General features: G+C 39.6%; 2 protein-coding genes and 3 long non-coding RNA genes across 9 annotated transcripts; 2 read left to right on the top strand and 3 right to left on the bottom strand.

Annotated features, from left to right (window-relative positions):
• Window positions 1-37,441: 37,441 nt before the first annotated feature.
• Window positions 37,442-41,259, bottom strand: LOC140595169 (uncharacterized). Its single transcript, XR_011996586.1, has 3 exons — window positions 41,166-41,259; window positions 38,376-38,440; window positions 37,442-37,527 (listed from the first exon to the last, which is right to left on the bottom strand). It is a non-coding gene; the product is annotated as an uncharacterized lncRNA (long non-coding RNA).
• Window positions 39,052-62,371, top strand: OSGIN2 (oxidative stress induced growth inhibitor family member 2). 4 transcript variants are annotated; one of them, XM_072734360.1, is made up of 6 exons: window positions 39,052-39,202; window positions 47,382-47,536; window positions 52,377-52,513; window positions 53,105-53,296; window positions 57,892-57,983; window positions 60,485-62,371. In XM_072734360.1, exons 2-6 carry the CDS (start codon window positions 47,470-47,472, stop codon window positions 61,506-61,508), a joined length of 1,512 nt encoding a protein of 503 aa, XP_072590461.1. In that variant the 5' UTR covers window positions 39,052-39,202; window positions 47,382-47,469; the 3' UTR covers window positions 61,509-62,371. The 4 variants fall into 4 exon arrangements, with proteins under 4 accessions (XP_072590461.1, XP_072590459.1, XP_072590460.1 ...); XM_072734358.1 differs by lacking the exon at window positions 39,052-39,202 and adding an exon at window positions 39,698-39,855; XM_072734359.1 differs by lacking the exon at window positions 39,052-39,202 and adding an exon at window positions 41,472-41,486.
• Window positions 62,372-72,193: 9,822 nt separating this feature from the next.
• On the bottom strand, window positions 72,194-131,553 carry NBN (nibrin). Of its 2 annotated transcripts, none has more exons than XM_026013357.2 (16): window positions 131,086-131,553; window positions 128,420-128,550; window positions 127,011-127,159; window positions 126,391-126,550; window positions 124,026-124,129; window positions 113,962-114,079; window positions 112,765-112,958; window positions 106,639-106,736; window positions 97,074-97,200; window positions 94,826-95,098; window positions 92,427-92,853; window positions 84,666-84,737; window positions 83,821-83,976; window positions 81,043-81,156; window positions 73,851-73,900; window positions 72,194-72,377 (listed from the first exon to the last, which is right to left on the bottom strand). In XM_026013357.2, exons 1-16 carry the CDS (start codon window positions 131,363-131,365, stop codon window positions 72,347-72,349), a joined length of 2,484 nt encoding a protein of 827 aa, XP_025869142.2. In that variant the 5' UTR covers window positions 131,366-131,553; the 3' UTR covers window positions 72,194-72,346. The 2 variants fall into 2 exon arrangements, with proteins under 2 accessions (XP_025869142.2, XP_025869133.2); XM_026013348.2 differs by lacking the exon at window positions 131,086-131,553 and adding an exon at window positions 129,559-130,111.
• Window positions 130,267-141,043, top strand: LOC140595168 (uncharacterized). The gene is made up of 3 exons (XR_011996585.1): window positions 130,267-130,329; window positions 131,545-131,823; window positions 140,595-141,043. It is a non-coding gene; the product is annotated as an uncharacterized lncRNA (long non-coding RNA).
• LOC140595170 (uncharacterized) lies at window positions 136,226-140,598 on the bottom strand. Its single transcript, XR_011996587.1, has 3 exons — window positions 140,143-140,598; window positions 137,602-137,690; window positions 136,226-136,492 (listed from the first exon to the last, which is right to left on the bottom strand). It is a non-coding gene; the product is annotated as an uncharacterized lncRNA (long non-coding RNA).
• Window positions 141,044-144,179: the final 3,136 nt, after the last annotated feature.

Raw genomic sequence — 144,179 nt, 5'->3', positions numbered from 1 at the left:
CTCTCTCTCTCTCTTCTCTTTCTCTCTCTCTCTGTATATCATAAATAAATAAATAAATCTTTTTAAAAATTTTAAAAAAAATTTTTCTTTATCGCATTCAGCCTCTCCCTGTTGTCAAAGGGATATTTATTTAGTGAATGACAGATTCTCAATAAATATCTATTGAATGATTATTAAAATTTAATATTCACTCTCACACAGCCTCTGTTTTAAAGTATGTGTGAGATGAAAGGGAAATGGCTAGCTTCTCCATTCATCCGGAAACAGTGTGGGGCTTTTAGCTGATTTGCTGACTTACTGTCATCAACGTTGGGGCATGGCTGACGATAGAACCATAAATAAAAGGCTACAGTAATGGACAAATAGGAACAGAGGGTTGTGGTAGCTTGTGTTTTGCAAAAATGGCCACAACAAGAGGGGATAGGGCTGAAAATTCCAAGGTTTTAATAATGGCTTGATATTTCTGGTGACCAACCCCTCTTCGGGAGTCCACCCAGAACAGAAAGATGCTTTCCATGTTCTTTTTTTTTTTTTCCATTTCTAATCACTTGGGAATTTACAGGATTTCAGAAACCTTGTCAGGAACAGGGTGAAAGACAACTATGAAAATAAGAGATGCTGGAGTGTTGTTATCACTGAAGGAATTACAAGAGTTTTAGGAGCTCTCTGCCAGGAACTGGGGGCAGAGACATACATATATATTTTTTTTTTCTCTTATCCCACATGGTCTTCCAGTACCCTTTTTGGATCTTTGACCCACAGAACCTGTGGGCATAACAAAGCAGTTTTCTGTACCACTAAGTACACTGTGGGCTGGTTTGTTACGCAGCCATCAGTAACTGAAAAGATAAGAAAATGGATGGGCGCGTTGTGATCAATTTACTCGATGGGCCACTCTGCTGCCACAGCCGGAGGCTTTCCGGTTGAAACACAAGTGGAATGTACATTGCTATTCATTTATTCATTCAAGAAACATTTTTGAGCTTTCTGTGTCCTGAGGACTGTTCTAAGGATACAACACTAGACAAAACAAAGTCTCTACTCAAAGTCCTTGGCCTAGCCCATGTATTTGGGTGCTCCCATTGTTCAGTTCTTAATTATCCTGGTTTTAACCTCTGATCATGTCCAGAATTCTTTTTTTTTTTTTTAAGATTTTATCTATTTATTCATGAGAGATGCAGAGAGAGAGGCAGAGACATAGGCAGAGGGAGGAGCAGCTTCCCTGCGGGGAGCTGGATGTGGAACTCAATCCCAGAACCCTGAGATCACGACCTAAGATGAAGGCAGATGCTCAACCACTGAGCCACCCAGGGGCCCCGATGTCCAGAATTCTATCTTCAGCCCTGATCTCTATCTTGAGCTCCAGATTTATATACTTGAATCCTTAACTGCTCTCTTCAACTGGATATCCCACAGGCACCCTGAAGTGCTAATACCTACACATCTAGTCTGGAGCCGACAACCTAGAAGTCAACAAAGATTTCTCTCTCACTCCTCAACCTCCCACCACTGGACAGCTTTTGCCTCCACAGCCAAGAGAGACCACTGAGCTCATCTCCTGTCATCTCAATCCACCCCTTGTTTCCATCTCACCTCTGCTGCCTGGTTCCTGTCATCATCATTGCTTCCTTGGCTTCCTTGATCTTCCTGGCATCATATTACCTCAAATTTACATGATACAATGGTGTTGTGTTCTTTCATAATATACAAATATGACTATATTGCCACCTTGTTGAAACTCCTTCACTTATTCTCTTCAGAAAAAGGCCCAGATGTCTTTATCTTTGCCATATAAATGGTGGGAAGTCACAAAACAACCTGCATAGTATGATCCCACTTATATATTTACACACATGTACCCACATGTTTATATACATACAGAAAGATACTGAATGTTCGATAAAATGTCAATAGTTGTAATCTCAGAGTAGAGTACAGGTGATTTTTACTTTTTTCCTTGTACTTTTATGTATTGTCAGAGTACATATAATATCAGAATTTTTTCAAGAAATAAACACATTTCACCTTTACAGAGACTCTTCATTATCTGGCCTTGGCTTATTCAGCTTTCTCATTTCTCTTCTTTCTTCTCCTCGTCCTTACCTGAGCACCTGCTTCATCCTATGCTGGTTACTTCCGTTCACTCAGCAAACTATGCTCTTTCGAGCATTCACACATCCAGCTTCTTCTGCCCAAAAGGCACTTTCTTCACTTTTTCATTGCCTGTCTGATCTCTACTTGTTTACCAGGTTCAGGTTAGGTATTGACTCTTCTGGGAGGCTTTTCCTCACCAATCCCGTCTCCGAGCTCCCGTGTTGACTTCTACTAACACTTATCACACCGTCTCATAACTATCTTTGGCTGCCATCTTTGTGATGACTCCAACCCCAGGGACCCCCAGATCCCATGCGAGGCTGACATACTGAAATTATTCCATACAATTGCTTCCCAAGGAAACCCGTGAAGCACTGTTTGGAGATCTGTTTTGGTTATTTTACTCCCTGGGCTCAAATTTCCAGTTTTGTCACTTGCCAGCTGAGGATGTCTAGACAAGCTATTTTAACCTTTTTGTACTTTAGCTGCCATATATATAAGGTCAAAATAATACTAACCATATCACTGGGTTTTTTTGAAGATTAATGTCAAGTATAAACAAGTTTCATATAGAGTAGGTATTTAATAAATGGTTATTGGGCAGCCTGGTGGCCCAGCGGTTTAGCTCTGCCTTCAGCCCAGGGCGTGACCCTGGAGACTGGGGATCGAGTCCCGCGTCAGGCTCCCTGCATGGAGCCTGCTTCTCCCTCTGCCTGTCTCTCTCTCTCTCATTAATAAATAAAATCTTTAAAAAAATAAAAATAAATGGTTATTATTATTACTATTATTATTATTATTTGCTGACCCTTGTTGTCCTATAATCTCTGTGAGAGCAAGATTGTGTCCTTTGTAACTGTATCCCCAGAATCTTGGATATAATAGGTGCTTAATGGCTCAACAAATAGCTATATGAGCTCACATATTCTTGAATGTTCTGAAGAGTATTTTCCCTTTATTCAATAATTACTTCATGATTATTTTCTCCCTGGAACCACTCCAAGCCTGCAGTAATGGAAAACCCTCATCTCTTTCCAGGAGGTTTCCCAATACCCAGATGACCACACCTGGTTTTGAGGGTGGATGGCTGATTTCTCTTCTTCGGAGTAGCCTTGGCTCCCACCCACTCGCATGCATATCACATTGTCATCCTGAATCTCTCTTCTTTCCTCCTTTTCCCATACTCCACACCTTTGGTGAGAAGTGTTGAATAAGAGCAAAGAGGGTCACCAGGGAAGGTGCAGAGACATCCACTCCAGCCCTGGGTCTCTGGAATAAGACCTGCCTCAGACAGTTCAAAGGGATTAGTGATTCACAGAGAAAAGTCCCAATGAAAGAATTCCATTCAGTGGCTCGCTAGGACCTTCAGAAAGGAGTTAAACACAGTTCTCTCTCATTCCTGGTCCCTTGAAGCCCATTTGAAAAACAGTTTTTTGTTTAGAAAAAAAATAATCATAATTTTTGTGAAGTTGTAGGAAGGATGAAATGAGATGACCAATGTTGAAGGGCTTTTGGAAAGCTAAAATATATACGTTATCATGTTAAGTTTCGAGGCCACGTGATCCTGTTTGCGTCTTCAGGTAATCCAGTTGGCCATTTTCACCGCTTTTAATTTTCAGTGCCAAATTTTCCTAAATAAGAAAACCTGAGCATTAGTTCCTTCATGTCACATTCTTAAAAGTATCAGGGCCTATTAATTCTGGCAAAATCAGAGACTTGGGAAATATTTTGACAGTAGCCAGGCAACCTCTGGTGCACGGTGAGCCTGGTGTCCTTTCCCACAACAGGAGTAACCAGGAGAGTGAGAGAGCTGGAATCTTCCCATTCTCCTTTCAGGGCCAAGCCTTTGAGTGTGATCTGCTTACGATGCCCCAGGATCACCCAAGTGCCTTACCAGTGCCAGCTGGTCCCTGGGGGGTGCATGTAGTATACTGCATACTCCACAGTGACTCTCCTGAGCTCAACGTCTGCCAAGGAAGTGGTGTTTGGCTCATCCTTAAGGATAGGGGCGGAGGGGAGCAGGGTGCAGGCCGATCTGGGAGGGAAGACAGGGAGGACAGGAGTGGGGAGAGGGAGAGAGGGAGAAGGAAAGGATGGGAACGAGATTGTGGGATGGCGGAGGACAGTGAATAGGCCAACTTGAAACAGTGAAGCATTTGTATTCCAAGTAGTGGGGTGTGACGTTTGTAAAAGCGAGTCTCAGACTGTTGAGAAATTTTAGCCACGTGCAAAAAGAGTTCGACTCCACTGAGCCCATAGGATGAGGAAGGGACAAGCATGGGCTTTTGTTTTGTGATTGAGGAGACTCTCACAAACCTCATGCTTCAGATGGAAATGTACCCCCCGCTGCCTCAGCTTCGGGTCAGAACCAGACCATGAAGCTCAGCAGTGTGATTCCAGGCCCCCTAGCACCTATTACTGCACTGCGCCCCTCCGCAGGCTGCCCCAGGCCCTTGACACAGGCCGTAACCGCATAAGATGGAACTTCTGAAGTGTCATTGGGGTGCTCAGGTAGGGGAATGGTAGGAGGGAGTTGTTTCTGTTCTGGTCGTGAGGTTAGCTGGCAATTCTCTGACATTTAATCACTAACCGAAAGCTTGAGAATAGTTGATAGGTCACGTGAGTTGTTTTGGTCTAAAAATTCAAAACTCACAACCAGTACCATGCTAGTGTCTTTGGACTTTTTGAAACATATGAAAACAGGGGCCCCTGGGTGGCTCAGTGGTTGAGCGTCTGCCTTCGGCCCACGGTGTGACCCTGGGGTCCCGGGATCGAATCCCCTCTGCATGGAGCCTGCTTCTCCCTCTGCCTGGGTCTCTGCCTCTCTCTCTCTCTCTCTCTCTCTCTCTCTCTCTCGAATAAATAAGTAAAATCTTTAACAAATAAATAATTAAAACAGCATGAACAGGCAGTCTCTCCTGGGCTGTCCCCCCAGCTGCTCCCTGGCAGTATCTTCAGTAACCTTGTGTCTCCCTTGCTCTGCCTTTCACCCCCCAGGCCCCTGGTCTCCACCCATGGGGTTGCCCCACATTTGCTGGCCTGGGGCTTTCCCCAGATTCTCCAGGGATTTCTTGGGACTTTCCATCAGTGGATTGACTGTGGTACTCCCTAGAAAATGATACCCTGTGGCCCAGGTTACTCCTTGGTGAGAATCTGAAGCCCCAGGGGGAACTAGTTGGACCACCCTTTCCTACAAGGGTGAGGGATTTCCCCTTTTGCCCTTCAGAGGGATCCCTCCCTCCTTCTCCTTTTTCTTCCCTGCCCTTCAGGGGTCCAACCCTGGAACTCCTCAAACCACTGAGATCTCTGGACAACTGCCCCGTGTGCTCTGCAGGGCTGAGGGCTAACAGGCTGGGGACCCCCTTTGCTCTCCTCCCCCATCCCGTCTACAGCGGGCCCAGGGTGCATCTGCACCCAGAGGGGCTCCCTTGAAGTCCCTTCCTGATGCGGGGTGCCGCTCAGGCCTCCTGCTGCTTTCAGAGCTCTCCCTCTCCTTTGTTTCTGAGGATCCAGGCACCACCTGGATCTGCAGGCAAAACACCCCCCTGTGTCTGCATGGATCCGACAACTCCTAAAGGACCGATGATGAAACAAGGAGCCTGGTGGGACCATGGCCCGGTCCCCTCCCTCTAAGTCCCATGGGCCTCCCGGCACCAGGGAGTGTCACTCAAGTTGCCTACCAGCACCTCAATATAACACCATGCGCTGGGCCCACCAGGTGGCTCCGGTGGCTAAGCATCAGCCTTCCCGGGCCCTGGGTTAGAGCCCCCAGCAGGCTCCCTCTAAGCGGGGTCTGCTTCTCCCTCTCCCTCTCTCCCTCCTTTCTGCTCATCTTCTCTCTCTCTCTCACACAAATGATAAAGATAAAAATCTTAAAAAAAAAAAAAAAGCCTTGCTCTGGTCTAAAACTGGACGGACCCCCAATGGACTGCCAAGTGCAGGTGGGGATAGCAGGGCTGCGGCTGCCCTCCACCCCGCCCCCCCCCGCCCCTCTTCCAGCACCAGGTGGTTACCGGAGGTGAGACCTCTGCCCAGAGCCCAAGAGTCATGCCCAATCTGCCAGGGACGGAGTAGAGGATGCAGAGGCCGCTTTTAGGCCACAGGCTTGAGCCACAGAAACCCCAGAAGGGAAGAGGGCCCGGGGTGACCGCCGGGCTGGACGCCTGCAGCTTCGCAGGTGCTGCACCTAAGCCCACCCTTGGGCTCCAGCTGCAGGTCCCCAACACGGACATTCCAGGTGCCCAGGCCTCTTTCCCTCCTTCCTCACCTGCAGCCCCCGCCGCTGCCTCTTGACACACAGACACCCTCTCCTTTGCTGTCCTGCCCACTGCTCCCATGCAGGGTACTCAGTAGACTCGTATCTCCTTTAACAGAAGAAGAACGAGGGGGGTCCCTGGGGGCTCAGCAGCTTAGCACCTGCCTCTGGCCCAGGGCATGATCCTGGGGTCCCCGGATCAAGTCCCGCATGGGGCTCCCTGCATAGGGCCTGCTTCTCCCTCTGCCTGTGTCTCTGCCTCTCTCTCTCTCTGTCTCTCTGTCTCTCTGTCTCTCATGAATTTAAAAAAAAAAAAAAGAAGAAGAAGAAGGAGGAAGAGGAGGCGGTGGCATGAACATAGCCCTAATGGCTCATCCATAAAACATGCTCACGTGATCTCTGTTTTATTTTTCCTGTAGTGTTAACAGTTATTCCTCCCATATCCATGGAGCAACCCTCATCTGACTCTCAGCAGGCAAATCCAGAAGGCCCCTGTCCAACAAATGGGGAAGCTGTTGGATCTCCAAGTGAGTGTATTAGAATAGAGCTGGTGTGTGTGTGTGTGTGTGTGTGTGTGTACGTGTGTGTTGCAGGGACAAGGGGCATCTTATACAAACAGAGCCGGAATCGTCTTTTATTTTTTCACTATGCTATAATCACAGGATACATGTTCACCTATTATAATGTCCATGTTTAGTGACCTTTTCAAATTGTAATTTCACTGTTTCTTAACGAAATTTCTGACTCAAGAAAGGCCTGTTGTAGAAAATTAGGTGGAATGCAAAGTAACCAAAAAAAAAAAAAAAAAAAAAGGAATGCAAAGTAACCGGATTAAAAATAATTGAATCAAACTGGGAAATATGTTCAATATCGAAGTTCTTAAATGCATGTCTCTTGTGTCACTAGAGGGAGCTCAGCACTTAATTTGTATTCTAGAAGAGTCCAGCACGCTGGCAAAAACATCACAAGGGCAGTTTGCATCCTGTTGGGCTGTGTGTGAAGGGGCCTCTAAACAAACCAATGCCATTATTTTTCTTGGAAAATGAAAGTCACTGAAAGCCTTAGCTCTCATGCTTTTCATGGTATTTGGGGCGAATAGAAATCCCTGTGTCTCTGCGGCGCCACTGTCAAAATAATACATGCGCTTCTTTGAATGCCCCCCACGCCCCCGAGCTAGCTCATGCTCTTTGCAATGGTCCAGAATGCAGTGGATGAGTAAAGATTGGAACACGATGCGCGAAATGTGCCTCGGCCCCCTGTCTCAGGAGGAAGGTCCACGCAGGGCACTGGACACAGTACCCACAGGAACAAGAGCTGGGCCTCAGAGGATACTCCACCTCTAAATCTGCAGGATTATTATAATGTGTGAGCTGCTCATAAATACACCTCTTCTAAAAAAAAAATAAAATAAAAAATAAAAAAATACACCTCTTGTGATAGATGCATTTTTTAAATTTTTTTTTATTGGAGCTCAATTTGCCAACATATAGCATAACACCCAGTGCTCATCCCACCAAGTGCCCCCTCATTGCCCATCACCCAGTCACCCCAACCCCCACCCACCTCCCCTTCCACTACCCCTTGTTCATTTCCCAGAGTTAGGCGTCTCTCATGGTTTGTCACCCTCACTGATATTTTCACTCATTTTCTCTCCTTTTCCTTTATTCCCTTTCACTAATTTTTATATTCCCCAAATGAATGAGACCATATAATGTTTGTCCTTTTCTGATTTAATGTTTGTCCTTTTCCGATTGATAGATGCATTTTTTTTTTAAATGAAGGAGGCCCCAATTTGGTCACCGCTACCTAAGGCCAAAAGCCACTGAACTTTGTCCTCAAGCTATTTAAACAAACAAACAAAGAGTAGATGAGACTTTTAGAAGGCAGTAACATTCTCCAGCTCCTGCAGCTGAAGGATTCTGAGCAAAAATAAAAGTCCTGGGCCTCATCAAATACTTGCATGAGCCATGTAAAATAAGAATAAAAAGGGCATTAGCATCGCATGGACATTTTCACAGGCTAGATTTGCAGTGAAGAAATAAAACATAATGGGAATAAGAGTGCTGGCATTTCCTTTCTACTTTCCTGGCTCCTGCCAGGAAAAGATTTATTTTACTGTTTTGTCACGTATGCAAATTTTGAAAACCACTAACTTTCTCAAACTTAATGTCTGACAGCCTCTTAAAATCAACCTAAATATTTACCTTATTAAAGCTATTTATGGAACTTTAGGGGCTTACAGTGCCAAGGGTATGCATTATTGTGAAACTAAAGCGTCACAAAGCTAAATAAATTTTCTTCCATACCTTGAATGATATCTAGAATATGCTTTAAAGAAGTCATCCCTAAAAAATAAATAAATAAATAAATAAATAAATAAATAAATAAATAATAAAGAAGTCATCCCTAATAGTAAGGGTAGCTTGTGGGCATTAGAGTCAAATTGTTATTGAATATTACTCAGTTGCCTGTGGATTAAACTTTACTTTTTTTGTTTAAAAAATTAAAAAAAAAAAGGAACCTCAAGTCCTACACACGACGTGGTTATTTGCACGTCCTGGGGGAAAGGCTAAAGTCCATAAAATCGCAAACCCTTGAATCCGGAAGGGACTCAGGAGCCATTGTCCACCCCTCCCAGAAGTCCTCTTGCGGCCTAGGGTGCTCCGGTAGGTGGAGGAGATCCCACCCCACCCCCACAAGGCAGACTCACCTCTTGCTGGATGGCTCTAATCCTGCAAAAGAAACTCTTCTGTCTTCAGAACTTCATTTTTCTGCTGTATAACATTGCATTTTTATTCTGCTCCTGCCCTTTGGCTGAAGGGAAAAAGTCTTTTCTTCTCGTTCTCAGGAAAGGCGTTGAATCTGAACGTGGACATTAAGTCCTTTCTTCTCTCCCAGCCCCACACTCTCTCCCACCACAACTCCTTATATCCAGCCAAGATAGTACAAGCTTGTTTGCAACATTTGTTATTAAAGATACATTTTTCTCATTCTTCCCTGGGGATGAAGCTTTGTAGAAAAATTAGAAAATGCAGACATGCCAAACCAGCCTTCCTGCAGAGAATCGATTTTTCTAACATCAATATGTGCCTCTTTATTAAATATGTTCACAAAGACAGACTATCACCCATTTTGTTCAAAACCCTATTTTCTCATGTAACCAACCAATAAATCATCTATAACAACATCCTTAAGGTGGAATTGTACTCCATTGCGTGCTTGCAGCATCTTAAATAACTCACCACTTTTGGGTATTTAGTAATCTTGCACTTTGGCCATTAGAAAAATCACTAAAAAAATTCTCACAGACTTTTTTTTTTTTTTTTGCAAGATGCTTGTGTTATTTTCTCACGTTTTAGTTCCTTATTTTTTAGATATTAAGATCTTTTCATCTCTTCGAAAACGATGGTTTCAAAAGTAAAATATAAAAAAAAAAAACAAAAGTAAAATATGTTTACTTCCTCAATCACTTCTCACAAAACATTATTCAAATCTATCATCATCTTCGCCGATCTCAAAATTGAGAAATTTATTTCTCCCCAACACTTTTGCTGAACACCCCCAAAGCCAATCTCAGGTTTGACCTCAGGCCTCAGGTTGGCCAATCTCAGGTTTCCGAATCCTTGGTCTAGGTTAGTTCTCTGTCATACTGTCTCATGATACTTTTCACTTGTCCTTCATGGTATTTGTCATGATTGTCATTACATGGTTCACTGCATGATGATTTGTTTGAGTCCGTTTGCCTGTTAAAATCACAAGCACTGAAATTGTGTCTGCTAATTCAACACTGTCTACAGCGACTAACACAGCACCGGGTAAAAAACATGTTACCCCAAACACTTCTTGCACAAATGGACAGATTTGTAGATTTTAAGTGACTGTGGGCCAACAGAGTTCTCTCAGGTAGACAAGGGATGAGTGAAGGTTCTATACTCTGAGGCCTTATTCTACAGGGTGCAGAAAGGGGCACCTGAGCATATTGAGGGCTCTCCACGTCTTGCCTCCCCACTGCCTACCGAGCCATAGTTACTGGATCCCACACTGGCAAAGGCAGTGAGAGAGGAGCTGGTCGTCAGTCCGCAGCCCACTTTCTGCGTGGCCTCATTATGTCTAAGGCTCTTTCCAGCCTCTGGTACATGCCTGGGACATGTGAACCTTCTCATAAGGCTGCCTGCACAACAGTCTCTATCCGCAAATCAATGTCTAAGCTCCATGTGCCAAAGAATCCCTTGAGGGCCATTATTAAAATGCAGCTCCCTGGCTGCACTCTTAGATACTCTAATAGACCAGGTCTGGGGTACGGGGCAGGGATCTGTCCTTGCGCAAGCACCCCGACTAAGGTGACCATACAATAGGTAGATCACAAGCTGAGAAACATTAATAAACATAAATAAAAATTTTTTTTCTAATATTTGCAGATCTAACACTTCATCCTCTCGGTTATAGTTTAAAGTTAGGAGGACCAGTATTGCCTTCATTTTATAGACAAAGAAGCTGAGTCTTCAAAGGATGCAGGGGCAGCCCAGGTCTCTCCTACAGGATGGCCCTGTGACGATCAGAGAGACCGAGTTTATCTTAGACATAAGATACTTATGCATTTATTCACCAAACTGCATATTCCTTGAGGACGGCAAGTCTTATCCATTTTCCTGTTTCCGCTACGTAGCAAAGCACAATTAATACTTAACGAAAGAACTAATTTTTGAAGCTCTAAGCATTCAGACAGAGCATCCTTCGAAACATTTTTCGTTTTTCTCCGTCAACGAGAGATCCGTCAAACAAAAATCAAAATCCCTCAAGCTACAGTTTTCACGAAATCGAAACCTTTCCTTGTTCCTTAACAACTGAGCTAAAAGTGACTTTCTCACAGTCGGGGAAGGATCACGAGGTCACCCAATTCCACCCTGGAATGGAATGCCCCACTTGTTGCTTGTTCACTGAACTGATGATGCCAACAATCCTTTGTCTTTGGTATAATCAGACTCCGAAGCTCATGCAGGCCTCTAGGTCCAGGCTGCCAATGCTGGCGGCCTCTTCCAGATAACCGACCTCAGTTCTGCTGACTCAGAAAGTCAACTCCCCCGTCACACAGGGCCCCTATTCACAGGGAACCGGTTTCTTAACCTTTTCATTTTGCGGGGGTGGGGGGGATGTGAAACCCTCTGAAATAAAAGGGGATTCATTCATAAGACTCCTGCAGCTAATGTCAATGGGCACCCAATGGACACAAATATTTTCTACTGGAAATAACTTGTCCTGGGTAAGGGTATAGCTTTAAGTGGCCTATCTAATCAACTGAGAGACAGCAGAGTGATTGTTGACGTTATGACCCCAGACGTAGTGTATTCAGCAGCAGCTTGTTCAAGGCTATTCTTTTCATTCTACTGTTGGCAGCGAAACATTTGAGGGAAGCTTGTGTTCCGTTCAAAGCTAAACACAGCTTAAAATGGAAGGAAGCTTGATCTGGAAGGTGGCATAATGACAGTACTTATTGCAAAGAAAACTGCTCAATGTCATATTTTCACTGATGGAGCTTGGCCATGTTTCACAACATGACGTTTGCTGTGTAAAAATGTTCATTATCAAGGGGCAATAAGCTCTTCTTACACATTTAAAAGGCAACAATACATGTTGAAGTATGGAATCAGAGCCTCTCCCCACTTCTCCCACAGTCAAGACCATGTCCTGACCAGTGTTTGCGACTTTACAGTATCTGCAACTACAGATAGCACAGAGCGTCCTTTGAGCACTTTCTTGGCAAAACCAGTTTGGAAACTTTTATCCTACTGGTAAGGCATGTTGCTCTTTTGTAACTCGGCACCCTGTGATGATTCACAAAAGCCAGGAAGAATTGTACCCTATATGGAATTTCTAGGTCAGAGGTGGAGTAAAGAGGATCATCAACTGATAAGACTATAGAGAGGTCTTATCAAAACGGTTATTGAGTCAAATTGTAGTGATCCAACCAAAAGCCTGCTGTTTCCTCTGACAAATATTATCATTTTATCTAGTTTACACTCAGAGAAACCAAGCTTTGGAGAATTTATTTTTTAAGATTTTATTTATTGATTCATGAGACACACAGAGAGAGAGAGACACAGGCAGAAGGAGAAGCATGCTCCCCATGGGGAAACCAATGGGGGACTTGATCCCAGGACCCCGGGACCACGACCTGAGCTGAAGGCTGATGCTCAACCACTGAGCCATACAGGCGTTCCCCCAAGCTCTGGAGAACTTAAATAACCTCCCCCAATATCACTTAACCAGTGGTGAGAAAACAAACTCGGCCATGTGACCCCACATCCTAACACCACACTAACTCCAACAACGCTTCCTTTAACTGAATATATGTGAAAAATAATATCGTTTAGCTAATTCAGATACTTATGCCAGCAGCCTAAGTGTAAATAATACAGAGGCTAAAAGACAAATTTTCTTAAACTTTGAAATCAGTTTCTGTACCTACATTTGGATGTAGCTGTCGCTAATATTCTGAAAATTGATAACACTGTCTTATTCTCCAAATAAGGCAGGATAGGTACTTTGCTCTCTTGATTTGGAAGCAAACCTCATACCTCCTTCCCTTTCAATAACTTTGGATTGGAATCGCACGAGACAAGATGCGTGTAGTTATGGGGATAAAAGAACAGACCCGAAGTCAGGATTCCCTGTTGGCTTTTTTTGGTGACATAACATAGGGGTATAATCAGGAAAGGCGATCATGTTAACAGGGGGACTGTTAAAACTGAGCAGATGAAAATGTTATAGGAGAGTTAAAGGCAAGATTTCTTCGGTGTAAGTCTGCCTTGTTCCTGAGCTCACAGGACCAGGCAGGTGATACTTTAGCAACAACATGCCTTGCTATTTCAAGATCACTGAGGAGACAGAAAAATGCTTGGAACTAAAAAGGCAGCTGAACGAATAAATTTGCAGTGGTGCTTTCAGACTGAAAAGTTATATTCTAAGTTTCTGAAAGAATTGCACTTTGTGGTCAGCTGAAGATTTTGGAAGGGAATAGACATATTTAAACATTCCTGACAAATACTTTCTTATTTACAGGGTTTTTTAAATCACGAAACTGCCTGCAGTGTGCGATAGCAAGGAAAATCTAAACAGTGAAAATTGTTTTATACAATATGGGGCTGCGATTTTCATTAAATAATGATAAAACATTAAACAATATTAAGTCAACAATAGGGCAGCCTGAGTGGCTCAGTGGTTTAGCGCCACCTTCGGCTCAGGGCGTGATCCTGGAGACCGGGGATCGAGTCCCATGTCGGGCTCCCTGCGTGGAGCCTGCTTCTCCCTCTGCCTGTGTCTCTGCCTCTCTGTCTCTCTTTGTGTCTCTCATGAATGAATAAATAAAATTAAAAATAAATAAATAAATAGATCAACAATGAAAGTTGTATATACTTTTAGAAAATTTAAAAAGAAATATCAAAAAGAACATTTAAAAATTCAGTACACTGAAAAGTAAACAGCAAAGACAAATCCCAAGCTACCTAAAAATAGAAATAATGACATTTGTAAAAATGTTTATTTGAGGGGCACCTAGGTGGTTCAGTCGGTTAAGCACCTGACTCTTGACTTCGGCTCAGGTCATGATCTCGGGGTCCTCAGGTTCAGCCCTGGGTCAGGTTCAGCACCGAGTGGGCTTGAGATTTTCTCTCTCCCTGTCCATCTGCCCCTCCCCCTGCAAGACTGAATGCTCTCTCTCTCTCTCTCTCTCTAAAATAAACAAAATCTTTAAAAATTTTTGTATTTGATTAATAGTATTTTAATGTATTTTCTTCCTATTTTTCTCCTAACCATAAATTTTGAGCATTTTAAAAATATACATAATTGAAATCCTACTGCACACCTGTTTTGTACTCTGCATGAATTTATCATACCTTATTTAGCTATTTCTTTGTAGTCAGAGACTATTTTAATTTTTATAAATATAAGTAACATTGTTGCAAACATCTTTGTATGTAGACTTTTCTGCATTTATTATTATTATGCAAGATAGCTTCTTAGCAACAGATTCATTGCTAGCAAGAGGACCAAAAGATATAATCAGTTAATTTCATATACTATATAATCATATATAATTTTGCTACCATTGCAAATAATATTTGATGGGTTCTATGGTCTTTTTTTTTTTTTTTACATTTTAATATCTCTGAAATCAGAAGGCAACATTCAATCCATGGTGTCTGCCAAACATCAGTCATTGACCTGGCTGTCATGTTCTGTGCATCCGTGTGTGTGAATGTGGTGAATTACACCTGGTGGCAACAGCTGGAGTGCTGTGACCTTCCCAATTCAGTCAACAAACCTAGTGGAGACCATATGAAGAAGAAATGAACCCTGGTTATTCTCCAAACCCTTTCCATTGATACTAGCTAGGACGAAGAAAGCACATGTCTCAAAATTCACAAAATGTATCCCCTTAGAGCTCACTTTGAAAGAAGAACATACTGTCTTACCCTTGACAGCACAGAGGACAAAATTATGTAGAAAAACATGGAGGCAAACAACCCAACTGAAAGAGTGACACAGAAGAGTTGATTTCCAAATATAAAGAAGTTGGCTTATATTTCTCCTTTTTATCCATGTGCTAGAATTATAAACGATATAATTTCACATCTAAAAATGTCTAAGCTCAGTAAGCATAAAATAAATGCCATAAATGAAAGAAATCATTGCATCAGCATATATGGCAGGTTTTATTACTTTCTTTGTGATAAAGTTGTATCTTAGGATCAGTGACATCTCCAATTCACCAGAGCACTTCGTATTACTGAAGAATTTTTTGACAGTGTTATGTCAATTTACAAACCAGCAGTTTATGATGGTGGGAAAACAGTTTAATCCCTTATAAATAAATTGCTCCTGTAGGCAGTGTAATTGAAAAAATAGTTACAGATATGACCACTGTAGAGCAAGAACTTTCTCCATTATCCTCTTAGCATCTCCAGCTGGGACTAAGAATTAAATTTGTAATAAATAAATAAATAAATAAATAAATAAATAAATAAATTTGTATAAGACAGATTAATGGAGAAAAGGATACAGGTTTATATACTTTTTTACATGTACATGGGAGCCTTCACAAGAGAATGAAGATGCAGAGAAATGACCAGAGCAGGGAGCTTTTTATACCCTTTAGACAAAGAAACAACACTTTTGTGACAAATTGACAAGACAAAGCAAAGTGGGATAGGAATAATAAATGGTGAAGAAGTGAGTAAGAAGATAAGGGTGAGTTTAACAAGGTTGTTTGTACAGATTATTGTCCCCAAATTCCCCATCACTGACAATAAGGATGTCTTCCTACCTTCTGGTATAGGGAAGGTACTTATCACGTGGGAATTTTATCTTCTGCTTTCAGGGGATAAAAAGGAGGGTCAGAGTGTTCTCCTTGCACCTGCTGTTTCTTAAGTGTCTCTTTAACTTAAGATATCCAATATGCCAAAGTGGCATATTCTGGGATGAGAGATCCTGGTTTCCTTTACCAGGAAAGTCTAGGAACATAAATACAAATGGCCAGTGAACATAGTTTAAAATACTAAGCTTACTAATGAATGGGGACATGAAAATCCAAGTAAGATCCTACCTTTATTTTTCAGATTGGCAAAAATCCCAAACATCACAGTGGAGATAAGGATACTCCTATATACTATTATTAGAAGTGTAAAATAGTACCTATCAAAAAAAAAAAAAAGTAAAAATACACATATCATTGCCTCAGCAAATCCATTTCTTAGTATCTCTGGAGCAGAAATATTTATATAAAGTGGGCAAGGATACTTGTTCAAGACTATTCTTAGTAGCATTTTTGAAATTGTTAAGAATTAGAACAAATTTAAAGTAAATCAGTGGAGGGCTGGTTTAAAAAGTTGTGGCACATTCATTCAGTAGAATAGAATTCCGACTTAAAATAATGAAGTAGATGTATAAGCAGTAGAAAGATACACGTGATATGTCACTAAATAAAAAGGCAAGTTTCAGAATAATATGCTAGTCATGATACAATCTGGTTAAAAAAAAGATATGTATATCTGAATTTGCATAAAGAAAGGTGTAATAGGATAAAAACTGAAATTGTTAAAAATGGATGGTTACATCTAAGGAGAGAAGCTTGTAGGGAAAAGTAGATACGGAAGAAACATTACATTTTGTAAGATTTGATCATTTGTAATCATTCCCAACTTTTTAAATGAAAACATGCTGTAAGTCAGAAGAGATACGCATTTTAAGAAGTGAGAGCCACACATGCCTCAAGAAGCGTTGCATGGATAGAAACCGATGAGAAAATATCGAAGGGAAGGTCAGACTCCAGCAGAGTTGAAAACCACTCAGTCCAGTTGTTTCCCAGTTGAAAATTCTTCCTCCCACCCTAAAAGTTGGAAAGTGCAACATTTTGCTTGCTTGATTTTTTTTCATTTGAATTATTAAGGTGCAATTTACATACAACAGAATTGAGCCAGTTTTAAGAAAGCAATAAATTCTGGCCAGTGGGGGAAGTGTTTTAAGGCTCCTAATTTCACTCTGGCTAAGGACCAGGTCAGTCATCCTTTGTGGCCATGATTACACTTTAGCAGAAAGTTATTCAAGATGTTTAACCCAAGGATGTAAAATTCGTGATTTAAATCAGGACTAATGACCCCTGGCTGTGCCCCGGGCCATTCTCGAAAGCAAGATGCCAATAAACATTCATGAAGTCTCTGGAGTTTAGACAGGTGCTCAGATTCTAGAAGATAAATCACTCCCTGGAATTCTGATCCATATCCCTATGTATTTCCAAATCTGCTGTGCCTGCTTCTTTTCTAGGCCCAGGTTGTTGATTCAGTAGCCTAGTTGGAGAACCCCCTTTTGGCTCTTTGATTTGGGTTTAACCCCTAACTCTTCACCTGTTTGTGGTCTTTCTCTTGGCACACACCTACTGTATTTAGCTTCCCTCCATTCATGAACATTTGCATCCTCTACACCCACCTAGCCTTTTGGAATTAAGTGTCTCACTCTCCACCGTGGAAACTTGGAAGTTAGTAGAAATTTTTAAAGAAGGAAAAATACTTACTGTGAAGAACTCTTTGCTTTTTTTTTTTTTTCTCTTTGCTCTTTTATCCATGGTTAACTCTGGTCCTCTGTCTGCTCATCTCAGATTTCATACTGGGTTTGCCTCTTTATTTTGAGTTAGGCCTTCTTCCTGGTTTCTTTCTTTCTTTTTTTTTTTTTTCTGGTTTCTAATCAAGCATTTAAACTTGATCTCACATCTGGGGGTGAGGAAATAACATTAGAAACATCTATTTCATTTAACCATTTTTTTTCCCGCAACCAACCTGGCCATACAATTGGCTGGTTACTGTTGGTAACTTCTTAAGTTTAAAAGTAATTTTAAGTCAAAAACAGTGAGATTAAAAAAAATAGTAATAAAAAAAACCAAAAAACAGTGAGATAAGAAGATGTGGCTATTTTAAGGGAATTATTTGCCAGATCTTTATCTTCCCTCTTTCCCAAGAGATCTTGATAATTAATGGCTTATCTCCTTTTTTACAAAAGATTATCTTGCTTCAGGTAGGAACACATCTAAGGTGGCAAGGCAAAGGGAAAATTGGAAGTATGGAAGCCAGTGCTGAGAAAGTGAATTATTCTAATGACTGGGTAATGATCATTTTTGAGGGGTTTTCTAATTATTTGCTTTCATCAGAAGGGAAGGAAAGCCTAATCTAACTTGTCAGCTGATAGATCTTAAAATAACTTTTGATAATAAGTCTATTTTAAATATAGATCATTATGGGGGTTTTGTGTGTATATGACTTGGAAAGACTTCAAAATGACATTGTTACTACAGACTTTTCACATTTGTATCTAGTTACTGATGTAAACAATTTCCCAGCACTAAGTATATATAAGTATTAAAAAATAGGAATAGTTCAAAATATTCAATATTCCTAAATATGAGAATAGAACTGATGAGACTAGAGCCTTGTTTCCTTCTAGTAATTAATAATATTAATCTCATAAAGATAGTCTAAAAAAAATTTAAAGCACAGACCCATCCATCTCTGGAAAAGGTGTAAGTCAAATAAAATTTTAGCTTTTATTTATCAAAACTGCATACGTTTTATGTAATATATTTATCTTATGTCCAAATCATGGTTGTATTAAAAATTCAATTGAGGAAACATTTGTGCTCAGAGTTTTAGGATCATAGAAAATAACTTTTCAAAATTCATTTTACCTATTTTGTTACAGAGAAGTATGATAGGGTGATCAAGATCTTTAAGCTTAAAAATTACATTAAGATAAAAGTATGTAGGGACTGTGGAATGGCAATGCAAATTCAAAGAGAAAGGGGATTTACACAATAGTTAAGAGAGCTAAAGGAGAGTTTGTTCATCTGTACTAAATAAAATAACAACAAAATTTTTCATTATGGAAATTTTCAAACAAAACTCCAAATAGATATTGTGAACCCTCGTTATCCAGCTTCAACAATTACTAATATTTTGCCAATCTTATTTCATTTATAGCCCCCACTTCCATTTTTTTCTTGCTAGCATTTTCATGACAATTCTCAGACATCATATTATTTCATAATAAGTCATATATTTGTGAAGTGAGTAATGGTAGATATCAGTCTAATATTTTACTTTGAGTTCATTAGAGACATTGTTAAAAAATATGACAGCTCTAATCTCAAATGTCAGTATTTGTAAAATACTAGATACCCTTGTAGGTTTTTTTGCACTCTAAGATATTTCAACGTATCTGAAATTGGATGAAAAAATAAGTTTGACCTTTATTTCTTTCCTCTTTTAATGAGTTTGCCAAAAAAAAAAAACAAAAAAAAACAACCAAACAAACAAAAAAACCTGGTAGCTTTTAAAATATGTAGTTTATTTGGGGCATAGTATAGATTAGAGCAAGAGAAAAATAAAGTATTTTGCCTTGCGGCATCGTTATAGGTCTGTTGTCCCTTCGATTCCAAAACAAAAATTCGGAAGACTAAATGCTTTTTTATAATTTTGGTGTAAACTCGTCAGGCAGCAAAAACCGCCTGAAAAGATGTGAGGTTATTTATAGTCTATTTGTTTCACTTAGTGTGAATATTTCTGTATTTTGTTGTAAACATATTAATGGGTTTGATTACAGGGTGCTTCCTCGGGCCCTGATAAGGTTCTTACATGCATAATAAAAGGCATATGTTTAAAAAAGAGTTTGAAATACAGATGAACCCAAAAGTTTCATATAAGGGGTGGTGAACCTGTTTTAATATACTTCATTTGATTTAGCTGCAGACACATTCCCTTCTGTTTTTTAATACAATTATTACATACTGACTTTGCATCTGGTGGTCTTCTCTCTGTACAACATATTCGTATGGCTGAGGACCATAGAAGCAGAGAGAACTATGTTTATAATTAAAAATACCAGGACCTTTAAATAGAACTCAGCTAACACATGACAAATTTTTTCCTTTAGAATTAAACTTGTTTTTTTCCAAAATAGAATCAAATGCTAAAAGCTTGCATATGTTATTAGAGCCATTTATGTTACTTCCCCAACTCGCCCTGATTTCACATCCCTCACACTCCCCAAGGTCCACGGTCCCTGCCCCAAATAGTATAAATGGGACATTTATAGATAACTAAACAATGAAGTATATTTTGTCTTTTGGGGGGGGGGGGGGAGAAGGACCAGTTCTACAGGAATTCTCCAAAACAGAAACAGTATGTCTTCTTCACATTTGACTATGGCAAATGTTTTATTTTTACAGTCTGAAAAATGCCTCAATTGTCCAATGTAATCTCAGTCCACAGGAACCAAAACTCTAATGAACGTCAAAAATAATCACAGCAGGAAGCACGTGAGTCATAGAAGAATCATTTAAAGTTTGTTGAGCAATTAGTGTAACACTAAAAGTAACAAAAATTAGGCAATAATTGTTTATGCCGGAATATTGGATTTATGCTTTTTTTTCAATGTTCAAAAATCAACTCTAGGCCTTAGTAAGAATCATATACATTAGAGTTTTATTTATCAAATACCTAAAAATAGATAATATCATTATCAGAATGATGATCAAAAGTTTTAAATTCTAAGAACAATGAAAGCCATCAATCTGTAGGGTTTTATCTTTTCCTCTGGCTGGCAGGAGGTCTGGTTATTATTTTATAACAATTCATTTCCTCTCTCAGAACTGTGACAATAACTGAAAAGGCCTACAACCAAGAAGAATGTAGGATCATCTTCCCCTCTCTTTTGTCTAGACCCATATATCGGTTTAAACGGGAATTCTTTAATTTTTGTGTCTTGTTAGGGTCATACCAATTGTGAAACAGTTTTTAAGTGATTTTTCTGTGATTCACACGCTTACTGCTGTGATTTTCCTTTTGACTGGGTGAGTTAACCACAGTCAAGAGGAGAAGTTATATCGATGCTGCTTCTAGGTTATTCCTTCCCAGTGTACTTCGCTCCCACCTGCCATCCTGACAACTAAACCATCTTTCCTCATCCTTGGGCCCTAACCTGTGGCACAGCACAGCAGGGTGCAGGGGTCCACGGCAGTCAGAGGTGCCACCTGGCACCTGGCAGGACAGATGCAGCAGCAGTCACCTAATATTTAAAAAGAACCAAGAGATATCTCGGTGCCTGGGTGGCACAATCAGTTAGTTGAGCCTCCAACTCTTGGCTCAGGTCATGACCTCAGGGTAACGAGATCGAGCCCCACCTAGGGCTTCTGCTAAGCGTGGAGTCCACTTGAGGTTCTCTTTCCCTTGCCTTCCGCCGCCACCCATGCTTGTGCGCTCTCCATCTCTCTCTCTCTCCTTCCTCCTCCCTCTAAAATAAATGAATTAGTTCGTCAATTAAATAAAATCGTTTTAAAAATAAATAAAAAGAACCATGAGATGAAGAGTACAGCGTAGTAACATTGCATGGTGACAGATGGTGGGTACACACGAGGTGGTGAGCATTTTGGAATGTATACACTTGTCTAATCTTGCTGTACACCTGCAACTAATATTGGATGTCAACTACACTTCAGTTAAAAAAAAAAAAATCAAACTTAATTGAAATAAAATAAAAAGAACCAGGAGAAGAAGAGCGTAGACGGTCCCAAGCCGACCAGCAAAGGCATAGCCAAGCTCCACCTGACGGCTGTGGCCTGGGGCTCACCCCACCTAGAGTCCCACCTCCAGCAGATAGAAGCATGGGGGGGATCCAGCCCAGGGCTCCCCTCCCCGTGTCAAGTGTCATCCTGCGGAGTCAGCACCAGCTGAAGGGAAGGAGGAAGGGAAGTGCCCATCAAATGTTGTCTTTCAAGGGCGAGATCTCCCTACTGGGGCGCTTTGTGCTGAAAGCAACGAAAATCAAACAGCTCCTGGTGTGAGTTACACAGTCACGTATGTCGCATCACTTTTCACTCTCAAACCACTCACTAAGGTGAGTCAGGCTCCATCAGTGTTTGCTTTTATCCACTTCCCATGTAGCAGCATTTCCTAATCTCGATTTGTTTTTAAGTTAGAAGTCAACATTTTTGCTTTGAATTGATAGTGCTTATCTAAACCCTCAGCCAGCAGCCAGGGACATTCTAAAGGAAAGGAATAACCCGGGAGAAGCAGTTGTCCTAGAAAGGCACTAAATGTAGGGTGGTCAAAAAGTAATCAGCCGCCAGTAATAACTTGCCACAAGCCCAAACCCACCCACTCCCAGAATGTGAACGAGCAGCCTGGTAAGCTGGAGCTCTTCAGGCCTCCCTTGCCCTCTAGGCAGTTATCTACGTGCCCTTCTTAAACTACTTTTGACACTCTTCCCTAATCAGGATGCAACTGGAGGCAGCTCAAGAATCAGGTCTCCCTCTGCGTCACTTAGGTCTACTGGCTGACATGCAAAAATTACATATTGTCATGGGATCGGAAATAAGCTATATTTTATAATGGAAAAAATCTCCTTGGTATTGCTCAGTGGTTTAAATGGATTACTATGTACAATGCTCTTAGAAGTGCCTGAGAAGTATTGTGTGCTAATTATTTTGTGCCCCCCTTATTCTCACCCATTGACCCCTTAGAATCATGCCAGTCACACGTTCTGCATCCTTGCTTATAACTGCTTTCACCCCATGAACACTATCTAAGGGGCAGCGCCGGATGTCCATCAGCAGATGAATGCATAAAGAAGAGATGGTATGTGTACATAATGGAATATTACTCAGCAAGAGTGAGCTCTTGCCATTTGCGATGACGTGCTTGGAGCTAGAGGGTATTATGCTAAGTGAAATAAGTCAGTCGGAGAAAGACAATTATCATATGATTCCACTCGTATGTGGAATTTAAGAAACAAAACAGATGACTGTAGGGGAAAGGAAGGAAAACTAAAATGAGATAAAAACAGAGAGGGAGGCAAACCATAAGAGACTCTTATCTATAGGAAATAAACTGAGGGTTGCTGGAGAGGAGGTGGGTGGGGATGGTGGGTGGAGAGGATCTGGGTGATGGGCATGAAGGAGGCCACTTGATGGAATGAGCACTGGGTGTTATGTGCAGCTGATGCACTGAACTCTACCCCTGAAACTAATGATACACTATATGTTAACTAACTTGAATTTAAACAAAATAAAATACAAATTAAAAATATATATATATATCTAAGGGGCAACAGCATCTTAAGATGTAGCCCACTTCCCACTTTAAAGGTTCATCTGAGGAAAAAGTCTTGCAGAGAGTCTTGGCTCAGCACTCTCTGGGCCTGGATGTGGGACATTTGAGTTGTGCAAGTGGCTATAGGCTTGTGGTGTGAACCCAGTCTTTGTCCTAAATGGTAGAGGCCTCATCCAATTTCTATGAGGAATGAAGAATACTGCTGTTGGCTGTGGGGAAGAGGACTTTTGAGCCTCCCCCTCCGTCAGGGTTCTCAGCCCACCCAGCGCTCTATGTTCTGATTTCCAACTGCATTTTTAACTTTTCATTAGGATTGTAACGCTGCTGACCTCGCTTACCTAGCTGGCCATTAAACTCTGTCTTAGGTACACACTATGAGGTTGATTTTTCCTAAAATGTAAGAGACATCTTATTTTTAAGTTTTTTTCTTTGCAATTTTATCCTGCTGGTGTTTCTGAGGCTACATTTTCAGATCAAATTTCAGTTTTCCTTAAAATATCCTCTGAAGAAAGTACAACACTGCATCCTCAACTTCTTTCATTCATTGCAAGACTGTGTGATTCCAGATAAAGGCCTCTGGTAAAGGGTGACTTACCTGAAAAGAACCTCCCTCTTAAAGCAGGGACCACCCTGATGCCTCATACGATCTGTGAGTGTGTGGCATCCATTGGAACACAGTGTGGTTTGCTTTCCCCTCTTTCTTTGGAAGAGCTCCCTGTCAGACGGTATTTGACCAGGAGGAAGAGAACGGCGAAGATAGGGCCCGATGACCTAGCTGTCTGCAGACAACTGGATTTGATACAAAAAGGACCTCAACAACCTGAACCAATCCAAACTCACATTGCACTGAGGAATTAAAAAACACGCAAAAGAGCTCAGAATGGAATTTCCCCGGTTTAGATGTTTAAGCAAGTCCCATGTTTTATGCCCAAATGTCCAGTGGGAGAGAATACTGTTAAATATGTTAGATATAAAATATAGAGTGTACTATTAGGAAACTACTACAGTATTATTTTCAAAAAATATTTAGTGACAGCAGGATTTTAAAAGTGTATATACGTATGCATCTGTTGGGTGTTTATGTGGGTGTGGGTGTGTATGTCACAGAAGAGAATGCCCCAAAACACTAAGAGTAGTTACGTTTAGTGGTATGATTCTTACAATGTTCATTTTCTTCTTTTTATAGAAATGTATACCCTCTTCTTAACTTTATTTGATGACCAGGTATTACTTCTAAAGTAGAAATTCAGATATATATATTTTAAAGGAAGAAGTTTATTAGCTTAAACGTACTTGAAAATTATTTAAATATAAATGCTTTTAAAATGTGCCAGATACTTGATCGGCTCCAAAATGTCTATTCCTAACAATGTTAATTTTTAAAAATTACTGAACTTCCTGCATCTGAAATATCCTATCCCCCTTAATATTAGTCCCTGTATTTGGGTATAGTAAAAATGTACACTCTCACATATTTATTCATTGTATAAATTCGATCATTCACTTAGCTTATGCATTTATTTGCTGCGTGATGACTGATTTACTCAGATATAGCTGTGTATCGGCCTAAGAACTTAATGAAAAATATCAGTGACCCTGGAAATCTTTGCTCCCAGGAATTCCAAAATGGGAGCTCTGTGCCCACAAATGGAATCCACGCCTTGCCTTTCACAAGGATCAACTTTAGCTCAGTGTTCCTAAAAGTGACTAATGTTGAAGCCTACTTGCTATTCACTAATAGTGTTTCGAAGGAGGTGGTAGAAATGAAATGAACAACTTTCACAATTAGAGTACTTAAAATATCTCACTACCTCTTATTTTATACTGTGTCCCTGCTTCCTCGGGTACTGACTGTAGCACTTTGCCAAAGGCCCAGAAAAAGCATACTGTGATTGACAATAACGAAGATACAGAGGCTTAGACTTGGAAAGCACATTAAAGACCAGATGGTTGAAGTTCTGTCCAACAGATTCCTTTCCACAACACGCTAGGGGCTGGTTGTCCAGCCTCTGCCGGAATATTACCGCAGGAGGCAGGAAGCCCCATTCTTCCCGAGGCAACACACTGCTGACCAGTGCTCATTTCTACACCTATTTTTATTTTTATCACTACTGCTCCTGCTATGGCTCTTACTACTGCTAATTCTATTGCATTTCTACAGACCTTTCACATATATTATTTCATGTTATCTTGAGTCCTTTGTCGTCTTCAAAATCCTTTGAAGTAGAGATACTGAAAATTATTATCCCCACTGTATGCATTAGGAGGCAGAATGTGAGAGTTGAGGTACCTTGTCTAGGAATCACACAGCAAAAGCTAGCCCACAACCATTAATCTAAAATCCCCAACCGTTTCCTTCTACATGATTATTTTGCTCTTTGTTGGGAAGTTTTCCCATTTTGAACCAAAATTTTCTTCTTTGTTATTCTCCCTCACATTAATGCAAATCACTCCCCCCATGACCAAGAACTCCATTAATGTTTCAAGTCGAACTCCTTTGACTTCGATGCCAACTCTCAGAAGGAAATTAATTAACCAAATTCTTCAGGAGGTTAAGAAGAAACAGGCAAGATACTATGATGTGTCCATTTGGATTCTAGTTCAGCTAATAGAGAGATAAATCCAAAATAACTATGGCTGGGATCCCTGGGTGGCGCAGTGGTTTGGCGCCTGCCTTTGACCCAGGGTGCGATCCTGGAGACCCGGGATCGAATCCCACGTCGGGCTCCCGGTGCATGGAGCCTGCTTCTCCCTCTGCCTGTGTCTCTGCCTCTCTCTCTCTCTGTGTGACTATCATAAATAAATAAAAATTTAAAAAAAAACAACAACAAAATAACTATGGCTTAACTTCTCTCTCATGAAATGTAGAGAAAAGATATCAAGGGTTGATAGCATGATTTCCCGAACTATTGCACATCTCTATCTCCCCAGGGAATACTGAGAGGGATTAGTTGAGTGGAACCTTATGTAGAGAACCTCTGCGGAAAGAACTTGTATTCAAGAGTCTACATAAGCATATGAAAAGATGCTCAAAAGTATTAGTCATTCATGAAGAGCACATTTACAACCAAAATGAGATGCTGCTTGATATACTACCAGAATATCTACAATTAAAAAGGCCGACAATACCAAGTGTTGTCAAAGATACTGAGCAACTGAAACTCTCATGCATTGCTGATGCGGATGCAAAGTAATCTAGCCACACTGGAAAATAGTTCTGGATTTTTTTTCTAAAGGTGAGGATACACTATCATATGAGCCAGTAATCCCACACCTAGGTCTTCCCCAAAATGAAATGAAAATGTATGTCTACACAAAGACAGGCTTGCAAATGTTTCTGACAATTTTATTTCTAAATTTTCGTCTATGACAACCCCAAGTTGTAAATAACTCCAATGTCCATCAACTGGTAAAGAGCTAAAGTAGTTTCTTTAATGGAATACCACATAATAGAATACTACTCAGTAATTTTTTTTTTTAAAAGGACATTCCAGGGAACAAAGCAAGCTGGCACAAAGGCTTGAGACAAGACATATCTTGGTTTATTGCTAGAACTACTATGAATTGAAGGTCACCAGAAAGATAGGTGTAAGATGTTAAACGGCAGTTAAAATAGACCACATACCTTGATTGCTCTGCAAAGGCTTCAGATTTAAATTTTTGCTGAAGGGATACTTTCTACGATTTGATTTGGGTAGGATAAGGAAAATAGAGAGGTGCTGAGATAAAATACATAGAAAATATTTGTTCAATAGAGCATTTCAATTGACTTATTGTCAAGGAATCCTCCTAACCTGTGTGGGTAAGTTAAGGAGTCAAAGACAGGAAAGAGAACAGTAGCATCCTTGGAATTTTCCATAGTATGTGATGTAAATATGTGGGATACGAGTATTTAAATATGTAGGATAGAAACACACTTGTGTGTTTCTATATGTTTGCTTTTAATGTACAGTTTCTCTTTTAATGTTCAGATTAACAAACTTAGAGAAGTGGTAGCTGTATTGACACAATCAGAGATTATATATATGTATATATTTAAGAGAGAGAGAACAAGCAGGGAAAGAGGCAGAGGGAGAAACTATCCAAACCAACTCCTGCCAAGCTCACAGCCCAGTCTGGGGCTCTAGCCCATCAACCATGCAATCAGGACCTGAGCCGAATCCAAGTGTCTGACACTTGGCTGACTAAGCTACCCAGGTGCTGCAGAAATATGATACTTTTTAAAGTAATCAAATGGCTATAGAGGAACAAAGAAGACAATAGTTCCTTCTGTCAATAGAGTAAATCAAGCGTGAGCTCTGCTTTATTTCAGGTTCTGGCTCTAAATTATACCTTCATAAGATGAAGCCAAGAAGTTTAACACGTCAATCAATTACATAGGGTTTGGGCCATTCCTCAATGTAAGACCGTAAAAAACTTGTTGACCAAACCCATGAGGGTGCGTTGATGGTAGGAGCGCCCAGATAAAGATATAAAGCAGGAAGAAAAGGCAGACTATGGTCAGTAGGGAACAGCTGGAATGGAAGAAGTTGGAGTGCTAGAGAAGGCGGACAGCCGTTGTAGTGAAGCCAAGTTGTTAGTGGAGGTTAATGGCCAACGGCTGCCTTGGCAACAGGCTTGTCTCTGCTAGTCTCAAGAGTCTGCCTGGGCCTGTAGAGTCTTCAAAGGGTAGCAGATAATCGTGTTGGAAGGAAGGGATGTATGTCAGAAGGGATGAACCACCAATAGGGGACAAGGAGGCCGTGTGACATGACGAATGCACTACAATAGCTCTTCTCTAAGAGCTTATGACCCACGTGGCCTCATTTAATTTGTGCTTGTGCCATGAAGGTCTAAACTCAGTACACATGCGGGTTCTGCCTCAAGTGCTCAGTTCGCCCACCTTGTGACCCAGTTCTGGTCACTAGATTCCTATTGCAGGCTAAGACCCTCCTACCCATTCTGACTTAATTCAGATTTAAAAACAGACCTCCTTTGTTCACATATGTCAGCCTCCTTTCTGTTAGTTTCCCTGTACTTGAGTCTAGTCAGAACTTTCTTGGCTTTGGCTGGGCCCACTCCCATAGAATGGAATCCCGACTCTGAGTAATGAGCAATTAGGTGTGAAGTCTATCGCCAAAGTAGTTTTCCTGGCTAAAATCAGATGCCAAATAACAGTAAAGTGTTATTAAGCATTGTGCATATCAGTAGTAAATTCAAGTTCAAAGAACTAGTTTGATTCTTTTGAGGGAAGGGAAAGGACTAGTTGATTTTACCCTAAGAATAATGAAACCTCCAGAAACCATAGAATATTAGACAAGATTCAGTCAGCTCTTTCAAGGGAGAAAAAGGGGGAAATTATTTACCATCTTTGTATCCAGGAGTCAAGTAAACGTGACTATGACAAAAGGGAACTAGCTAATCAACTCAACTGGCTCTCACAAGCAGCAGGAAGACTTGCATATATTAAAGAAATTAAGACATTTTAGGTCAACGTATTTCTTTTTTTTTTAAATTTTATTTATTTATGATAGTCACAGAGAAAGAGAGAGGCAGAGGCACAGGCAGAGGGAGGAGCAGGCTCCATGCACCGGGAGCCCGACGTGGGATTCGATTCCGGGTCTCCAGGATCACGCCCTGGGCCAAAGGCAGGCACCAAACCGCTGTGCCACCCAGGGATCCCCTAGGTCAACGTATTTCAGAACAAGTCGATATCAGAAAGACTCCCCCCCTCCCCGCCCCGCAACACAAGCACGCAGATCAACAGTGGAAGTTTCAGATGTACTTGTCAAGCTAGAAATGCACAGGAAAATCTCCGCACTGTAGAAATAAAGACATGGAAAGCATGGGGCAATGAGTAGTGAGCAGGGGCAGAAGCCAAAATAGCGCACACCTTAGGGTGACTGTAGGATTGGTTTGCTAAGGACTGGCTTGCTCTGTACCTGCTGCTTCAGAGTAATGCAAACAATGTCCCCTTCCAACATGCAAAGTGCCCTAATTTGGATGCTAGGTGATAAGGTCCTCCCAGCTAATGGATAGGTCAAAACCAGATATTATGCTTAAGAGCAGGGTGCTGGGATGCTGAGAAACACAAAGGAACGCAGCATGTCACAGCCAAAACACCTCCCGGTACACTTCCTGCCCATGACCAGGCATCATAAGGTGCTGATCTTTCCATGAAATGGCAAAACTAGAGTCACTGATCCTGAGCAGGCAACTGCCAGGAAGCTGGGTGGAAAAGAAGTCACCCATAGGAATCTAGCACCTCAGCCTGTAGGTAGCTGTAGAGTCAAACTTCGTTCTCTCTGCTTGGCTCAAATGGTCCTCAACTAAGATATTTCCATTAAAACTCCTCTAGACATGATAGACCCCAGCTGGCCTAAGTGGAAGCAAATGTGAAACTGGGCTGTGGTATCTCCATCCTGAGTGCACAGCATGAGCCCTCAAATCAACCCCCGCTGGAATGAATTCATAGCTGGAAACCATATTCTTCTTGAATCTTCCAATCACTGGAGAAAGTATTAGCAGACACAACAAACAGAAGAATTTGCCCACCAAGCACTAGAAGAAAGGGTACAATCTAGTCTGAAAGATACTTTGGCATATTTACAAAGAAGGAAAGAATATAAATCACAAGGAAAGAACAAGACCTTACATTAAATACAGATTTGTAAATAAGCCAAACAGAATCTTCCTGCAGTAAAACATATATTCATATGAAAAAAAATCCTGAGTGGATAGATTTCAAATGCCTTTGTTTAATCAGTTTGTGTAATGCTTCCATGTGTTTTGTGATTTAACTCTGGGGATCGAATCTTGCATATGTGGTATTTTTAGAAAGAAAATTGATCCTCCAGCCCCTCCCTGGAATTGCATATGGAAGCTAGATGTGTTTTACATGCTTTTACAGTAATTGATTCCAAACTCTAGTTCTGAGCTCTGGATGCCACACTAAATTTCTCGCATACTTAGCATGAGTTTTTATTGCCTTCTATTATGGTTCATAAAAACAAAACTCAAATAAGCACATTCCTTGGCCACCTTCCAAAAGAACAAGCCTATCAAAGATTCTAGTTCTGGAAATGTCGTAGGCAATTAGACAGTCAATAAAATGGTTAATTTAACTACCTTATGACCGGTATATATTCTAACATAAAATTTAGAAATAGCTATATGTTCACGTTTATGATTGAAGCTATTATTTCTGGATTTAAAATAATCTGTTTTAAAATTGAGAACAAGGACAAATATACAGGTATTTTATTAATACCATATATCTGCTGATAGGACTATTATTTAAATACAGGTTGTCTTATTTTTAATTAATTTTATAATTTTAAATGCCTTAAAGTGCCTGGTTTGCAATTCCTCTTCTTTTGTCATTGCACATATGAAGAAGAAATTATATGATGGTGGAAATTCAACTGTTTTTTCCAAGTAATCTAATCTGTGACATATTTAACATTGTAGTCTTTGTTTCAAATCTACAGGAAATAAATGCAAAATAGCAATGGATGTTCAATAGGAGTGAGAAGCTTCAAATAAGTCATTGTTAATTGTTAAGCAACTCGAAATGCCCTGAGATGCATCCATCCAAAAGAACTGCTATATCATAAAACCCTTTTATCAACCAAGGAGGCCAAATATTCTCAAAAAAAAAAAAAAAAAAAAAAAAAAAGAAAGAAAATAAAAAGAATAAAATTAGGAGCAAAATAACAGAAATCTGTTTTAAAGTAAAAAATAATGTCAGCATCCTTATGAAATTATCCTATTTGGTGACATAAACTAAAATTCTAAAGCCTCTGGAGGGAAATGTCAGAAATGGGTCTCTTTCTAAAAATAACTTTGCTGGGCATGTTAGAATTTTCTCTGATTTAATGAGCAAAGAATTATTGAAGAAGATGAATAGGTAGAAAGGATATCTATAATTATATTTGTTCTAAGCCTTTTTTATGTACAAAACTGATTAAGGGAAGGTAACGTATTTTGGAAGATACTGATTGGGTAAGTGTATATCAACAAAATATCAATATTTAAATCAAATAAATAAGCGATCTATTATAAAGCTTAAACAATCCACTTTTCTCCAGTCAATATTCTTGATAACCTTGCTAATAAAGCTGAGCTACTATCATCCTCCAAATAGAATCTCCCACTGGCACTAAATTGATTCTCCCCCCCACCCCAAAGATTATTTATTTATTTATTTTAAAGAGAGAGTGAGCATGTGAGGTGGGGAGAGGGAGGATCTCAAGTAGACTCTGCTGAGCATGGAGCCTGACGTCGGGCTCCATCTCGTGACCCTGAGATTGTGACCTGAGCCGAAATCAAGAGTCAGATGCTTAACCGACCGAGTCACCGGGTCCCCCCTAAATCGACTCTTAATTGAAATAACATTGAAAATTACTGTATCAGTGTAAGTTAATTAACTGAGTTAATTAAATTGTCCCCAGACTTAATATTATTCTGCGATATTAAAAAGCCACACTCAATGAAGGAAATTAAATTTTGACTGTTTTCTTATGAATCTGAGAGGCTGAATATGCAAAACAGGTGATGATCAGACCATAGATAAAAGCAGAACTTTGATCCACAACCTGCAGCAACCTGCTCAGGAATCCAACATCTTTATCTTCAATAAACAGCCCAGGAAGCCCGCCTTCCATGGCAGGCTTACCGGGAGCCAGACTGCTACCCACAGTGACAGGCCCGGAAGCTAAACAATAACTTCTGTAATGATTGGCTCCGAATGTCCAGGATTTGCTAAATAGCTGCCGGCTCCCCTAATTTTGTTCCTGCTTCTGACCTCGTCCCCAACGGAGAAAGCCAAATATGCACCCCAAGCCAATCAGCCATGCCTGGCTTCTAGTTAGCCTGCCCATAACCACACCTTGCCAGCAGCCTCCAACCAGGGCCTTCCCAAAAACGTCCCTTCCACTCAAGCTTTCATCTGCTTGCCTCTGAGTGTCTGCCAAAACCCGTGATGGTGGCCAACGCCACCCTATAGCAAGCTCAGAATAAAAATAGCCTTTGCTTTTCTTATCTGATGAGTATTCATTTATTTCCACAAACAGAAAATATTGCTAAGATGACTATTTCATCAAAAGTTAATAACTAACAATTACTGAGCCCTGATCATGAACCATGCGCTCTAATAAATGTTTTACCTGGATTATCTAATTTAATTTCACGGTAAACATAACACTGACTTCTGAAACTGGTACTATTACCATATTCATTTTACTGGGAAAAGGGAACTGAGGCTGAGGTGTTTAATTAACTAGTTTGATACAGAAGTGATGAGAGTTAAGCAATGATTAAAATAAGGACAATCTGATTCCACAGAGGATAACTTTTAACCACCATGATATTCAACCTGTAATGTGGAGATCGGCGTGTATTTTAACTGCTTTCATATTAAATAGAAAGCAGCAGGGGCTCCTGGGTGACACAGGTTTCTGCTCAGGTGGTGATCTTAGGGTCATGAGGTCAAGTCCCACATTAGGTTCTACACTCAGACTCTGCTTGAAATTCTCTTGCTCTCTCCCTCTGCCCCTCCTGCTTGTGTGCTCTCGCGCGCTCTCTCTCTCTCTCTCTCATAAATATATCTTTAAAAAAAAATAGAAAACAACACAAACTTAATGTTGCATTTCAATCTCACCTCTGGTAATAAAATATTACCAACCTCCTTTTGCAGATGATGCAAGTGAGTCTCAGAGAGGTGAAAGGTAATTTGCTTAAAATTATATACCTACTTAACAGACAAGAGGAAAACCCAGGTTTTCCGACTCTCCTCCCAGGTTTCCAGCACGCTTCGCTGGGAGAGACGGAATGTTTGCCTGGGTAGATTTACAACTCCATAAAGACTTTATGTAACAGCGTAATGCTAGCACGTTCCAAGCACATATTATCGTTAACGTGGCTAAACACATATCTTTTACAGAGATAATGAGCTAGATGATATTTAAGAGGCCCCTGAAGTTTAGCAAATATTTATTGAGTGTTAACTATGTGTTAGGCACCGTTCCAGACTCTTATGTTTCATTAGTGAACAAAATGGAAAAAAAAAAAACAAACCCTATCTTACTGGTTTACATTCTAAGGGGAGGGAACAAACATGACACAGTAGATCCATGAAGCCGGCAAATTATAGAATATGTCAGAAGGTAATAAGTGCTTTGGTAAAAAGAGTGCGGTGAGATTGGGAGTACCCACTGGAGGCAAGGAGGGGTGATTACAATTTTAAACAGGGTGATCGGAGTAAGCCTCGTTGAGAGGGTGATTTTTTGAGTAAACTGAGGAGGGGAGGGAGAGAGCCATGTGGATACGGTGGGAAGAGTGTTCTAGACAAAGGGAACAGCCAACGCAAACTCCTAAGGAGAGATTGCTCTGCTATGTTTGGACAGAACAACGAGGTGGGGAGGGGAGGCTAAGAATAAAAGGTGAAAGGACAACTGTAAACTCATCTGTGTCTGTAGGGGACTTTTGATCAATAAATTCACTGTGTTAATGAAATAGAAGCTGCCCACTTTCTATTTACACTATAACCACCATGCATTGTAGGGTTGAAGAAGCGAGTGTGGGTCTTTCTCACACTTGCTGTAGTGGGCACAACAGAATGAGAGATGGTCTGGAGCTCTAATTTGTTTTGTCAGTCCCATCAAGTGTGCAAACGTTGCTTGGGACTTGAATGTTACTGATTCGAATCCGGTGCCTGACGTCACTTTGCTTCTCATTTAATCCGCAGTAGGAAGGGGCTATACCGGAGCATCGGTTTTTAAATGTTTTTAGGGGATTCGAATATGCAGCCAGGCTTGAAAGGTGCTGCTTGGCTCTGTGTGAAGAAGGGGGAGCCGCTCCCCCCACTCCTGCTCCCAGGTTGGTCTGTGGGGGGCGCACTCATGCCTGCCCCAGCCCATGGCAGCAACTCCAAGGCCAGGCGTCACCTCGCAGAGATCCTGGGACCCCTGCCCGCCACCCCCTGGAGGAGAAAGGTCGGGGAGGCACTTTGCTCCCTCGCTGCCTCGGCCCCAGGCTCCCCACAAAACCAACAAACAATACTGGGTAGGGTGTCGGATGACTGCAGGGTTTGTGTTCCAACAGGACGACTTAGGAGCAAGGGCAAGAGAAGGGAGGAACGACGTGGTTGGCATCGATTGCCTAATAAAGCATTTTAAGAACAGGGCTAATATTTAATTTCAACTTTTGGCCTTGTCATGGTAGAAAATATTCCGTGTCCCCAAATATTCTGTTTCGTTTGTGCACCTGACACACTGTTGGCAGATGACATACATTCGTCCTATAAATGAATGGGTCAACTCAAGTGGGCTGAACACAAAGCAATGAGCCCCCAACCCATCCTTGCCCAATCTGGCTCCCAGTCTTGCTCCCTAGAAGCAAGCATGTTTAGCACAGTGGCACCGGCCTACTTCTAAATAACAGGCTTAGGCCGCTAATTCGGGACGTGTCCGTGTTAGATCTTGCGCGCTGCTCCCTGCCAACGCAGGCAGGGATGAACCAAACCACCTCAAATCTTCAAAATCTGCCTGTAATGCCTCATAAATTATACCACTTTGTTAGCTTTTCCATTAATTACTTTCATGATGTTGAATAATAATCTTAAAATCGTATTTCTTGTTTCAGTTACAAGCACTATGATAATGACTTCGCCAAGTAAGACTATTGTACCCATAGCTTTCCCTTCATCTCTCTTGCTCTCTTTACATGATCATGATGAACGTTTAAAATGCATTTTGCAACCCTAGGTAAGAGATTCCTGCCTTGTCTCTAGACGAAGCGTAAATGTGAAAATCAGTGAGTAGTGCTTATGTCTACATAACCATGGTCCTCTGCCCACGTGACTTGTCTTCCACGACTATATTGTGCTTTTGTAAACTTTTAGTCCTACACTCCTACCCCCGCTTGGCTTCTAATGGCCTTTGTGCTTTTGTCTTGCATTGTCTGCTTTCGTGGCGTCATCAGGATAGGTTCTTCCAACATTTCCAGGACACCTGTCACATCGAAGGCCTCCTTTCTTTCCCCGGGCAGTTCTCCTGCAGCTCTGAGGTTGCATTCCGATGGGTGGCTCTCGGGCCCGCTGCCCGGTCATCCTGGGACTTGGCTTCGTTGCCTTTCTGAGCTGGTCCTGTGGTCCAGACAGCCAACCTGCTCCAGTTTCTTGGATAATTCCCTTGTTTTGCCAGCCCACATTCTCAGGTAACATCCCAGAGAACAGTATTTAGGAAAGGAAGCTTTCTCAGTTACGTCTTTCTTTTTCATTCTGCAACCTCTCCCCACCCCCACAAAGCCCCACCAAGATTATTGATAGTTTGGCTTGGTTTGGAATTCCAAGTTCACTTCCCCATGGAAGAGTCAGGCTTGTGGGTCTCCGGAGAGCCAGTCCTGCGGCTGGGAAGCTAGCGGACTGCTAGCCTGCTCCTCTTCCCTTCATGGAGGACCTGTGCTTGCTCCCGGGAAGCTTTTACAATCGTTTTACTCTCATTAGCCTTACGTTGTAAGATCTGCTCCATGCAGACTTTTTCTTTTTTCCTTCTCAGGATTCAGTAGATCTTCTACGTTTGCAGACTCATGTCTCCTTTTCATTCTAAATATTTTTTTTTTCATTGCAAATTTCATCCAACCATCTGCTCTGCTCTGTCTGGACCTTCTATTCTGGACCAACAACTTCGATGTTGAAACCTTGATTAATTCTGTATGACTCTATCTTTTTGGTCACAGTTTCTGACTACTCTTCATTCTCTACGTTTCCCCTTTTCTCTAGTCTTGTCGTTGTGCAAATAGAATCTAGAAGCTGCCTTTACAGGGAATGAAACGGGCAAATGAGTTGTGACACATGTTTCCTCCTTTCCTTGAACGAAAGGCTTAGCCAGCATCAGCCCTGGGGTTTACTGGATGAGCATTACCTATGATGCTATGAGCTTATCCTACTACAGGACGAGATCTGTCCTCCGCGCTGTGGTGGATCACCGTGAACAGAAAACCGAAGTTTCTCTGTAGTAGAGGGAGACAGACAAGAAATAGTGTTGCAATGCCAGGTACAGTTCTGGAATCAGCAGCTGTAGCCAAAGTAGCCGATTTGGCAGGCGGCATCTTGGCCATAGAGAGGCAGCAGCTCCCTTGGTGGCTTGCCCTTTCACTGTGACTTGGAGTATTCTTTCTCAGCTTTTTTTTTTTTTTTTAATTTATGATAGTCACACACACACACAGAGAGAAAGGGAGAGAGAGAGAGAGAGAGAGAGAGAGAAAGAGGCAGAGACACAGGCAGAGGGAGAAGCAGGCTCCATGCACCGGGAGCCCGACGTGGGATTCGATCCCGGGACTCCAGGATCACGCCCTGGGCCAAAGGCAGGCGCTAAACCGCTGCGCCACCCAGGGATCCTTCTTTCTCAGCTTCTAACAGTTTCTTCAGTCTACCTAGGATTCTGCAACATGTTTATACCCTGTAAGAAATTCCTTTTTCTTCCTTAATGCAGCTAGCGTGAATTCAGGATTTCTGTTCTCTGCAACAGAACCTGCTACAAAAATTCACAGAAATTGTATTTTTAGCAAGCAGCCTCTTTGGTATTTTTCTCTCTGTCCTAAGTTCAAACTGCAGGAACAAACTTTAATTCGCCAGCCCCAGCTTCTGCCCCCCAGTTTCCTGTGTAGTCAAGAAAGCACTCATACTATTTGCCATCAAAATGTAGAATTGAATGGATAAGACTTCCAAACTGACAGCTCAACAGAGGTATTCCCTGTACCCAAAAGTACTGATAGGCTTGAGGATAAGAAATCTAAGAGGTATCTGAGCTGCTGAGGGCTTCAATAAAGGAGGAACTGTTTTTCTAGAATGTTTTCTCGAACACTCTGAAACTGAATATTACACTACCAAACTACCTCACGAGATGATACATTGATAGATTACACAGTTTATGAAATGCAACAATTTATTTTTAATAGTTTCCATTAACATTTTTTTGTTTGCTTCTAGAAGATGCAAAAACATACTGTGTTCGTGATTTGGGGCTAACATAATAAGATGCCATAGACTGGGTGGCTTCAACAACAGACATTTTCTCATAATTCTGGAGACTGGGAAGTCTGAAATCAAGGTGCCTGCCAATGTGGTTCCTGATGAGAGCTCTTCCCAGCTTACCACCCTCTCCTGGCAGAAGAAGAAAGCTCCTCTTCTTATAAGGTACCAGCTCTTCTGGATTAGAGTCCCACACTTACCACCTCGTATAACCGCAATTACCCCTTCACAGGCCCTATCTGCACGCAGAGTCACACCGGGAGGAGGGTTAGGGCTTCAACATAGGAGTCTGGCAAGGGGCACAATTCAATCCAAGCTTTCTGGATTTCTGCTTTAGAAAATGTAAAAGTAGGGCAGCCCGGGTGGCTCAGCAGTTTAGCGCCGCCTTCAGCCCAGGGTGTGATCCTGGAGTCCCAGGATTGAGTCCCACGTCGGGCTCCCTGCATGGAGCCTGCTTCTCCCTCTGCCTGTGTCTCTGCCTCTTTCTCTCTCTCTCTCTCTCCCTCATGAGTAAATAAAATCTTTAAAAAAAGAAAATGTAAAAATATCTTACAATGTTATCATTGGTAATAATGAAAACACTTATTCAGTGATTAACATGAGCCAGACGCTGTGTTAAGTGCTTTTTAAAGTGTTTTCTTATTTAATCCTTACAACCAATGAAATTAAGTTCATAATAGATGAGGAATCAAAGCCCGAGATGCTCAGTCGCTTGTCCAAGATCAACCTAGCTGGCACAGTGAAGAGTGAAACAGACAGTCCCTGGAGCCACTATGTTCAAATGAAACGTATGACATACAGGCACGTTATATACCAGTAAGAAGAGCTGTGCAGGAGGGAGCCTACAACTGGGTAATGCTGGGAGCCCAGGAGGTGCTGTGGAGTGGCCAGGTGACTGGTATGAGATAAGCTGCACCCTCAACATGCTAGTGTGAGGACTGACAGGTCAACTGAGGTTCTACTGGGCAGGCGAGGGAGTCTTGGATTACACACTAATCTACATTCTCACCAGCTATATCTGAGTCTGTTGCCCCACAACCTCACCTACCATTCATATTTTTTTAATGATAAAACCTGGATTTTCTATGGAAATAAGACCTCACCTACAATTCAAAATAAAAACGCAAACACTCTGACATGTCCCCCCTTAGCTGTAAGAAGAATCCTCTACGTAGTCATCGTGGCCTGATTCAATCCTAAACCTTTATAAAGTGTAAACCCTTGATAGCAAGTTCACAAGCTTTCAATACAAACCGGATTGAACCTAAAATTTGATAACACCCGCTCTGCTATCTGATCTGAAATACTGCAAGAGAACTCCAAGGGAAAAACAAAGTGCGTAAAGGAAAAAATCACACAAAGCACTTACAAACATTCTCACGGTTTTAGATATCCCAATTCTCCGGATTGGCACACATTTTAGGAAGTCAGGTCCTTTAAAAGGAAAACGTTATGACTATTAACAGAAAAGTAACTTCATCCTTCCCTTTTCGAAACACCATTAAAGTGAAATGAACGTGTCAAAGTGTTAAGTCCAAGAAGAGGAAAAAACATTTTTTTTGTTAAAAAAAATGTGTTATCATCCTGGAGGCAGGTTGAGTCCTAACGATTTTTTCCTTTCAGCTCCACAGAATCCCAAACCCCTGCTATGTGCAAGCTCGTTCGGTAACGCCATTCAGCAAAAACCGAGAACTTGGAAAGAAAACTAAAGACAGAAACTGCATCTTACAAGTCGATCTCAAAGAGAACTGGGCTTTTTTGGCAGGGGGGACAGCGAGACACCTGTGCCTCACAGCGCCTGCGAGCAATCACTTCTAGGAGCTTTCCGCCGCCTTTATCTTATTATATATATATATATATTTATTCCTGGGCGCTCTCTAACTTGTGGGACTCGCATCCCCGACGGACACTCGCGTCCCGCCCTCTGCCGCCGGGGACCAGGCTCGCGGAGCCGCGGGCCGGCCGAGCCCCCGTGCTTCAGGCGGCAGCACAGGTGACCTGTTTGCGAGCCCTTCCTAGGGGCGGGGGGCGCCCCCGTTCGCAGGCGGGGCTTGCACGATCGGAACCGTCGGGGTGCAGGCCGGGCCCCGAGGTCTGGGGTGTCCCCCCGGGCGCGGCCAGGTCGGGAGCCCCAAGCGTGCAGAAGCTCCCAGCGCCCGCGCCCAGGCCGCCCCCCGCCCGAGGAAAGGCGCCAAGGTGGGTGTCCGGGGGGGGCTCTCCCTTGGTCTCGCCGCGGCCCGGGGCGCGCAGAGGGGCGGGGGTGCAGGCCGAGGCCCCGGACCCCGCGGGGGCAGGAGGCACGCAGACTTCGGCCCCGCCCGCGCAGCCGCCCTCGGCCCGGCCCCGCCCCCCGCGCGTCCCCGCCAATCGCCGGGCCCGCCCGCGCAGCCGCCCTCGGCCCGGCCCCGCCCCCCTGCGCGTCTCCACCAATCGCCGGGCCCGCCCGCCGCCGCCGCCACCGCCAGCGCCGCACCTGCGAGGAGGAGCCCGCGCGCCCCCGCCGGGCCCCGCCCCGTCCCGCCCCCCGCGCGGCGCCCCCAGATCGGCCTCCGCCGCCCGGCTCCCGGCGGCCGACCAGCGGAAGCCGCTCTCCCGAGGCGCGTTCGGGGCGCCGGGGCCCGGCCGGGCCGCTGAGCCGCAGCTTCCGGGCGGCCGCGGCGACGGCGACGCGCGGGGCGCCCCGCGGACCCCGCGACCCCGCGACCCCGGGCGAGCGGGCGGGCGCCCCGAGCGGGCGGCCCAGGCCGGGCGGGCGGTGGCGGCGGCCGGGGCGGTCGCGCTCAGGCGCCCCGTGCGCCGCGCTCCATGCCGGTGTGGTGCTGCCGCTGCTCCCTGGCCGGGCATTTCAGGTGACTTCCCTGCCGGGGGCCGCGGGGGGAGGGGGATGCGGGCCGGGTGATGGGGGGACGGGGGCCGCGGGGGGGGATGCGGGGAGGACGGGGGCCGCGGGGGGAGGGGGGATGCGGGCCGGGTGATGGGGGGGCGGGGGCCGCGGGGGGGGATGCGGGCCGGGTGCTGGGGGGACGGGGGCCCGGATGATGGTGGGAACGGGGGCCGCGGGGGGGATGCGGGGAGGACGGGGCCGCGCGGGGGACGGGGGGGGGAACGGGGGCCGCGGGGGGGATGCGGGGAGGACGGGGCCGCTGGGGGGGGGACGGGGCCGCTGGGGGGAATGCGGGGGGGGACGGGGGCCGCGGGGGGGATGCGGGGGGGGACGGGGGCCGCGGGGGGGGAACGGGGCCGCTGGGGGGGATGCGGGGGGGACGGGGGCCGCGGGGGGGGAACGGGGCCGCTGGGGGGGATGCGGGGGGGACGGGGGCCGCGGGGGGGGAACGGGGCCGCTGGGGGGGATGCGGGGGGGACGGGGGCCGCGGGGGGGGACGGGGGCCGCGGGGGGATGCGGGGGGGACGGGGGCCGCGGGGGGGGGACGGGGCCGCTGGGGGAAATGCGGGGGGGGACGGGGTCCGCGGGGGGGATGCGGGGGGGGACGGGGGCCGCGGGGGGGGGACGGGGCCGCTGGGGGAAATGCGGGGGGGGACGGGGGCCGCGGGGGGATGCGGGGGGGACGGGGGCCGCGGGGGGGGGGACGGGGCCGCTGGGGGGGATGCGGGGGGGAACGGGGGCCGCGGGGGGGATGCGGGGGGGGACGGGGGCCGCGGGGGGGGGGGGACGGGGCCGCTGGGGGGGATGCGGGCCGCGGGAGGGATGTGGGCCGGATGATGGGGGGGACGGGGCCGCGAGAGTGGGTGGATGCGGGCCGCAGGGGGGATGCGGGCCGGGTGATGGGGGCGCGGGGGCCGGGGACCGGCGTGGGGGGGATGCAGGCCAGGTGATGGGGGAGGATGCGGGCCGCGGGGGCCGGGGACCGGCGGGGGGAGGCCGGCGGGGGGGGTGCGGGGGCCGAGGCGCCGGGGCCGGCGGGGGGAGCGCTTCCCCGCCCCGCAGCCGTGTGGAGGCCGCCGCGACGTGCAGAGTCGGGACCGGGACCGGGACCGGGACGCGTGCGGCTGGGGAGCGAGCGCCGGGACCGCAGGGGCCTCCCGGTTCCTCCCCCCTGTCGCCCCCTCTCCCCTCCCTCCCCCTCCCCCGGGACCGTGCGGGTCCCGGGACCCCGAAAGCGGGCAGCCCCGGAGCGAGTGGCTTCCTGCGACCTGCGACCTGCGACCGGAGAGCGGCGCGAAGCCTCCGCGAGGGGCCGGCGGGCTCCCCCGCGCGGGGACCGGGACCGGGACCGGGCGGCCCAGGCGGGGTTCCCGGGCGGCAGGCGGGGGCACTGCTGGACCCGCGGAGCCCCCCGCCCCGTGGCCCGAGGCGCTCGCGGCGTAGCGGGCGGTGGGACCGGCGGAGGCGGGCGGGACTCGGAGGGCGGAGTCGTTGGGCGGCGGTTCCTGCGTTAGAGACCGAGGGTGCGAGCGGGGCGGGCGGACACTGACGTCGGTCGCGGGAGACCGGAGGCCCTGGAGGTGGTTTAACCCTGTGGTGAGAAATGTCAGACTTAGCCAAGACTTCCGTACATTATTTTACTTTACATACATGAACGTGCTAGAATAATGATATATGACATTTTCATCAAAACGTGAAACTCCGATCAAGAGGGTTTTTAAAAAAAATATTTTGTTTATTTATTCGCGAGAGGCACAGAGAGAGGCAGAGACCCAGGCAGAGGGAGAGGCAGGCCCCCTGCAGGAGCCTGAGGCAGGACTCACCGGGACTGGGACCGGGTCACGACCTGGACCTGGCAGACGCTCGGCCACTGAGCCCGCCACTGAGCCCCCCACTGAGCCCCCCAGGGGCCCCAGATCGGGAGTTTTAGAATTGGATTCCGTCGGTAGAACTCAGGTAGCCCTGAACTTGGATGTAAAGAAAGGTCCAACTGAGAACTTTAACCAAATTCTAAAATGCCTTTCAATTATGAACGTAAGCAACAGGTCCCAGAGTATTTGTGACTTTGTCACCAGTAAAATTCACAGACATTTTCATATCCCAGTTGCACAGATCTAGAAATACTGTACGCTTATTTCTTCAAAATTACTGTAATTACACATCACCTAGCTTGTTGTTTAATACAATAGAGAAGTGCAAATAGACATCACAAGTTGACATTTTATGACTGTATTTTAATGTAATTTGTTTCTTTGTAAATCCTATGTATCTTTTATTTGTTTAATGATAATATTTAGGGAAGAGGCTCAGACGTTTCACCAAATTGCAGAGGAGTATAGGGCACAGAGAAGGTTCAGAACTCCTGTTTTAATAGAAAGCAACTGTCCAGGCTTGCTCAGCTTCTCAGTGAGTTTTGTAGGGGTTTCTAAGTCCTGGATATTAAAAAAAAAAATGTCCTATGTAATAAACTGCTGGATTTTAAGTTTTAGGCAACTTTCTTTGTTGACTACTTGACAGACATTGGTTTGAGAGTATCAGATCCACTTTGGGGAGTTTTTCCCTCTCATGAAAACTTGTTAAATGGAAGCCCTTGGAGAAATGAACATGCCTTTCAGAAACTGCTGTCCAAAAGCCTTTTGACCGCTTTTGGTGTAGTTGAACTCTAGGGACACAGACTGGGATTCATATCCGTTCATCCAACCCTAGGCTGTGGATACCATATGCTTATCTCTTTGTACAGAAGTTTGGAGAAGGAGATGACAAAGTAGTTGGTATATTTCAATCTTGAGGGATAAAGGAAACCGAGCCTTACTAGTCACAGGATGAAAATTATGATTAATAAACCATATTTCCTTTGTAAAAATAGCTATATTGTATCTCAGATTTTAAAAATGAAACATAAGGCCTATTCTTTAGGAAAGGCTTTATGATTTACTTAGGCTGGCTTTCTTTCTTTTTTTTTGTTTTTTGAGCAATTTTATTAGGAACACTTTTTTTTTTTAAGATTTTATTTATTTATTCATGAGAGACACAGAGAGAGGCAGAGACACAGGCAGAGGAAGAAGCAGGCTCCACGCAGGGAGCCCAACGTGGGACTTGATCCCAGGACTCCAGGATCACGCCCTGGGCCAAAGGCAGGCACTAAACTGCTGAGCCACCCAGGGATCCCCAGGAACACACATTTTAAAACAGGTTGTGGCAACCTGTATCTTTTGGATCTCATGTAATATCAGAAAAGAATAGGTTTGTGCTAACTGTCCACTGACTTTCCAGTTGTCCACACATTGTTTCAGACCCACAGTTTTGTAAGATGAACAGTGTGACTACTTCATTTGTGTCGTTACTTTTTATATATATATAGTAGTATCAATTCGGTGACAATTTAGAATCATGCTTCTAAAGACTATAAAAATTCAGATACTAAGCATCTCATTTGAGTTTGAGTGATCATTTAAAGAAGTATTGCTAGATGTGAGAAAAGTCTTTTTGTTACCCAAGTTATATCCCTTGTGCCATCCTCTTAAATTTGTTCCAAGACTGGACTATAAATTTTCAAGAACAAAAGATGGAAGTTTCCTAAAATCTTAAATATCAGATAGTCTTTATGCTTATTAGGGTAGCTGTTTCCCATGTGTGCAAAGTGCTATTTACTCTTTCCTAAAATGTAATTATATATTTTTCTAACTTAGTGTCCCAAATAAAGGAAAATTTTTTTTATTACTCAAAATACTTGTTTTACAACTAACATTCATCAAATTGGATATCTCAGGTAGAAATTGAAACTGTCCATAGACCTGTGATATAGTATAAACATATTGTAAGACATGTGCAGTAATACTGAATTATAACTTAGGCTCTGAATTTTTTAGGAAAATTACTTACTAGAAGGCTTTTGTTTCATTGTTGCTTTATGTAAAACCAGTGAACCATACTTCTTCTTTTTTTTGTTTGCTTCTCTTGATTCTGTTTTTCATCTGTTAATCCATATTAAATTTATTAAATACCATGCAAGTTTATTACAAATAGTTAATACCAATATTATAGATTATATGCATATTACATACATACTAATAATATTATAGGTTATATACATATTACGTATGTACAGATTATACTAGATTATACTAATAACCAGTAGAAAATGAGAATAAATTACTTACACTGTACAGATAAGCTAAAACTTTGGCTCTACTTAATGTATTAGAGTCTTGGAATAGACTAGAGTTAAATTGTTAGAGGCCCACACCCAAAACCTACTAGACCTAATAAATGAATTAAACAACATTGGAGAATACAGGATCAAGATACAAAAATCAATCCAACTTTTAGACACTAACAATGAACAGTCTGACAATGTTAACAAATACCATTTACGCGAGCATCAAAAAGAATGAAATACTTATTCCTAAGTCTTAAGACTTGTACACCAAAAACTATAAAACGTCATCAAAAAGAATTAAAGAAGGCCTAAATAAAAGCAATCCCATGTTCATGGATTGGAAACCTTAGTATTCTTAATTAAAATGGCAATAAGCTTAATTAATCTATAAGTTTAATGCAATCTTATCAAAATCCTAGCAGCCTTTTATGCAGAAATGACAAGACCCTAAAATTCATAAGGAATTGCAAGGAACCCAGAATGGCCAACACAACTTGAAAAAGAACAAAGAGAATTCCCACTTCCTAATTTCAGAATTTACTACAGAGAAACAGTAAGCCAGATAGTGTGGTGCTTGCATAATGATTAACATAGGTGGAATAGAGAGTTCAGAAATAAATCTTTATATTTATGGTAAGTTGGTTTCCCATGGGTTCACAAGACAAAGAGGAAAATACAGAAAAACAGATGATTCCAGGACAAACGGATATTCACAAGCAAAAGAATGGAGTTGGACTCTTACACTTCAAAATGTGTGATATAAAAATTAGCTCAAAATAGAAGAAAGACATAAACCTAAAAAAACTAGATCTATAAAACTTATAGAAAAGAGGAGTAAATCATGGTGATGTCAGATTAGGCAGTGGTTTCTTAGACACCAACAGCACAGTAGCTAAAGAAAAAAATCAGACTTGATGGAAAATCAAAACTTTTGTAATTCTGAAGATGACAAAAGGAAAGACCACCCACAGAATGGGAGAAAATATTTGCAAATCATACATCTGAAAAGGAACCTGTGTGCTACGTATATAATTTTTAAAGCCCAACAATAAAAAGCCCAATTGGAAAGTGGGTGGAAAATATTTCTACAAAGAAGGTAACACAAATGGCTAAAAAGTATGTGAAAAGGTGCTTAACATGATTAGTCATTAGGGAAATGCAAGTCAAAACTGCCGTGAGATGTCACTTCACACCAATGAGGGTAGCTACAAAAAGATAGGTGTTGGTGAGGATGTGGAAAAGCTGGAGCCCTCATATTGCTGGTGCGAATGTAAAATGATGCAGCTACTTCTGAAAACATCTCGGCAGTTCCTGAGGTGTTAAACAGAGTTTATGACACAGCCTTTGCATGTACTTGTAGGAGAAATGAAAACATTTATCCACACAGAAATTTATACGGGAGCATTCACAGCATTGTTTGCACAGCCAAGAAGTGGAAACAACTCAAATGTTGATCAGTTTGTGAATGAACAAGCTGTGTTCTGTCTATACAGTGAAATATTACTTAGGCATGAAAAGAGAGGAAGTACCAGTAGATCCTACACCATGGGTGACCCTTGAAAATATGCTAAGTGGAAGAAGCCTGACACAAAAGGCCACATAATGTGTGAGGTTCCATTTATGTGAAATTTCCAGAACTGGCAAGTCCAACAAGATGGAAAGTAAATTAGTGGTTGCCAGTAGCTGGGCAGGAGTGGGGTTGGGGGAGGAAGACTAGAGAATGAGTTTTAATGGGTGCTGTAGTTTTCTGCTAACTTAGTTTATTCCTATTAACTTAGTTTTTCACTTTTAGAGTGATAAAATTTTTCTGGAATTAGTAGTGGTGATTGCAAAACCTTGTGATTGCACTAACAACCCTGAATTGTGCACTTGAAAAGGAGGAAATGTTAAGGTCTGAAAGAAACATCTCTTTGATTAACCAAAATTTAGAGTGATTATCATTGAAAAAATAATTTCCCGGGTTATATATCTGGGAACAAGAGCATAAGGTTGTCGGAAGAGACTGACGATGAGCTGTGCATTTTCCTTTATCGCCACCACCGTGTTACGCCTTAGCATTCAAAAGGGCTTTGATCAGAAGTGTCCACGGGGAGCTGGGGGATCTGTCCTTGGCGCCCATTGAGGAGAAATACCAGAAATAGGCCTGGGTGTAAGAACAACTGACTTCTGTTGCCAAGAAGCATCGGCAGCCTGGGTAACTCGCATACCTGGATCTGCTCAGAGAAGCGGTTGAAATGATCGGAAAGGGATGGATTGAGCATGAGGCCCTTCTCCCAGGAGCAGGCTTCCGCATGCAGAGGGGCCTTCCTTAGTAGACCTGTCCAGGGGGTGCTCGTTCTGGCCCCGCCAGGCCACCGCCATCAGAGGAGTCCAGATAATTGGGGTGGACATTAGCATATCTTAGAGACCACCACTGTCATAGGGCAGCCTGTGACCCGGGGAGTCATAAGGAAGCGGAAATTTTGGTCTTTGCTTCATTCTTCCCATTTTTCATTCTCCTCTGGGATCCGTGAGTCCTGTGCAATAACTGATGCACCTCGTGTTTATCATTTTGGGAGAGTAGTAAGCACCTGAACCCGTGTGGGCCCTCAGTTTAGTATTTCCAGGTACTGGCCTGCTGCTGACTAAGGGATTTGGGGATTCTAATTTGGGGATTCTGTTAGGAAGGCGTCACTAGTGTAGTGAAGCATGTTGACTGCATTTGGAGGCCACTCCGTCCATTTCATGAGCTTGTCGGGATGCTCAAACCAGCTTCTAGGGTGCCCCCTGGGAAAGGAGGTAGGTTGGAAATCAAGATAAAGATGTTTCCATATTTCAACATCTGAAAATCAATAAGATGAATAAAAAACTTCATTTCTTTTGCCAAAATGCACAGTTTGTAATACAGAAGTACGGTTCGCTTTTCCTTAAAATATGACTATTTTCTTCCAAATATACTGCCTCTAGTGCACTTACCTTTTTATTAATGAGGGAAAAAAAGAGAAACTAGCCATTCTGGGGAAATCTCAGAGAATTGTAAAAATCCCCAATACAATGCTGTCTCTTTCATCTTAGCTTCCTATTTAGAACGTGTGTGGGACTTGCCTACATGGTACTACGAGACATTAGCAGCTATTTAGGATTTCTGACATTAAAAATGGTACAGGTTGACAGATAAGCTAAGCTACTAATTTGAAAGCATCAATCGGAAGGATTTTCTTTTCTCCTTTTATGAACTATTGAATATTTAAGGGCCTAAAGAAAATCTGAATAAAGACAGGTTTTTTTATAAAGGCTATAATGACTATATCTCTTGTTTTTTGTTCCTTTTTTTATTTTTTTATTTTTTTAAGAAACTATAGTGACACTGAAACCGAAGGAGAGATTTTTAATTCCTTAGTGCAATATTTTGGTGATAACTTGGGACAGAAAGTTAAAGCTATGCCATTAGTTGAAGAAACTTCTTTACTGGAAGATTCATCGGTGACTTTGCCTGTGGTAGTAATAGGTAAGTACTGCATTTTAACTCTTAAAATTACAGTTATGATCCTTACTACTATATATGTATAGTTACATGGCGCACGTTCTTAGGATCATATTGAAGAGTATTTTTAAGTTTTTGATATGCTTAAGTACCAAATAACCAGATCTTTGGAGAGACAGTAATTGGTTTATCTGATACTAGATTCTGTGTTAGAATGTAACATTTTTTTCACTGAAGGATTGCTATTACCCTATTTTGTTAAAATACTAGCAGTTGGGTTAATTACTATGCTAGTGTCATGGCCGTGATGATAACCAAGATTGTTAGAGCCCTGTACTGAGCATGCAGTGTACATTACTGGATTATGCCTCACAACCCTCTTTTGTGGGGGAAATAATAGTCAGAAGTTGAGTAACTTGTGCAAGTAACTCGTTCTCAGTAATGAATGGCGTGGTACTCGGCAGTAGTATGCATAATGACCGTAACCATAGTGATTTCATCATATATCCTTCGTACCACCTCAACAGATAGGCATATAAAATACTAAAAGTTAAGCTGTAATAACCTAATTACTTCAGAATTATAGATGTAATTTTTATGATTTTGTTTCATTGCATGTTTTTACATATGTCTTGCATCTGATAATCAGACTTAAGCAAGTCAGACAAGTACCACGGTGTGGAGCAAGCTGCCAGAAAGAATTATGGGGCATCACGTACCTTGATGGCATATAGCTTCTTTAGCTTCTTTGATAGCCTTTTTTTTTTTTTAAGATGTATTTGAGAACGAGAGATTGTGTGTTCCCTTGCAAGATGGGAGAGGGAGAATCTCCAGCAGACTGTGGTCCCTTTAGTCCGGGAGCACTGACCCACCGAGCATGGAGCCCAACACGGGGCTCGATTCCATGACCCTGAGATCTCATGACCTGAGCCAAAAATCAAGACTTGAATGTTTAACTGACTCAGCCGCCCAGGTGCCCCTGATGGCCTCTTTCAAAATTAACAGGAAGGAAGGAAAAGTCTTGTCCTTGGATGCGTGGTGGATACAGTAAAGGGAGGGAGGAAGGAGGAGGAAAGGCAGTAAGCAGATAGTTCTGCCCTGGATTTCTCTTGAAGGGTGAGGATAGAGATGATGGTGTCTGTAGAAGTTCGCTTCCAGGATATCTCAGGGCTGCGCTTGGTGTTCCAGTTTCTCCCGTTAGTCCGGCACTGGTTTTTCATCCTGGATATATAATCTCCTGTACCCACAGTTATAGTATCCTACAGAAGAATTTCACTGCCCTAAAAGTCTTCTGTGCTCCTCGTATTTATCCTGTCCCTCAACCCCCAACCCCTGGTGGTTACTGATCTTTTACTGTTGGTGTAGTTTTGATTTATGTAGGATATCATATTCATGGAATTACACAGTATGGAATCTTTCCATCCTGGCTTCTTCCACGTAATAGTAGGCCTTAAAGATTCATCTTTGCATGGACTGATAGCTCATTTCTTTTTTATCGCTGAATACCATTCCATCGCATGGATGTTTGAGTTTGTGTGCTTATTGGAGGACATCTTGGCTGCTACCAGTTTTTGGTAATTATGAGTAAAGCTGCTGTAAACATGCATGTGTAGCTTCTTGCATAGCCATTAAGTTTTCAACTCATTTGGATAAATATGACTGTTGGATTTTATCTTAAGACTGTTTAGCTTTTTAGGAAACTGTCAAACTGTCTTCCAAAGTGGCTGTCATTTTGCATTCCTAACAACTATGGATGAGAGGTCCTGTTTCTCTAAGTCCTTGTCAGTATTTGGTATTGTCTCTATTTTGGATTTTAGCCATTTTGATAGGTGTGTAGTGGCACCTCATTGTTTTAATCTGCAGTGCTGTAATCGTACCCGATGAGCATCTTTTCATATGCTTGTCATCTGTGTATCTTTGAAATGTCTGTTCAGATCCTTTGATTAGATTGTTTATTTTCTTATGGTTGAGACTCCAGAGTTCTTTGTTACATTTTGCAACTATTTTCTCCCAGTGTGACTTATCTTTTCACTCTCTTAATAGTGTCCATTGCAGAGCAGAAATTTTAAGTTTCAGTAAAGTTCTGTTTATCAGTTTTTTTCTTTCGTGGATCCTGCTTTTACTGTTACAACTGAAAACTTACCAAGTCCAAGGTCACCTAGATTTTTCCCTATTCTATCTTCTAAGTTTTGTAATTTTGTGCTTTATATTTAGGTCTATGATATTTTGAATCAATTTTTGTAAAAGATGCAAGGTTAGTATTTAGCTTCGTATTTTTGCATATGGATGTCCAGTCCACCATTTGTGGAAGAGACTATCCTCTCTCCGTTGGCTTGCCTTTCCTCCTCTGTCAAAAATAAGTTGGCTGTATTTGTGAGGATCTCTCTGTGCTCTCTCCCATTCCATTGATTTGTCTACTCTTTAATAATTGCCACACTGTCTTGTTGACTGGAATTTTATGGTACAACTTGACTCTGGATGATGTTCGTCCTGACTTGCTTCTTCAGTATTGTGCTCACTATTCTGAGTCTTTCACCTTTCCATTTAAACTTCAGAATTAGTTTGTATCCACAAAGTCACCTGCTGGGATTTTTACTTGGATTGCATTGAAACTGTAGATCAAGTTGAGAAGAGCTGACATCTTAACAGTATCGAATCTTATTCATGAACATCACTTTGGGCTCATTCCTCAGAATTTTGTGGTTTTCCTTGTATATATCTTATACATATAGTTATCATCTTAAATATATATAATTGGATCCATAACCCAAGTTAAGTAATCTTAACACAAACTAAGCAGTGTTGTGTATTCAATTTCAAATGCCACTTGTTCATTGCTGGTTATAGGAAAGAACCTGGTTTCTGTATGTTAACAAACTCAAATATATAATCAATTAATATACAATCTTGATGTTAGTTCTAGGAGTTTTGGGGCCATTCTTTGGAATTTTCTGCATAGAAAATCATGGCTATTATGAATAAGGATAGTTTTATTTCTTTCTAGTCTGTATTTCCTTTTCTTATTGCATTAACTACGACTCCTAGTTACGGTGTTTGTTGAGTAAGAATGATGAGAAGAGGGCAGCCCGGGTGGCTCAGTGGTTTAGTGCCACCTTCAGCCCAGGGTGTGATCCTGGAGACCCAGGATCAAGTCCCACATTGGGCTCTCTGTATGAAGCCTGCTTCTCCCTCTGCCTATGTCTCTGCTTCTCTCTCATTCTCTGTCTCATGAATAAATAAATAAAATATTTTTTTAAAAAAAGGAATGATGAGGAGATCCCTGGGTGGCTCAGTAGTTTGGCGCCTGCCTTTGGCCCAGGGCGTGATCCTGGAGTCCCAGGATCGAGTCCCGCGTCGGGCTCCCGGCATGGAGCCTGCTTCTCCCTCCTCCTATGCCTGTGCCTCTCTCTCTCTCTACATCTATCATGAATAAATAAATAAATCTTAAAAAAAAAAAAAAGGAATGATGAGAAGAGACATCTTTGTCTTGTTCTTGATCTTAGCGGGAAAGTATCTAGTTTTTCACCATTAAGTATGATGTTAGCTGTAGGTTTATTGTAGATACTCTTTATCAAGTTAAGGAAGTATCCCTCTATTTGAGTTTGCTGAGGTGTTTTTGTTGTTGTTGTTGTTTTAGGATGAATAGGGTTGGATTTTGTTAAGTGCTTTTATCTGTATTGATGTTATCATGTGATATTTATTCTTTAGTTTTGTTTCTTTGTTTTTGATTCAGGGAAATTAGCTCTTTCCCTTAGATCTTAACTTCACTATTTCTCATTTGTTTTGAATTTTTATGAAGTCAAATGGTTTACTTTCCTTTCTGTCTTTTGAGTTTTGTGTCATGCTTAAAGCCTTGCCACTCCAGCACTATAAGTAGTAGAAGTAGTAATCCATTTTCTAATATTCTTATGACTTTATTTCTCATATTAACATCTTTGAGCTTATTTTATTTGGGGAAAAATATTAGAGAATAGAACAAGATTTTCTCCCTGATGGCTAACCCTAATCCCAGTTGGATTAAATTTTTGGTAGATGGAGCTAATAGAGAAATGGAAACCCAGACTAAAGGAACCATCGAAATGGAAATAGTTCACCAGGGTTCAACAAAAAAATCCAGTTTGGTTTTATTTTAAACATATAAAAATATAGGAAGATACTATTAGAAAATGGGTTTGGAAAGATGATTGAAACCAGAACATGGTGAGCTCTGGGTCATCAGAAACAAACAATTAAGACTTTCCAAATGGAGAGGGTAGTATGATGAGGAACTTTGTTTTATCAAAATTCATCTGAATGTAGAATGTGAAATGATTTTGGAATAGTTGTATCTTTAGGACAAACTTTTGTCACTTAGGACTTTGTCTCCTGAGAGTCTAGGAATGACACTAAAAAAGACAACTGAGTGGATATAGTGACTGAATAGATTTAGAATCAGAACCTGATTAATTAAAGATTTTGTTAGCATCAAACTTGGCGAGTGGATAGGATATAAAAAAGAGGGCACCTAAATGAAGGAATTTATGAATATGCTTTTGAACACATTGTGATTAAATTATTAGTAGTTCAACCAAGTGGAGTGAAGAAGTGGCATCTGGAAATTTGGGATCTATAATTTTGGGCAAGAGGCCAGCCTGCAGGTTTAATTTGGAGAGTCAGTAGCATAGAGACTTAAAGCTTCAAATAGATGAGAATCCCAAAAGAAAACGGAGAAGACAAAAGTCAGTATCTTATGAATACTTGGTTTTAAGAGTATAGAGAAGGAAGACAAATCGGTAAGGGAGAAAATGGATCTTGGAGAAATGCCAACGAATAAGAGTTATTGAGACACATGATGCGCCTCTCTCCACCTTTTTTTTTCTACTAGGAAATGGACCCTCAGGAATCTGCCTTTCCTACATGTTATCAGGCTACAGGCCATATTTCTCATCAGAAGCAATACATCCAAATACAATCTTACATAGTAAATTAGAAGAAGCAAGACACCTTTCTATTGTTGATCAGGTATTCTCTCTTCCATGTTCATCTTTTTGCTTTTTTGTTTTGTTTTGTTTTGATACTCAAACAAGGTTGGCTTTCTACTTATATAAGCATTGTATTTCTCAGTTGAAAATCCTTTCTTCTGAATAACATTGTCTGTCATTTTTACTTTCAGTTTTTAAATGTGTTCTGCCAGGTGTCATCTGTTTATTTTTCCTGAATCAATCAGAGCAGAATTTCCCACATTATTTCCTGGTGGGAGCTCTGATAGGTGCTCTGTGTTCAAATAAGTTTGGGATGTGCTGTTTTTTGTTACTGGAATGCTACAGTGGACGTACCAAGGCATATTAATGCATTAAATGAATCTTCAAGTATTGTAGTAAAAGGATCTAAATATTTATGGTGAAATCCAGTCTTTTCCTATATTCATTTTGACCAAAGAATCTATTAAGGTCTCAAGGAACATCAGTGTTTTATAGCAACACTCTGTGGGAAATGCTGGATTAGAGTAATGGCTTCCACTGTTGCAACAGCTGGGGTTGGTTTCTCTTTATTTTCTTGTTTTTTCCTTGAAACTCTACCTTTTTTCTGTCTTTTTAAAAAAAATTCATTCAGGACTTAGAATACTTGTCTGAGGGCCTTGAGGGCCGATCATCCAATCCAGTTGCAGTACTTTTCGACACACTTCTTCATCCAGATGCTGACTTTGGGTATGATTATCCATCTGTTTTGCATTGGAAATTAGAACAACATCATTACATCCCTCACTTAGTTCTTGGTAAAGGTCCACCTGGTGGAGCTTGGCACGTGAGTATCTTTTTCTTAGTATTTTAGCGTATGTGAGTAATTACATATCATCTTGATAAGACCATTTGAATTCTGAAACATTATGATCTACATTATCATACGTTATATATGTTTACCAAACTTTTATCTGAGAATTTTAATGCCATTCAATAAAATATGAGTAACGAGAAATTAAGCCAAATTTGATTACCAGTATAGTCTTAGAATATAAACTTCTCTATACTATTTTATAAGAACTATAAGAAAATATTTCAACAATGTTTTACATAGTAAAAAGTTTTAAATTCATTTTAGACTTTATAAAATCTCACACAGTATTTCATACCAATACCCATTATTTCCCAGTGTTTTCAAGATCTTAAGTGAAAAATGGATTATAAAAGAAGGAAGTTGTATTTATCTGCTTGGCTGCTGTAATGAAATAACACAGACTGAGTAGCTTAAACAACGGATATTTATTTCATAATGTAGAGGCTGAGAAGTTCAAGATCAAGGTGCCAGGCTGTTCAATTCGTGTGAGGGCTCTTTTCCTGGTTTGCAGACATCACCTTTCTTGGTGCATGCTCCTTCCTCCCCTCTGCCTCTCTTCTAGTTAGGCCACTTAATCCTATTAGGAGGGCACCACCCTTATGACCTCATGTAGCCCTAATTACCTCCCAAAGGCCATCTCCACTACCATGACACTGGGGGTTAGGACTTCAGCCCATGGATTTTGGGGGTGACACATTCAGTTCATGGCAGGGGTTAAACCAGAGAATTGATCTACATAATTCAGAGCATTTCCTTAGGGGTCAGGAACTAATCATTTTTCTTTTCTTCCTTGGCCCTTATCAGTTAGTATGGCATCTGATTGAATGCTCATTTGTTATACAAATAAATGTTAAGTAATTTCTGCTATTTTATGAACAAGGATTTCATGGGAATTTTAACATTAAATATCAGATCTTCAGTACAGATTTCAGTTGAATATTCATATATTAGTGCAATGCTGTATGTTTAAATATTTACATTTAATAAGTGATTGTTTTAGGATATTTGAGAACTTTATAGATTAAATATATGTTCAACTCCTCTCCTAATATTAATTCCCCGAATGGTAATGGATAGCAACTAACAAATTACCTTGCACCCTTTGTCTTAAGTGTTTATATTTGTGCTAATGGTGAGTAGCATTGTTAATTAAACAGTATTTCTTGAAAAAGCCATAATGCATTATGCTTCTCTAAATTCTTGAGGTTTTCTTGTACTTCTCTTTTTTTGCTTAGAAAAATGTACAGTGATCTCTGTTACTTCATTTCTTTGCCTTATATGTATGAAAGTCAAACCCTAGATAAGCCTTGATTACTAAAAACACATTTGAATCAGTGGTAAAGCTTGAAATGTACTGAAAATTTGCTGAATTTTTTTCATGCATCATATATGATACCCACTAGAAGAGGGATATAAATAAATGATATTTTAGCTATTATCCATTTTTCAAACATCACTTCTATGAAATTACTTGACTTTTCCAGGGGCATAATTATTTATTCCCACCTCTGCATTCCATACCTTAATCTTCAGGTTTTTTTTTGTTTTGTTTTTTTTTTTTTTTTTTTTATGATAGTCACACACACAGAGAGAGAGAGAGAGGCAGAGACACAGGCAGAGGGAGAAGCAGGCTCCATGCACCAGGAGCCCGATGTGGGATTTGATCCCAGGTCTCCAGGATCGCGCCCTGGGCCAAAGGCAGGAGCTAAACCACTGCGCCACCCAGGGATCCCAATCTTCAGGTTCTTGACCCAAGTACTGTTTGTCGTTATAGACAGCTGCCCACCCCCCCGCCCCCGCCATGCCTCCTATACATCCTAGTTAACCGTGGTTATTAGGATGTAGGCCCCCTAAGTCATTTGTCCTCTCCCAGTCATTCCTGCGTAGTTCTCTGCTTTTCACGTGACCCAGTGGCTCACCTCTCCTCACCTCCAGACTCTAACCGTGGACCCCTACAACTCCATTTGCTAATAAATAAGCTTCTGTATACTGTTAACCACTTCAGTTATGAGCTGCTTTCACTCCCTTGAAATCTTGTTTTCCTGAAGATACCATTCTCGCTGCAGCTCCCTGAGTGGAGTTTGTTCACTCTCTCACGGCCCCATGTCCTGTCAGGTTGACTAGTGACATCGGTGTTCTCTTTATTCCGCATTGCTCTTCCGTCGAAGTTCCTGTTCCTTTGAACAAGGTCATGCCTGGCTCCTCTACCTCCCGGAATGTTCCCATCAGTTGTTGAATCTGTGGTTCCTAAGTCACGGTCTGCCGTTATATCCCAGGTTTTATTGTCAACTTGAGTAACTTTACATACGTGACACAAGCAACATCTTAACCTCTTAGTCTCTTAATCGCTTCATTCTCAACGATCTCTTCCATTCCTCCTTGGATACTAACTCCAGCACCTCTACAGTAATGACTCAGTGAAAATCTAAATTTTCAAATATCTTACTTTATGATCACAACTTTTTATTCTTCCAGCTGCGTCACCCTACCAAATCTTCACACACAGAGTTTGAAGCTCTGATCTTAACCTCCTTACTTACCCAGCTTAGGTTCTATAGTTTAACAACCATTCTCCTTAGTTCTTTTGACCCATTGTCCTTCTGTCATGTGGGCTTGACAAAAAAAAAAAGCAATTCATAAAACTGTCCACTTTATCTTTTCCTCTACTTGGGCTATTAAACATTGCCAGACAAAAAAAAAGGTCCTACAACTGTGAAAAGTATTCTCCAACCTCATTTGGGTCCTGAACACTACTTGGTAATCCTTTGATATTTCTTTTTTAAATGTTCTTCTCAATTCTCAATCCCTTTTTTTCCCACCTTCCTACTTAGGAATACTCTTGATTCTTAGAACACAGAATCCATTAGGATTGAACTTGCATAATTTTACACTCAGACTTGCAAACTTACTTGCATTCATGCTGCCTCTTTGTGTCTTATCCTCTGTCATTGTGCAAGTGGTTTCACATCTGAGCTAACCTTCCAGACATATTCTGGACCTCTGTCTTCTCCAAGGACACTGCTTATTTGATTTTCACCTTATCTTCTTGTATCTTAAGTTTCTCTGCCAGTTTCTGTCCCTCAGTATATAAATATACTAAAATTATTTTCGATTATTAAGTTTTATATGCTAGCTTATCTGTAGTCTTTGCTTTAGAGCCACTTTCTTGAAATAGTTACCTATCCATTACTCCTATGCCTTGCCTTCTGTTCCTTAGCTAGCTTCACTTTAGCTTCTGTCACTGCCTCTTCTGGTGGAATTTCTCTTTTTAAAGGTTGTTATCTTCCCTTTTTGCTCAGTTTGACAGTCTCAAAATTTATCTTTTCCTGACCTCTGCAGCATTTAACAGTGATGATACCCCTCTTAGATTTGCTGAACATTTCATCTCCTTGTCTTTTTTCCTGTTTGGTCACTCCTTTTCAGTTATCTTGTGGACTTGTCTGTAAACTCTGTGCCAGTCCAAGGTCCTCTCTTTATATTCTTCATTCTCCCTGGCTTGTCTCATATACTTCAGTGACTGGCATGTGCATGTTGAGTGATTCCCAAATCAAGATCCCTGGCCCATGTTACTATCTCTTGTATATTCACCTAGATACCTTCCCTTGAGTTTGATTCCCAAACTCCGCATGCCTACATAACCAGTCACCTTTATCATCTGATTTCTTTATTTCCTTATGGGGTAGTAGCACTGGACTGTAGTTCCTCAAGCCAGAAACATTCCTTGGTGGTTCTTTCCCCAACTCCCAATTCAAACCCATTATTGTATCTTCTCCATTCTTTCTCATAAACATACTGTGAGTCCTTCCACCCTGCTTTTCCCCACCATGATTGTAATTTTGCTGTATTGACCATCATCATCTTTGACCCAAATTATTGGAAAGATTGCCTACTCCACTCTTTCCTTCTTCAGTACAATCTCCGTACCAAAGCCAGAGTTATCTTTCTAAAAGAGTTGGTTGAAAGTGATCATGGAGGCTGTCGGGACAGGTGCTGTTGGCCCTGGGCTTTTGGTTGCTTTGTAGTGAGCAGAACAGAGAGAAGCAGGACAAGGAAGCTGGAAGGGCTCACTTCCTTACAGGCAGCAGTAGCCTCAGCGGGGAGTCTCCTCTTAACCGGTAACCACTGGCGCTTTCCCTGGTTTTAGAAAGAGCTGCTACTCTATCCAAACCAGCTTAGATTGGCAGTTCTAAAAAACTTGTTAATATTAAAATGAATATATAACGTGTTAGAAATTAATGAACTTTTTCCCTTTTGTTTAAAAAGTGAAAATACTGATGTATTCCTCTAACACACTCTGTATCTGAATTATATTATTACAGACCGAAGCTATTAACATTGGGCATCTGGCAGTATCATAAACTTGTTTTATAAGGGCTTAACTTTATGGAAGAAGGACTATAGATCCTGCAAAATGATGAAAGTGTTTGTAATTTACACAACCATTTAGGTCTTATTTTAATTCTCCTTATCCAGACTCTTAATTTTAGTGAATGAAGGTGTATTTGTTTTTTTAAAAAATCCATCCTACCGCTTAAATGTGTTTGTGCGTTTTTTTATTCACATAGAATATGGAAGGTTCCATGTTGACAATCAGCTTTGGAAATTGGATGGAGCTACCTGGACTTAAATTTAAAGATTGGGTATCTAGCAAACGAAGGTAAAGATCAAACTGTTACAGTTCTTTGATGTACAATGGGAGAGTCCATTGGCCAATTTCAAAAACTTTGTGATTCTTAGAGGAATGATACAAATTTGTGTCTTTCAGATAAAACCTCTTTGCAGCAATGATGATGGGCTAGTCTCCATTTAGAGATGTTATAGAACTAAGCACACAGCGGTAAAGGCTTGTCTATAGACTAGGTTCCTCGTTGATTATGGATTTATCCTGCTCTCCTATTAAACCACTGTTTAGTTTCTCATCCATTCTACACTTACTTTTATCAGTGGCGATCCAGGTTTGTGTATGGGTATCTCCTGTATACACACCTGTAGTGTTTGGCTTTCAGAGCCTGGGAGTGTTGATGGTTCATAATGTAGAATGGTGGAATAAACCAGAATCTGTGATGTGATTTGCTACCCTATTGGCTATAGAGGTAAAGATTTGATACAAAATATGAAAATAGAAATAATTGAGAAGAAATCTCTTGTGGAAGGATACAAGTTTATTTGGGGAAAAAGAACCCCAAATTTAAAAGGATAAATAATATGAAAAGCCTTATTTTCCAGGATAGTATTAAACTAGATGGGAATTACTAATACAGAGAATCTAATTTGCTCACAGAAAGAATAAGTAAAGCAGGAAGTTCTTTAACCTATGTTAGTACAGGATTGTAAACATTTGAGTGCTTGGCTTCCTGCTAGATAGAAACCATATTAATCCATAGGAATTATCCTTAATTTGCATAGATTTAAGAAGAGCAAATTCAGACCAGCATGAATCACTGAGATTAAACTTTTCAAATACTCCTTTTGGTTTCTTAGGGTTTATTTATTCATTTAAGTAATCCCAACATCCAACGTGGGGCTCAAACTCATGACCCTGAGATCAAGATTCACATGTTCTGACTGAGCCAGCCAGGCCACCCCCCCTTTGGGAGTTTTTAAAAGGGAATTTTATATGGGTTTGAAATGAAAAGTAACAAAATCAGGCAAGTTGAACAAGTTCTTGATTTTCATAAGCAAGCAAGTGAAAATTGCTCAACATTCTTCCTTTTGTGATACTGGTAATGGGAAAGCTTTATGATTTTTTTTCTGTGCTGGCAGTGTGCGTCCTTTTACATTGGGCACGTTGTATATTGAAGTAATATGTGAAAAAGAATCTTGTGGGGTTTTTTTTGTTTTGTTTTGTTTTTGAATCTTGTGTTTAAATACTGGCTTCACCTCCTGCCTTTGCATAGTGTTGACCATCAGATCCTGAGAGGCTGTCAGGGTTTAAATCCTAGTAACTTCTAATGTTGTGACCATGGGTCAAGTAACTTAAACTAGCTATTAAATTCCTCGTTTATAAAACCTACATCAGGTTTCTGTGAAAAGTGAGAGTTAATCTAAATCTTAATTATATTATCACATTTTAAGAAAAACTTTTATGGACTTCTTCCAGTTACAATTTGTAATGGATGATGTGAAATTATTTGATATGTTTTTACTGCTACTTATCTCTAATCAGGTCCCAGAGTTGAGGGGGCACTAATGCCTACTGCTTTAAAGTTCAAGTGGAAAATGAAAGGATCTGCTCTTTATGAAAAAAAAGGACTTTACTATATTTATAGATTTCTTTATGAACAGGAAAACACAGAAATGTTTTAAGTACTTAGATGTAAAGTGATTTTGAGAGGACTGATGTGAATTATTTTCAGTCATCAGGAAAATAAAATCAGTCATCATGACAAAAAAATCATGTTAAGATCATACATATATGATCTTTAAGAATTAGGTTTTTATTTTTTTATTAAAGAGTTTGTACAAGCAGGGCAAGGAAAGGGAGCCCGATGTGGGCTTGGTCCCAGGACCCTGAGATCATGACCTGAGTCAAAGGTAGACCCTTAACCGACTGAGCCGCCCAGACACATCTATCTTTAAGAATTATCTATATCACAAAAAAAAAAAAAAAAAAGAATTATCTATATCACATCTTTAAGAATTATCTATATCACAGTCGGACCTGCAGCCTCTCAAATAATTATAATCTAATTCAATCCATTACAGAATGTAGGCTGAAGAGTATATAGACTGAATTATTGTTGTGAGACAGACTATAAACATTCCACATTTCAGTTCATTTACTTACACATTTATTGATAAAGGTAGCCAGTCTGATCCTATGCAAGGCACTGGGGAAACAGATGCGTTAAAATACAGTCTGTACTTCATGGGACTTCTATTGATAAAACTAACATTTTTAACTAAAGAAAAAAACTTTTTCTTTGTAAAAGGTCAATTTATAGCTAAGACCAGAGGAATTAAACTTCATGGGACTTCTATTGATAAAACTAACATTTTTAACTAAAGAAAAAAACTTTTTCTTTGTAAAAGGTCAATTTATAGTTAAGTCCAGAGGAATTAAAAAGATCTGTATGGTAGCCAACTAGATGGAGCGGGAATAATCGTGGAAACTGTCACAGTACTCTCCTCAGGATATTTTTCCTTTTTCTCTTTTAGGAACCTAAAAGGGGATCGGGTCATGCCCGAGGAAATAGCTCGCTACTATAAACATTATGTAAAAGTCATGGGTCTTCAGAAGAATTTCAGAGAGAATACTTATATCACCTCTGTATCAAGACTCTACAGAGATCAAGATGATGATGATGGACAAGACAGAAATATTTCAACACAGCATTTACAGATAGAGAAGTCAAAATTTATCAAGAGGAATTGGGAAATCAGGGGTTATCAGCGAACAGCAGACGGGTCCCATGTTCCCTTCTGTCTCTTTGCTGAGAATGTAGCTCTGGCAACTGGAACGTTGGATTCTCCTGCCCATCTGGAGATTGAAGGGGAAGATTTTCCTTTTGTGTTTCATTCAATGCCTGAGTTTGGAGCTGCTATAAGCAAAGGAAAGTTGCGTGGCAAAGTGGATCCGGTGTTAATTGTAGGTTCGGGGCTTACTGCAGCTGACGCGGTACTGTGTGCTTACAACAATAACATTCCTGTGATTCATGTATTTCGCAGACGAGTAACTGATCCAAGCTTAATTTTCAAACAGCTTCCTAAAAAGCTTTATCCAGAATACCATAAAGTCTATCATATGATGTGTACTCAGTCATATTCTGTGGACTCAAATCTTTTATCTGATTATACCAGTTTTCCTGAGCACCATGTGCTTTCCTTTAAGTCGGACATGAAATGCATTCTTCAAAGCCTCTCTGGATTGAAAAAAGTATTTAAGCTCTCTGCGGCCGTAGTACTGATCGGTTCTCATCCCAATCTGTCCTTTCTGAAGGAGCAGGGCTGTTACCTGGGCCATAACTCAAGCCAGCCAATCACCTGTAAGAGCAATCCTGTGGAAATAGATGCATATACCTACGAATGTGTTAAAGAAGCCAACCTCTTTGCATTGGGTCCTTTGGTTGGAGATAATTTTGTTCGATTTTTAAAGGGAGGGGCACTGGCTGTTACACGCTGTTTGGCTACAAGACAGAAGAAAAAGCATTTATTTGTTGAAAGAGGAGATGGGATAGCCTAAAGCAAGTTTACAAGTAATCTATATGGACAGTTAACCATTAAAGATTTTTCTTAGTGGTTTTGCAGTGCACTGGCTTGGATTTTCTGGACTTGCATGAACTGGAAGAGCGCCTCAAGCTATAGTAACTATTTAAAGTTACAAGAACTTGGTGTCCTGATTTATATTGTATCAAAGGTGTCATTGTCGGATGAATAGAAACACTGCCAATTTGGTATACTTTAAGCTTTCACTTAACTAAAACATTCTTTTCTTCTAAGGCCTATTTTTTTGTGATCATTTGTGGTTATGTTTGATTCCAAAATCTCTTACAGCCTTGAATAATCTTTAAAACTATACAGTCTATTAGGCCAGAAATCATCTTCACTATAGAGTAGGTCACCTTGCTGCTCAAAGGGTGGTCTAAAGACCAGCATTAGCTTCATCTGTAGCTTGTTAGAAATGTGGACTCTCAGACCCCACAACAGACTTATTGAATCAGAAGCTGCATCTAATGAGATCTTCAAGGAATTATGTATGCTTATTAAAGTTTGAGGCACACTGGTATAAAAGAGAATGTGATATAAGTTATGTATTCTGGGGGTGGGCAGGGTAGGAGGCACTTATAACTCAGGTTTAATTTATTTTGAATTCTCAATTTCTATAAATCTAATTTATTACCAAATACGGTATTTTAAAAAAAATATTTTTATTGTTGAAACCTTGATAAGTACTTCATATTCTTAGCTTCTAATAATTTAAACAGTCCAATAATGTTGGCATACATTTAGACATACAGGAACCTGCAAAGATATTTTGGAGATTTATTCTCTAACTAGCATAACAATCTAATTTGCAATTCAATAAATTGTGAATGAAACTACTTATCCCTGTGTGAATACTGAGTTTCTGTCATTAAAACTAACATTTGGGCATAAATACCTCTACTATTGTAATAGTATTTGGGTATTGCTAGAATTATTTAAGGTTAAAACCTGTCTTTCCCATTCCCGTGATGATTACTTTGAAATCTGTTCATTGGAGATGACATAGCAGCTTATCGTATGGTTATTTATTGAATTATATGCCCTATCTTGATTTATATTTATTTAGATGTGCTTAATGTCTGTATTTTCACACATGTTTCCAGAATTTGTAGTGCTAGGCAAAAAAGTCTGATTTCTGAAGTTCTTCATGGCAAATTGAATTTCTCAGTCATCTTTTTTTTTTTTTTTGTAAAATTTATTTCATCTGGAATGTGTTTATTGAATGTTATTCCCTTTTCCTTAGTATTTTTCTGTCCAATTGTTATGTGATTATAGTACAATTTACCTTAAAACAAATGTTTATAATACACTTCTACAAGTAGCTGTTTTAGGTAAATTGATGAATTCTTAGTCTTGATACGTGTCATGTGTGATTAAGTTTACCTTAGATTAGAAATGTTATAGCATGGTATGCTGTAACGGTAACTTTCAAATTTCACACCTGTTGGAATGGTAAACATCCTCTGACTGCGTAGGACTGAGCACATTCTTGCTTGTCTGTTCTTCTGAGCTCTGAATGAGTTGGGTTGGATGTTTTTCTTAATACCTTGGTCTTCTATTACCAATTCACTTCTGAATTGAAAGTGACCTTTTTCACTCTCCTAGGGTACAGATATACTATACTATTGTACTCTTAACCAATTTCCCTCCCGGATTTCTAAATCTTTTATTCCTCAGTTCAACTAGCTTTCAGGAGGTGGAAGAAAGCACTAAATAATTCACTAGTTATTCATACTCTGATGTCTCCTTCATCCCTTATCTAGCTCTTGAAAAAAATGTTTAAAAAGCAACATATCTTTGGGGTTTGAAAAATAATAAGATTTAGGCACAGCTCTTAGTGTTTTAGGCAGTCTAAGTATGTGAACTTAGTTTATCTTTAGAAACTATCCGAACTGAAGCATAGAGAGGTTAAAAGGATTAAAAAAATGAACAGACTTAACATATGGGATAAATAGCAAGTGATCTAACCTGTACAGCTGGAATCCAGTAGGAGAGGGAGAGCAACCAAGGCAGAAAAATGTGAAGAAATAAGTTGAAAAATTTCCAAATTTGATTAAAAAAAACAAGCAATGCACAGAAACAAACTGCAAAAAAAAAAAAAAAAAAGACAAATACATAGGAAATCACACCTATGCACATCATTATCAAACTGTTGGAAAACAGAAATTTTCAAAGCAGACAGGAAAAAAGATACATAACAGGGAAGAATGATAATGAACAAATGACAAGAGACAAATGTCTTCATGTGCTTAAAAAAACCTGTCAAACTAAAACTCTAAATGCCAATCTTTACATAAAATTCTATATCCTTTAAATTTAATGAAAGCTGAAAAAAATCTGATTTTAGGAGAACTGCACTAACACAAAATATTAAAGGAAATTATTCACATTGAAGGTACGTGATTCCAGATGAAACCTATATATTTATGAAGGAAAAAACAGTGCCAGAAATGATAGATAAGAATTTTTTCTAGAGCCTAAATTATTTAAAATCCAGTTAACTGATGAAAATAAAAGTGTATTTAAAACAATTTGAAGCAAAATTTAAAAAACAGAGTTTCTTCTTCTACAGGATATGTAGAAGTAAAATATATAATTACACCGTAAGGAGCCCCTGCATGGCTCAGTGGTTGAGCATCTGCCCTCTGCTCAGGTCATGTTCCTGAGGTCCTGTAATCGAGTCCCATGTGGGGCTCCTCACAGGGAGCCTGCTTCTCCCTCTACCTATGTCTCTGTGCCTCTCTCTGTGCCGCTCATGAATAAATAAAAAAAAATTTTAAATCTTTAAAAAATGTATGCCATAAATAATAGGATTAGTGGAATACACATTTATGACCTATACATGATACAGGCATAAATGGTATGTTATTTAAGGCAGCCTGTAGCAAGTAAAGAATGTATCCTTACTATTTAAGAAACTGTAAATGGTGTAGTTATAAAGCCAATAGAAGCAATAAAATAGAATATTAAGAAATACCTGCTGAATCCAAAGGAGGAAAAAAAGACAAATGGGACAAAGAAACGTGGTGACAGACTTTAAATCAACCACATTATGTAAGTAGATTAAACATCATCAATTTAAATGCAACTATCCTCATAGTGGATAATAAGCAAGCTTCAATAATACCATGTTTAAAGAGACTTAAGAAAATACAGACATTGAATAGGTTAAAGGTAAAAGGATTAAAGACACAGACATAGGATGCAAACACTACAATGAAAGGCAACTTCAAGACAAGTATTACTAGACATGGATATTTCATAACAAAAGTCCAGAGATGTACCAATCTTAAATGTATATGCACCTAATTACTGAGTTTTAAAATAAATGAGGTTCTGGTCAAGACAGCAATACAGGAGTCTCCTGACTCCTCCCACGGACACACCAAGTCTGCAGCTACACCTGGAACAATTCCTTCTGAAAAGAAGCCAGAAACCAGCTGAGAAACTATGGGCAAGGAAAAAACACACATCAAAAGGGGTTGGAGAGGCTTAGACACGCTCTTGCCAAAACCCCCCTTCCGACAGCAGCAGTCAGGAAGGAACTTCTATATGCTCCCTGAGGCCTGACGGGTTGGGATGCAACATCTATGTCCCAACTTTTAAGACTTCCATCTGAGGGGGGCTCATCCCTTTGAAAGCCATCAAGCCTGGTGCACATAAGACCCACAGCTACAACAACCAAAGAACAAAGGTTCTTAAGTGGCTTGGACTTACTGTGGATATCCCAGCAGAGGCAGCAGAGAAAAATGTCCATTTCCTTCCCCATCCTTCTCTAAAAGAGGCTTATTTGCATATCCTATAAGCTGCTGCCTGAAAGTCTGATTGCTAATTTAGCACACATCCAGGAAAAGACTACTATCCTCTCCAGACGCCAGCATGTATCCTCTCTGCATTCTCCCTTTGCTCTGCTCTAGGTCACTGGTGTCTTCCTAAAAGGGGCTGGCACATTATCTGGTGCACTAGCTCTTGCAGCTGCACCCAGAGGGCACATTCCTTAATAGCCTGACACTGGTGGCCAGCAAGGCTTGTGTTTGTGGGCTGAACAAGACTGTCTAACAAAGAAACGGTTCTTAACCAGCTACATGCCCAGGGCTCAATAAAGAATCAGTAGGCAAGGGGCACCTGGGTGGTTCAGTGGTTGAACATCTCCCTTTGGCTCAGGTCATGATCCTGGGGTTCTGGGATTGTGTCCCGCATCAGGATCCCCATACGGAGCCTGCTTCTCCCTCTGCCTGTGTCTCTGCGTCTCTCTGTATCTCTCATAAATAAATAAAGTCTTCAAAAAATATCAGTAGGCAAAAATGTCCTTATCTCAGTCTTTTCCTGAAAGAGGCCTTTTTGTATATTTTAAAAGCTGCAGCCTAAAGGTCCGTCATCTAATTTAGCTCACTTCTAGGGAGAGACTACCATTCTACTCAGAGACCAGGGAAGCCAGCAGACACCATGCCTGCATTCTCCCTGTAGCCCAATCCAGAACACCAACATCACTGGAAGGAGCTTGTGTTCATAGGTCACCCAGGACGGTAGCTAACCAGAAACAGTTCTTAAGTAGCTACTACCCCAGGGTTCAGTGCAGAAGAAGCAGAGAGACACACCCAGCTCACAGTTCCATGAAGGATAGCTACTTGGATACTTTAAAAGCTTCTGCCTGAGGGTCCAGCTTCCAATCAGCCTGCAGCTAGACGCTAAGATTCTCCCCTTTAAGACAGAGAACTTGGCAAACCTTCAACTATGTTATCTATGACTGTGTTACCTAATACACAGAAATCAACACAGAGAATCAAAGAGGATGAAGAAATACAGAAACATGTTCCACATAGAATAACAAAAAGTCAGAAGTAGACCTTGAAGATTAATGATTTATCTGATAGAGTTAAGAATTATGGCCATAAGGGTGCTCATCAAGGTCAGAGCAATACATGCATAAAGTGAACATTTCAACAAAGAGAGAGAAAAAAAAGCCATACATGCCACAAAGCTGCAAATTAAAAAAAAAAAAAAAAGACCTGAAAAATTCAATAGAGGGTTCAAAATATGGACTCAACAAATGAAACTGGAAGAAACCATGAACGCAGGGAATCTAATCAGGGAAGAAAAAAGAAAAAAAGAATGAGAAAGAGTGAAGACAGCATATGGGACACATGGGACCAATATTTGCATCATAGGGACCTCAGAAGAAAGATAAGAGGGCAGAGAGCTTATTCAAAGAAAAAAATATCTGAAAATAGCCCTAACCTGGGGAATGAAATCGACATCCAGATCCAAGAAAACTGAAAAGTTCCAATTAAGAGGAATCCCAAAACACCCACATCAACACATTAAATGAATTGTCAAAAGTTAAAGAATCTTAAAAGCAATTTGTTACTTACAAGGAAACCCTACTAGATTATGAGATGTTCAGCAGAAATATAGCAGGCCAGAGGGAGTGGAATATTTTAATTGCTAAAAGAAAAAACTGCCAATCAAGAATAGCCTACCCAGCAAAGTTGTCCTTCAGAACTGATGGAGAGATTGAGTTCTCCAGATATAAAAACTGAAGTTTATCATCACTCAACCAGCTTTACAAGAAATGTTAAAGGGACTCCTTCAAGCTGAAAAGAAAGAATGGTAATTAGTAACAGGAAGATATATGAAATTATAAATCTCACTGGTAAAAGTAAATACATAAATTGAAAATACTCTAACAGTGACAGGTAAATCACTTATAAAATCTAGTACGAAGGTCAAAAGACAAAAGCAGAAAATGTAAGTACAATAATTTGTTAATAGTTACACAAGGTATAAAGATGTAAATTGTGACATCAAAAACATAAAACAGGGAAGGATAAAAATGTGGAGCTTTAGTATGCAAAGTTAAGTTTGTATCAATTTAAAATAGATTGTATGACCATAAGGTGTTTTAAAGCCTCATGATCAATTGTACAAAGCAAGTATCTACATTAGATATAAAAAAGATAAAAGGAAATCTACATATATCACTACAGAAAATTGCCAAATCACAAAGGAAGAGAGCAAGAAGTAAGGGCTAAAGGACAAAACAATTTACAGAAATTAGCCAGAAAACAGCCAAATGACAGCAATAAATTCATATATATTCATAATCACCTTAAATGTAAATGGTCTAAATCCTCCAATGAAAAGACATAGAGTGGCTCAATAGATGAAAACAAAACAAAGAAGCCCCAACTACCTGCTGCTTATGATTATTAGAGACTCATGTCAGCTTCAGGGACACACCCAGACGGAATGTGAAGGGATGGGAAGAGATATTCCATGCAGATGGAAACAAAAAGAAAGCAGGAGCAGCTATGCTTAAACAAACCACACTTCTATCCAATGAGTATAATAAGAAACAAAGAAGATCCTTATATAATATTAAGGATCAATCCAACAGGATATTACAAATGTAAATACTTATGCACCCAACATAGAATCACTCAAATATATAGAATAAATATTAATAGATTGGAAGGAAGAAATGGACAGCAATACAATAATAGTCGGAGACTTCAATGCCCCATTTTATGCAATGGAAGATAAGATAGAAAAGCAATCTGGAAATATGGGGCTGAAGTGATGCATCAGACCAGATGGACTTAACAGACCTTTACAGAACATCCCATCCAACAGCAGCAGAATACATACTCTTCTCGGCACACACAAATATTCTACAGGACAGATCACGTGTTAGACCACAAAACTAGTCTCAAAAATTTCAGACTGAAATCCTACCAAGCATCTTTTCTGATCACAATAGAATTCAATTACAAGAAAAGTGAGAAACTCACAATGTCTGGATATAAAACAGCATACTAATGAACAATCAATAGACCAAAGAAGAGATCAAAAGAGAAATAAAAGTACCATGAGACAAATTAAAATGTAAAGAATGGGATGCAGAAAAGCAGTTCGAAGAAGAAAGCTCATACCAATAAGCTGCCTCCACCAAGAAGCAGGAAAGATCTCAAACAACCTAAATTTACCTCATTGAGATAAAAACAACAACAACAACAAAAAACAACTAAGCCTAAAGTTAAAAGGGAGGAAATGACAAAGATCAGAGCAGAAATAAATGAGACTAAAAAGACAACAGAAAAGATCAATAAAACTAAGGCTTTTTTTTTCTCAAAAGATTAAAACTTTAGCTAGATACATCGAGAGAGAGAGAGAGAGAGAGAGAGAGAACTCGAAAAAGTAACATTAGAAATCAAAGAGGAGACATTACAACTGATACCACATAAATAGAAAGGATGATAACAGACTATAATAAACAACCGTATGCCAAAAACTGGTAGATCTTTGCAAGAGTGGGTGAATTTCTAGGAACATATAATCAACACAGAAGCAATCATGAAGAAATAGAATATCTGAATAGATCAAGTATTACTAAGGAGATTCAAAGAGTAATCAAGCACCTCCCAAGAAAGAAAAGCCCAGGACAAGGTGGCTTCACTGGTGAATTCTACAAAACATTTAAAGAGGAATTAAAACCAATCCTTCTCAAACTCTCCCAAAAACAGAAGTGGGAGAAACACTCATTTCAGGAGGCCAGCATTATTCTGATGACAAAAGCAAAAAATAACACTACAAGAAAATAAAATTATAGGCCGATATCCCTGCTGAATATATATGCAAAAATCCTTAACAAAATATTAGCAAACCAAACTCAACAATATGTTAAAAAGATCATACACCATAACCAGGTGTATGAGGATGCTTCAACATTTGCATATAACTCAATGTGATACACAACTTGAAGAAAGTGAAGGTTAAAAACTATATAGTCACCTGAATAGATGCAGAAAAGCCACTGACAAAATTCAACATCCATTCATGATAAAATCGCTCAACAAGGTAGGTACAGAGGGAACGTACCTCCACATAATAAAGGCCATTCATGACAAGCCCACACATCACACTCAATGGTGACAGGCTGAAAGCTTTCCTTTTAAGATCAGGAACAAGATAAAGGTGTCCACTCTCACCGCTCCTATTCAACATAATGTTAGAAGTCCTAGCTAGAGCAGTCAGGCAAGAAAAAGGAATAAAAGGCATCAGAACTGGAAAGGAAGAAGTAAAATTGTCTCTATATGCAGACAATATGATTTTATAAAAAATACAAAACACTCAACAAAAAACTGTTACATCCAATCAGTAAATCTGGTAAAATTACAGGATACAAAACAAAATTAACTTACAAAAACCAGTGGGCATTTCTTTCTTTTTTAAAGATTTTATTTATTCATGAAAGACAGAGAGAGAGAGAGAGAGAGAGAGAGGCAGAGACACAGGTAGAGGGTGAAGCAGGCTCCATGCAGGGAGCCTGACGTGGGACTAGATCCAGGGTCTCCAGGATCACACTCTGGGCTGAGCCACCCAGGGATTCCCACTAGTAGCTTTTCTATACAGTAACACCAAATTTTCTGAAAAAATAAAAGTAGATCCCATTTGAAATGGAGCCAAAAACAAAATACTTAGGAACAAATTTAACTAGGGAGGTAAAAAAGATCTCTGAAAACTATAAAATGCCAATGACAGAAATTAAAGATACCAATAGAAAGGTTTCCCTTGTTGGTGGATTGGAAGAATTAATATTGTTAAAACATCAATACTACTAAAAGGCATCTACAGATTCAACACAATCCCTATCAAGATTCCAATGGCATTTTTTTAGAGTAGAAAAAGCACTCCTAAATTTGTGTGGAACCACAAAAGGCCCCAAATAGCCTCCCAAAATCCTGAAAGAGCAAAGAATTAGTCATCCTACTTCCTTATTTCAAGCTAAACTATAAAGCTTTAGTCAGTAGAACCATATAGTACGGGCATAAAAACAAATACACCAAGACAAATACAGAATCCAGGGCCCCAAAAGAAACCCAAGTATATATGGCCAAATAGTATCTGCCAAGAGAACCAAGAATACTCAATGGAAGAGTGTCTTCAATAAATTGTCATAGAATAATTGGATAGTCACATGTGAAAAAAAAAGCTGGACCCATATTAAAACTCCAAATGACCAAAGCAGCCTTGAGAAAGAACAAAGCTGGAGGCATCACACTTCCTGATTTCAAAGTATATCACAAAGCTGTATCAATCAAAATTATTTGGTATTGGCATAAAAAGACACTGAGATCAATCGAACGTGATACAGAGCCCAGAAAGAAAGTCACACGTTTATGGTCAATTAATTTTTGACAAAGGATCCATGAGTATACAACAGAGAAAAAATAGTCTCTCTTCAGTAATGGTTGCAGGAAAATTGAACAGCCACATGCAGAAGAATGAAACTGGACCACTATCTTTACCCATATACAGAAAAATCAACTAAAAATGGCTTAAAGACTTAAGGACCTGAAACTATGAAACTTCTAGAAGAAAACGTAGCTTCTTGACATCAGTCATAACAATGATTTTTTTTTTTTTTTGGATTTGATACCTCAAGCAAAATCAACAAAATAAACAAATAGAACTACATCACACTAAAAAGCACCTACACGTTGAAGGCCACCATCAACCAAACAAAAAGGCAACTTATGGAATAGGAGAAAATACATACATATCATATATCGTATAACTGATAAGGGGTTAATATCCAAAATACATAAAGAACTGCTACAACTCAGGAGCAAAAACCAAACAATCCAATTAAAAAAATGGGCAGAGGAGCTAAATAGACTTTTTTTTTTCAAAGAAAGATACACAAATGGCCAACAAATACATGAAAAGGTGTTCAACATCAGTCATCTTCCATGAGGATGTAGCAACAGTACATATTAACTTACAGTATAATTCTTCATTCTAGGCTATTGCTAACCACCTGAAATGCTTGGCTTGTTAGGGTGGCAGGAGCTGTGTGAGACCACGGAGATTTCAATCCATATAAAAAGCTTGTTCTACTTCCCCAAACTTAATGCATCAGTCCTTGGAGTTGATAAAAACACTACTATAATTCTAAGGTACAAAGTTGTCTCTATTACAAAATTTGAAAAAAGACATTTTTTTTCTTACCATCTCCCTTTAACAGAGAAAGAAGACAATTTTATCATTTCTACTTTGCAGATTGGAAAACTAGGACTCTAAGAAGCTCAAAAGAGAGGCACACCCACCCAGCTCAGTTACCACCAAATAAGTCGTCCCATTCTAGTTAAGACCTATCCACAAGCTTGAGGAAGTCTTCCATATTGTCTCTTCTAGTACTAGAATAATATGTGGGTGACATCTTCCCCCCTGAAATGCATTTCATTTGGGTCATTTCAGTTCGAGGAAGCCTATGGTATAATGGGGGAAGAAAGTATGCTCTGATATGTGTATGATCTTCCAATCTATTTGGCAAAAAAAGAGCAAGGTGAAGAATACTGTATATGTTATACTATCATTTTTGTAGGAAATTATTGAAAGATAATATGAACAGAAATCTGAATAGGCATCAAAACTCTTTGGAAAGAATGAGTATCATGGATTTTTTTCTGAGGAGGAGAACTAAATAGCTAGACCTGTGGTAGAGGCACGAGTTTTTCATTTCTTATCCTTTTATACTTTTAGAATTTTGAGCTGTGATTATTAAATATTCAATAAATAAAAAGCCACATTTAGAAATGAAAAAAAATTACCATAAGAGATGACTGAAGATTGAATAATACTGTCACACACACAAAAAAGTGGAGTTCTGTACATTTTATTCAACAAATTTAGGCCATAAAACCTTTGTAATTTAAATCCTTTCTAGAGATTTAATGAATGTATCCCAGAGGAAACTTGATGTAAATGCTTGATAGGAAATGCTTTTCTGTGACTTCTTTATAAAATCCTCAGTTATCGTCTCCTCTTTACATTTGGATTGTATCTGCAAAGAAAGAAAAGTTAAAAGCTATCTAGATAAATGATGGCATTTCTTTCACTTTTAAAGTAAAAGGGTTTTCAAAACATGGTTACACTTTGGCAAACACAATGAGAATGACAATTTTATCCTTAGGATCTGATATTAAGCACGGACATTTTTACTTTTATTTATCCTTTTGATGTTGGTTTGATGAACATTTGGAAAAAGAGAACATCAACAATAGAGAAAGTCCTATAAAAGCATTAAAATAATTAATGAAAACAATTTAAAAATAAAATACATGTTTACACCTCTCCTAGTCTGGCTTCAGACTCCTTCCACTCTCAACTAATGTAGAAGATTTTCACAAAAGAGTATAATGAGCCTACAACAGATTTGCTTCATATAATTTTCTCCTACAGTAATTAAACAAATTTAACTGGCAACCATATAGTAACTTATGAAAAATCAGCACAGTCAGCATTTTAACCCCAATGATATATACACTGTCAATAATGATCTTAAAAGACTCAAACTGGCTACAAAAGAGACTCAAAAATACAGTAGTTCTTGGTTCTGCCTTTACATAAATTTGGGAGTGTGTTATTCTCCCCTAGCCAGTACCTATCTATAAGTAGATAAAGGTAATCTGATTTTATACTATTTGTTTTTGAGAGCTAATTTTATAAGGTTTTGGGCCTGCAGGAATGCTGAAAACGTGTTAAATCAGAATTAAATTGTAATCGACCATTATAACTCCTCTAAACCTCCCACAAAACACTGATTTGAAACTCTAATCCAGCCTTTTGTTTTTATGCTTGTGCCAACTAAACCTGAACAAATGCTCTGGTATGTTATTTGTCTTAACTCAAAACCCATTCACTCATGATTCTACTCAGAGGTGAAAATCTCACAAACATTATCAGCCAAATTCACCAGTTCAGGACCCTTCTTTTGCATGAATGCCTTTACACAAATTTTAAATATCTTGTGATAGAGTTCAACTGAATCAACCCTAAACCCTGAAGACATATCCAGCAAACCCAAATGAGGGGTGCTCAAGTAGTAAACAGAAATACATACATTAAAAACAAAACATTCTTTAGGTGAAGGGACTGATTATTTTTTCTCTTTTTAAAAAGATTTTATTTATTTTAGAGAGAGAGCACGCACGCACATGCGAGAGAGAACAAGAGAAAGAGCAAGTGTGCGTTGTGTCAGGGAGGAGCAGAGGGAGAAGGATAAGCAGATTCCACACTGAGCTCAGAGCCCGATGTGGGGCTTGATCCCACAACCCTGAGAGATTGTGACCTGAGCCAAAATTAAGAGTAAAAAAAAAAAAAAAACAAAAATGAAAAAAACAAAATTAAGAGTCAGATGTTCAAGCAACTGAGCCAGCCCATAAGACAGAAGAAATGAATATTTAATCTCTGTGAATAAAAATTGAATTTTATACACATCTCAAAGATTCATGAGAAAGATGAAATTAAACTTTACCTGAAGAGATCATCAGCAAGAGACTCTTCTCTTGCATGCTGGTTTTGCACCTGTCAAAATTAACATAATTTGAAACATTTGTTCAGTGATGAGTACATGGTTAATCAACTCCTACACTGGGTGGTCAGTCATCTCAGAGATTTCCACATCCGGGAGGTCAGCAGGTCTACGAGTTCTGCTTCTAGGGTATTTCCCCCGTTCATCAGATCCTCTCCATTTTCAACTTCATGCCAAGATTACTACAAAAGTACTCTACTTAAACAACCTTTCCCAGCCAATCCCCTTTCCAAAGGCAACCAACATATGTATATATTGCTAGCTTGTTGAGTTTTGAATTTTTTTTCCAGGAGAACCCTTTTACTACATGAAATATCATTGTTTTGAGGTCATAGGACTGATGAAGGGGCTGAGAGGGCAAAATCTATCCCACTTTCAACTACAGCAGCTCTACGGATGAAGTGGTTTTCATCCCCAAGGTCCCAAACCTGGGCTCTGAAGCTGCAGCTGAACTCTTCACTGCAAAGTTTTTTTTTTTTTAATTTAAAAATTTTTTTCAAAAAAGATTTTATTTATTTGAGAGAGAGAGAGAGAGAGGGTGAGAGAACGCATGAGCATGAGCAGGGGAACGTGGGGAGAGGCAGAGGGAGAGGGAGAAGCCAGGGAGACTGATGAGGGACTTGCTCCCAGGACCCTGGGATTATGACCTGAGCCAAAGGCAGACGCTTAACCTACTGAGCCACCTTGCACCCCACTGACAAAGTAATTTTAAACACAGACTCATCGGGAGGCCTGGGTGGCTCAGCGTTTGAGCATATGCCTTCAACTCAGGATGTGATCCTGGGGTCTGGAATCGAGTCTTGTGCTGGGCTCCCTTTGAGGAGCCTGCTTCTCCCTCTGCCTATGTCTTTGCCTCGCTCTCTGTGCCTCTCATGAATAAATAAAACCTTAAACACACACACACAAACTCGTAGTAGACTCCTAACGCATCTTTGAGAGTTAGGACCGGAAAAACTCTGTGCTGGGTGCATCTTTCTAAAATCTAGCTATGATCCTATTGTGTGCCATTCAAAGGCCTTCAGTGACTTTTTCCACATACCAAAGAAAACACAAACTCTTGAGTTTGGCCCCGAACATGGGAAAGGCTCTTCATAACCTGGCCCCATTATCCATTCTCAATCACTTCTCACGTCCCCTCTCACGAACACTGTTTGCCAGTTAAAACTGAATCACAAAACTACCAACTAGACTCGACTCCCTTCCTAACAAATATTATTTTCCCCTCTGCCCAGAAAACTACCTCCTTTTTCTCCTCTTCCCATATCTGACAATCTTTCAGCATGCATTAACTTAAGGCCTACTATGTGTCCAGGAACATGTTCTTCACCCTTTACCAATGGTTTTCAATCTTCTTCATTTATTTTTTTTTAATTTATTTATTTATGATAGTCAGAGAGAGAGAGAGAGAGAGAGAGACGCAGAAACACAGGCAGAGGGAGAAGCAGGCTCCATGCACTGGGAGCCTGATGTGGGATTCGATCCTGGGTCTCCAGGATCGCGCCCTGGGCCAAAGGCAGGCGCCAAACCACTGCACCACCCAGGGATCCCAATCTTCTTCATTTAAAAGTACAAAAATAGGGCAGCCCTGGTGGCTCAGTGGTTTAGCACCACCTTGGGCCCAGGGCCTGATCCTGGAGTCCCAGGATCGAGTCCCACGTCGGGCTCCCTGCATGGAGCCTGCTTCTCCCTCTGCCTGTGTCTCTGCCGATCTCTCAATCTCTGTCTTTATGAATAAATAAATAAAATCTTTAAAAAAAATAAAAAATAAATAAAATAAATAAAAGTATAAAAATAATATCTGCTATGAAGAACTCCCATAAACCTTTAGCTACACAACTTACAGATGCCCATCGATTTCTCCCCTCTGTTATAATTCCCTGTATCTTATCTTCATTAAAAGGCTGAATGTACATACTGTTTATTTTTAGGGTTAATAACTTACATTTGTATATTTTCCAGATACTATCTTAAAACTCTTCCTAAAACAATCTCATTTGATCTTCATATAACTTCATTATTGTTATTGGATTATTATCCCAGTTTTAATCAACAAGGAAACAAAGACTTAGGTTAAGTAACTTGCAGGAGATCAAAATGTTGTCATGTGGAAAAAGTGGGATTTGACTAGGTCTCCCCGAGTGCGAGGAGCACCATCAATATTACACTGATTCTGCGTCTTTGGGAAGGGCTGAGAAGAATGACTTACAGGGATTCTTATAAAATGATTTTCAATTCATACAGTGAAATATCAAAATGATCTTATATATCTTTCCACATTTTCTAACAGGTATAGCAGAACATAAATGGGAGGACAATGATGTCCATAAAGCTGTCAAAAAAGCAGCTGGCATCATTATCGTATCGTATCGTAATTACTCTGAAAAGGCTTCCTGGAAGGAGATACTAATTTTACAGCCATAATACAGTAAAGAAAAATCAATAAGGATAAATCAGCTTTATGTGCCTTAGTAAAAACATTAAGTAAAGTAGTTTTAAGAAACAGAAATCTTCCTATTACTGGCATTTTTTAAAGGGTTGGGGAGAATTACATCTCCAGTCTTTCAAAATTCAAATCAAGCTGGATAGTGTCTCAAAGCATTATTATGTTTAATGCACAAAATGAAAATATCCTAAATCGAAGGAAACTTCAGGAATGTATTCAGTGGTTATGAAAGCCAAGCCTGGTTTATAGCAGAAGTAGAGAAAGAAGAACTAAAAAAGAAGGAAAGGCAAAAAGTACTTAAGAAGAGTAGCTGGGACGAGCCTAGGGAAGAGGACACCACGACAAGAGCATACTTCTATACACACACTGCAGCCGCACAACGAAGTCAACTCTCTCATCTTATTTTTTTTAAAGATTTTATTTATTCATTCATGAGAGACACAGAGAGGGAGAGAGAGGCAGAGACCCAGGCAGAGGGAGAAGCAGGCTCCATGCAGGGAGCCCGACGTGGGACTCGATCCCGGGACTCCAGGATCACACCCTGGGCCGAAGGCAGGCGCCAAACCGCTGAGGCACCCAGGGATCCCTCAACTCTCTTATCTTAAAGAGTAAATCCAACCTACTGCACCTAAAATTGCTCTAGTAAAAAGAGGGTCTGGTGGAGGCTCTCTACTAATTCTAATCGAATAAATCAAAGTCAGAAAAAAGTCAGCAGCTACACTGTCGTTCTCTCAATTCCTCTGCAGCCAAGAACAAACAAAACCTTTCAGCCGTAATAATCAAGAACCCACAGACTTGAAAAAGGCAGCCTGCAGAGAACCCAAAGATTGATGCAATACGTTCCTACCGGTGCCCCAGCCCATTACACAAACTAAAGCCAAACCTGAAAATGCTTAATAATACTCCACATTTGGGGAAAAGGAGCCTGAGCAGGAGAGAGAAAACACTGCTGGTAGACTGCTGGAAGGGACGCTTGGCACAGGGAAGTAAGCGGGACTGACACTGACCAAAGGCACAGGCTCCATGCAGCCCTGACAAATCAGGAAAACCACCTAAAATGGCAGGTTACTACTGTCTTCTGGGGTAAGATATACACTCCCTGGTATACATTTAATCCCAGTCCCTGGAAGGAGCAGCACAGAGCTCCAGCTGAGCCCTTGCTTTCCTGGATTCATCGTCTCCAGACACACTAAGAGCTTGGGTAGGAGTAATTCTGATACTTCACTTTTTGCCTCACAGTCTTTGTTTTTTTTTAATTTCTATTTAAATTAATTTAGTTAACATACAGTGTATTATCAGTTTCAGGGGTAGAGTCTTCAGTGATTCATCAGTTGCATGTAACACCCAGTGCTCATCACATCACATGCCCTCCTTAATGCCCATCACCCAGTTATCCCATCCCCTCACCCTCCTCCCCTCCAGCAACCCTCAGTTTGTGTCCTACAATCCAGAATCTCTTCTGGTTTCCCTCTCTCTCTGATTTATCTTATTTTTCCTTTCCTTCCCCTATGTTCATCTGTTTTTTACTTAAATTGCAAATAGGAGTGAAATCATATGGTATTTGTCTTTCTCTAACTTATTTTGCTTATGCTAATTTTGCTTATTAGTATAATATACTCTAGCTCCATCCATGTCATTGCAAATGAATGGCAAGATTTCATTCTTTAATGTTTGAGGAATATTCCATTGTGTATATTTATCCATTCATCTGTATTTTTTATTTCAATTCAATTAGTACACCATTAGTTTCAGATGTAGAGTTTAATAATTCATCAGTTGCACAAATGGTCTTTAGATTATAATCTCTGCACACGATAGCATACGATACTTCACAAAGTAAACAAAGTACCTGGTCAGAGTATTTTACTCTAAATAGCTGCAAGATGAAAGAAACTATAAACTACATTACCAAGGGGGGGGGGGGGACAGCAACTGGAACAGAACATGCAAGATGCATGAAGAACCTAGTCTGCAAGAAATAACCCAAGGATAAAAAAAACGAAGTTACTAAGAACAGGAAAGCAATACAAACCAAAAAGTTAGATGACAAAAAAACACAATGACAATGAAAAGAGAACAAATGCTAACAGACTGAGACCTATTAACACCATTTCAGAATCAAATGAATTAGAAACACCTAACAGTGACTGTTTCCACTGCTATAAATGTTTTATAAGTAGCATCTTATTTAATCCTTAGAAAAATTCTGTGAAACAGAGGTACTATTATTGTTCCCATTTTGCACAGAAAGAAATGTAAGCATAAAGAAGTATAAGAAGTAATATGCCCAAGATCACATCGCTGATGAAGAACACAACAGACACAGCTGAAATCTGAATTTTTGACATAGTAAAAGAGCTTAAGAAAACCCAGTGAATGCAGAAGAGATGGATGTGGAGGGCAAAGGTGATCTAATAAAAGGATAATTATGTCTTAAATGTCGACAACCCAGCAAATATAAAAATGCTTTCACAGACATAATAAGAGTTCCTTGAAATAAAAAGACCTGCATCTGCAAATCAAAATAACACACTGTACTCCAGGAAAAACAAATGGAAAATTGATATATTCTCATCATTAATGACTTGCAAGCCTAAGAAGGAATGCTGCAGGCATGCAAGTACTTTCTAAATAGGACTGTCCTAAGATGGGGGGAGGGGGGTATGGGGGGAGGGCTGAAGTACAAATAATTTCCTGTTTACAGCAGGGAGCCAAAAAAAATATATCTAAAATCAAAATAGGCAGCTTGAAACAAGTACTGATTCTAACCTGACAAGGGTTCGTTTTTTTGGTTGGTTTGGCTTTGGTCATATTTATCATTGCCTGGTCTTGGATCTCAGGAAATAAAATACCTTGAAAAGAAGAAACATTTGCAAAAATTTAGCAATGCTTTCAGCTTTACTTCCTATCAGCCTCTCTTTCTCTCTCTCTCTCTTCCCACTCTGTCCCTGGCTATTACTCCTCTTCAATAAAGAAGTATCTGGAATAATTCACTTAATGTTTAAATAGGTAATTTCTGGACTCTGGGATTTTCACTTCATCATTCTTTTGTGTACTATCATAATTCCATATGTATTTGATCAGTAATCTGTATATGTTTGACCATATAAATATAAATGAACCGATAAAATGACTGGGATTTGCTTTAAAATACTCCAGAAAGAAAAGAAAAAAAGTTGGGAAAGAGAACAGATGAATGCTGATATTTGTTATAGCTGTTGTTTGGGGTTTGTTTCACTACTCTATTTTGTGTATGTCTGAAAAGTTTTCATAATAAAAATTTTAAGAATTTGAACTACATATAAATAGTTACTACTTAATAACTTACCAATATTATTTAACAATTTTTCTTACTTTCTTAAAACTTATAAAGACTCTGGGGGGAAATGAGATAGATCAGTAACAACTGCTCATGGGAGGAGGCACCAAGGCGAGTCTCCCACAGCAAACAGTTGTCAATAGTTACAACTGACTTGAGACTCCCTCCTTCACCTTTGAGACAGTGCGCTCATGCATCATTAAACCACAGTGCAAAAGTGCAACCACAGAGAATGAAGTTAAACTCTAATCTTGTAACACTTATGAAAATGAACTCAAAATCAATTCAAGATCTAAATATAAGAGCTAAAACTATAAAACTCTTAGAAGAAAAAAAGGCAAAGACTTCCTGACATTGGATTTGGCAAGGATTTCTTGGATATGAGGCCAAAAGCACAGGTAACAACAACAAAACTGATAAACTGAACTACATCAAAACTTAAGATTTCTGTGCATCAAAATAAACAACAGAGTGAAAAAGGTAACACAGAGGAAGGGAGAAAACACCTGCAAATCATACAAATCATACATCTGATAAGGATTATCAGAATACATAAAGAACACCTCTAATTCATAACAATAAAAAAAATCAATCTGATTAGTAATAGGAAGAGAGCTTTTTGAATAGATATTTTTCCAAAAAAGATACACAAATGGCCAACAAGCATATGCGAAGGTGCACAATATCAATAATCATTAGGAAAGTGCAAATCAAAACCACAATGAGGTTCACATGAGTTAGATGCCCACTATCAAAAAAACAAGTGAAGAATAACAAGTGAGAATAACAAGTATTGGAGAGGATATGGAGAAACTGGAACCGTTGTGCAGTATTAGTGACAATGTAAAATGGAGCAGTTGCTTTGGAAAACAATAATGGCAGTTCTATAAAAATTAAACGTAGGCAAAAAAAAAAGAGATACAAGAGAATAGGAAAAAGGTGGAACTCAGTAAAATAATGCCTGAGAAATCCTTGGAACTACTGAAAGATAATTTCTAGATTCCGAAAGCCCAGTACATTTACTTAGTATGTAACACTGATAGTATTTGCAATGACCCCCCACATGACTGTACAACCATCTTTGAATTGTTATCCCGTTAGCTTTCTTTTTCATTTTTGTACGTTAAGTCTCTTTTCTCTCCTTTACATTAGGATGTAAAATTCATTTTTTTTTAAGATTTTATTTTATATATCTGAGACAGAGAGAGAGCAGATGAGTAGGAGGAAGGGTAGAGGGAGAAGCAGACTCTCCACTGAGCAAGGTGCTGGACGAGGGGCTTGACCTTCATCTAGGGTCTCTCATTTGCTCTAAGGAAACCATGAGGGACCAAAATGTAAACCAAGCAAGTCACCAGGCCCCATTTCCTACTGACCTCCATTTCCTGCCTTAACCATTCTTCTAATTCTGTATTCTTCCGAGCATGATGAGCTACTAGATCTGATCCTCCAATGATGCGTGGAAGTTTTCCTGCTCCAGGAAACGTGACCTGTTAAATAGTAAAAGTTTTAAGGTTAAATGCATTAACAAATTAAGACCATCTCATTTTTTTTTCTTATTTTAGAAAGAGAATGAGTGTGTGAGTGACTGGGGAGGGGAGGGGAGGGGCAGAGGGAGGAGAGAGAGAATCTCAAGCAGACTTGCTGCTGAGCAGAGTATCCAATGTGGAACTTGATTTCATGACCTTGAGATCATGATCTAAGATGAAATCAAGAGTCAGCTACCAAGCCAGCTAAGCCACTCAGGTACCCCTAAGATCATTTTTTAAAAAAGCTTAATAAAAATTAAAGAGTATTAATTACATATAACTGCCAAAAATGTTTATATCCTATAAATGAAAGTGAGAGAGAGATAAGTAACTATGCTAGACCCACGTTTTTGCCCTATTTTTTTGGCTATTGCTATACCCAGATTTAGATATATCACTGGGATTTATGTACCAAGAATTTAATTAAGATTTTTAATTGGGAGTTTTATTAAAAAATGGCCTTACCTCATCACTTAGCATTTGAAGCAACTTAATGTGAATATATAAAGTATATTTTGTTCTAAAGGTTTCTTTTTTTTTTTTTATAAGATTTTATTTATTTATTCATGAGAGACAGAGCGAGACAGAGACACAGGCAGAGGGAGGAGCAGGCTCCCTGCAGGAAGCCTGATGTGGGACTCGATCCAGGGATTCTGGGATCACACCCTGAGCCAAAGGCAGCCGCTCAACGACTGAGCCACCTAGGCGTCCCTCTTCTAAAGATTTCAAAGTTTAAGCTTTGTCTAGAACTCATGGAAATGCACGTCTTTAAAAGTTTCCAATCGAGGCATCTGGGTGGCTTTGGATCAGCTTGTGACCCCGGGGTCCTAGGATCAAGTCCTGTATCAGGCTTCCCACGGGGAGCCTGCTTCTCCCTCTGCCTCTGTCTCTGGGTCTCTCATGGATAAATAAAATCTTTAAAAAATAAAACTTTCCAATTTATGTATCTCTAGTAAAAGATGCTAGAGATGACAACAGTTTATATTTTTAATTAAAATTTTGTTTATCAATAAACAGGTGCTAAAAATATTGTGAAAATGCAAATGAAGCTCACTGCTAATATTCTATTTAGGAAATAATAAAACCTTAATATCTATGGGACATACCTTTAAAATTTCAATATATGAAGTGGAAAGGTAATTTATTTATATTTATTTTTTTATTTGAGAGACATAAAGCATGAGCAGGGGGAGGAGCAGAGGGAGAAGCAGGCTCCCTGCTAAGCAGGGAGCCCAATGAGGGGTTTGATCTCAGGACCCTGGGATCATAACCCTGAGCAGAAGGTAGACATTTAACCATCTAAGCCACCCAGCCCCCCAGAAAGGGAATTTTAAATTAATTTTCATCATTAAACATACTTTAAAGACACAAAAGAGCCATGTTATTGGATTCAGGTATATAAAGAAAATAACAAATTCTTTCATTAGAGCCAATCCAGTTAAATCATCCCACCACATAAATTTTGGTTTGAATTTTACAGTCTCAAAAAAAATTCCTTAGTCAAAGATATTAATATTTTTTAAGAGTTTAAATTTTTTCCAAACTACTTTCTAGCAGTTTGTACTATTCTGTATTTCTTGATCATCCCTGGGGCCAAAAGTGAGTATTATTGCTTTATCTTTGGTAACTTCATTAATTAAAAAAAAGAATAGTACTTCTTTTGAAGTTTGATTTAACAATGAGACTTAGTAACATGATATTGAACATGAAGTAACCATACAGATAAGAATGGCCCATATGGTATTCATGAGCCACGCCTGTGGGACGGAAAAGGGTAAGCGGGTGCCATCTAAGTGGGAAATATTTCCATCTTCCACTATAAGAGATGGAGTTTAGAAACTTTTACACACGGTCGTAGTAGGTAAAAAACTAATTTAACTGACAAGTGTTACTAGTAGCTCACATTAGAGAGAAAAAGCTACAACACCTCATAGTACAGTGAGAATCATACAGATCATAGTCTAATAAAAAGCATTCTTCCACAGAAATCACCTTTGACAAAATTACTGAATTCTGATTAAATGCTTAAACATAAGATAGTGGTCAGTAGTAGATATGGAATAAAAAGCAAATATTCCAGAAAAGACAACAAAAGAATACAGACTAGATCAGAAATATTCTTTTAAACATACTGGTAAGTTAAAGATCAGTTCCTAGAGGAGAAGAAACTCAGGTCTGATAATAATACTCAGGGTGCATACTTATATTTTTTATATATATATGTAACAGTAAAGTGCCTACTTTTCATTGTATTTAATGTGTTTAGCTCTTTCATAAAGTCCTGAGATAAAGAACCCCTTCAGGTAGACACAGATCACTATTAGAAGTAGAAGGACTCTATCAATTTAACACAAAGCCTGCCTCTTAAGGTAGGGAAGGCCAGAAAAACAGCACCCTTTGAAGAATTCAGTCTTGGTGAAGTCTGCTTCCAAATATTTATTATATATTTATTCACATATTCAATACCTGTCTGTTCATGTCCTTCCTACAGTAATTTTAACTGCTTTAAGCAGAAGAAATAACACCAGTTTTCAATAGGAATTGGTTTCACTACTTAGCATCAACGGTATTCCTAAAAACATTTCAAACACTGCCCTCTTGTGATATTTTAAAGGAATATCATACCTTTTTGAATTTCTTGAAATTCTTTGGTTGATCATAATCACTATTTACACTGGATGCGTTTCTGGGGTTAGAGTTATTAACCACCAGTGATCTAAATTCAGTCAGTAACACCTTCCTTGGAAGCATATCACCATCATCCTCAAGTTCATCTTTGATCTTAAATGGAATTAAGATGGATACATAAGCAAAAAAAAAAAATAAGGAAAAAGAATATTATTTGTCACTTGGGAATCTACAAAGAAAAGTTCAAATACCTGAAAAAAACAGTACAAAAAAGGTTTATTTCTGGCACCTAAACTTTGTATTTGGAATCAGATCATATCTACTTCAAACCAGAAAGTTACTCAAATAATATGCAATTTTAGAAATATTTATAATATGTATGATAGAAGCATACAGCATTTTAGTGTATTCTAATATCATCCCAATAAATAATTTATCTTCTTGTATATATTTTCTTAGCAAGAAATCTCAGTTTTGTCTACTTTTCATTAAAACCATAAATTAGCATTATTGCACAATCTGTTCTATAAGTTCTCATCTACTATACTTAAGCTTTCTTGCTTTCTTGGATTTTTAGTAATTTTTATTTTATTATTTTTGACACCTCCAAACATTATTAATTCTGGATACACTACCTTACTGACTGAAAGCCATTTTTTAATTGCAGATTAAATCCTTCCTGCTGCTAGATAAGATTCTTTATCTCATGAAATACATCAAAATTACAGAAAGAGAAATGATTAATACTAAGAATGTAAACTGACATAAATTGATGAGACATTGGTCCTTAAGTCTAATTTTTATAAAAATAAAAGATTTTATAAAAATAAAAATTTCCTCACAGATAGTTCTTCTTTAGTTGACCACAGTGACTCACTCTTGAGCTCACATTTCTTCTCAATTTCATTTTCTTGCTAAGGAAATAAAAAATACTGTTCACAGAAATTATAAAATGGTACCTTTAAACATATTTATGTTCTTGACACAGTTATGAGACTGACAAGTAACCTTCCTAGAGAAGCTAGGAGATGAGAATAGAAATATATAGAGAAAAAGATATTGTAGTATGAGTAACAAGAGCAAAGATTTGGAAGCAATATAAATTCATATAAGTTATTTTACAGTATGAGAAATGATTCTAAGTGAATAAAAAATAGCTATAGTATTTCATTAACAGTTGATTTTAAGCTTACAAAATAAGATTTCAAAAAGAAAATACCAAAATATTTACTATGGTTATCCACAGCCAATAGGATTATCAACAAATTTTTATGTTTGTATTTTTTATATTTCTACATGATTATGTATTACTGTTACAGTCTAAAATAAAAACAATTTTAAAGGATTCTATCTAACTTTATACTTAAAATTTAATTTTGAATCACCCTTAATCCAGGAAAAAGGAAAGAGGGTTACTTCATTGCTCAATATATCTGTGTGCAATAAAATGGAAATTGTTTTGTATACAATCATGCTCTCCTCCACATTCATATATCCGGACCAGGTTCCAGATAAAAGCATATTACACAGATGGATTTCTGAAACTGTCAGTAAAAACTATAGTCCCTTGGGATACAATAGGGGCACATATTGTTTTACATCAAATTTTGAAAGATGCAGTCATAAAAATTCAGAAAAATTGTAATAGAAAAGTTGGAAAGAATGGGCAGAAAAACAAATGTACGTACTTTGTATTTGCCTAGGAACTAAAGAGAATTAATGTTTTCATTTATCAATAGTAAGATTAAAAATTTATACTCCAAGCCTACCATGTTACCTTTTCACTGTTTTCATATGTATCCCCCACTGGAAGTTATCACAGTCAGAGCAGTTTACTCCCCCACAGCTCGTCCCCATCCTGCTCTACTCCCTCAAACTTGCTCATCCTCTTGAGCAAGTTACTTCCTAGCTCGGCGAATCATTGCTACAAACTACTCAGGCACTCAGAGTCTAAGTTTGGGAATTATTCTATACTCTTTCCTCTCCATTTCTCAGGGTGAGTCAATCACCAAGTCCTGGAGAGTCTCCCTTTTAAAGGCCTATCGAACTTACCCTCTCGACCGCCTTTCATGTTAGCACACCCACCACGTAGAATAACTGATTATAGGACACTCTGAGAAAGCTGACAAAAGCAACAGCGAAAAGAGCGGAGTAGCCCTGTGTTTTTGTCCCAGTTCCAATCCTAGCTAAGTGACATTGCCCAGTTACTTACTACCTCCCACTATCAGTTTCCTAATCAGTTCAATACATTAGTGCTGCCACTTTATTGCAGGGTTGCTGAAAACAGAATGGTGGTGCCAGTAAGTGGTAGGTATTACACTACTAGGCTTTGGAAGGAGAGAAGATGAAACCTTAATTTGTAATAGGAAAGTGGAATAGGGTGATGAAAAGATGCTCTGTGGGTGCTATTCAGAAGAGGAACATAAATAAAGATAATGCTTCATGTTTGCATTTTATGGAGACTAGGAAATTTTAAGGCCAAGACTCAGCCACAGCGGTCATATATTTACATATAAATAAGGATACACGCCTAGCAGGAGTATGTAGCCAGCAGCTTTCTACTTCAGCTTGTAGAAGATCTTACAGGGGGGCGCCTGGGTGGCACAATCGGTTAAGTGTCCAATTCTTGGTTTCCGCTCAGGTCGTGATCTCAGGGTCCTGAGAGCAAGCCTCAAGATGGGCTCTGAGCTCAGCAGGGTGTATGCTTGGGATTTTCTCACTTCCTTCTCCCCCTTAGCTCCCACTCTCTCTCTCTCTCTCTCCCTCTATAAAATAAATGAATTTTTTTTAAAGAAAATATTATAGATGTGTTAGAATCTATATTTAAATTTCAAAATAGAAAAAGAGCAGTTCTACTGTTAACATATTTTAGAAATTACCTTTCTGAAATATACGTATTTAGTATCACATTTTTGCCTTAAAATTGCAAAAAGTTTTTTAAATGAAAGGATTAAGAATTTTTTTCCAATAATCACTTCCATAGCAAGAAAAATTAAGCACAATTCCTTTAATCCATGAATATGTACAAGGACTTTCCAACAATAAATTCTTAAAGTGATAAAAATGGAAGAATTAAAAATAATCTCCATTGTTTGAGTAAGACTGATGAATTGCATCCAACTCAATTTCCTGGATGTGATACTGTACTATAGTTATACAAAATGTTACAATTAGAGGATAAAGGATGAAAAGTATATTGGATCTCTCTATATAATTTCTCACAACTGCACGTGAATCAACAATTATCTCAAAATACAAAATTTTCAAAAATCATCTTAATACTGAAAGTCAAAACACTTCTCTAACAGTTTCTTACTAAAAATGTATAGTGTTAGAATAAAGTGATTTAACTTTTAGTTTACCCAAAATGTATCACAATCAAATCACTATTCATACTCTTCAAAAGTCTTCTAAAACATATTTATTTTACACTGTATTTTTTTTAAATATTCTATTTATTCATGAGGGACACAGAGAAAGAGGCAGAGACATAGAGGGAGAAGCAGGGAGCCTGGTGCGGGACTTGATCCCAGACCCAGAATCATGACCTGAGCTGAAGGCAGATGCTCAACCGCTGAGCCACCCAGGTGCCTTACACTGCCTTTTTTTTTTTTTTTTTTTTTTTAGAATGTTATGGATTCCAAAATAGTAAAATAAGGACAGGGAAATCATGCTGCAGAACCACAGAGCAAAATATAATGACTGTATTCCCTGATATCATTATACAGTATGTAAACCTTGGCTATTAAGTGAAAGGTCTTCAATAAGTCTGAAGAAAGAGAAATTAAGGAATTGATCCCATTTATAATTGCACCAAAAACCATAAGATATCCAGGAATAAATTTAACCAAAGAGGTAAAAGATGTGTACTCTAGAAACTATAGAACACTTTTTGTTTTAAAGATTTTATTTATTTATTCATGAGAGACACAGAGAAAGAGGCAGAGACACAGGCAGAGGGCTCCCTCCAGGGATCCCCCCAGATCACACCCTGAGCTGAAGGCAGAGGCTCAACCGCTGAGCCACCCAGGTGTCCCTAGAAACTACAGAACACTTATGAAAGAAATTGAGGAAGACACAAGGAGATAAAAAAATTCCATACTCATGGATTGGGAGAATAAATATTGTGAAAATGTTAATGCTACCCAGGGCAATCTACACATTCAATGCAATCCCTACCAAAATACCATGGACATTTTTCACAGAGTTGGAACACATAATTCTAAGATTTGTATGGAACCATAAAGGACCCCGAATAGCCAGAGGAATGCTGAAAAAGAAAACTGGGATGCCTGGGTGGCTCAGTAGTTGATCGTCTGCCTTCGGCTCCAGGGGTGCTCCGGGGTCCTGGGATCTAGTCCCTTATCAGGGTTCTGTGGGGAGCCTGCTTCTCCCTCTGCCTCTCTCTCTGCCTCTCTCTTTCTGTGTCTCATGAATAAATAGATAAAGTCCTTCAAAAAAGAAAAAGAAAAAGAAAACCAAAGCTGGGGCTATCACAACCCCTGACTTCAAGCTATATAGCAAAGCTGTGATCATCAAGACAGCATCTGTTGGCACAAAAACAGACACACAGATCAATGGAACAGAATAGAGAACCCAGAAATTGACATTCAGCTCTATGGTCAATTCATCTTCAACAAAGCAGGAAAGAATATCCAATGGAAAAAAGACCATCTCTTCAATAAACAGTGTTGGGAAAACTGGACAGCCACATGCAAAAGAATGAAACTGGGCCATTCTTTTAACCCATACACAAAGATAAACTCAAAAGGGACGAAAAACCTAAATATGAAACAGGAATCCATCAAAATCCTAGAGGAGAACACAAGCAACAACCTTTCTGACCTCAGCTGCAACAACTTCTTGCAAGATATGTCTCTAAAGGCAAGAGAAACGAAAGCAAAAATGAACTATTGGGACTTCATCAAGATAAAAAGCTTCTGCACAGCAAAGGAAACAGTCAACCAAGCTAAAAGGCAACCTAGAGAATGGGAGAAGATACTTGCAAATGACATACTAGATAAAGGGCTAATATCCAAGATTTAGAAGAATTTACCAAACTTAAGACTCAAAACACAAATAATCCAGTCAAGAAATGGGCAGAAGATATGAACAGACATTTCTCCAAAGAAGACCTACAAATGGCCAACAGGCACCCAAAAAATGCTCACATCACTATCACCCAGGAAATACAAATCAAACCACAATGAGATACCACTTTATGCCGGTGAGAATGAGTAAAATCAACAAAACAGGAAACAACAAATGCTGAGGAGGATGTGGAGAAAGGAGAACCTCTTAAATTGTTGGTGGGAATGCAAGCTGGTGCAGCCACTCTGGAAAACTGTATGGAGGTTCCTCAAGAAGTTAAAATAGAGCTACCCTATAACCTAGCAATTGCACTACTGAGTATTCACCCCAAAGATACAGATGTAGTGAAAGAGCACCTGCACCTCAATGTTCACAGCAGCAATGTCCACAATAGCCAAACTGTGGAAGAGGCTGAGATGTCCTTTGACAGATGAGTGGAAAAGATGTGGTTTATACATACAATGGAATATTACTCAGCCAACAGAAAGGATGAATACCTACCAATTACATCAACATGGATGGAACTGGAGGGTATTGTGCTGAGTAAATTAGGTCAAATGGAGAAAGACAATTATCATATGGTCTCACTCATATGTGAAATATAGTAATAGTGCAAGGGACCATAAGGGAAGGAGAGGAAACTGAATGGAGAAAAAAAAAAGAAAGAAGACAAACCATGAGAGACTTTTAAGTCTGAGAAACAAACTGAGGGTTGCTGAAGTGGAGGCGGGTGGGGAGGATGGGATAACTTGGTGACAGGCATTAAGGAGGTCACATGATGTCAGGAGCACTGGGTATTATACTATATGTTGGCAAACTGCATTTAAATTAAAAAAATAAATACAAGAAAGGTCTTTTTAGATACACAAAAGACTTTAATGGTTCCTGTATCACTAGTGTGTAATGTTCATTTCCTGGTCCTCCCACTCTGGGATCTAGTGCCTGATTGCTTGGGCAACCATGAGCTCTGGGAAAATGTGCAGTCAAGATAGCAGAAATGAGTAGCCATACAGGAGGAACCAAGGAGGTCTATTATTAAACTCACAACCATTTTCAGAAAGACTATGGCCACTGTGAGCAGTGGACCAATCTGGGATAGAATTTAAGAAAAAGAAAAAAAAAAGGCTATTAAAAACTAAAGGAGGTAATAAAACAAGAAGAGAAAGAAAATAAAAATACATCAGAAAAAAACTAGAAATAAAAACAGCGGGGAGGAAGGATATGGCAAGGGAAGAGCATTTTCAAAAGTGTATACAAAATAATATAGAGTCTAATTTTCTAAAGATTAAGTGCTTAGAATATTAAGTGGTCTGAAAACAGATTTTGGAATAGTCTGAGCTAAAGTAACAATGTAAATTTGCAACACAACTAGAGTAAATCTATCTTCATAAAGAGACATAAATTTATTAAACATAAGAAATCATCTCTTGGACTTCCACTATAGGGGAAATTGCTAAACTTATAGAATAGTAACTTATAGGTTATATGAACCACTTAGTTCAATTTATCTTTTCTGTAAAGTGCCAGCTAATTTTTGATAATAAAGAACCCCTCTTTCTCTGAATTTCTCAATTTGACCAAAAGATATCTCAGTATTGGGGCAGCCCTGGTGGCTCAGTGGTTTAGCGCCGCCTTCAGCCCAGGGTGCAATCCTGGAGACCTAGGATGGAGTCCCATGTCAGGCTCCCTGCGTGGAGCCTGCTTCTCCCTCTGCCTGTGTCTCTGCTTCTCTCTCTCTCTCCCTCTGTGTCTCTCATGAATAAATAAATAAAATCTTTAAAAAAAAAAAGATATCTCAGTATTCACTCTTTCTTCCTTACTTAACTAATACTGTTTGTTAGGGACAGCAATGCGCCAAGCTTAAAACATTTCCCATACTCTCTTCTTGTAGACTAAGAGTGAGGAATGGGGAGTGGTGCAGCCCAAGATTAAATTCTGGCCGAAAGCCAAAGTTACAAAGTGGGGTTTCTGAAAGAGCTCCTTAGAAAGTGAGGAGGAACTCAAGTGGAAAAGCCTTTGTCCTGTCCCCTTTCCATTCTGTTTTTCCTCCCTGGAAAGTTGATGTGATGGCTAGAGGTACCACCTTGTAGAGAGAAAAACAGACACCTAAGAAATTAATACCACAGAACTTCTGAGCAGCTTTGATTACCTACGTCTGGGTTTCTTCTATAGAAAAAAAATAACCCCATCTACTTTAGGCTACTGAGTTTAGAATTTTTAAAGACAGCAAAAGGAATTCTTAGCTTATAAAACGTGGAAACTTTTTCTGGGAAAATAACTGGATGTATTGCATCAGGGCCTTTGGGGTTTGGGTCTGCGTATCCACAGTTTTTAAAAAGCTCACAAAAATAAACAAACAAACAAACAAACAATAGAATAAAATAAAATAATAAAAAATATAAAAGCTCACCAGGGCAGCCTGGGTGGCTCAGCTCAGTGGTTTAGTGCCACCTTCAGCCCAGGGTGTGATCCTAGGGTCCTGGGATCGAGTCCCACATCAGGCTCCCTGCATGGAGCCTGCTTCTTCCTCTGCCTGTGTCTCTGCCTCTCTCTCTCTCTCTCTCTCTGTCTCTCATGAATAAATAAATAAAAATCTTTAAAAAAAAAAAGGCTCACTAGCTGATTCTGATGCAGCTGGTCTACAGAAGGGCTTTTAGGATTCACTCAAAAGAAATAAATGATGAAGATTCCCTCCTTCATATGAAGATGCTGGTATTTTGGCTAAAGAGGACATATACTTTGCTTTTTCAAAACATTAGTTAATAGATTTATAGTACTTGATACACAGTAAATTCTCAACAAATACCTATTGAATCACTATACCTTCCAATCACTTAATCCTTATCTTTTTACTTAGTCCTTTCCTTATGTAGTAGCCATTTACAGGAGAGGATAACCAAAACAGGAAAGAGAGTGGAGCTAATGGACTTATAAAAAATATCAGATTATTACCTTTTAACTTCCTGTGGTCCATGATTTCACTTCATGACTCACTATTCTAAAGGCAGTAGGCAACTTACTTATCCAAAAAATAGGAAATAATCTGAAGTGGTAAGACAAATTATCAACCTTCAGGAAAACAGGATAGGATATTGAAAGTCAAAATGAAAATAAAAATCCCTAGTGATGTTATACCCTATTTTACCTGAAAAAAATTATTTAGTGGATAGCTTGTTTTACTAACTTTCTTCATTTTTCTGTGCTGTTTCCTCTATTAAGGTTTATCCTATACTTACCATCAAGGCCAAAGGTTTGATAGTATAGTAATAGAATAGCCTGGAAATCTATTAAAACAATCACGAGTAACAATTTTATTTGCCATTTATTATATACTGTCAAAGAAGCACTATTTTTAGTATTTACCTTATCAACCAACAAATTCTTATACTTAATATTAGGTGTTGAAGATATTAACTTTTTCCTCAAGGAAATGATACTTATACCATCATAAATATCTTTTTAACATTCAAAGTTTCTATTTGTAATGCTTCTCATTAAAAAATGTTACTTACAGATATCTCACTAGTTTTCGGTATTGCTTCAACAAAAGTACCATTTGTTTCTATATCCAATCTTGGCCTTTTTCTAATATTGACATCTTCCTCTTGTTTCTGAACTTTCACTCCAGTTTCTAGCTCTGGTTTTGTGTTCTTGAATAACTGATCTAATACTTCATCTTCTATGGCAAAGTCATCAATTTCCTTTCTTTTTTCTGTAGAAAGAGATTTATTGGCAGGATTTTTCACAGTGGACTTTAAATCTCTATCTGTAAGTAAATTATCTGGCTTCTTTTCCAGAGCCTTATTCTGAGATAGATGCTGCTCCTTATTTTCCCATACTGAGGGTGTAGAAGATTGTGTTTGTTCTAAAAGAGAACAAGACATTTCTATTCTTGCTGATTTGGCTGAAGAAATTTCTTGATTTTCTTCATCTCTTTCCCTTAAGATTTCAAAAACAAGAGAAGAAAGCAAAAACAAAATGAACACAGCTAAGTGATTTTGTGGTTTGGCAATATTCACTCCCCTCATTTAATTCACAGTATTCTTTATTTTATTAATTAGTATCATTGGAAATTTAAAGAATTGGACATTTGAAAATGGCACATACTTCATATGGACACTCATGTTTTTGTAGGACTGTCAACCCAATGGCTAAAACCATAGGGAGAGGTCTATCTTCTCTGCTAAGGCAGCAGTAGCTAATAAATCAATGTAGAGGAAAAGGCAGAAAGATACAAAAATACAAAGCACTTGTTGCCAGGAAAGAGTAGCTTACTTTACAATATAGGGAAACTGCAGGCAGGGAAAAATTACCTTGGGAATAAAACCTGATGGATTAGTAAGAGCTAGATTCATGATAATAAGAGTAGTTAAATCCAGAATACAGTACAGACTATATACTGCAAGTAATATGTGAATATATGACTAAGAGTTTTCTATATAATACTGCTTCATTCACTAAGTACTGAATAAGTACTTTATTCATTTAAATTGTACTAAGGTCCATAGAGAACATAAAAACATGGATCTCTGCTTCCCAGATGTTTACTAAATTTTTGTTAAATTGCAATAGTCGAAGTGATACTTTAATAATACTAATCTATTACCAGGGTACTGGACAGACTAAGAGGTTTTTGTATTAAGTCAGGTGGTCAGAGTTTAAATTAGAGAGCTGGCAATACAAAAATATGGAAAGGGAGGAATTTATAACACAGTGAAAATAATCACACTGCTGTTTTGCGGGAGCAAAGGAGAAAGAGTCAAAGATTCTGACAAAATGAACTACTAACAAAGAAAACACATATTCAATGACAGAGGAGAAAAGGTTTAGGCCTATAATTTGGGAAAACAGCAAAAAATTCCTGTGGAAACATAGAAGTGAAGCTTAAAAGGTTAAGGTCGGACAAAAATACTGATCATCTGTAATACAGTCATGAAAACTCTGAAGGTATAGTATAAAGCACATAAAAAGTAGCAGTACAAAAAAGGAAAGAAGTCCTCGAAGGAGGAAAGTCAGAGAGGCAAAAACAACCAGGCGAGGCCACTGCTACAAAAACCAAGACACCATTCGGAGAAGAAAGGTTCAAGAGCTGAAAAGCACCAAAAGGCCCCTAGAGCTGGCAATGGTGTCAATGGCTACTTTCAAGGACATCACGTCGAGATGAAATATTGCTGGTTAAGAAATATTTCACATGGAAATGGGAGCAATAACAATAACCTCCTTCTTTGAGAAGTTTAATTGAGAGTATTAAAGATAAGAGGCAGTAGCTAGAGGAAAGAACCAAGTCCAGGGAAGGTTTTAAAAAAGTAAAAGTAAGATAGAGCTTTTTTTGTTTTTTTATTTTTTTTTATTTTTATTTTTTTAAATTTTTATTTATTTATGATAGTCACACAGAGAGAGAGAGAGAGAGAGAGAGAGAGGCAGAGACACAGGCAGAGGGAGAAGCAGGCTCCATGCACCGGGAGCCTGACGTTGGATTCGATCCTGGGTCTCCAGGATCGCGCCCTGGGCCAAAGGCAGGCGCCAAACCGCTGCGCCACCCAGGGATCCCAAGATAGAGCTTTTGAATCGAGAAGGGGCTAGAATAATTAAAAGTGCTTGAAAATGAGAGAACTGAGGGAGCATGGTCCTAGAGGAAGTGAGAGAAGGCGAAGGAACTGAGGCGTGGGAAAGCTCTTCTCCAAAAGCGCAGCAAAGTGAGACAACAGGTAAGCTTAAGGTGAGCAAGAAAAAAGGAGGAGAGAGACTCTATCATGACCTTAGTGAAGGAGGAGACTTGGACATTTCCGAGAGGGAATGAGGTCAAAGGGTCAGTTTTCCACAAAAGCATCTTCAAGCAGAACACACTCTGTGCCATTCTATTATATTAGTATTTTCCACAGATACAGAGAGGTGTTATTTAAAAATATACCTTTTTTTGATAGAAGGCTTAAAGTAATTTTTGATGGAGTTGGTCTGCAGCTTCTGGGAAGTGTGATCTCTTTTATTTACACCTGAGGATTTAGTCGGTGAAAGCTGACAGGTTGGGATTTTCATCCTAACCAGAGCATTTGACACTGCTTTACTATCATCAGAGCTTATCCTGGGCGGGTCCTTCACAGTGGACGTTTCTTGTGAAGGCATTCTGAATTTCTGTTCCACTTTGGAGATTTCGATTTCTTTAGGCCTTTCACTCAAATCCATACTGTAACAAAAGAAAAGAATGCAAGGTTAAACAATCAAACTTCTAGCAATTCTTATCTAGAAACACAGGCCTCTAGATAGTACGAATGTGATAAAGCTTTAGAACATAATTTTTAGACAATAATTAAGGGAATATATGTCACTATCCCAAGAAAACTGCTCCTTTTACATTAGTGCTCCCTAAAGAAAAATGGTAACTTTCTCGTCTTCATCCCCCGTAGCACACAATGTCTGGCATACTCTATTATAAAAAACTGCCATTCAGGGGATCCCTGGGTGGCTCAGTGGTTGAGCATCTGCCTTCGGACCAGGGTGTGATCCTGGAGACCCGGGATCGAGTCCCATGTTGGGCTCCCTGCATGGAGCCTGCTTCTCCCTCTGCCTGTGTCTCTGCCTCTCTCTCTCTATGTCCTTCGTGAATAAATAAAATATTTAAAACAAAACAAAAAAAAAACTGCCATACAGACATGAAATATCAACCTAGTACTCTATTATAAATTAAACTAGGTGATAGTTTTGCTCTGTTTAAAATTTTAGAATTATTTTCATGAAAAATTTTATTAAAAAAGGAAAAATCAGAAGAAAACAACCTCCTACAATTCTAGCATCATATATAATGAGATATTTAGATCTAAATAAGATGAATTTAGATTCAGATGAACTGATATGGTTATATTCCAACCAGATGGCAGGAATATAGATGAATTGATATGGTTACATTTCAGCCAGATGGCAGTCCCTGGAATAGAACTCTATACTACCAGAAAAATATTTAAAATACACACACACATACACACACAGAGTTCCACAATGTATGGTTACATAAACTGCCTTTAATATTCTTATTTCACAAAAAACAAGCGGTCATATATGTGACTTTCAAAACATTAATAGTTTCCTTTAAAACTTACACCTGGACTCTATAAAAAAAAAAAAGGATGTATTAAAATTTTAAGTGTGATTTAATATAGTGATATCACAAGTATTTTTCAATATGAATCATTCATTATATATTATTTAAAATACAATACACTTCCTTAAAAATACCAGGGAATACAAATGAGCTACCCTCGCTCAAACCCCGCCCCCCCCCCCCCCCCCGGGGGCAGCCCCAGTGGCTCAGCGGATTAGTGCCACCTTCAGCCCAGGGCCTAATCCTGGAGTCCTGGGATCGAGTCCCAAGTCCGGCTCCCTGCATGAAGCCTGCTTCTCCCTCTGCCTGTGTCTCTGCCTCTCTCTCTCTCTCTCTCTCTCTCTCTCTCTCTGTGTCTCTCATGAATAAATAAAAAATAAAATAAAATCTTAAAAAAAAAAGAACAAAAACCTCTTCATATAGAGAACCACTAGAAAACTATCATTATGAAATATTCATTATTTAGATAACCAGGTAGACACATAGAAAGTATTCCCAAGTTATAAATAATATTCAGAAGAAGGCAACATCATAGTACAAACTTATTACAAACTTGTTTCGATAGTCACAAATAAACTGGTGTAATTCTTTACAGTCTTCCACATAAATTTGTAAAGAACAACTAAAAAACTCTACCATTAAGACAGGGGTTAGCAAACTATGGCTTACAGGCCAAATCTGGCCTGCCATTTGTTTTTGTAAATTAAATTTTATTGGAACACAGCCCCACACATTCATTTACATGTTGTCTATGGCTGTGTTCATGCTACAATGGCAAAGCTGAGTAGCTGTGACAGAGATCAATGGCTCACAAAGCTAAAAATATTTACTCTCTTGTCCTGTAGAGAAAGTTTACTAATCCTTGACCTAATATATTATTTTCCCTGGCATCCCATTATCCCATGCTTTATCTTTTTTTTTTTTTAATTTTTATTTTTTATTTATTTTTTTCCCAAGCTTTATCTTCTAAGAGCTGATCTGATAGAGAGAGACACTGACTTTACTTCTTGAATATACCATTTACGTACAGAATAACAATGATTTGTTAACAGTGAAGTTTTACCATGTATCTGCTTGCTCTGATTCCGTGTCAGCTACACACGTTGTGGTATTCACTGGGGCACCTGGCATTAGTTTTTCATTGACTGACATGCCTTGGGAAAGGCCTGGCCCTGGAGTCATCTTCAATGCTGGAAATCACACAAGTGAAAGAAAGAATTACAACTGCTAGACACATGGACATTATTTTGTCACTTAAAATGGTTAGACTGTGCCATGCTGAGGAAATTAAGTAGGTGACATAGAACAGAGTTCTCTTCACTCAGTGAAACCAACAAATAATGAAATAGCCTGAAAGCAGCCTGTTGGCATCTGTAATGGGTTCATCTAAATCAAATCATTTTAAAGCTACATCAAATTCTTTGTGAAGTATTGTCAACCTAAAAATAAAATCAGATTATAGTTCAGATTATGCTTGAAGTCAGAAGACAAAAAATTCCATTTCTTCCACACAGAAAGAGTATCATCTATTCTACTATGGACACAAATCAAAATTAATGTGAGTTTCACTTTCTGAAGAAATACTATTTGAAAAGAAGACAAAGGGCAGCCCCAGTGGCGCAGCAGTTTAGCGCCGCCTTCAGTCCAGGTCGTGATCCTGGAGGCCCGGGATTGAGTCCCATGTCTGGCTCCCTGCATGAAGCCTGCTTCTCCCTCCCTCTGTCTCTGCCCCTCTCTCTCTCTCTGTGTGTGTCTCTCATGAATAAATAAATAAAATATTTAAAATAAAAATAAAATAATAAAGTAAATAAAATAATAAAATAAAATATAAAATAAAATAAAATAAAATAAAATAAAATAAAATAAATAAGAAAAGAAGACAGAGTTTTTTTGTGGCCACTCCAGAAAACCATAATGATTACTTCATCTTTTTATTTACTAGAATAGCAACTTAAATTCAAGTGTCACTCTTCTGGCATATTTTCACTGGACCTCCAACACTGAATTAGGTATTGGATCCTTCATTACAGTTTCCATACCACCCTTTACATGACTCTGTGAACTTTTAACATCACTGCTGTGTGACCTGCATTAAGTTATTTAACCTCTCTAAGCCTTAGTTTCCTCATCCATTAAATCGGAACCATTTTGTTTTGAGGACAAAATGAATTGATACACAGACAGCACTTAGAAAAATGCTTCGAACACACTAAGCACAATACAAGTATTAGCTGTCAGCGGTGGCAGCAGCAGCCCCAGCACTTTATATTACACTTATTTACTTGTTACTTTCCCTTATTAGACTTGGGACCTCCTTGAGAATAGGAACTGGTTTGTGTTCATTTCTAAATCTGCAGTTCCTGAACAACATTTGGGACATGGTAGATATAAGTTAGTGGAATTAAATTGTTAACTGAAAATTTTTTAAAAAGTTGACAGCTACTAAGTATCTAAGCTAAATCATCACTTGGTAGGTACTCATGACATAGGAGTTACTTAGATGTTTATTACTGATTCCAAATTCTGCCACTTTTCTTATATGACCTCCTTAGAAGCTCACAGTCATTTCCTTAAACACATACTATTTCTAGAATTCATTTCAGCTTGCGCAGAAGTTTGCAAAAAGTAGTAACTACAAATGCTTCTATTATCACTAAAAGAAACTATCAGTTAAGTCTAATGACCCAGAAAAGGGATGATTTGTCAACAAAAGATTTCTCCTTGCTAAAAATACTACAGGGGCAGGGCTTTGATTTGCTCATCTCTTTATTCCAAGTATTTAGAATAATTATAGGAATATAACAGATGTTCAACAAATGCTTGCTGAACTTATAAATGAACAAATATGGAAAGAAGAAAACAAGGAGGGAGAAGAGAACAGGGAGAGACATGCATTTACTCTATTCCCCCACAACAGGTTGTATTCTAAAACTGTTTAGAAGTCAGATGTCGAGGACTTGGAATCTACACAGACCCACCAATGAGTATGTGGAAAAACATACAAAAATGTTGCTTTTGGGGGAGGGGGCAAGATGGTGGAAGAGTAGGGTCCCCAAGTCACCTGTCCCCACCAACTTAACCTCGATAACTTTCAAATCATCCTGAAAACCTATGAATGCGGCCTGAGATTTAAAGAGAGAACAGCTGGAATGCCACAGTGAGAAGAGTTCGCACTTCTATCAAGGTAGGAAGATGGTGGGGGGTGGGGGGGATAAAGAAACAAAAGGCATCCAAGGGGGAGGGACCCCGCAAGGAGCTGGGCTAAGGCTGTGCAGCGAGAGCCCCCAGGACAGGAGGGAGGGCTCCGTCCCAGAGAAGCAGGAGCTTCACCAACCTTCCTGGATGGAAAGGCAGCCCGAGCTGTGCAGGTCAGCGTCCTGCCCCCAGAGCATCCAGGCCCCTGTGGACTGGGAGCTGCCGTACTTACTGCAGGAGCTGACTCCTGGGCTGGAGAACTGGCCATCGCCACTGTTGTTACTCCTCCTGGTGCCTCGCACGATAAACAACCCCTAGTGAGCCTTACAGTGGCCTCACAGGATAAACAGGATAAACAGCTCCCACTGAGCCCTGCACCAGGCAGGGGGCAGAGCAGCTCCCCAGGTGCTCACACCTGAGAATCAGAACAGCAGGCCCCTCCCCCAGAAGACCAGCTAGATAGAAGGACAAGGGAAAAGCAAGTTATTGACCAAGCAGCACTGGAAAGTTCCAGGGGAAGTCGAGGGATTTACAGTATATAGAATCAGAGGATACTCCCCCTTGTTTTGTTTTCTGTTTGCTTCTCACCCCCACTTTTTTTCTCTTCTTCTTTTTTTTTTTCCTTCTTCTTCTTTTTTTTCTTTTTCTTTTCTCTTTTTCTCTTCTTTTTTTTCTCCTTTTCCCAATACAACTTGTTTTTGGCCACTCTGCACTGAGCAAAATGACTAGAAGGAAAAACTCACCTCAAAAGAAAGAATCAGAAACAGTCCTCTCTCCCTCAGAGTTACAAAATTTGGATTAAAATTCAATGTCAGAAAGCCAATTCAGAAGCACAATTATAAAGCTACTGGTGGCTCTAGAAAAAAGCATAAAGGACTCAAGGGACTTTAGGACAGCAGAATATAGATCTAATCAGGCAGAAACTAAAAATCAATTAAATGAGATGCAATCCAAGCTAGAGGTCCTAACGACGAGGGTTAATGAGGTAGAACGAGTGAGTGACACAGAAGACAAGTTGATGGCAAAGAGGGAAACTGAGGGAAAAAAAAGAAAAACAAAAGATCATGAGGACAGGTTAAGGGAAATAAACGACAGCCTCAGAAAGAAAAATCTACGTTTAATTGGGGTTCCCAAGGGCACTGAAAGGGAAAGAGGTCCAGAATATGTATTTGAACAAATCATAGCTGATAACTTTCCTAATGTGGGAAGGGAAACAGGCATTCAGATCCAGGAAATAGAGAGATTCCCCGCCTAAAATCAATAAAAACTGCTCAACACCTCAACATTTAATAGTGAAGCTTGCAAATTCCAAAGATAAAGAGAAGATCCTTAAAGCAGCAAGAGACAAGAAATCTCTAACTTTTATGGGGGAGAAATATAAGATTAACAGCAGACCTTTCCACAGACCTGGCAGGCCAGAAAGGGCTGGCAGGATATATTCAGGGTCCTAAATGAGAAGAATATGCAGCCAAGAATACTCTATCCAGCAAGGCTCTCATTCAGAATAGAAGGAGAGATGAAGAGCTTCCAAGATAGGCAGGAACTGAAAGAATATGTGACCACCAAACCAGTTCTCCAAGAAATATCAAGGAGGACTCTGTAAAAGAAAGAGGAAGTCCAAGGGAACAATCCACAAAAACAGGGACTGAATAGGTATCACGAGGACACTAAATTCATATCTTTCAATAGTAACTCTGAACGTGAACGGGTTTAATGACCCCATCAAAAGGCGCAGGGTTTCAGACTGGATAAAAAAGCAGGACCCATCTATTTGCTGTCTACAAGAGACTCATTTTAGACATAAAGACACCTACAACCTGAAAATAAAAGGTTGGAGAACCATTTACCATTCAAATGACCCTCAAAAGAAAGCAGGGGTAGCCATCCTCATATCAGATAAATTAAAGTTCATCCTGAAGACTGTAGTAAGAGATGAAGAGGGACACTATATCATACTTAAAGGATCTACCCAACAAGAGTACTTAACAATCATCAATATTTATACCCCGAATGTGGGAGCTGACAAGTATATCAATCAATTAATAACCAAAGTGAAGAAATACTTAGATAATAATACACTTACACTTGGTGATTTGAACGTAGCACTTTCTACAATCAATAGGCATTCTAAGCACAACATCTCTAAAGACACGAGAGCTTTAAATGATACACTGGACCAGATGGATTTCACAGATATTTACAGAGCTTTATATCCAAATGCAACTGAAAACACATTCTTCTCATGTGCACATGGAATTTCTCAAGAATAGACCCCCATATAGTGGATCACAAATCAGGTCTTAAGCGATACTAAAAGGTTGGGATCGGCCCTGCATATTTTCAGACCATAATGCTTTGAAATTAGAACTAAATCACAACAAGAAGTTTGGAAGGACCTCAAACACGTGGAGGTTAAGGACCATCCTGCTAAAAGATGAAAGGGTCAACCAGGAAATTAAGGAAGAATTTAAAAGATTCATGGAAACTAATGAGAATGAAGATACAACCTTTCAAAATCTTTGGGATACAGCAAAAGCAGTCGTGAGGGGGAAATACATCGCAATACAAGCATCCATCCAAAAACTGAAAGAACTCAAATACAAAAGTGAACCTTGCACCTAATGGAGCTGGAGAAAAAACAGCAAATAGATCCTACACCCAGCAGAAGAAGATAATTAATAAAGATTCGAGCAGAACTCAATGAAATAGAGACCAGAATAACTGTGGAACAGATCAACAAAAGCAGGAGTTGGTTCTTTGAAAGAATTAATAAGATACATAAACCATTAGCCAACCTTATTAAAAAGAAGAGAGAAAAGACTTAAATTAATAAAATCATGAATGAGAAAGGAGAGATCACCACCAACACCAAGGAAATACAAACGATTTTAAAAACATATCATGAACAGCTATATGCCAATAAATTAGGAAATCCAGAAGAAATGGACGCATTTCTGGAAAGCCACAAACTACCAAAACTGAAACAGGAAAAAATAGAAAACCTGAACAGGCCAATAACCAGGGAGGAAATTGAAGCAGTCATCAAAAACCGCCCAAGACATAAAAGTCCGGGGCCAGATGGCTTCCCAGGGGAATTCTATCAAACATTTAAAGAAGAAGCCATTCCTATTCTACTAAAGCTGTTCGGAAAGATAGAAAGAGATGGAGTACTTCCAAACTCGTTCTATGAGGCCGGCATCACCTTAATTCCAAAAGCAGACAAAGACCCCACCAAAAAGGAGAATTATAGACAAATATCCCTGATGAACAAAGATGCAAAAATTCTCAATAAGATACTAGCCAATAGGATCCAACAGTACATTAAGAAGATTATTCACCATGATCAAGTAGGATTTATCCTCGGGATGCAAGGCTGGTTCAACACTTATAAAACAATCAATGTGATTGGTCATATCAGCAAGAGAAAAACCAAGAACCATATGATCCTCTCATTAGATGCAGAGAAAGCATTTGACAAAATACAGCATCCATTCCTGATCAAAACTCTTCAGAGTGTAGGGATAGAGGGAACATTCCTCAGCATCTTAAAAGCCATCTACGAAAAGCCCACAGCAAATATCATTCTCAATGGGGAAACGCTGGGAGCCTTTCCCCTAAGATCAGGAACAAGACAGGGATGTCCACTCTCACCACCGCTATTCAACATAGTACTGGAAGTCCTAGCCTCAGCAATCAGGCAACAAAAAGACATAAAAGGCATTCAAATTGGCAAAGAAGAAGTCAAACTCTCCCTCTTCGCCGATGACATGATACTCTACATAGAAAACCCAAAAGACTCCACCCCAAGATTGCTAGAACTCATACAGCAATTTGGCAGCGTGGCAGGATACAAAATCAATGCTCAGAAGTCAGTGGCATTTCTCTACACTAACAATGAGACTGAGAAAGAGAAATTAAGGAGTCAATCCCATTTACAATTGCACCGAAAAGCATAAGAAACCTAGGAATAAACCTAACCAAACAGGTAAAGGATCTATACCCTAAAAACTAGAGAACACTTCTGAAAGAAATTGAGGAAGACACAAAGAGATGGAAAAATATTCCATGCTCATGGACTGGAAGAATTAAAATTGTGAAAATGTCAATGCTACCCAGGGCAATTTACACATTTAATGCAATCCCTATCAAAATACCATGGACTTTCTTCAGAGAGTTGCAACAAATCATCTTAAGATTTGTGTGGAATCAGAAAAGACCCCGAATAGCCAGGGGAATATTAAAAAAGAAAACCATAGCTGGGGGCATCACAATGCCAGATTTCAGGTTGTACTACAAAGCTGTGGTCATCAAGACAGTGTGGTACTGGCACAAAAACAGACACATAGATCAATGGAACAGAATAGAGAATTCAGAAGTCGACCCTCAACTTTATGGTCAGCTAATATTCGATAAAGGAGGAAAGACTATCCACTGGAAGAAAGACAGTCTCTTCAATAAATGGTGTTGGGAAAATTGGACATCCACATGCAGAAGAATGAAACTAGACCACTCTCTTGCACCATACACAAAGATAAACTCAAAATGGATGAAAGATCTAAATGTGAGACAAGATTCCATCAAAATCCTAGAGGAGAACACAGGCAACACCCTTTTTGAACTTGGCCACAGTAACTTCTTACAAGATTCATCCATGAAGGTAAGAGAAACAAAAGCAAAAATGAACTATTGGGACTTCATCAAGATAAGAAGCTTTTGCACAGCAAAAGAAACAGTCAACAAAACTAAAAGACAACCTACGGAATGGGAGAAGATATTTGCAAATGACATATCAGATAAAGGGCTAGTTTCCAAGATCTATAAAGAACTTATTAAACTCAACAGCAAAGAAACAAACAATCCAATCATGAAATGGGCAAAAGACATGAACAGAAATCTCACAGAGGAAGACATAGACATGGCCAACACGCACATGAGAAAATGCTCTGCATCACTTGCCATCAGGGAAATACAAATCAAAACCACAAAGAGATACCACCTCACACCAGTGAGAATGGGGAAAATTAACAAGACAGAAAACAACAAATGTTGGACAGGATGTGGAGAAAGGGGGACCCTCTTGTGCTGTTGGTGGGAATGTGAACTGGTGCAGCCACTCTGGAAAACTGTGTGGAGGTTCCTCAAAGAGTTAAAAATAGACCTGCCCTACGACCCAGCAATTGCTCTGCTGGGGATTTACCTCAAAGATACAGATGCAATGAAATGCCGGGACACCTGCACCCCGATGTTTACAGCAGCAATGTCCACAGTAGCCCAACTGTGGAAGGAGCCTCGGTGTCCGTCGAAAGATGAATGGATAAAGAAGATGTGGTCTATGTATACAATGGAATATTCCTCAGCCATTAGAAACAACAAATACCCACCATTTGCTTCGACGTGGATGGAACTGGAGGGTATTATGCTGAGTGAAATATATCAATCAGAGAGGGACAAACATTATATGGTCTCATTCATTTCGGGAATATAAAAAATAGTGAAAGGGAATAAAGGGGAAAGGAGAAAAAATGAGTGGGAAATATCAGAGAGGGAGACAGAACATGAGAGACTCCTAACTCTGGGAAATGAACAAGGGGTGGTGGAAAGGGAGGTGGAGGTGGGCGCGGGGTGGGGGTGACTGGGTGATGGACACTGAGGGGGGCACTTGATGGAATGAGCACTGGGTATTATGCTCTATGTTGGCAAATTGAACTCCAATAAAAAAAATAAAAAGTAAATAAAATAAAATAAAGTGTTGATTTTTACTCATGACCCTGTTTCTATATGAAATGATATAATAGAAAAGAAAACACAAATTTTAGAATTGCCTTGGCCATGAATTATTTATGGAACCTTAACTATTCTCAGCCTTACGAGGTGGCTTACCTTTTGGCCTATAAACACATTTCCCACAGTGGATGATAAAACTTTGTTGCTCCACAGCGGCCAAGATAATCCTGTGTGTCAATAATGTAGTTTAATTAAGTAAATATATTCATACCTACTACAAATAAGTACTATGCTTGGTGCTGTCAGGGAATCCAAAATTAATTGGAGCTTATAATCAATCTAGTGGCTGAAAGAGGCATGGAAACAACTAGTTCTATTTCAAAGTAGGAAAAAAAGTCTAACTGGAATGCAAAAACAAGTTACTGGAGTATAGAAAACAACAATTTTGACTTGGAGGACAGTCACTGGAGAAAAAACAACTTAGAAAAATTTCACGAAAGAAGTTAAGTATCTGAGTCAAATTTTGAAGAACAGCGTTGGCATTCTAGAATAGGGACCATGATGAGCAAGACTGAGGAGTGTGGAAACTATAAATAATATAGCACATATAAACTGTAGGGAGATAGATATATATATTTTTTAATAGCACATATAAACCATAGGGAGATATATATATATATTTTTTTTTTTTTCTTTTTTTTTTTTTTTAATGAAGCTGGGAGGAGAAAGGCTTTAGCTAAACTGTTGAGGGCTCAGAACTCTGGACAAGGAGCTTAGGGTTTTATTTCATAAATAATGAATTAGTAAAAGGTTTTAAGAAAAGATGATTATAGGGACGTCTGGGTGGCTCAGCGGTTGAGCGTCTGCCTTCGGCTCAGAGCATGATCCTGGAGTTCCAGGATCGAGTCCCACATCAAGCTCCATGCGAGGAGCCAGCTTCTCCCTCTCCTATGTCTCTGCCTCTCTCTGTGTCTGTCATGAATAAATAAATAAAATCTTTAAAAAAAAAAAAAGAAAGAAAGAAAGAAAGAAAGAAAGAAAGAAAGAAAGAAAGAAAGAAAGAAAAGATGATTATACTGGCAAAGTGAAATGCTAACTGTAGAAATGAGTGAAGAGGCAGGACTGGACACCATTATAACAGCCCTCAGGAAAGGAAGACAATGGAAGGTTCAAGTGTGGCAGTGGCTGTAAGAGGGGATGGCAGCAGACTTCTTGAGCAGAAGCTGCACAAGAAGAATTTCAGGTCTTGATTTAGCTTTCTCTTGGTGCTTGGCTTTAATTGAACTTATCAGATTGTTTGCCTGTCAACTGTTTGAATCCTGACCTTTAGCATATAAAGTTTACAGTAACAGTGATCTTGTTTTACTTGATTTACCAGTTTCTTCAGCACTTCTTTAGAAACAGTGCCCAGCACTTGATGGGATGAGCACTGGGTATTATATTATATGTTGGCAAATTGAATTTAAATTTTAAAAAATGTAATAAAAAATAAATTAAAATTGTCATAAAAAAGAAAATAAAAGAAACAGTGCCCAGTAGTATAAGGCAGCCACAAATACTTAACAAATAAATAAATGAATGAATAGATGAGCTTTAAAAGATGGTGAAAATGGTCATCCCTGACAAGTACAGAGCAATGTGCATACGCAGCCTATCACCAAGTTACAAATAAAGTTGCTAAAGACTCAATAAAATAATGCTTTATTTACCTGTATCAGGCTGGCTCCGAGGATTACAGTAACTCTCTGTAGTCATGAAAATGACTGCCAATCCAATTTCTGCTTCAGGAATAGGTCTAAGCCCCTGCCTAAGAGAATAAAATAGTTTAAGTATGATAATATATTAAAACTAACAACTTTTATTAAGGTGATGTCAAGTTGAATCTTTTTATTCCTTCCCCAAAGAGATAACACAATTTTATGGTATGGAGAAAATTACAAATACATGGAGCACTGGTGTACTGGGGGGCAAGGTTATATTGGGCAAGTCCACCACTCTTTAGCAATTCAGTCATCTTATCTGTAAAATAAAGGCCTAAAATAAAGGAGATAGAGCCTTCCATTCCTGAAATTCTATAATTTTCAGGGTAAGAAAACAGTAATACCATATGAGGCAATAAAATACATTTTTATAAGTAAATCTATTACTAGGATCCAAAAATAAAACTTAAAAGAGAAGGGAAGAGAAAGGAAAGGAAGGAGAAAGTATAAAGACATATCACAAGCTCTATCTATACATGTTTTGTAATTTTAAGTTTAGGAAATAAAATCATTTTACAAATTTACATGTATTAAGGAATCTTCTCCTTAAAGGAATCTTATAGTGAACTACCTTCTGTTTTCTATTATGTGAATGAAACAAAGACAATTTAATAACACCGCTACATAAAACTACACCTCAGACTTTAAGAACTACAAAACTCTTTTTAATACTTATTGTAAAGATGTTTTAAGTGGTTGTAGTAGTTTAAAAGGTCTTTCTCAAATGCTTAACATTTGTTTTTCCTATGTCCTGGATTAATGTAATAGAACTCAACTATACATACAGTTACATGATAGTACTATATTAAAATATATTTTATAGTATCATAATCAAGTGATCACATATACCTATTTATAATTCAAGCAATTCAAAATTGGCATATTATCTTCTTTGAAACTGTAAATATATTATGTAAATTAGTTATAAAGATTGGTTCCATAAAATAGAAATATTTTGTAATATGCAATAATGTTATACAGATAATTACATTATCCTAAATGGGGAAACATATCCTTTTAAAGTCAATAGTGAGGGGCACCTGGGGGTCTCAGTGTTTGAGCCTCTGCCTTTGGTTTAGGTCATGATCCTGGGATCCTGGGATCAAGTCGCACATCAGGCTCCCCACAGGGAGCCTGCTTCTCCCTCTGCCTATATTTCTGCCTCTCTCTCTCTGTTTCTCATTAATAAATATAATCTTAAAAAATAATAAAGTCAATAGTAAGATAAATGTGGCTACTAATACAACCTCTATACAACACTGCTCTAAACGTCCCAATAGGTACAAAACAGAAAGGCAGAGGGAAAAAGAAACATAAGAGGTACAAGGATTAAAAAACAGGATAGAAACATTATTTATAATGATTTTTATAAAAAAAAGGACTATAGATACATTAAAAATAAAAGGGGAAGCTAACACAATGGCAGGATATAAGATTAATATCTAAATGTCTTCTAAATTTATATACACCAACAATAAACTAGAATATGTAATTAAAGAGAGAATATTATCGATTTATACTCTACCTACCAGCATACAATATCTACCACAGAATATGTAGTACCTAGGAATAAATCTAATAAAAGGAACTCAAGATCTTTAGAGGGAAATTATAAAAATTGTTAATTTTCCCTAAACTGATTTGTGAATTTAATGGAAGTCCTAATAAAAATCCCAATAGGGTTTTTGAAAAGATGATTCTAAAATGTATATGCAAAAATAAAGAGTAAAAAACGGACAGGTTGCTTCTAAAGAAGAGCAAAGACATTTGCCATACCAGATATGAGGACTTCATTGAAGTCACAAAAATTAAGACAATTTGGTAAATGTGGTATTGGTATAAAGACATATTGAACAATGGAATACAGTAAAGCCAAAAACAGTCCTATGTACATATGGAACTTTGGTATAAAACAGAATCCATTCCAAAAAGATTAAAAGCAAATTTCAAACACAAAATATCAAAACACTAGCAACAAATTAGTAAAAAATATAGGTGAACATCTTTTTAATCTATGAATAGAAAAAGACTTCTTAAAATATAAAAAGTACTAAGAAAGTTTTTAGTATATTAAAATTAAATGAGGGCAGCCCCAGTGGCCCAGCGGTTTAGTGCCGCCTTCTGCCCGGGGCCTGATCCTGGAGACCCAGGATCAAGTCCCACGTCGGGTTCCCTGCATGGAGCCTGCTCTCCTTCCTCTGCCTGTGTCTCTGCCTCTCTCTCTCTCTCCCTCTCTCTCTCTCTGTGTCTGTCATGAATAAATAAAATATTTAAAAAATAATAATAATAAAATTAAATTAAATGATTTCATGTATCATATAGTAAAACATTACAAAGTGGTAAAAGATTCTGCAATAAATACAAGTGAAAAAGAATTAATATCGAGAAATATAAAGAACTTCTACAAATAAAAAAGGAGAGTAGAAAATATACAACTACCATATGAGCCAGGAATTGCTACACTCTTGGGCATGTATTCCAAGGAAATGAAAACTTACATTCACAAAGAAACTTGTACATGCATGTTTAGAGGTGTTATTCATAACAAAAATTGAAAAAATGCAGATTTCCTTCAATGGAAGAATTACTCAACAAAGTGTAGTGTACACATATATACACACACTACTACTCAACAATAAAAAAGGATAAACAACTGATACACACAACTTAGATGAATCTCTAAGGAATTATACTGAATGAGAAAACCAGTCCTAAAGTGTATATGCTATCATTTAATTTATACAACATTATTTTAAAAGATAAAATTTTAAAAATGGAGAATAAATTAGTGGCTTGCCAGGATTCGGGGACAGGAAGTTGGAGGTGGGGAGGGAGGAAGGGAAGTGGGTGTGGTTTTATTTATTTTTTTTTATTTTATTTTTTTTTGTGGGTGTGGTTTTAAAAGAACAACAGGAAGGATCCTTGTGGTGAAGGAATTGTTCTGTATCTTGACTAAGGTGGTAAATTTATGAACCAACCCATGTGATAAAATGGTCAAAACTAACACACACACTCACACAAAAACCGGGAAATTCATATTAAAAAAATACAATTATAGTGATAGAAAACCGGGTAAAAGACATGAGCAGATATTTCAGAACAAGAAAAACAGATGTCCAGGAAGTATCAGAAGAAATGTTAAGCATCACCGGTGATGAGAAAAATAGAAATGAAAATTACAGGATAGGATTGTATATCCATTCAATTAACAAAAATGGTAAAGTCTAACCATATCAAGTGTGGAAAACAGTGTGCATCTATTTAATCTCTTACATACTGTGGGGGGAGGACTATAAGGTGGAACAGTTTGATACTAACTCCAGAGATTGAATATTCATATAACCTATGACCCAGCAGTTCTAACCCTAAGAAGAATATTGAGTACAACCAGGAAATGCACAAAAATGATCTCAGTAACAATGTTTACGATAATAAAAACCAGAAAGAAGATTTTTTTCAATGTGGAATCAACAAACTGTGGTATATTCACACAATGAAATATATTTTACCATCAAAACAAATTAATTACAGTAACATGTAACAAAATGGATGAATTCTTATCAGTAATGTATCATTATGTGGGAAAAATCCCCAAAGATTACATAGTAGTATGAAGACCAGGTTATAAAGTTAAAACAATTAGAACATATGCACACATATTTTAGAAATAAAGAAACAATAAAACTATATGTAAAAGTAAGTAAGTAAATGATAAGCAAAGGATTCTGGATGAATGTTATTCTATGTAGGAGGAGACTGGGCTAGGGGTAACACAGAGGTAGGTATTTTTAAGTATCCAGCCTGCATTTTAGGAGTAGCTTCTCACACATTTATTATATAACTTAAAATAACTACTTCACTAGTGAACAAAATTAGTGTGTATTGTTATGGTTCAATGATGACAGTGTATCATGAACCAAGGAATATCATTCATCCTATTTTGTGCAAAACTGTGAAACAGATGAAGAGAGGGAAGGCAAAGAAGGAGGAAAATAAAGAGAAAATAAATTAACAGGAAGAGTTCCCACATTTGAGCTAAGATGTTGGGAAAATATCTTAGCAACATCATTCTCTTACACTTTTGAGTTTTCTTCAGAAGACATTTAATTGTAACCCCTGATATCCTATACCCATACTTCTTAGATAATGCTAATGGTGTGTTGTCCAAAATTCAGTCAACAGCTGGCTTTAGTGGCCACTTGCTTGATCTACCTGCACCTCCAATGACTATCAGTGGCTTGGACAAAGTAGAAACGTGTTATCTTAAGTGACAGTCTTTCTCAAAGACTGCCCTCCCCCAAAAAACAAGTTGTAATGGGGCCAAAGACTACAGAACCAAATGATATCTCACGATGAAGCCACCAGCCTCTGATCAACTTTGTACTCTGGCTACTTTCTTACCTCGTGATCATGGTATATGCTGAAGGGCAGTGAGATGTAAGGGTGAAATGCAGAGACTGTGTAACCAGATTGCCTGGGGTCACACTCTGGCTCTCTTGCTCACTCCCTGTGTTCTATCCCTTTTGTCCTATCTGCACCGTGGTTACCATAACAGTAAATAATACACAGAGCTGTGTGAGGACGAATGTCTTTATATACATGAAACTCCTGGAACAGGATCTGCTCACGATGAGATCGTGATACAGTACGATGTAAGTGGAGCTTTCACTGCTCTTATTTTGCTTGGTTCTTTCAAAGACCGGTCACAGGTAAAATGTTGTCTAAAAGAGGCCTTCTTTTCTCTATTCTATTAAGAATAAACTTCTTCCCTTTTCCCTGTTATTCTGCTTCCCTTTTGCATATTTGTAATTATCTGTTTACTCATCTTTATCTGCCTCTCCCTCTAGACAGTAAGCTCCAGTGGTGGCAGGGACCATAGATGCCATAACTATTATATTCCGCTGCCTAACAGGTAAGAGAACCGTAGTAAATTCTGGATATAAGTAAGATGTTATTTTGTTACACAGATATTTTCTCTTTGTAGTAGTTAATACATCCCCATTAAGGAAAATATCTATGGGACAGAAGACTAAAATTTTATTTTTTGTTTTAGCAAATATATAAAATAAAACAAGGGCAATCTCCATGTTCAGTAAGACTATTGGGAGAGGAAAAATGAATATTGTAGGGAAACAGCTATGGACTTTTTAATAAATTTATTTTTTATGGGTGTTCAATTTGCCAACATATAGAATAACACCCAGTGCTCATCCCATCAAGTGCCCACCTCAGTGCCCATTACCCAGTCACCCCCACCCCCTGCCCACCTCCCCTTCCACCACCCCTAGTTCGTTTCCCAGAGTTAGGAATCTTTCATGTTCTGTCTCCCTTTCTGATACTTCCCACTCATTTTTTTCTCCTTTCTGGACTTTTGAGACATAAATACTCTACCTATTTATGGTAGGTGAACAGAAATTTGGTCAGCAGACTGCAAACCTAACATTTTATAATACTTGTTAGCCTCAAAAATGTTAAGATTAGGGATGCCTAGGTGGCTCAGTGTCTCCCTTTCGCTCAGGATGTGATCTCAGGGTCCTGGGATCAAGTCCTGCATCAGGCTCCCTGCAGGGAGCCTGCTTCTCCTTCTGCCTGTGTCTCTGCCAATCTCTCTCTCTCTCTCTTGCTCTCATGAATAAATAAAACTTTAAAAAACAAAAAAATTAAGATTATTAATACCAATGAAGACTTTAGGACAAAAACCCTTTGTTTGGCTCTTTCACATTGTCTCCTCACTACAAATCCTATTCTTGGATATATGACATTTTTTCTTGCTTTTGAATGACAGCCTATGTGACAGGGCTGAAAAATGTTATATGCATTCCTAATGGTAATAATCACCAAGTAACAACTATATTCCAGCTGTAGACAGTTTCAGGAAAAAAATCTTACATTTTAACTTTGTCACAGATAAGGACGCTGTACTTCTAGCACACTAACGCACAATAAATTTCCAAGTACCATACATAACAAAATGTTTTGTTGTATCTCTTGTATATCTTTTTATATCAAATTCAGTAAAATAAAAAAGTTACATATAAAATTGCCTTTTTTAAAATAATTAAGATAATTCTGTACCTTTGCAGCTTATCCATAATTGAGTGAATCCATTTTTTCTGAGAGTCAGGAATTAGAGTTTGTGAATTTGTTATTCCTACATCAACAACACAAATTCCAGGAGCTGAAAAGAAACTATATTCTTCTTTATTTTCTTCTGTTATTAACCTAGCATCTCCTCCTCCAAAAATAACTGCTGAACTTAACTTCTTATACTAAAAAACAAACAAAAAACAGAAAAAATATAATGAAATAGGCACAATTCATTCCTTCAGTTCATTCTTTTAAATTTAATTCCAGTATAGTTAATGGTGTTATATTAGTTTCAGGTGTACAATATAATAATTCAATACTTCCACAGATCACCCAGTGCCCATCACAAATACACTCCTTAGTCCCCATCACCTACTTCCCCCATACCCTGCAAACTCCCCCTCTGGTAACCATCAGTTTGTTCTCTACAGTTAAGAATCTGTTCCATGGATTGTCTCTCTTTTTCTTCTATTTGCTCATTTGTTTTATTTCTTAGATTCCACATATGAGTGTAATAATATGGTATTTGTCTTTCTCTCACTCACTTATTTCACTTAATATTATATTCTAGTTCCATCCACATCACTATAAATGGCAAGATTTCATTCTTTTTTTATGGCTGAGTAGTATTCCATAACATATATGTGTGTATATCACATCTTCTTTATCCATTCGCTTGTATTAGGGAAGTAAAATAAAAGTAGAGTTGAAACAGAACTGGTTCTACTTTTTAGAAGACAATCTGAGCTTTACTCAGAGAATCCCCAGTTCACCAGGTATCTTGGCAGCCCTGGGATTGTTACATTGTTTGCCCTTCCTTATCATAATTAACAATGCTCTAACTGTGGGCTTGCTTGCACTGTCCACCTACAACATAAGCTCCTTAAATCCCCATTTTGGTATACTGAAGACATTCAACAGCTACTAAATGACCAAGTAAAGACTTAAATCAGTTTTCTGTCCCCACCCCTTAACCCACATATTTATAGAAACTTAATTGGCCAATTATTAACATATGTCAAAAAAATCTCATATACATGAATACTGGACAAGTCCTAGTGCCTAGACAGTTTTTTCACTTCTCACTTCTAACAAAATCTCAAAAAATATGCATTAACAGTTGGTAACAGTAATAATTTATCCTAGTTTATGTCTTCATTAGGAAAATTCTTCTCATAACATTACCTGTTTGGCATTTAGAAATACAAACATTTTCCCTCTGAAGATTTGCTTTCTTTCCTGTCGTCCTGACAGATCAATGTTTTTATTTCCAATAGCTGGTTCATCAATAGGTGGGTAATAACTGTTAAAAAAGAAATTAAAAGTATATTCTAATTATATGCTGTTTTGTATGCATACTGTTAAATTTATAAATAGAATAGCTATCTAGACATCGGAAGGTTTAATTTCTGTAACATCATTGAATTATTATTTTTTTAAAAGAAAGCATTTTTTTCAGAGACAAAATGGTGGCAGGTGCCATATAAAAAAACATAGCTGTTCCTTATTTTCTGAAAAAATATAATCCAAGAGCGGACAATCCTAAAATATGATTTAATATACATGAATCAAACAAGTTACGTGAATTTTAAAAGGCTGAGACCGCGTCCATAAAGATCAATTTCTATTGGCATCTTACGTTTCCTGGGAATCAAGGAGTGTTATGTTCACATCCAATTCTGCAAACTACTATTAAGTGTTTTATTAAAAACCCCTTTGGGAAAAAAAATTCCTTTGGAGAAGCCCAGGAAAATTTTTTTTTAAGATTGATTGATTGATTGATTGATCAATTTATTCATGAGACACAGAGAGAGAGGCAGAGACACAGGCAGAGGGAGAAGCAGGTTCCATGCAGGAAGCCTGACGTGGGACTCGATCCAGGGACTGCGGAATCACGCCCTGGGCTGAAAGCACATGCTCAGCTGCTGAGCCATCCAGGCATCCCAAAGCTCAGGCAATTTTAAAACTTAAAATATTTTGTCAGTTTAAATAAAATTTCCAAAGTGAGATTAAAAAACACAATCTTGGGGATCCCTGGGTGGCTCAGCGGTTTAGTGCCTGCCTTCAGCCCAGGGTGTGATCCTGGAGACCTGAGATCGAGTCCCACATCGGGCTCCCTGCGCGGAGCCTGCTTCTCCCTCTGCCTGTGTCTCTGCCTCTCACGCTCTCTCTCTCTCATGAATAAATAAATAAAAATCTTTAAAACACACACATACACAATCCTCTGGGGGCACCTACGTGGCTCAGGTAAGCATGTGACTCTTGATTTCAGCTCAGGTCAGGATTTCGGGTTTGTGGGACATTAGGCTCCATCCTGGGTATGGAGCCTGCTTGGGATTCTCTCTCTCTCTCTCTCTCATAAAAATGAGGGATAAAAAGAAAATAGAGACTATATCAACAAATAATTCTCAAGCCACATATCAGTCCAGTTTCAACTTTCTATATAACTAAATCTTTTGCTACAATTTATAACTGATCAGTCTGTCAGCTTAACTCTACCTTCAAGTAAAAATTACTAATTACTAAATATGCTCATGGATAAGAAGACTCAATATTGTCAAGGTGTCAGTTCTTCCCAACTTGATCTATAGATTAAATGTAATTCCAATAAAACTCCCAGCAAGTTATTTTGTGGAAACTGACAGATTCTAATGTTCATATGGGGAGGCAAAATATCCAGAACAGCCAACACAATATTAAGGAAGAACAAAGTTGGAGTTCTAGTACTACCCAAGATTTATTATAAAGCTACAGTAATCAAGAGAATGTGGTATTATGAAAAAACACACAAAAGAGATTAAGAGCCCAGAAATAGACTAACATAAACACAGTCAAGTGATCTTTAACAAAGGAACAAAGGCAGTACAATAGAGCTTAGATAGTCTTTTCACCAAATGATGATGATACTGGATATTGGACATTCACAGGCAAAAATAGAATCTGGACGCAGAGCTTACAGCCTTCATAAAAATTAACTCAAAATGGTCACAGACCTAAAGTAAAGTGCTAAACTATAAAACTGCTAAAAAATAACAGAGAAAAATCTAGATGACCTTCGCTATGGCAGTGACTTTTCAGATACAGCAACAGGCATGATCTATGAATGAAGTAAATGATATGCTAAATAAACTTCATTAAAATTTAAAACTTCTAAAAAAAAAAAAGATTAAGACTTCTGCTCTGTGAAGGACAATGTCAAGAAAATGAGATGATGTACCAGAGACTGGGGGAAAATATTTGCAAAACACACATCTGATAAAGGACTGTTATCCAAAATACACAAAGAACTCTCCAAAAGTAAGAAAACAAACAACCTGATTAAAGAATGGGCCAAAATCCTGAAGCAGCTTCTTGCTAGACACATCTCCAGAGGCAAGGGAAACAAAAGCAAAAATGAACTATTAGGACTTCATCAGGAAAAAAAGCTTTTGCACATCAAAGGAAACCAAACTAAAAGCAACCCATGGAATAGGAGAAGATATTTGCAATTATTAGATAAATGGCTAATTTCAAAAATCTATAAAGAACTTATCAAACTCAATACCCCAAAACTAAAAAATCCAGTCAAGAAATGGGCAGAGGACATGAACAGACATTTCTGCAAGAAAACATACAAATGCCTAACAGACACATCACTCCTCTTCAGGGAAACACGAATCAAAACCACAATGATACTACCTCACACTGATCAGAATGGCGAAAATTAATAAGTCAGGAAACAACGGATTTTGGCAAGGATACAGAGAATGGGAAACTCTCTTACACTGTTAGTTGGAATGCAAATTGGTATGGCCAGTCTGGAAAAAGTACAGAATTTCTCAAAAAGTTAAAAACAGAACTGCCCTACAACCCACAATTACACTACTAGGTATTTATCCAAGGGATACAAAAATAGTAATTTGAAGGGGCACATGAACCCCCCAATATTTACAGCAGCCATGTCCCTAATAGCTAAAATATGAAAAGAGCTCAGATGTCCACTGAAAGATGAATGGATAAAGATGTGATACACACACACACACACACACACACACACACAGGAATATTACTCAACCACCCCAAAAAATGAAGTCTTGCCATTTGTAACAATGTGGATGGAACTAGAGAGTATTATGCTAAGTGAAATGAATCAGTCAGAGAAAAACTACCATATAATCTCATTCACATGTGGAATTTAAGAAACAAAATAGATGATCTTAGGGGAAGAGAAGGAAAAATAAGATAAAAACAGAGAGAGAGGCAAATCATAAAAGACTCAAGTATACGAAACAGGGCTCCTGGAGGGGAGGAGTGGGGGGGGGGGATGGGGTAATTGAGTGACTGGCATTAAGGACACTTGATGGAATGAGCACTGGGCGTTATATGCAGCTGATGCATCACTAACTTCAACCCCCAAAAGTAATAATACACCATATGTTACCTAAATTGAATTTAAATATAGAATTTTTTTTAAAGGGGCCAAAATTTTAACAGCTATCTCACCAAAGACATGTACAGATGGCAAATAAGCAGATGTTCGATATCATGTTATCAGAAAAATGTAAATTAGAACACTTAGACCCAGTTACACATATATAAGAATGGCCAAAATCCACAACACAAACACCACCAAAGCTTGTGAGAATTTGAAGTGATAAGAACTTTCATTCATTGCTGGTGGGAATGTAAAACGATAAAACCACTTTGGAAGACAGTTTGGCCCTTTCTCACAAAACTAAACACACTCTTACTGTATGATGCACTCCCTGGTATTTATCCACAAGAGCTGAAAAAGTTATGTCCATACTAAAACCTGCATGTGAATAGCAGCTTTATTCTTAACTGTCATAAGGTGGAAGCAATGGAAATGTCCTTTGGTAAGCGAATGGATAAACTGTAGTACATTCAAACAATGGAATATTATTCAGTGCTAAAAAGAAATGAGCTACCATTCATGAAAAATATTGAGAATTTTAAATGCAAGTTACTAAGTGAAAAAAGCCATTCTGAAAAGGCTACCTACTATTTAATTCAACTGTATGTTGAATTAATTAAAGTTATGTCCATACTAAAACCTGGATGTGAATAGCAGCTTTATTCTTAACTGTCATAAGGTGGAAGCAACGGAAATGTCCTTTGGTAAGCGAATGGATAAACCGTAGTACATTCAAACAATGGAATATTATTCAGTGCTAAAAAGAATTGAGCTACTATTCATGAAAAATACTGAGAATTTTAAATTCAAGTTACAAAGTGAAAAAAGCCATTCTGAAAAGGCTACCTACTATTTAATTCAACTGTATGAAATTCTGGAAAAGGTAAAACTATGGAAATAGTGAAAGTTCAGTCGTGGCTGGGAGTTGGAGGGAGTGGGAACAATAAATAGGGTACAGAGGGTTTTCAGGGCAGTGAAAATACTTTGTATGATACTATGATGGATATATGTATTATGTTTTTATCCAAAGCCATGGAATGTACATCAGGAGTAAACTCTAATGTATACTATGGACTTTGGGTGATTATGAGGTCAGTGTAGGCTCATGACACTTTGATGGGGGGAACCCCTAATTGGGGGGGGGGCTGCATGTGTGCAAACAGGAGGTAAATGGGAAGCTTCTATAACTTCCTCTCGATTTTGGTATGAACCTAAAATTGCTCTAAAAACTTTAATTTAAAAAATTACTAAATAAAAAATTACTAAAATCACAGTGATGATGAGAAGACAATGTAGGACGGGAAATTTACAACCTAGACTATTAGTCACTAAACAATCAAGAGTTAACCATCTACAGAGAACAACACCCAATATGGTAAAAATATTTTGGTCACGAGGATCACCATCCCACATTTTAGAACTAACTTCCTTACAATTTTTCCCCCTCAGATTTCTCCTTGGCAGCCTACATATTTCACAAAGTTAGCTGAGTTGTGATTAAACAATTACATTTTTAAAAAGTTTTGATAACTGATTAAACCACAAATGCACGTGCTTTAACGTTCTACAGTGGATATTGTACATCTATTCTAAGACAGTGATTCCTAGAACCTGTAATCTCAAGTAAATGAGTTACCTGCGGGGAACAGCTGACTTAGCCAAGAGGGTGAAATGCAGCCCACTGTGTTATCTGATTTTCTAAATAACTGACTTTACAATTCTATTTATTTTCTTTTAAAGGCACTGAGGATAGTATAAACTATTTTCACCATTAACGCTAAATCTATAAGAAAAATTCATGCTAGAAAATTAGTAAATACTATATCTAATTCATACGTAGGATAAATTTTTAGTTATCTCTTTGAATGCCTTTTATTCTCTCTCTTTTGACAAGAATTCTCCAATATTTCACACTTCTATCAGTGTGAAATGCAAGCATCACTTCACTTACAAATGGCTAGTTTATGAATTGGTGTACATAGTACTGTAACACTGGATGATGTAACCAGTTCTAAGCAAAAAAACGATGTGTGTTTAACACATACATATGGCTGAGTAGATGGAAGTCTTACTGTCTTCCAATGACAATGGAATATGACCTTTAAATTATCTACACCACTTAAAAATAGTCATTTTTAATTTTGTCACAAATAATAGTTTACTATGCCCAGAGAACAGTCAACTCTAGTTTAGTTCAATGAAGACTGAACATTTGTTAAACCTTGAACCAGGTTCCTACAGATAGGAGCATAATACACCGTTAGTTTTCCTTGATGGCACTACCAGAGTTCTAACTTTAATGTGTGTAATTTTTAGTATTTGGCTTTTCTATCAAGTGCCATGAGGACAGAAACTGTAATGCTTTTTGGCTCATCACTGTATACTCAGGTCTATCTTGCCTAATTCATGGTAGGCACTCAGAAATATTTGATTGTACAAAATAGAAATTAAAAATTCATCTATTAAAAGTAGATGAAAGTATAAACATCTCTTTATTCCCTCAATATGCAGATTTGAGCTTTAAATTCTGGGACTAAAAAAATGTATTTTGGTTTTCTTTTAAAAACAGTGGTAAATTTGAGCCATTCAGTAAGACTGGTAAGACTGATCTTGCAAAAAAAAAAAAATACATCACTGTACTGTGAAGAATCTAACCAAATGTTGGAGTCATACAAATGATTTGTGAGATCACACACGATATATGAAATCACTGATTATACAGTGATAAATAGCATGCTATGTTCTGAACTTTATATACTTAGATAAGCCTTTTTTCCTTAATAGTATAAGGAGGAGAACAAGAAAAGAAATAATAAATGTGAGGAAAACATCACTAAAAATCAGTATTTCTGAAGCAATATGTTCTACAAGTTTTAAAGCATTTCTGAGGCTCCAGTTATTTAAAAGCTAGTTAAAAATTTGGAAAAGAGTCAATTAACTTGGCAGAGACCAAGGTCAGAGGTACAATGCCTAAATACTAGGCTACCACAAATATAATTTCTAATTTCTATAATGAAAAAAATTGAAACATTTTGGCACACTTCTACAGAAACTTTTAGCTGCAAATAATGTTTTATTATATAGCAACTAGTACATATAATTCACAAATTCTCTAAAATTTTAATCTAGAAATAGCTGACTTTTCTTGTGTACATTTTATGACTTTATTTCTTTAAAGATTTTATTTATTTATTCATGAGAGACACAGAGAGAGAGAGAGAGAGGCAGAGACACAGGCAGAGAGAGAAGCAGGCTCCATCCAGGGAGCCTGATGTGGGACTTGATCCCGGGACCCCAGGATCACGCCCTGGGCCGAAGGCAGGTTCTAAACTGCTGAGCCACCCAGGGATCCCCTATGACTTTATTTAAATTATTTATATCATCTTCAATAAATTTCATCGAACTCAAAGCATATCATTTTAATTTCTGCCCCAAGATTTTCCAAATACAGAATTCTTCTCAACTTATGTATAATTCTGGCAATGGAAACTGTATTTCAAGCCACAATATTCATTTGTCCAACATCTGGACAGCTATTTATTTCATGACTCCTACAGGCATATGTTCATGATTCATATAAGAACTTACTATAGCATTTCCTTTCGTTGATCTCTAAAAGGCTCAAATTACATTGACATCCACAACTTGTATACGTAAGGTTATCTCCAAGAAAAGAACTGCTATATGTTACATTTCTTTGCCTTGAATTTTGATTGATTATGTACAGTCAACTCCAAAAACTAAGATTGTTTCAGGCTGTTTCTCTTGGGTCTGATATCTGATTTCAAGCCAATAAGTTAGCCTATTCCTGTTTCTTGGATGTGGGCAGAAGACACAAGACTCCTGCGTCAGAGACAAAGTGAGCGGCAAGCCTCAGCATATTTGTAGTTGATCTCCTCCCGGACCAAGTTCTGTGGGGATGATATAGAAGGCACATACAGCAGGCTGTGTTACAGGAAAGAGGAACAATGAACCTGAGAATCCAGGAGTTTCACAGCAAGCTATAAGCAGGCCTATTCTTTGTCCCAAAAAAGGACACTAACTCTTCCCTCAAGGCTTCTCACTACAAACCACGAGAAATGGCCTAGGTATACAGGGTAGTAAGGGCTTAGCATTCTTGGCACATTTGACAAGTTGTATATGAACACAAAGACTTTCTCCCAACACTGTTTTCCCAGAAACGATGCTTGTTATTTGAAATTCAGTAGTTGAAAGAGCACTCCATAAAATAAGACTACAAAAATTCAAATAATTCAAATTCATTGCTAGCTTTTCTTTTTTTTTTTTTTTAAAGATTTTATTTATTTATTCATCAGAAAGAGAGAGAGAGAGAGAGAGGCAGAGACACAGGCAGAGGGAGAAACAGGCTCCATGCAGGGAGCCCGACATGGGAAACGATCCCGGGTCTCCAGGATCACGCCCTGGGATGAAGGCGGCGCTAAACCACTGAACCACTGGGGCTGCCCCTCCTTTTCTTTTTTAAGGGATCATTTCTTTACATCCAGAAAATCTACAGTATTTTAATGAACTTCCCTTAATAAATTAGAAGTTATCAAAATAAATACTTTGAAATGGAGTCTTCTAAAAATGACTTCATCTACATTGGTATTCTGATGACAGGATAGGCAAATGAGATCTCACAAATCATGCTAAACTCTGTCTTAACCTGTCCTTTGGTAACAGTGCAAAGATGAAGACACAATTGCACTAAATAGAATTATACTTTTTTTAGGTTAAAAACATCCTTTTTATTTTAAATACACTGATAATGCTTTTTCAGAACTAAAAGAGGTAGTTACATTTTGTTAAGGAGCCACCACAATTTGTTTCATAAACTTTTCATAATCCACCCTACTAATTTAAATTTAATCCTTTTTCTATTTGATAGTTGAAGTTATATAGTTATATAGTCAAATAAGACAACAAGGATATCAAAATGGATTCCAATAAGCATATGAATCTATCAAGGCAAAAAATACTTACTTTAAAAAAATATTAAAATATAATTATCAGTTGACATGATCAAACATGGGCTAGTGTAAATGCTTTTCATGGCTAAGACTGAATTAGAAGTTACTAAACAATCTTACAGTAGAGATGTTTTATTGTAGTCATCTAAGATAATATAGTCATAAATTGAAGCCAGAAAAACTTATGCTAAACCTAAAGTCAAAAATAGACCCAGGTTAAATACACCTGAGAATCTGAACAATAAGTAGACATCAATGACTAATTCTAAAAACTTCAAGACCATAACACATACATCACGAGTGGTAAAACCTATCAGACACCTCCACTCCCAAGTAATATAGGATTAATAATCACTTCTTATTTGTATCAAGGATCATTACTTATTGGTGTTTATTGGGAAAACCATAAATAGGCTTCACAAGAAGAAAACCTCCCAAATAAAAAATAAATAAATAAACCTCCCCAAGAAGAAAAATTTCAGTTACTTTTAAAAGCAGACACAAATTATTAGGCATAAAGCGTACCTACCCACCCCTCAAAAAAAAAAAAACAAAAAACCCAGCATTGGGCAAAATAGTTTATGACAACTAATGGCATTTTACAACTATTAATAAGATTCTTAACTTGCATGACACTTTAGATTTTTAAACACTCAGATATTCAAAGGTGTCCTATCGAGTTTTTTTTTTTTTTAAGATTTTATTTATTCATTCATGAGAGACACACACACACAGAGAGAGAGAGAGAGAGAGAGAGGCAGAGACACAAGCAGAGGGAGAAGCAGGCTCCCTGGAGGGAGCCCGATACGGGACTCGATCCTGGGACCAGGACCACACCCTGAGCCAAAGGCAGATGCCCAACTGCTGAGCCACCCAGGCATCCCTGTCCTATAGAGATTAAGATGAGCTTATAAACACACAGTCTACCTATTATGCCATACAGACTGTAACTTATTGGTATATTTTAAACAAGCATGTTCTTGTGCTAAGTTGACTAAATTCGAAAATAAAAATCCAAACATCTTCCTCCTCAACCATAGATTATATTACTTCAAAGCATCACAAATACTATATAGCAGCTAAGATCCCTTAGTCTGGTCATTCACAAATTTAGCAGAGCATCTAAAATCATCATCACCACCACCATCATCATCATCATCATAAAGCTACTTGAATCTTACCTGGTATTATTGCAATTAGCAGCATTTCTTTTAACAAGCACCTAATACAGTGCCAAGCAAAATGCTCAGACCTTGTAAACTCTATTACTTAAAATTACTGATGCTACTAAATACTTAAAACACAGGACAGGTGTTAGTCTCATTTTTCAAAAGTGGTAACTGATGCTCAAAAGAAATAAACTCCATTCCCAAGGCCACAGTGCTATTGATATTCTGGACCGAGACTATGTGACTCCAGAACAGGAAGGCTGCATCACACAATTCCAGAGGTCCTGATTGCATGATACTCAACATGAGACATGTGGCCTCTGGATGGTACCTCTGCGCCATGTGCGGTCCTTCAATTTTTTTTGTTTAAATATTGGCAGATATGGGGGCATCTGGGGGCTCAGTTTGTTAAACTGAACACCACATCCTGAAACAGTCGTTAAAGAGGGAATCGACCTAAATAAAATCAGTGCTATCACACATTCTGTATGTCATATTATATTTAAAATACATGATATAGGAACTTCCCAGTTGGTGAACACATGGAGGTGCAGGGAGAGGGGCCTGCCTGGAGAGAACATGAAGCTCCTTGCCTTTTCCCCATACCTTGCCTTGTGCATCCTTCATCTGGCTGTTGGTTAGTATCCTTTATTATATCCTAACAAATTGGTATGTTAAAAAAAATACAGGATATACCTTTCAATTTGTGGAGGCTGTTTACTGGCCTTAACTGCTTTAAGAAATTCAGTAAAATATTCTGGCTTTACAATTGGACGTCCACAAATGAGTGCACATATTGTCTGGAAAGAAGAAAAACATATGTGAATATAAACACTCATTGCTAGCTTTTCTTTAAAGAAATGTTTTAAGTTAGAGACTATAAAGGGACATTTTTCCTTTCATCTCTCTAAATTTATAAAGGAGCCACAATCCATAAAATTGAAGTCAGTATTTGGTCACTGTTTAGTTTCAGTATATACAATGCTATATAATCACTTAATTTTAAGAAGCCACCAATTACAATATTAATTTAAAAACTGCTTTGGGGAGGGCAGAACAAGGTAACATAAGCCCATTTTAAAGTGTATTCCAATTTAAGAGTTCTTAACATGTTAAAAAGAGAAAAACGTGAGCTGTAAGATCTTTGCTGCCTAAATGTCTTTTGAGCAGATTGTAAGTATGGAATAAAGTATTTTTAAGAAAGTAAATAAAAGAATAACTGCTTGGGGTGGAGTAAAAGCTCAAAAGAAGTACAAAGAGACTATGGGGTGAGGGTGGAGAAACTTCAAGTAACAAGTGAACTAAGCTATAAACAGCAAATAAAATACACCACAAAATCTGAAAAAGATTAGAAAATACCACCACTGGAGATGAAAATAAAGATTCAGCATAATCTATGGAAATAAACCAACTGAAGAATCTCTAAGTATGCTTCTAATAACATGGAGTATTACTTAAATACGAGCAAACAACCTAAGGTGTCTCAAGACTGGAATCTGAATACACCAACCTCGAATGTGAGTGAAGTAACTGGCGTCTGGCAGGAAGCAGTGATGTGGAATTTAACAATGGACTGAGCAGGCTTCAATACCTGGGATCTTGGGTAATGGATTTAATTACTCCATGACTCAGTTTCCTCTTCAAAAAATAAAAATGGAACTGAATATTCCTTAGGTTTCTTTTTGGTTCTAATACTTAATGACAAAAAATATAAAGTAACCCGTACTTTTGGGAAATTAACCAAAAAAATAATATAATAACTAGGCTTTCTTTTTTGGCACATGACTGATCAAATATACTGAAAAAGGATTGCTCTGCAATGTTATCAGTATATATCCAGTGACTCTAATGCCCGCGCCATTTGTCTCCCAGTCACTGGAATAGTGTATACTCTGGTGAATGGGTACTAGTTCCAGGTCTGTCACGACTCATTAAAGTATCTCTTAAGACCATCTAACTGCCTTTGCTCTTATTTCATATTCACCCAGCAAGCACATAATTACTTAAATTTTACTTCTCAGGTACTTTAGTATCTTTAAGGGGATTGTGTTGGAGTCCACATATAAATATGTGGTTGCTATAAAGGTGCATCCCTAATATAAACTAATAAATAGATGTTTTGGTTTATTAGCATAAATTAGTACTCAGGAGGCCAATCACTCTGCTGAATTTATAAACTTCATAACCTTGCAAAGAGAGAAACTGATCCCTATCAGAGATAACCCCTCCAACATACAAGTTTAACTTGAGGTTCAATCAAGCCTTTCTCTAGGATACCTGTTTAGCTATAATACACATATTCTTATTAGATATTAAAGGATTTCTGTATCATCTAATAAAGGAATCTAAATGTTTGTTGCTTTTCACGATAGACATTAATTTAAAACATCTCACCTATCTACAGTCAACCTGTTTAAAGGAGATGAATCACCTCCCAATGTCATTCTTCAATTAGCTTTGGATATAACCAAATCTGATGAAGATGCAAAATCTGAAAACATACCAAAATATATCACTGTTTTAATGAAGAGTCAGCATCTTCTAATGGTAGATATCTATGTATCTCTGGATGGCAAAGACATATTAAACCATAAGAACTTAAAGAGTCTTTGTGATCAGGGCATTATACCAAAAAGAGACTAAGTAAGAGAGGATGAGACCATGAGATGAACTGGTGGAAGACAACTTGATAGAAGGGACTAGAGATGCTAACTCTGGAGACTGGCGGTCAACCTCAGTCACTTCGCTTTTAGACTGAAGATACCAACTCCACACTGTAGTAAACTTATTGGTGAAAATAGAACATAAATCATCTTTAAAATGCTAAATCAAAATCTGAGATATAATCTTACATGTTTTTGCTTGTCTCAAATAATAAACAGATTATCTGAAAAGTCATTCTAGCCTAAATGGTATACATTTAATGTGACATATATAAACCCACATCTAATAGCTCTGATAGTTTTAAAATAAATGGTCTTAACAATGTCTGTGTATAGCTGGTGAGTAAGCTTAGATTCACAAAACTTATTTTAACATAATAACAAGGCATTTAACCTACTTTAATGGTAACTTTGACTGATATCATGACAAGATGAGTACATTCTTCTGTCCAATTGTTTACAGTAAGTCCTCCAAGTTGCAAAATAGCTTGATTTAAAGCAGTTTTCCCAGAAACATCTAAACAAGAAGAGCATGCAACCAAAGGCTCATATTCTACCCTGTAAATGAGAACAAGTTACATAAAATTATACTACCACAGCTCCACAGATGGCATCTTATAGTACTTTAAACTTTAAGTTTACATCACATGCTGTTATTTTAACTCTTATGTATTATTACCCTTTCTAATTTATGAAATTATCATTTCCTAAGTCTTAAGTTGCACTTAAGAAAAAAAACAATGACTGAAGTTAACATTATACGTTCACTTATGTAGAATTAAACAAATGTAGCTCCCATCAGGTTCTTGGAGACCACTCAAACTCTTATTCCCTCTTAATCGCTACCTGTGATTGACAAAATGCACCGCCCACATGTGATGCAAAGTTCACTAATATGCTAAGTAGGAACTAAATTAAATGGTTTTAAATTCATTATCCATAAATATCACGTCCTTTAAAATTTGGGCTGTGCAAAAGAAAGCTGTACATTTTTAATAGGAATTTAAAAAGTTCTTACCTGAATTTACTTTCAAATACTCCAAAAGTAACCCTATCCCCTGTCTTCAAAACTTGAGAAAGGCCATGCTGCATTCTTTCGTCATTAACAAAGGTACCATACTTAGAATTATCTTTTAATGTCAATATAGGAATTTCATCTGTTTGACTCTGAAACAATCAATACATTTAAGTCTTTTACCATGCGGTAAATACAGTTCCCAAGCGAAAAGGTTTCAAAATAAAAAGCTAGTAACTTTTTGACTAGGTAATTGATAGATGGCTAATCGCCCACCATAGAAGGCAATAATTAGTTTCGGTTGCCTACACAGAATCATCAGTTAACTAGAAATTAATGGCAAATGTCTGAATTCCAGAATCATTCCTCTTAGACCACGCATTTTCCTTTTTTTTTTTTTTAATTTTTATTTATTTATTTATTTATGATAGTCACAGAGAGAGAGAGAGAGAGAGGCAGAGACATAGGCAGAGGGAGAAGCAGGCTCCATGCACTGGGAGCCCGATGTGGGATTCAATCCCGGGTCTCCAGGATCGCGCCCTGGGCCAAAGGCAGGCGCCAAACCGCTGAGCCACCCAGGGATCCCAGACCAAGCATTTTCTTTACTTTTGTCAGTCAGGGTAGAATGACCCCTCAATTTCACACATTTGAGAATTCTTTGCCTTTGTGTAGTCTGTTTCACACATGACAGCTTCATCCCTAAGTTGTTTTTTTTTTTTACATTATCAAAATAACACAGTAAAAAAAAGGTCCAATGAGAAAAGGCTTAGAATGTCTGACTTGCAGTAACAATTTTATTTTTCCTTTAGGAATTTCAACAATAATCCTTTACAACTAGAAAAATAAAGACACAAAACCTAAATATTACTGAACAGATGCAGCATCTGTTGATATGTAATATTTGCTCAAAATAATGGCTTTTCTTATTATCACCAGCATTATCAGGTGCACAGCCGTTTATATAACTTTTACCACCCACCGTTGTGATTAAAGCTAACCAACCAAAACAAACTCAAAAGAACTGTGGGACATAAGCAACAACTACTTTTCCTAATAAAATAAACCAATTCCCACTGTGAAAACCTACATTATGTGGGAAATGCCTGTGTTCACATGGCTACACAAACTCTTTAAAGCAAGGCACACAGCAAGCACTTAATGTTCATTAAATAAGTATAAATATGTTCTACTTCCTTTGAGCTTCTGAGTCACTACAATAGAGTAAAACACTGGAACAGAAACTTCAAATATCGAAACACACACCACTGTTACCACTACCAAAATTAAGTCATTTTAACATTTAAAAAAAACTAATTATGGAATTCAAAATCCTACAAACTCTTACACACCCAAATAGTCTTGTAATTTTGACACCCTTACTATAAGCTAGTGAAATAAAATGAGTAACATACCAGGTTGGTTACAGAAAAGTTAGCAGTTAAGGCAGCATGACTTCGACTGATTGACTGATCGCCTTCGATTAGAATGCTACAGTTTTTCCTTCCAACAATGTATTCAACACCAGTCACAAGCCTGAATGGTTCTGAAAATTATATATAAAAAAAAAGGTAAATGTATAGATATACACATGTATACATATATATACAGCAAATATTTAAGAAACATACTTTTATTTTGCGCTTAAATGTTAGTAATCAACTTTATAGACATCAAACTTGTGCTTTCTAGTAAAGCCTCGCTGAAAGATGCAAACGATTACTTAACTAGATGGAAAGCTACAGCGTTTTCAAGTGATAACTACTGAAAAGTGTCAGAGGTGACTGGCTCTGTTCCTTAAGCGTCTGACTTTTGGTTTCCTCTCAGGTCCTGATCTGAGAGTCCTGATCTCCAGGTGCTGATCTCGGGGTCAGTATCTCCGGGTCCTGATCTTTGGGGTCCCAATCTCCGGGTCTGATCTCAGGGGGTCCTGATCTCCGGGTCTTGATCTCCAGGTGCTGATCTTGGGGGTCCCCATCTCCAGGTGCTGATCTGAGAGTCCCGACCTCTGAGTCTTGATCTCGGTCCGGATCTCCAGATGCTGATCTGGAGGGGTCCCGATCTCCATGGTCCCAATCTCCAGGTGCTGATTTCGGGGTCCAATCTCCAGGTGCTGATCTCGGTGTCCCAATCTCCGGGTCTTGATCTCGGGGGTCTGGATCTCCAGGTGCTGATCTTGGGGGTCCTGATCTCTGGATCTTGACCTCGGTCCCGATCTCCAGGTGCTGATCTCGAGGGGTTCCAATCTCCGGGGTCCCAATCTCCAGGTGCTGATCTTGGGGGTCCGGATCTCCAGGTGCTGATTTCGGGGGTCGCGATCTCCAGGTACGGATCTCGGGGGTCCCAATCTCCAGGTGCCGATCTCGGGGTCCCGAACTCCAGGTGCTGAGACCCAGCCCCATGTTGGGCTGGGTGCTCAGCAGGGGAGTCTGCTTGGGATTGGATATGTCCCTCTGCCCCCCCCCACCTCCCCTAAACAGATCCAAAAACCCATTGGGAAAATGATGCAAAAAACTGTAAAGAAACATTTGCAGTTTACAGAAACTTCCCCTACCAGGTGGTACAGGACGCCGTGAAGTCACAAGAAGGAGAATGCACATGCCACTCGGGAAGTCAGGAGCAAAGCAACACAGGCAGGTCCACGCAAAGCAAGGTCGGACCTGATTTGAAGCGTACATTTTGGGGGAGCTGCGCGTTTATGTTGAAGGAGGCGTTTCAAACAGGTGGGCACGTCTCATCAGCTTAAAAACACGTTGAAATCACGAATTGTCTAACAGCGAGTTAGTCGGAGACTAGCAGAGGCTGGCGGGGCGCCCCGAGTCCGTCACTGGAGTGGCAGGGTCCTGGGGCAGGGAAGCGGGGCCGGCTCCTCCGACCGAGCTTTTGTCCATAGAAACTCGCGGCCTAGAGGGGGGCTGCTTCCAGGGGGAAAACCGTGCCTCGGTTTACCCCACGGGGCCCACTAGATGCTGCTGAGAGTTCTCAACCCCCCAAAAGTCAACAAGGCGGGCCGCGGAGGGCAGAGGGTGCTTCCCACTGCGGCAGGTGCCGGGCCGAGGCGGCCACGGGGCGGCCGCTCCGGCTCCCACCGGCTCCCGGCCCTGCCCCCGCCGGCGCTCGCAGGGGTCCCCGGGGCCGCCGTTCAGCCAACGGTCTCCGCCTTCCCGCCGAGTTGGGCAAAGTGCGCACCACGCAGGCGCGCCCCGCCCCGCCCCGCCCCGCCCCGCCCCGCCCCGCCCCGCCCCGCCCCGCCCCGCCGCCTGGGACTCCTTCCCGGCGTTTCGCCCGCCCGAAGCCTGAAGCACCGGGGGAGGCAACGGGGGAGGTACCGGGGGAGGTACCGGGGGAGGCGCCGGGGGAGGCGCCGGGGGAGGTACCGGGGGAGGTACCGCGGGAGGCACCGGAGGACGCACCGAGGGACGCCCCGGGGGAGGTGCCGGGGGAGGCTCCGGAGGACGCCCAGGGGGGACGCACCGGGGAAGGCACCGGGGGGACGCTCCGGGGGATGCACCGGGGGACGCCCCGGGGGAGGTGCCGGGGGAGGCTCCGGAGGACGCCCAGGGGGGACGCACCGGGGAAGGCACCGGGGGGACGCCCCGGGGGAGGTGCCGGGGGAGGCTCCGGAGGACGCCCAGGGGGGACGCACCGGGGAAGGCACCGGGGGGACGCTCCGGGGGATGCACCGGGGAAGGCACCGAGGGGACGCTCCGGGGGACGCCCTTGGAGGACGCCCCTGAGGAGGCACCGGAGGGCCCCACCAGGGGAGGCACTGGAGGTCGCACCGGAGGGCGCCCCGGAGGACGCCCCGGGGGAGGCACCGGGGGACGCCGCGGAGGACACCGCGGAGGATGCCCCGGAGAGCGCCCCGGGGACGCGGCGGCGGCCAGCACTCGGCTCTGCGGGGCCTGCGCGCCGGGAAGCGGCCCCGGAACGCGGCGCCTCCCCCCCCCCCCCCGCACGCCGGACGGAGGCGGCGGCCCCGGAAGGCGGACACCGGGACCGGAAGCCCCGGCCCGCAGCCTCGGCCCCGCGCAGCCGACTGCTCCCGGGACGGCGGGCCGGGCCCTCCCCCTGCCCTCACCTCGGGCCGGGCCCCCGGCGGACAGCAGCTTCCACATGGCCTGGGTCCCCCGAGGCCCCCGCGCCCCGGCCGAGCGCGCGGCTGCAGCTCCCGCGGTCCGCGTGGGCTCCGGGGCGTGCGCGCTCCCGGGAGCTGGGCCGCGGGGCGGAGGGCGGAGGCCGGAGGGGGGAGGGGAGGAGGGACGGGGGCGACGTGCGCTCCCGCTCGCCCCCTGGTGGTCGACGGCGGGAACTGCGCAGCGTGTACCCCGGTGCTGGCCGGCCCGGCCTAGGGATCCCATCGCGTGGTGCTCAGCGGCTGTACGGTGAATATGGTGTCTGACGCTGAACGGGATTTTCTTCTTTTTTTCTAGCTACAAAGCAATGTCAGGAAACTTTGTAATTAAAGGCATTAACATGCCAGCCGGTTATGGAATGGCGTGCACTGGCGAGTTCTTAAATTGCGGTTATCCCTTTGTAGGAATCCTGAGGATGGTGATTGATCATTACGAGGACGGTAAAAAGATTGTAACCCGAGTCAACTCATTATTTCTGCTCTTCTCCAAGCTGACGTCAAGTTCTCCCAGCTGCTCTATTTCATGATGCTACCCTTCCGTCTAATCAGGAGCTGAACACTGCAGAGTCTCTCTTCCTTTTCGTTTCCACTTGTACCAAACTGGTCCAAGCTCTCAATACTCCAGTTGACCCCGAATCTTCTTCACCTTGCACTAATCCATTCTACATCCTGCACACTTACAAAGTAAGCATCCAAGAGCATGCTTGGGATCATATAATTTCTTGTTTTCTTTTTTTTTTTAAGTATTTATTTATTCATGATAGGTTCAGAGGCAGAGACATAGAGGGAGAAGCAGGCTCCTCCCAGGGAGCCTGATATGAGACTTGATCCTGGACCAGGATCACGCCCTGAGCCAAAGGCTCAACCACTGAGCCACCAAGGCATCCCAATTTCTTGTTTTCTAAAGTAATTTTAATGAGAAGAAAAAAATGTTACCTTAGGAGGCATATTTATCAATGCTATAGCCTAAATGCAAAAATTGAATCAAGTGGTACATAAAAAAGGATAATTATGACTAAGCAGGGCTTTTCTACAAATGGAAGGGTGGAAGCCCACTGTAATTCATCAGAGTAACAGAAAGAAAGAAAAAAAAGAAAAATCACAGGATCAGCTTGGTAGTTGCCAAAAAAGAATTTGATAAAACTCAACATCCCCTTATGATAAAAAAAACTCTCAGAAAAGTAGGAATAGTGGGAATTGATAAAGGGCATCTCTGAATAACTACAGCTTACATTATACTTAACATAAATTATTGAATGTTTCCCCCTGACATCAGGAATGAAACAAGGACATATCTGCTATTACCATGTATTTTTTTAAAGATTTTTTATTTATTCTTGAGAGACGGAGAGAGAAAGAGAGAGAGAGGCAGAGACACAGGCAGAGGGAGAAGCAGCCTCCATGTAGGGAGCCCGACGTGGGACTCGATCCCAGGGCCCCAGGGTCACGCCCTGAGCTGAAGGCTGTGCTAAACCCATGAGCCACCCCGGCTACCCTACCATATATTTTTAACATGGTATTGGATGCTCAAGCCAATGCACTAAAGGAGAAAAAGAAAAAGCGTAATGATCAGAAAGGAAGAAATAACACTGTCTTTACTTAACAAGTTAAACGGTTGTGTAAACTTAAAATCTAAAAGAATCTATTGACAAATTATTTGAATTAATAAGTGAACGTAATAAGGTCACTGGATACAATGATTACAAAACTTAATTGTATTTCAGAAAATAAATAAAAAATGACACATAAAATAGACAAGCATATTAGCACCGAAAGTCCTCAAATACCTAGAAATAAATCTATCAGGGAGCACCTGGGTGGCTCAGTGGTTGAGCATCTGCCTTTGGCTCAGGGCATGATCCCGGGGTCCTGGGATCAAGTCCCGCATCAAGCTCCCTGCAGGGAGTCTGCTTCACCCTCTGCCTGTGTCTCTGCCTCTCTCTGTGTCCCTCATAAATAAATAAATAATCTTTAAAAAAAGAAAGACATCTGTCAAAAGATATGATACAAACATTACTGATTGCAAAACATTGACAGAAATTAAATCCTAAATAAATGTAGGTATAATATACCATGTTTATGGACTGTTAAGATGTCATCCCTCCCAAAACTGATTTATAAATTCAATGCAATTTCAATAATGTCCCAGAAGATTTTTTGAATGGAAAGTAATAAGCAGATTCTAAAATATATATGGAAATTAAAAAGCTGAGAATAGCCAAGGTAATTTCAAAAACCAAAGCTGGAATATTTACACTACCTGACATTATAAGATTAAAATCATTAAGTCAGTTCCAATTGGCACAAGGATAGAAAATAGGCAAATGGTCAAGAGAGACCTAAAAAAGATCCACACATGTAAGGTAATTTGATTTTTCAAAGGTGATAGTACAGAGCAATATAGGAAAGTTGGGTTTTTTTGGAGGGAAGTGTTCAATAAATGATCCTGGAGATATTAACACTACAGAAGAAATGAAGGCTGACCACCTACCTCGCACACATACAAAAAAATCAATTCCAGAAGGGTCATAAATCTAAATATGAAAGTAAAATAAATACTCTAGAAGAAAATATGACTGAGAAATAAGCAAATTTTTCTTAAATAGGACATGAAAAAGTATGCTCTGAACTCCATAAATTCTTAAATTTCACTGATTTTATGGATCCCCAACAATTTATAGGTATTTTCTTACTCTTCTGGAGTCTACATATTTCACCAAGGCCTCCAATTTTTGTTAACCTAACCGGATTAGTATAATGCCATCAATGTAGCAGACCGCTGTTGTGTTCTGCGAGATGTCCAAACATTTCAAATCTCTTAGGATTATATTAAGACAGAGGGTAGAAGAGACAATGTAGCCCTAAGGGAACACTATAAATATTTTCTATTATTCATTCTCATTGAATGCAAACGCTTTCCAATTCTACTTTCTAATAAGGTCGGGAAATAACACATTCATCATATCAGTCACCACAAGTCAATGACCTGAGGTCATCTGGCTCTGCTCCTGTAAAGATATCATATGCTCTAACTGGGGTTATTACTTGGTTGAATTGCGGCAGTCTATCGTCCATTCTCTAGGAACTGTTGGATCTTTGGAGGGACATGTATGGTGAATTAAATGCAGTTTAGATGGGAACCAAAAGTGGCATTATTATCTACCATTCTCCTATATTGTTTTTATTCAATATATAGACTGTGCAATTTCAGAGGCTCCCCTTTCCCACTTTGATAACTCTTATCCCATTGGCCAAGGAACTGATGTGGGTGTTTTACTACCTATCAAGTATGTCCATTCCAATTGTACATTTAGGACTGGCGGAATGACCACCACATGGGTGCTTGTGCCCAGTGGACCTGCTATATGCCAGATCTGGGCAGAAACTCCATTATCTGGCTCCTGTATACCTCTACTATAATTGAGGACTGTCATAATACTCAGAGTTCCTAGGTATCAATAATGATTGTGTCCAACAATTTTCAAAATGGTCAGGCATTCTCTTATCTTCAGTGTATGGTTTTCCAAAGGAATGGCCACAGGTCCCTTTGGGGAAGAATTGGGAGTGGAGTGGGGGTGGGAGAAGTCATGACCATATATTCTGACTACGGTGTTGAAGGGTCCTCCCTCCCGGCATTCTTGCCTCTCCTTCAGCTACTGGGCTCTGGACTGATAAACTGGCTCGAGTCAGGAAACTAGGGAAGAGACTGAAACTTTTTATGAAGGCCTTTGCTTTCAGCCTTGGGGTCATCCATCCTCGATTTTTTTTTTTTTTTTTTTTTTTGAGCACACTCTGGTTGGCTAGCTTCTATCTTTTCCCCATATTCTATTAATCATCTTCACAGCTCTCTATAGGTTAAGACCACTGACTGCCACTCTAATCTTGCCACCCAATCGGACTGTTGTATCCTTATGACGTTTACGTGCTGCCCCCTGGCCTCTGTTGTTTCAGGATTTTATTATCCTTGTTGCTATCTCTGAACCTAGCTTGGTAACATCATCTTTTGTCATCAGCTATGACCCACAGAGGAGAGCCACCACTGAGCTTCTCACTGATGGGATACCTCTCTCACCAGAAAATTCCTAGTCACTTTGATAATGGAGCATCCAGCTTTAATATGGCATAGTCTCTCTAGCATGCCCACTTTTCTGAGCATTTTGCTCCCTGCTCCCACCATCTGCCATGACAATTCTATTTCTACTTCTTTGAGTATGGGCCACCACTTTCTTCAAGCTTCTGAGAGCCATCATGGAAGTATGCTAGTCATATTTCCCAGGATCCTTACCAGGATTCATTCTTCTCTTCCTGATGAGTGTTCCCAAATCAATAAACACTCCCTTATCCAAATTCATTTTCCATTTGCATCTTGTTCAGCATCCTCAGAATACAGTCCCAAAAGTATTCTCCTTGCTCCTGCTGGCACATATTGATGGCCTTGCAGCTCCTTTACTGTAAGGTCACATTTTCACTCATCAGACCAAGTCCTTCTCGAGCTGGGTTACACATAACTTAGCCCTTTATTCCCTAGAAAGGGAGATGGGGCAATGTCAGAGTGACAAAGGAAAATTTATCTGTTGCTTGGCAACAGCATGAATCTAATAATCAGAGCTTAGAAAATCTTTAAAAAGGGGGCAGAAGGCAGATAGAGTTTAAGATCAGTAGCAAATTGGTCTGCTTACTATTCCACGCACACTGTTTCATGTAGCTTACTAACATCTGCTCCCACCCTCTGTTCTGTTGTAAACAAACCCCACCAGATCTTTTAAGTCTTCATAAAAACTTCCCTCTATGTCTTGCTTTAAATTAAATATGGCTCGCATCCTAGATCAGTTTTTCTCTATCAGTTCTAGGATACCTGTCCAATGCCTCTCCCATAGTTCCTGACCCATAGGATATCCACCATATTTTTTGGCCAAGAGGATTACTCTTTCTCCCTAAATCCCTACACCTTCACTTCCCATTTCAGCATCTTATTCTTCTCCAACTTGCAATATCTTTCCTAGATAAGATCATTATATGTGAATACCCACCCTCTATAAATCCTGTTACTGCCACTGCAGATATATCCATGTCATTGTCCATATTCTTTTTTTAAAAAAAAGATTTTATTTATTTATTCATGAGAGACACACAGAGAGAGGCAGAGACACAAGCAGAGGAAGAAGCAGGCTCCATGCAGAAAGCCCAATATGGGACTTGGTCTCAGGACTCCAGGATTATGCCCTGGGTCGAAGGCAGGTGCTTAACTGCTGAGCCACCCAGGTGTCCCAACTTGTCCATATTTATTGAGAACATTGCCGCCTATGTGAGAGCTTTCTGCTCCATCCCAACTCCTGACATTCTTCTCAAGTAACTACAAGACACAAGTGGAAAACTCATTTTACCCATTAGCCTCACATTTCTTTGACTTTTTCAAATCCTGTGATTTTCACCTCTGCTTTACACACATAACCTCTTCAATGGCTACTGTTTAGATCTTTCCATCATCAGTACCTTCCTTATCTTTATTTTTTTTTTTTAAATTTTTAATTTATTTATGATAGGAACACAGTGAGAGACAGAGGCAGAGACATAGGCAGAGGGAGAAGCAGGCTCCATGCACCGGGAGCCCGACGTGGGATTCGATCCCGGATCTCCAGGATCGCGCCCTGGGCCAAAGGCAGGCGCCAAACCGCTGCGCCACCCAGGGATCCCCCTTCCTTATCTTTAATATCCTACTTTCTGACTGGAGCTGTCTGGCCTTCTAGGTTTCTTATACACTCACTCCATAACACCTGCTTTTTAGCTTCATCAAGTCTCTCACCACTTGATCCTTCCACTTTACCTAAGTGACCAGTCTCCTATCTTCCATCACATCCCAACTGGATACTAGGTTTGGAGTTTGAACTGCTTTTACTCACAGCTCTGCTCTCAGTACTGGGAGCAGCTCTCAGAAATAATTTTAGTCTCAGCTCTTATCTCATTGCTTACTTATTTATGAGCCCTAATAATCCTCAACCATGAGCCAATTATACAACCACCTCCTACTGAAGTTTTTGGATTAAATCTGCCTATCTTTGAAAACATAGGAACAGTGAAAATTCATAAGCTCTAATATCAAACTATAGAACATGACTCATCAGTTCCACTTCCTGCTTTAAAAAAAAAAAAAAAAAAAAAAAAAAAAACATTCTCTGAAATCCTGAAGAGCTATTTTACACCTTTGCCAGTTTCCTCAGATCAGGTCATCCCCTGGCCTCCTTCAAAGAATATGGGGTCCTATCTTCCTGAGGAAATTCCTGTAAGGACTTCTTTATAATTTCTGTCCTACTCTGCCCTTATTCTCATCATAAGACAAACTTCTTTTCTTTTAAAATCTATACATACACCTCATCCTTACCTTTCTATCTCTGGTATCAGGGTATGATTTGGCCCTTTAGTTTAGGATCCGTTCCTCCATTTGTGCTCAATTTTAAAACCTACCTCCTTTCATCTTTCCCAGAGGCTTGCTTTCTCAGTTACCTCCATCTCCTACATATTTTCCATTTCTCTTTTTGATTCCTTCACCTTATCTGAAAAACATTTAAAAGGCCATGTTGCAGACAGATCAATGGAACAGAATAGAAAACCCAGAAATGAACCCACAACAATATGGTCAACTAATCTTCGACAAAATAGGAATGAATATACAATAGAAAAAAGTCTCTTCAACAAATAGTGTTTGAAAAACTGGACAGCAACATGCAAAAGACTGAAACTGGACCACTTGCTTACACCACCCAAAAATAAATTCAAAATGGATGAAAGACCTAAATGTAAGACAAGAAACCATTAAAATCCTAGAGGAAAACATAGGCGGTAAGCTCCCTGACATTGGCCATAGCAACTTCTTATTAGATAGGTCTCCGGATGCAAGGGAAACAAAAGCAAAAACAAACTATAGGAACTTCATCAAAATAAAAAGGTTTTGCACAGTGAAGCAAACAATCAACAAAACTAAAAGGCAAACTATAGGATGGGAGAAGATATTTGCAAATGACATATCTAATAAAGGAAGGGTTAGTATCTAAAATACATAAAGTACTTATAATACTCAAGACCCAAAAACCAATAATCTAGTTTAAAAAAATGGACAGAAGAGATGATTAGACATTTTTCCAAAGAAGACATCTAAATGGCAACAGGCACATGAAAAGAAAATATCACTCATCATCAGGGAAATACAAATCAAAACTGCAATGAGTTATCACCTCAACCCATCAGGATGGCTAAAATGAACATAGGAGACAACAGGTGTGGCAAGCATTTGGAGTAAGGGGAAACCCTTTTACACTGTGATGGGACTACAAACTGGTGCATCCACTCTGGAAAACAGTATGGAGGTTCCTCAGAAAGTTAAAAATTGAAAAAAAAATTTAAGGTAAAAATAGAACTAACCTATGATCCAACAATTGCACTACTAGGTATTTACCCAGAAAATATAAGAACACTAATTCAGCAGAAGATACCTAGCCCTATGTTTATTGAAGCATTATTTACAATAGTCAAATTGTGGAAGCAGCCCAAGTGTCCATCAATAGATGAATTAATAAAGAAGAAGTGCCATATATATACATAAAAAATGAAGTCTTGCCATTTGCAACAACATGGAAAGAGTGAGAGACTATTATACTAAATGAAATAAGTCAGAGAAGGAAATTATATGTGGAATTTAAGAATCAATACAAATGAATATAGGGGGGAAAAGAGAGGAAAACCAAGAAACAGACTCTTAACTTTAGAGAACAAACTGTTGGTTACCAGAACTGGGGTGGGCATGGGAATGGTGCTGGATATTAAATAGGTGATGGATATCAAGGAGGGCACTTGTGATGAGCACTGGGTGTTTTATGTGTGTTGAATTACTAAATTCTTACACCTGAAACTAATATTCCATTGCATGTTAACTAGAATTTAAGTAAAAACTTGGAAAAATGATAAATAAAAGATCATGTTGTCTTCACCCCAATATCATTAACTTGGCCATTAATTTCTAACTAATGTTAATCTACAGCATAGGTTTAACAGAGCTAGGATTTCATTGTCCCAGGATCACACACAGGTAACAATTAAGGCAGCTCAGTCTCCTCTTACATATAAGTGCGCTTAACTTATATCTACTTTGCAGTATTATTGTTAGTTTTAAATGAGATGCTACACTGTACATCATGGGTTTAAACAAATATTGGATTCCTTTCCTTCCTTTCTAGTTCCTTTGGGGTGGGGCTGTGTCTAAGTCATATTTGGGTCCCTACTGTCTAAATCACTTTCATATCTGTAATATTTATCATAGTAATGAGTACCTGATATAACTGTTTATTGAATTTAACTACTCATCGAAACACTTTTGCACCTGTGTTCAGTACTTTTGTTGAGCTGTGAAAGTAGGTGTGGTTTGGGGAAATGAGAAGCATGCGGAGAACAGTGATGACTCAGTGTGTGTCATCTTTCTTTGTGAAGATTATTAGAATACAATCAGATAGTACGGAACAAATGAATTCTATTTCTCTAGCTCAACCCTAATTCTACTTTACTAGAATTATTTCACTGTGATAATTCTGTTTTATAGTTTACTCGAATAAAAAAATAACTTCTGTGTGTCTTAATTGTTTCATCTTTTTTTTTTTTTAAGATTTTATTTATTCATTCATGAGAGACAGAGAGAGAGAGAGAGAGAGGCAGAGACACAAGCCGAGGGAGAAACAGGCTCCCTGCAGGGAGCCCGATGTGGGACTCGATCCCGGGTCTCCAGTATCATACCCCGGGCTGCAGGTAGTGCTAAACCGCTGCACCACCGGGGCTGCCCAATTGTTTCATCTTTATATGGAAGTAAAACAGTATTTATCACGTTAGTCTGCAAATCATAGCAGAGTTACCCAAAGCATCAGTGGATTACTTGAATCAAATTGGCTGTTTAACTATAATTTATTTTTAATTGAAAGATAAATGAAGATAAAGTCACAAATTGCAAAGTATAAGACTTACCTTTACAGAACGAGAAGCATTAAACCTTTGGGATCATGGGTAAGCCTCCCTTCAAGAATTCATTCAAGAAGATAATTGATGATTGTAAGGCACTTTGAAAATATGAAGCTTCATATTCACCTAGAATGTGTAAAATTGGTTGAGGTGTTCAAACACTGGAGATACACAAGAGCTAATTTTCTAAAGAAAGAATATTACCTATCAGGTTTTTTTTTTTTAAATCTTAATAGCACTTCACAATGCCCTTCTTAGTAACCTACCAGGTGGCCTATAATAACTCCACCAAATTTAATCTGCTTGTAAATATCACAGATTTTTAAAACTACAAATGATTTGGGACATAATTTACACCAACACACAATTTTATGATGAGGAAAATAAAGCTGATAAACGTGTGGAAAGAAAATCTGTAGTAGAGTCACGACAAGCAGATCTTCTGTTTCTCGGTGCAGATTCTCTATGGATCCCTTCAGCAGCAGCCTGGACCAAGTCCTCTGAGCACTAGCTGTGCACTGTAACCGCAGCCACCTGCGACCCTTTCAAGTGACTTCAAGGAGAAACCAAATACAAGAAGAACCAGAAAATCAGTGAAGTGGAGACACACAGGCAATATTTTTATCAGACATGCTAGAAACACGATGAATGTATTAAGACGACCTAAGGGTCCCCCACGTGTCTAGGTAGAAATCAATAAACCTTCATTTTTACAACCCAACAAATTACACCTTGTGATGTGCAGACCTTGGAGAACTGCCTGCAAGCACGTCTACTCCCTACCCTTTTTATATATAATCCCCAGTAAACTGACAAGCTTTGGAGCAGTTCTTTCAGCCCAATCTGAAATACTGTCTCCCGGGCTATTGTCCTCAGTAAAATGACAAATAAAGCATTTATTCACCTACTTTGAGGTTGACTTTTTTTTTCAGTTGACATTACTGTTTAGCAATCCCTGCGCTGTGCAGCTAGGAGTGAATGCTGGATGGAAAGCCAGAGGTAGGAACATTATCAATGGTTGTTCCCTTTTTCCAGATTCAGACTTGCACCTTTTAAGAACGTTACTGGTCCAGTGGCCTGTACCTCCCACCTGAAGTGCTCATGACTTCCCCTTTCAGGTGGGCCTTCTTTGTTTTCTTCAGTAGTGAAACAGAAACCGTGCAAACAAAACAAAACAAAACAAAACAAAAAAAAGAAACCATGCAAACCTCATGCCCTCTCCAAGGCAATGCTAAACACCTCTCTGGTCTTTTTGGGGGGGCGGGGGTGGGGTGGGGACGTGGTTCTTTATTTCCCTGGCAGTCGGGACTGAGCTGATGTACCTGTGTGACTTTAGACCTGAGGGTTTGCAGTTTGAAGTTCATTGCTACTGGGGAAACATAGTTAAAACAAAATCTTCTGGCACCCTAATATAGAAGAGACAGGAAACCGTTTTATTATTGAATAAGCATAAACCAGAATCAAAGGCAATCTGCTGGAGAGATTACTGAGAGAAATCTCAACTTTTTAAATAGGCAGGCAGATAAAACCCATTCTGCACAAACCCATTCTCAAGGTGCATAATGGCTCATCCTTGAGGAAGAGGACTTGACAGCATCATTTGTCACACATAGTTCATCCTAAACGCACTTGGCAACTGGAGTGATCGTTGTGTTAGCTAACTGCCTTTATCCCAAGGACAAATAGACTTCTCAAATCTTTATGCTAGGAGACAGTTTAGCAGGTTGAACTAGGAAATGGGCCTATCTTTCCCGATGGTTACATTTCAAGGAGATCCCCCCCCACCCCCCTTGAGAAAGACATCGCTGGGTCCCAAAGGTGGCAGAGCTTTATTTATCCTTTGAAAAAGGATCTACATACCTTTCAGGAAAGAATTTATAATGACAAGTCTTCTAAAGCAGATGTTCTTAAAAAAGAGGAGCCTTTCCCCTTATTTTCAACAGGGAGAATTGTCTCTTATTTTAATGTGTAATCCCACCCATTAGGGAATGTAACCAAAAAAAGATATCATGACCAATTGACCCGTGAGCTGGACCAGGGCACTTTGAAGGCTCTTTACCACCACCTTCCACCACTCCTGATGACTCCCCCCCACCCCCACCTGCCCTTGGAATGTGGGGTTGACTTGCCTTTCCTGCTCCAGGAGGCTGCTCTGAGGACCTAGCCTTGAGATGTAATGTTGAAAACACCTTCACAGTATATATGACCGTTAGGTCCTCTTTACAAGATTTTAAGATTTGTAGGGCAGGTGCAGGGATCCATTGGTCTTGCTGCTGCCCAAGACCAGCCTCATAAGTAAATTCCCTTTGCTATTATTGAAGTTGCTACCTACGAACAAAGAGTGGCCTCTTTCTTCAGTATTGCGCTGCCTCTGTGACAGGGGGCTGGTTTCCCATCCACCAATAAAGCTCCCAGAATGGTCAAGAACCTACACGGCTTAAATTGCCAAGCTGATTGAAACTGATCATTACCCTCTTCAACCTCTTCCCCTGGGGCAGAAGCTGTGGGCCTTGATTTCATCAAAACATAACTGTGTGAACTTATTTTGGACACTTCCTATTAGTTGCCTGTAGAACTCTAACAAAAATATGAAACAGCACTGAGTAATTTCTAGACAATGCTTGAGCAAGGCATTTTGTAGATTCCCCCACTTATTCTTTTTTTTTTTTTTTTTTTACCATGGGGAGCTCATCTTCTGGGTAATAATCCTGGTGAACCTGGGGTGCCTGGGGGTGGCTCAGTCGGTTCAGCATCTGCCTTCAACTCAGGTCATCATCTCTGACTCCTAGGATGGAGCCCCACCACGTGGGGCTCCCCACTCAGCAGGGAGTCTGCATCTCCCTTTGCCCCTCCCCTTGCTCATGTTCTGTCTCTCAAATAAGAAAATAAAATCTTTAAAAAAATCTTGTTGAACTAGCTTTAGTTATAGCCTGTGGTTCCATGAGAAAAAAAACCAAAACCCTTATATAGTGGTCTTCAGGGGTTTCCCTTAACTCCGAGTTACCTACTGCTCAGTCTGTAAGTGCAGGATCATAGTGAGCATTTTCTGCTGTTTTGTATGTGTCAGGCCCTGGTGCAAGTGCTTTAAACACATTATTTCATTTAGACCTGAGTAAAACCTTCTGAGGCTAGCACTCTTAATACCTGCACTTCACAGATAAGGAAATGAAATAGAAAAAGCTCTTAATTGGTTAAATGTGGCATGTCTAGTGAGAGTTACAGCTCTGCCTGGGGCCCAGCAGTCTGACTCACACGTCGATACCCCACTAACACGGGGAATAATGCAATGGTTGAGAGCTTGAGTCCCAGAGCCAGCCTGGGCTGGCTCAGACTCCATCACTGGGAGTTATCAGCTTCGCAGTTTGCCTAAGTGTTCTGTGCCTCAGTTTCCAAATGGGGATAACAATAGTATAAACCGCAAATGCTTGTGAGGACTAAGACACACGTAGGGTGCTGAGCACCACCTGGCACACAGAAGAAGTTGAGAAATATTAGCTTTCAGGAGTAATATACTCTTAGGCATTGAAGTCAAGTCCCCTGGCTCTTGCCTAAATAACTCCTTGCCTTTTTTCATGCTCCCAGTCTATTCCTGAATAGTGCCTATCAGTGCTGTAAGCTCCCTAAGTTCTATTTATGGTACTGCCTCTAGAAGATGACAACCGCCTCAGTGCTTATTCATTCAGCAAATATTTGTGAAGGGCTCACTATGTATCAAGGTTTTGCTAGATGTGGAGGATGGAAGTATGGTTTAAAAAGAAACCATGCTTGGGAGTGTGTTCACCCCCATACCCTCGTATATAAAAGAAAGATGCAACTGCAATTATGTTAAGAGCTCAAAAAGGAAAGTTTGGAGCTCTATGAAAACATGTAGTGAGGCCAGAGGTGGACGTACCTGAAACTGGTAAACTTTGGGACCCCTTAAAGGTACAAGGTATCTTGTATCTTGTACCTTAAAGGTACCCCTTAAAGGTAAAGCCCCTTTGGGCCCTTTATTTTTCAGTAAAACTTGCAAATGTAAGATATCCTAGCATTAGTGGTTAAAA

The sequence above is a fragment of the Vulpes vulpes genome, chromosome 13 (assembly GCF_048418805.1).
Source record: "Vulpes vulpes isolate BD-2025 chromosome 13, VulVul3, whole genome shotgun sequence".
NCBI lineage: Eukaryota > Metazoa > Chordata > Mammalia > Carnivora > Canidae > Vulpes > Vulpes vulpes.
The sequence above is the reverse complement of the archived record's forward strand: the minus strand, read 5'-3'. Positions and strand labels throughout refer to the sequence as shown.

What these genes read in the sequence shown, in the direction of transcription:
- OSGIN2 (XM_026013344.2), top strand. Translation starts at nt 47,329, where the DNA reads ATGACTATATCTCTTGTTTTTTGTTCCTTTTTTTATTTTTTTATTTTT. An exon ending in CACCTGGTGGAGCTTGGCAC is followed by an intron (nt 53,297 to 57,891) that starts GTGAGTATCTTT and finishes TTATTCACATAG; the next exon opens with AATATGGAAGGTTCCATGTT. An exon ending in TGGGTATCTAGCAAACGAAG is followed by an intron (nt 57,984 to 60,484) that starts GTAAAGATCAAA and finishes TTTCTCTTTTAG; the next exon opens with GAACCTAAAAGGGGATCGGG.
- NBN (XM_026013357.2), bottom strand. Translation starts at nt 131,365, where the DNA reads ATGGGATCCCTAGGCCGGGCCGGCCAGCACCGGGGTACACGCTGCGCA. An exon ending in CAGTCAAAGTTACCATTAAA is followed by an intron (nt 124,130 to 126,390) that starts GTAGGTTAAATG and finishes TCTTCTTTCCAG; the next exon opens with ACAATATGTGCACTCATTTG. An exon ending in ATTATGGATAAGCTGCAAAG is followed by an intron (nt 106,737 to 112,764) that starts GTACAGAATTAT and finishes TTATTCTCTTAG; the next exon opens with GCAGGGGCTTAGACCTATTC.